Raw genomic sequence first — 144,179 nt, 5'->3', positions numbered from 1 at the left:
ATGTTGATTGCTGGCAAACACTTGGAAGAAATTTCAGCTTTGAAGTCAAAGATGGCAAAATCGTTTGACATGAAAGACATGGGTGAGGCAAGTCATATACTTGGTATGCGCATTGAGAGAGACAGATCAAAGAAGTTGATTTGGCTATCTCAAACAGAGTATATTGACAAGGTTTTGCAACGTTTCAATATGGAGAAGGGAAAGGCATTGAGTGTTTCATTGCCACCATATGTGAAACTTAGCAAACAAGATTGTCCTGTGTCTGAGGAAGGAAAGGCTGAAATGGATAAGATTCCATATGCGTCTGCAGTGGGTAGTTTGATGTATGCAATGATTGCTACACGTCCGGATATTTCATTTGTAGTGGGAGTGGCTAGCAGATATATGTCAAATCCCGGCAAGAAACATTGGGAGGCAGTGAAAGGTATCATGAGATACTTAAAACATACAAAGAGTATGCGCATATGCTATGGTAGTCAGGATTTGAGTGTCAGAGGATACACTGACTCACATTATGCAGGAGACTTGGATAAGAGGAGATCTACATCAGGCTATGTCTTTACATTGGCTGGAGGTGCCATATCCTGGCGATCTCGATTACAAGATTGTGTTACGCAGTCTACTACAGAAGCTGAGTATGTTGCAGCAAATGAGGCATGCAAAGAAGCTATTTGGCTTGGTAGATTGGTTGCAGACTTGGGAATCAAAGTAGATATGCCAGAGTTATATTGTGATAGTTAAAGTGCTATACAATTGGCAAAGAATCCAGTGTTCCATTCAAAGACTAAGCATATTGATGTCAAATATCACTTCATTAGGGAAGTACTTGAAGACAAGCAGATACAACTGCTAAAGATCCACACCAAGGACAATCCTGCTGATCTACTCACAAAGGGACTTCCAGGAGAGGGCTTTGTGCATTGTCGTGAGTTATTGGGCATTGGATAGATGGCAGCCATGTAAATCTTTGTACATTTATGTTCACAGATTTACAGTTACTTAAAGTGCCACATTGGACTTTAAGTGGGAGGTTGTTGGGATTAAAGCCCAAGTGGCCTCTTATGCGGATATGGCCGGCTGCCCGCCTAACTCACTTACCTCTAACTCTTTGTATATACTCACATATACTTTGTGAATACTAAGGTATTGGGAGATAACCCTTCTAACAGTTCTCTGCGTACTGTACTGTGTAAGCTCACTGTGTGTGTGTGTGAGAGAGAGTCGACCCACGCTCCGCTCCGCGACTTCACTACCTTCTTCTCTATTGTATGCCATGGATGTGTATATGTATGTGTATGCTTGAGAGAGAGAGAGAGAGAGAGAGAGAGAGAGAGAGAGAGAGATTGAGCATTGCAGTGGCATCGGCAGCGGTGACGTGGTTGAGCGTGGCGGCGGCGGTGTCTTCTTCTTCTTCAAGGCACAGGATCCTTCACGACGAAAAGCATTGAGTGGTGAGTGACACACCATTGCCCCTTTGGCTTGCTAGGACAGTCTAGTTGTGTGCTTCCAACCATTCGTGGCTCGCACATAGTGTTTGGCAAGTTCCCAGCCTTCGACACGTGCGGTAAAAGTGCACACCCTTCCATCCAAGGATCAAATCGTTCTTGAAGAACCTTATCCTCCAAGTCCTTTGAATCCAGTTACATACCTTACCCACTAGCGCTCTAATCATCGGGCACTCCTCTAATCGCCAGCGCTCTAATCATCGAGCACTCCTCTAATCGCCAGCCCTCTAATCATTGAGCACCCCTTGAATAGTTGGTAGAGGTCTTGCTAGCCATTTTGGACCCGGAACATCTATCTAGGCTGATACCATGAGCTAGGATCTTCATGCTGATCAACAAGGCTCCCCAAAGCACCGTTCACGAGAAGAAGTTCATAATGAAAGGCCATTGAGGGTTCTAGATGTTTCTTGACACTATCTCCCATCTATCTTCCAACCATTGTTTACCCCAGTGCTTGTTGAGGGAGGCAAATGAATCATCCATGTGCATAAGCGTGTGGTAGCTACCCTTGGTTTGCGGCTTATAGAAATGGATGCTTTTGGGCCAAGCTAGGCTTTCCACTCAAACAAGGATTCACAAAGAGGCATCAAGAGATTTCCCATCCCTTCTATAGCTCTATTGACATCAGTGTCTCAGTTACCACTGTCGCTTTCTAGCTCTTGTCCCAAAAATGGGTCAGTTGTTGCTGGAGTTCTTTGTTATTTACCTTTTTGGTAAATTGTCTCCAAAAAGGGTTCAATATTATGCCATCAACTTTAGAGAGCGAAGGAGACCAATGTGTTCTAGAATTTTAGAGATATCTGGTTAACTCTCCCCAATCTAGTGCCTCTATTTCTCTATTAAATTTCCAAACTAGTTCGCATATTATGCCACCAAGTCTCCAGCTGGGCCACCGAGGGGCCATAAGTTTGTCATGAGTCTCTTATCCTTTCCTTTCTCCACCTTTAGAGTAGAGCTTTGCCTTTTCCATCATATCCTTAGTCATAATAGCCCACGCCTGGTCTTGTTTTCGTAAACATGACCACAAATTTTGCACATAGGGCCTGAACTTGAGGAACTGGGTTGAGAAACCAGATACCCCCTTGCTCCATTGGCCTAGTGATTGCCTCCCATTTTTCTTTGGTGTTAATTTTCCATAGAAACCTTTACATCAATTTCAAAAGATGTTTCCATTTACATTTGGCTATGTTGAGGATCATACTAGTAGAGACAATGGAAGGGAGCATAATTGAATTGATCACTTTAGCCCGTTGGCTCAAAAAGGCCAACAACACATACTCCCACCTTCTCATTTTACATTTGACCTCTTCCAAGATCCACTTGAATCTTTGCTTGTGAGTTATGTCAACCCCTAATGGAGCTCATAGATGTCAAAAGATCATTCCGTTCAATACAATCCCTCCCATCCAAAAAGATGGGTCGAATGAGTCATTTTGAGAGAGAGAGAGAGAGAGAGAGAGAGAGAGAGAGAGAGAGAGATCTTGATTTTGAAATATTGCACTTCAAACTCAAGGTTGTAGCAGAACATGTTTGCACAATATCCAGAGCTTACCTCACTATATGAGGGCAAGCTTTCAAGAATAGGAGGGAGTCGTCTGCAAAAAGATTTGCCATAAGAGGTGGGTATCACCAAGTAAGGTCAACCCTTGGATATCTCCTATCACGGTGCTAGCTTTGAGCATAGTAATCAAAGGATGAGAGCCAATGTCAAAAGGAAACGGGTTAGTGGACATCCCTGCTTAATAGATCTTTTAACTTCAAAAGAGCCCACAATTCTATTATTGAACATGAGCTCAGAGTGGTTACCAATGCCAAAGGTGCAAACCAACCAACAAAGCCGAGGCCCAAAGCCCAAGAACCAAGTAACCCTATCATAGGCTTTGTCCACATCAAGCTGCAGAAGAATGCACTCTTACTTGGTGAGGACTCAATCTAAGCATTATTGCCAAGATATTGTCATAAATTGACCTTCCTTTAATAAATTTGTGATGATGAGGGGAGATGGCTTTGTCCAGGATGAGGGAGATCAGAGGGCAATATCTTTGGAAATGATTTTATAGGCCACAAACATCATAGAGATGGGGCACCAGTGCTTCAATTGTGAGCACTAGACTTGCTTCAAGATAGATTTAATGAGCCCTCCCTTCATGCTTGAGTCCAAAGCCCCTTCAACAAGGGCTTGGTTATCCATATGCACAATCAAGGACTTGACGTCATCCCAAAATCCTTTGAAGTCAAACCATCCCAATAGGGGGCTTCAACTTGCCTAAAGCTTGTAGTGCAAGCGAGCATTCGTCTTTAGAAAAAGCCTTCTCAAGCAAATTGGCTTTGATTGGGAGACCGTCAATTGACACTTGCTAGCAGGGTAGCTTTGACTTTATCCACTTCATGAGAGCAAACCTAAGGTTGGCCTATAATCATGCTTAAATGGTCAGGCATCAACTTAGCAATTTCACATTAGTCTTGTACAACATTCCTATCCCCATCCGTGAGCGAGTGGGCAAGACCCCGAATCCATGGCCCTCAAAAAGCGTGCAATAGGAGGTCTAAGAAGATACCATCTCCTCAATTCAAGTCATTTGCCTAGAGCTTGAAACCTAGTTGTGATTATGTGTATAAATTTCCTAATGGCTTCAAAATAAATAAATTCACTTCCTAAATAGTGGGAGGAAACTCTAACTACATCATTCAAGGAGAAACTCTAAAGAGAAGAAAATGATGAAGGAAGGAGAAACTCTAGAAACTCTAAAGAGAAGAAAATGATAAAGGAAAGGCAAAGAAAAAAAGTACAAATCTACCAATGCACTCGACGAGCTCTTCATAATCTTTTGACTTTCCATTTCCATTTCCATGGAGCTTTTCATTTCTTAAATTCACCCTTTACTTATGCATTTGAGATGTTTGGAAATTTTATTTTATTTTTTGAGATTAAGAAGCTGCACTGTCAATTTTTGAAAATTGATCATCATAAGGTTGATAAGTCCATAGACAAAATTGATCATCATAAGGTCGATAAGTCCATATTACATTTTGACCCAGAAGCCATAGATCTCCCTGACAAAAAATGACTCTTTTGATGCATTGGTCTAGTCTGGGGAGATTGTGTGTAAAGGTAGGATCTTTAGGCACTTGGTGGCCCCCTTAGGGGTGGATGTTACTCATTAGCAAAGGTTCCTATGGGTCCTTGAGAACATTCAAAGGAAAATGAGAAGGTGGGAGTATGTGATGCTCCCCTTCCAGTGTCGAATCAGAGTGATTAACTCTTTCACGCTTCCTTATATTGCTTTCACCAGTCCGTTCCTTAAAATAACTAAATGCAATTGGAAGGAGTTTCTAAAACCAGTTAAAAGATTCTTATGGAGGAACAACACTAAAACCTCGGTCCCGTGGAAATGGGCGAAGTGGGAAGGTATTGCTCGACCGATGATCCAAGGTGGCCTTGGAATTCTCAACCCTGTTGTTCATGTTGAGGCCCTGCGTGCCAAGTTTGTGGTGTCAATTGCAAATCAAGACCAGGCTTGGGTTATCATGACCAAGGTTATGATTGACAAGGACAAACTTTGCTATGAAGGTGGGCAGTGGAAAGGGATCGAGGTGCATGACAAACTTCTAGCCCCTAGGTGGGCTAGCTTAAGACTGAGTAATATCACGGGATAGCTGGTACAAAAGTGTAATAGAGCAACAGAGGCACTGGAATGGGGTGAAGCTACTAGATACTTCCAATACTCCATCTCACACTGCTTCCCCTGACTGTCTAAAGCTGCTCAGTTTTCTTTTAACCCTTATTGGAGTGAAATTGCAAGAAGGATGAACAATAAAGGACTGCAACAACTGAGACACTTTTGGGATAGTAATAGCAAGTGCTAAAAATTCTTTGACCAGGTGGTTGCCCAGTTTCAACTTAATGGCGTTGAGCGGATACTTGTCAACAGGGTTATAGAAGGCCTGGACCCTGTTCTCATGCGGATATGTGAATCTACTTTTGAGTGGAAAGCTTGGAAATGGCCCATGAGTAGTCGATTCTCTAAACTCCACACAAAGGGCATTTACCAAATGTTAATCTATGAGGCTGATTGGTTCGCCGCTTTAAACAAGCAATGGAAGAAGCAATGGTCGGAGGCTTGATGGCTAGAGGTCACGAAGAACATCGAGAATTTGCAGTGGCCTTAGTTTATGAAGATTATTTTTTGGAAAGTACTCTTGGGGGCCTTGCCGACAGGTGTCAAGATCCAAGTGCGTGGGATCGGACTTGACAGATGTTTTGGGTGTCGATTAGCAAGCGAAGACCTCTGTCACCTTTTTATGGAATGCTCATTAGAGGCCTGAAAGATGTGCGAATGGATACAAAGGACATGGAAGATTGGGTATATCAAGAAGGATGTGTGCCTTGGTGGTAGACAGTTTGGAAGTTCTACACTACTTATCTGTACTCAAATTTGTCAGATACTGCTTCTTCATCAGTAATATCTAGAAGGCTAGGAACTTGTGTCTTTGATAAAGACCTGTCGGTAGCTAGCTTCTCAAAGATTGTACGAGAAAGCAAGGAGATAATATATGTGGTAAGTAAAAGGTATACCTTCGATGATTGGCATAGGGCATCCCTTGCCATCAAGTCGTGCCCTGCATAGTAGGTATCTACTTGGTACTTGTAACTAAGCTTGGTTGTAACCCTCTGTCCCTCAAGGCTTGGCATGAGCTTGGGGCTGATCTATAATCTATTGATGACCTTATAATACAATCATTCAGAATTGTGAGTTTTGCAACAAAAAAAAAGGTGGATAAGTCCATAGACAAATTGAGCCCTTGGTTTTGATTGCAAGAAACTAGACAACGAACTTACCTTTTGGTGAGCCCACACATATGCACATATATTTAAAATTTATTTAACTACTATTGTTCCATACCTTGAACTCTTCTCTTGCTTGGCACATGAAATAAGAAAATTTATCCACAAAGTTTTTAGAAAGCAACAAGCACACTACCAAATCAAGAACGCCACTCACTCGACAGATTTTGAGGTTCATTATCTCCATCTAAAATTGCACACATATATTGTAGGCTGGGGTGAAAACCAAAATATGCGACAGGGCACGACTTTAGTTGCCTATAATTTTTGGGGAGACACATCAGTGATACTTTACTGGTTTATACACTTCATAGTCTACACTAGATGTTATATGTTTGGCGTAGTATGAAGAGTTTCAAATAGTCTTTTGGTCCTTTTTTAAGCCTAGCAAAATGGTCTTTTTTTGTTATAAGCATAACAATGTTGCTAGGTAATTGTGGGCATGATTGTAGTTTGGGTTTTATTAAGGGGAATCTCAATAGATATTGACTTTGGATCAAATAGCAAAAGAAAGGGAGAGCAAAAGGGAAGGCAGGTTGACAAAGAGGAGGCAGGAGCCCTAGGCGGTGAAAGGGACGCAAGGGGGCAGGTGGCAAGCAAGCCAAAGATGGGAAGGCAGCAATCATATTTCACCTACATTATGAGTGCATGAATGCGGGGTGCATGTGTGTGGGGGGGGAGAGAGAGAGAGAGAGAGAAAGAGAGAGAGAGAGAGAGAGAGAGAGAGAGAGAGAGAGAGAGAGAGAACACATGATGTGGGTGGATCAGCTCAACAGAATGTGTGTGTGTGTGTGTGTGTGAGATAGAGAGCCCCTTATTCTTATATCTAGTAAAGAATAAGGTGTGTGCAAGAAATGGGCCGTCAAACGTCTCTAGCGGGTCTGACCGGGGTGAGAGGCACTGCTTTACCCCAACAATTGTGAGTGCACATGTGCACGCATGCGTGCATGCATGCACGATGTGGTGCGTGCGGGGAAGGGGTGAAGCACAAGACAGTGTGGGTGGAGCAACTTTAAGAAGGAGATAGTGAGGAGCTCATTATTCTCATGCATATGAAGAATAAGGGTATGTACACATGTGTGCGGGTGGCTGAACACTGGACATCCGGACTGAGAAAAAGGTGTAGCGCCTTTACCCCAACAATCTCCCACATAAAGGCGATGCACCGATAAGTGAGGTCTACTAGCTATACTACTAGTTTGTACAAGAAAACTAGGTGAGAGACTCTCTCAACTATGCCCACTGGCCCACTTTGTTGATCTACATGCAGTCGTATCGAATCTGGTGGTAGGTGAGTGTGCGTACCCACATTAGAGCATGCATGTAAATCCCGCAAACTACTCTGTATGGTCTGCAAAGCTCCACAAACCATCATGGTAGTGTCCGTCATCATTCGACTGACTACTCCTGCTGCAAATGCTCCCACTGCATCTGCTAGATCGGGCCTCGACACTAACAAGTCGAACATGAGACACTCGAATGCTGACAAAATTTGTGCAAAACTGGCTATACTCACCTCCCCTCTGCTATTTGCAATCACTACATCATCAAGACTACCCATCATGTATGGATGTGCCAACACCGACACTGGGGAAGCTACGTCCCTCTCACCCATAGGCAAAACTATGCGTCCTGGTACCGACTCATCAGCCTCTAACATGAGCATGTCAAAAAACTCCATATCTGTCAGCTCTGTCTGTGTCTGTAGGGAGTAGACCTGCTCTACCTCTGCCTGCAAAAAGTTTGACATAGCCTGTTGTCTCTCACTAGAGCACTGCCGCTCTATCTCTGTCTCTACAGTCTATTGGCATGTCTTGCATAGCTAAATGCTCTATCTCATGAGCATGATGGAGATCACTAGCGAAAGAGACACGTCTCATCTCTTGCTCAAAGCATGCCAACAACAAAACTGAGACTACGCGATCTCGAACCTTACACACATGCATAGGATATACCAGGCCGTTGAAGGCTCCTTTGGCAATCACTAATGAGCCGCAATGCATCTGGAAAGACTGCTCTCTAAGCAGTATCGGACAACCAAAGTCTGCTAACTGTCTCATTGAGATCAAGCTATGTCTCAACTGAGGAACATAATGCACATGCCGTATCGTTTATTGCGCACCACTGGGCAAAGATAAACAAACGTCTCCTGCACCCTCTATGTCAAACCCCGAACCATCGGCCAAATGCAGACAACCAAGTCTTGCACTAGAAAATGTGATAAACCACTCATGACATGGTGTGATGTGGAAAGCAGCATTGCTATCTAGTAACCAGTGAAAAGAAAGTGTGCAATCCATAAACAAATCTCCAAGAGGTACACTTGAGGCAAGCATTACATCACCATCACTGGCATAGACTGTGATTGGAACTGCCTCTCTAACGTGTGTCAAAGTTGTGTCTGCACTACGCATACATCTCCATTACTATCTCGTACGTCTGAAACAACGACGTCTAATGTGCCCTATGTAACTGCAATGCCAAAAACGCAAGTATTGGCAAGAACGAGACTGCCGTCTCTCAAAAGTCACCGTAGTGGGCTCTACACTGTCACACATATCTGCAACCATAAGTGAATGGATAAGAACCCAAGTATGGTGAGAAATGTAGGAAAATTTGGTAGAATCTCCCCTGAAAACTGAGCAAAACCTCAAGTACAATCTCAAGCATAAAGCATGCCAAACTGGCAACAAAGTGGGAGGTAACTTGACCACTACACAATGCTCAAAAGCATGATCAATCGTATCAAAATTGATGCTCACATATGCATAAAACCAACTCCATGATTTGCAAACTCTGCAAGCATAAACTGGGAAAAACTGCTCAATCGAGCGTGAAGGGCATAACCATATACGCAAGTAGAGAGAAAACTAGCTCAAAATGCATCCCACAAGAGAAATTGCCTACAAAAATATGAGAAAACCTGTGAAACCTTTGATTGCTGGTAGACTGTAGCCACACAAGCATACATAATCCTCACTCTTGCGACAGTTGCTACAAGAACACCAAACTATGTCCAAACTGACAAAACCTGTCAAAATCTGTCAAAAGGAGAGTAAACACTCGATCATTGTCAAAGTGGGAGTCTAGCTCAATCACTAAACCATAAAAGAGCAAACTACGGATACGCATAAACCATGGTGAGAAATCTTGGGAAAAATCAGGTAGAGTTTCCCTTGGAAACTGAGCAAAAACTCAAGAAGTCTCACCAAATAGCATAAAGAACAGAGACACAGTGTCTCAGTAAACAGATCCAGAAATGGTCTACATGCAATGCCGAACCCCTGGCAAACTGGCTCACTCCTTACTGAGGTAGCTTTATGGACATGTATTCGTCCAACAACAATGCAAACCTGTAAACCTGCTACCTACGAGCTATGGCTAGCTCAAACTATATCCGTATAATGCATACATAGCATGAAACTACACAAGACCGTGCAAAAACTGATCTCTAGTGCTCCACACAAGCTGCATTGCAACCCGTGAGTAAACCCGCTGAAAAACTGGCAACCACTACCACATCAATCGATAAACTCGTCGACCAAAAACATCGTCAAGAGCTAAGTGCGCTCAAGGAAAAAACCTGCTCCAAAGTGGGACGTCGGAGTCGTATGTGCTATCAAAGCCAAAACTGGAGAAAGTGTCAAAGTCAAAAAGTCAAGGAAGGTCGTCGAAGCCGTCTACCACCCCGCCAGGCAGAAGTGCCAATGCTATGGCCACATGTGCTCAAAGTCAAGAAAATGCTCGATGTCGGCTTCCACCATCAGCGGAAGCGTGCTAGTTGAATAGCTGCCTGATCGGTGTCAAAACCTATGCACTGAGTAGTAAACGCAAAACCGTAGAGAAGACCGCCAAGACGCCAAGAAAAAATGCCAAAATCGGTGTCAAAACCGATGTCAGGTCGCCAACATTTGAAGTCGAGAAGTAGAAGAAAATCACTGAAAAGATCAGCGAAATCGGGCCGATGTCGAGTGATGTACAGGCTTACTCGCCTAAACGCGATCATATCGCTCTATCTCCACTCGCTCACTCTCGTGCCAATGATGAGCTTCCAAAGCTCTAGTATCACCAAAACTGGTGCCTTCTCTTTATGCTCACTCTCTTTCACTCGCTCTCCATCTGTCTCTCAAAGCTTTCAATCAGCTTTGCCCTGATGTGTGTGTGAGCGGTTGAGAAGTTGGGGTGGGGGGGGGGCGACCTTGTGGGAGCGTCCCCTTGCACACACAAAGGTTCGAAATTTCAAAATTGAATTGCTTGCGTCTATCGAAAGCTACCAAAGCTGCCGTTCTGACGAGCCAGAGGAAGCAAACGAGGGTGTGTGTGTAGCATTGCTCTGCTGACGGGCTGCTCAAGCCCTCGAACGGCTCAATTGTCTTGTTGGCTTGTACCCTCACTGCCTGCTACACGATGTACATCGTTGTCCGATTAATGCTCTTCCAAGCTCGCCACCTAGCTCGAGTGTGTGTGTGTGTGTGACACACAGAGGACCAATTCCCAACATTGCTCACTGCCTTGCTCCAATTGCCCGACTCTTTACTGCATGTGACGACAAGATGTATTGTTCACGGCCCTACTTCACCCGATACAGGCTGCCCCTCGATGCCTGATGTTTGGCTGCGACCGTTTCAAGGCTCGTAGGCCTTACTCGGTGCCAGCTCTAAGGTCCCAAGCTTTTCAAAACTTCCTTGCAGCTACGAATTGCTCTGTTATGCTACCTCCCTTTGACTACTTACTGCTCACGAGCTCAATTAGCTTCAAGCTCACTATCTCGGGCTTGCAAGGGCAGCGTGTGTGTGTGTGTGTGTGTGTGTGTGTGTGTGTGTGTGTGTGTGTGTGTGTTTGATTCCCCCCAAAGTCCTGCTCACGAGCCAAGCTCAATGGCTTCCAAGGCTTCAGTTTCCCTGCTGATTCCTTTGGATCTCTTGCTCACCATGAAAATCCAACTGTCTATCTGTAGATCCAAGCTTTTGTGCTCTGATTCCTAGGAATCTCCAAGATCCCCTTCACGCCCGAGAGGGGCTGCGCGTGCCGGGTAGCCAAGAATCGCCAACCTCACCTGATCTCTCCGGTCTGTGCCGAATCCACCGCCAAATATCCTCGATCCGGGGCCGTGAAGCTTTTAGCTCCGATCAAGCTCCATAGCCGCTGAGAGATCGACCGTCGTTGAATCAAAGCTCTGATACCACTTGTGAGTGCACGGATGCTTGCATGCATGCACGGTGCGGTGCGTGCAGGGAAGGGGAGAAGCACAAGATGGTGTGGGTGGAGCAATCTCAAGAAGAGGATAGTGAAGAGATTCTTATTCTCATGTATATGAAGAATAAGGGTATGTACACATGTGGACGGGCCATCGGACACTAGATATCCTGGCCAGGCAAAAGACGTAGTGCCTTTACCCCAACAACAATCTCCCACTTAAAGGCGAATGTGCCGATAAGCAGTACTACTATAAGACCTAGCATTATGTACAATAGATAAGGGAGGAAACTCGTCTCAACGTATGCCCATTGGGGCTCTCAAAGCCAATGTATGCCATCATGTAGGCTCTAGCGGTGTGCAGAAGCATATATCCCTACTAGAATTAGCATGCATACCCTGCACGAATTCTATAATGATCTGCACCACTCCATGATGCATCATGCTTGTCATTAAATCTAATATCTAACCAACCCAAATGATTTTCTCATATTAAACTGATCATTTAATATGGGATAATAAACGGGAACAAGGGTTAGAATATAGACATGTGCTTACTGATCTATCTCAACACGGGGCCAATGGTAAAGGGGCCCAAATGAGAGATGGTATGTTAAAGAGCAAGGTTAACTAATGGAGCTTAAAAGACCTTAGGGTTAGCTTCTTTAAAGACCTCCAATGGTTAGTGTTAAAAGTCCTTTGACCTTAGCTTGAGGTGGGAACTCCACCTAAGGTGCTTGTCATGCTTGATAACTAAGGTACTTGAGGTACTTGTCATACTTAATGAGGAAGGTGCTTGAGAAAGCTTCCTATGCATGGGAGGTAAGGTGCTTGAGTCAAAAAGAGACCTTACAAACTTAATGAGGAAATTGCTTAAGAAGCTTTCTATGCTGGGGAGTAAGGTGCTTGAGTCAAAAAGAGACCTTACAAACTTAATGAGGAAGTTGCTTCAGAAGCTTCCTATGCATGGGGGGTAAGATACTTGAGTAAAAAAGAGATCCTACAAACTTAATGAGGAAGTTCCTTGAGAAGCTTTCTATGCATGAAAGTTTCAAAGTTAGGGGAATCTTTGACCTAACCTTAAACTCACCCAAAGGGCACCCTTTTTCTAAAAGGGCACATGGGACAGATGTCAGACTCTCACTAAGCTTAACCACATGGTGTGCTTGAATGCTATTGGTTGGGCTAAAGAGGGGTCCAATGAGCTTCTAGTTCCATCCAACAAATATCTAGATATTTTCAAGCTCTCTCTCTCTCTCTCTCTCTCTCTCTAAGGGGTAAGGAGGACACTTGTCAAAAGACTACCCATGTACTTGACTACATGTTGCATGTGATTGGCTAGGGGGAGAGAGGTCCAATGAGCTTGTAGCATGTGGAAAATTTGCAACTCGCTCCAAGCAAGCAAGGGGGGTGCTAGGGGGATATACACCACACACACACACACACACACACTCATTTTGGGAATTCATTCTCACTTGGTGAAAGTTGAGGAACTCCACCTCCTTCTCCAAGCTTGTGAAAAGTGAGAGCCTACACCAACACTCTTGGCTATGGAATGCAAATCCAACCAAGAGCCATGCTTCAATGCTTAAGCTTGTCATCTTCTACATCTTTATTACTATGCATTATGTATGCTAGCAAGAAGAGTGATGATAAGTGGGGAACTATTTCTTTTTCCTATAGAATGTTTCTTCTTCCTTTTCCCTATCCTCATTCCCCGCTAGCTCTCTCCACCTTCGAAGGTGTTTGAGGCCTTCGGACTGAGGCTTGGGATAGTTAATGCTTTCTACAAAGTTTATGTTATGTTTGTGATGCATGAAGCTTTCCATCTTCATTGTATCACCTAGGTCACAAGGAACACAAAGATTGTATTGTACCAAGTCTCTCTTGATGGGAGAAACTATAATACAAATGCCTATTGGAGGGGGGACTGGCTCGGTATGAATCAGGTCCTCAACTATTGTCATGTTCTCTAAACTCTCTCTCTCTCTCTCGCAAAAGTATTGCTCATGCCAAGTTAACTAAGTACCATGTTTATGTTGCTACCATCAATTAAGTTCACCCGCTATTCTCACAAAAGTGCTTCACCTAATTTCCTAATTCCGCTACTCTCAAAGTTCATAGGCCATTTCCATTACAATGCTAGTGTTAGTCATTGTGCAACTGATAACCCCAACTACAAACTCTCTCATTGTAGTTGTTATGTCCGGTCTTGACACTAAGAGGTTGTACATGAGAGTCCCAAAGGCGGATGACAAACGCGTAATCTCTGCTAGCATATCCATGCCAATCACATCAATGCCATATGCAGTGACCTCAATCTATCTGCAATAGCTATCTCAACCCTCACTGCATCACTAGTCACATATGGATGCATCAATCCTGACTCCAAGGTAGTGGTCACTCCCTCATCGTCCATAGGGACTATATTCACATGCTCTACCATGATTCAGCATATCAGCCTCTAGCATGAGCATATCAAATAACTCCATATCGATCATCTCCATGGTAGGAGACCTCTCTGTCCTAAGAGGATCAATATGCTGTGTCTTGCTAGAGCATGGTTTCTCTAACTTTGCATCTACAGACATTTCATGCAGAGCACTTTAGAGATCATCTTTGAAAGTACATGTCTACCAAGTCACTAAGATTGCACCGTCTCATACATGTGACTCACTACTTCGCTCCCTGACTAGAAAAACCTGACTCACTACTTTTCTCCCTGACTGACAAATCCTCACAATCTAACACCACCATCGGTGACTTCTCTAGTCGTGCACTCAAAGAGCTATGCTACTCTACATGTCTGTCCTCCAATGGTGCATGCACAATGAGCAAAGTGTCACACTACTCCATCAGCAAAGTGTACTCGCCTAGCCTATGAACGTCTGCATGGCAATGGACTCCGATAGAATATGGTGTCTCTAACATCAAGAACATAGAGAAGAGTCGAACAATAACTAGATGGCCTCATGCTATCACAAGCGAACCTCTTCTCATCAAGTAAGACTCATCAGTCAACTGAAAATGACACCCATGATCCCTAAGCTATGAGATGGAGATCAAACTCCTACGAGCATCAATCACATATTGAACATCATGGAGCACAAGCATACTCCCACTGGCGAAGTGCAAATGAATGTCACCCACACCATGAACACCATCCTATCTTAGTGCAAATGAATGTCACACACACGTGAACACCATCCATGTACATGGCATAAAGTACTATAATCCAGCTTCCAATCGTGAGACAAAGTCCACACATATCTAGGTGAGCCTGCAAAAGTAGGAGTGTCTACCACATAGCGAATGGAATCCTCTGTTGTCTCAAACACCTAAAACAACATCTCCTCATGTGCCTTGGTCTGCCATAATGCCAACAAACTACATGTCTGCGCCTCTGAGATCTGCACAATGCACCAACTGTGTATCTATTAATCTTGGTATCATTTGATTCGCCTTTTTGTGAAGATTTTGGTGCAATGTCTAGATATTCAAAATGATTAGATTTGCAAAATCTCCCCCCAAAATTAATGAATGAATTAATTAACTAGTCTTGCTTGGTTGGCCTTGTTGTGATAATTTATTTTGTCAAGATATCATAAAATACTATTGGAATTTTTTTCGGCAGATAATCTATCAAGATGAACATAAAAGATTTTTTTGAAACATTGCAATTAGATTGTAATTGTTACGTTATACTCTCTTTTTTCTTGTTGTAAAGTACTATTGCAATGTATATATCAAGATAGAGCACTCACATTATTTGTAGTTGAAATTCATCATCATTGTCACTACCATCATATCCATTATATCTATCCTTGCAATTATACTGCTCTCTACAAATCTTTTTTCCACTACATCAATGTGGCTATAATCCCTTCTATTTAAAAATTTATCATGTTTCTCATGGTATCTTCATCTTTCATACTTCTCTCATGTCGATCATGTCTAGCATGATCTTCATCATCATGTGGTCATTTGTCTATTGCGATCTCCATCATCATCTTTTCTACCCTTGTGTCAACTATCGTTTCACGTTTACTATCATGCCTACCATAACCATTGCTTTTGTGTTGTTCCTCTTTTTCAACTTAGCCTCATGCTCAAGATGATTTTGTAGATCTTTGATTTTCTCTATGTCATTAGGGACATGAAGTGCATGTTTCTACTTGTTTGCGGTCTTGCTTTTCGGAAGAACAATAGCATGAAATGCTATTGAGCAAACTTTTGATGAATTACTCAAGAAGCTCAACATCATATCCTTAACCCCATACCTCTTAATCTCTCTTCACAACATTGTTTGTATAAGAAATTATATGTGTGGCAATTTGCGACACATGAACAACCCCTTCCTTTCGATCGCGAAAGTGCACAAGCTACACAAAGCAGTTGTTCCATGACAGGTAAAATCCCATGCCTATAAATATTGGATAGATAAGGTTCATGTGATTGATACTTTTGAAGAGCTAGGGTTTATACCATCTCGTTCCCTCTTGTAGTCTAGCATTCATGTGGTTGATACCCTTTTCAAGAGCTAGGATTTACACCATCTTGATTCCTCTTGAAGTCTAACTTTTAGGAGAAGAACAACAAGAATGTTGGTGATCAAACTTTTGACAAAATATTCAAGTAGCTCAGCTCCATAGCCTCAACCCATACCTCTTGATATCTCTTCACAACATTCTTTATATTAGCTATCATAACATGTGGAAATTTGCCACTATGCCAATCCCTTCCTTTCAACCAATGAAAGCATGCAAGCTGCACAAAACATATGTTCCATGAAATGTGAAAACCTAACTTATTAATCATTGAATATCTCAAGTTCCTATCGTTAGTGACCTTTTGAAGAGCTAGGGTTTCTATCATGAAGATCCCTCTTGCTTTGTTCTCTGCATTCATCATCGTCATCACTATTCGCATATCCATTATATATATCCTTGAGATCAAGATGCTCTGTGTGAGTCCTTCAATCACTATCCATGTGGTTATGAACCCTTCTATATTCATCCTCTCTATGTTGATTTGTCTTTCATGCCTTCTCTGTGGCATGTTAGAGCATGGCATCTATTGGTCCATGTTTTTATTCATGCATTGCAAATGGGACACCAATGGTGATAGCTAGACCAACAAGAGTGTAAACACCATATTGGTAAATTTTGGAATTTCCCAATTCCCATTTTCATAAAGAACTTAAAATTTGACCACACAATCAAATCTTAGCCAAATTTTTGAGAGCATGGTGCGAAAGATCTATTCAAGCACTACCTTGTGGAAGGCTTTGGTCTTTTTTTTAAATATTTGTCCATATGGTCAAATCTTTAAGATATTCATGATTCCCAAATTCTCTCTAAAGTCTGAAACTCTCTAATATGGTGTTTGTAGGCAAATGCGTTCCAGAAAGAACAAGGAGTAGGTGGAATCATCAACCTACAAAAGTGTTGGTAGTCTAGGAGAATGTAAGCTTCAATGATTCAATTTATCCTCAAACACATAACTATCAACCTCTCACCATCTCTCCCAAAACCCAAGTACACACAATAGATAAGGACACCACACACACACACACACACACACAATAGACTAGATAGTGAAATCATGTAAGAGAAGAAGATGTAGACATAACTTCTACACATATCTTAGCATAAGAGTGAGAGAGAAAAATCTTGCATAAGAACGGCCTAAATTTATAGGCCCCAAACTCAACAACACCTCTTATGGAGTTGAGTGATTAATTTTATTATGAAAGTTATTTTAGGTGCCAAGTATTCAAGGCCCCTCTTTACACTTTAGTCAATGAGTGGTGGCTATCACTTATTGCATGACCCTTCATAGGGTAAGTTCTCACTAGATATATATAATGAAACCATATTGGCTTATTGGAAAAAATTAGTCAAACACTGTGAAATTATAAATAGCTGAGAGATATTATTTGGTTCCTTCTCCTCAGTAGTTCTAGAGTTCCAATCTACACATCATCAATACCATTCCTCATAAAAATTAAAAAAATCACCATAATTAACTATTACATATCAGCTATTCAATTGTAATGATAACCACATACAACAGAAGGGTACCCAAACTTGTAACATCCTTCACACTCAGGATAGTGATTGCCCTATGTTGCTTAACAGAGAATCAACTGCCTGCAAGTAATCAAAAGTGTGGAGAAGATCTAGAAAGTTTTTTTTTTTTTTAAGCATCCATTTAGCATCTTCTTTAGGATGGATTTTAAAGGTCAAAAGGTAGTCATTGTAAACCATGCCAACGCATGTGGTGGCGGTCTCATGGTCAGGGATGAGTTGCTCTTCTTGATCTACAAGTGAAGATGGATGCTCATAAATATGATGTGTATGTACGGGTCCTCAAAAAAGGGTCGTAATGTAAACTACACTTCAATGTATTGGTGTGAAGGTAATTCTTAACAAAATAAAACATCATTTATTACATGAGAAATCTTAAATGGACCATAAAAATGAGGAGCGAGCTTTACAAAAACATTTGTATTTCTTATCTTTCAATTGGAAGCATAGCATAATCACCTTCCTTAAATTCATGTGCTTTGTAGTGCTTATTGTTATTGGGGTCATGGGAATGTACCAATCCAATTACATACTTCAACTTCAAGTACATTACACACAACATTCATGAATTCATACTATTCAAGCACTGAAATAGAATCAAGTAATATACAGGCTACTTCTTCATAATTGAACACTGATAACTCAAGAATATCATGAAAGCATAGTACACGAGGGTTTCAATCTCTTCTCCTTCATTCATACAACATGCCAAAACGTTACAACTACTCAAGATAACCCACGATCCTTGATTTGAAGAGATTCACCCTTTTTCATTGCAAAATGATTAAATTATGCTTGAATTTACAAACACTTGACTAAGGTAAGAAAAGTACTAAATATGGCTTTAACACCTGGCACAGCCCGGTGGTAGAAAGTTTTTCCCCAAAAACTTTTGAGTTGGACCCACAAAATCCCTTGTTAACAAAATTCAGTGCTCATAGATTTAAATGATATAAAGTGCATTGCTTGGTACTTAAACCAAGATACACAAATACATCACCAAACTATGACTACTTCCCATTCTCAAATTTAGTGTTCAAAAACCCTTTTCAGTCAACCATCTCCAGTGTTGAAGACTTTGGTAAGCCCCCTAAGGGTACCTCTAAAGTATTCACTGGTTCAAATATCTTTTCCTCCCCTTCTTCATCCTTGCCCTGTACTCTTTTTGTTTCCATTTCCTGATTTTGTTGCCCTTTCTCAGTATCATCTGTAGATTGCCATGTTATTGTGGCTCCAAGTACCTCTACAACCACTTCTGCAATGCCATTGAATTCAGTATCCTTGTCATGCAAACATGTACTATCATCTCCAATTTCTTGCACTTTGTCTTCTTTATCCATGCTTTCCTCTATTTCTATTGCCTTGGCCAATGTAATCAAGTCTTCATGTGTGTCAACCCCCTGATCAACTCTTTCAACAGATTCCATTTTCTGATTTCCTTCCTGAAAAAAATTTGCATACATTTTCTTCTTTAATTCAGCCACCTCCTTCTCTAATTTCTCATATTTTCTTTGCAATAGTACATGTTCAGCACTTTGGTCCTCCTTGGAAAATGCTTGATAAGGAATGCTTGCCAATGAAAATATCTTCTTCCTTAATTCCAACCATATCTGTTCTCCCAGTTTTTGGATTTCAGACTTTAAAACATCCACATCTTGGGTTGACACATACCAACCATCCAAATCCAGGTAATCCTCTGACATATCCCTCAATTTGCCTTCCAATTCCTTCCATGCTTGAACTCTGCTTAGAAGAATACTTTTTTTTTTACTGAATCTTGAAGTAATTATACTGCAGTAACTCCATTTGATCAGACATACTGGCATCTCACTTTTCCTTCTAGCCTTTAAGCTCTTCTGCAATATTATGTCTTCTATCCAAGTGAAATTTGTAGAAGATAACACTCTCCTTTGCCTTCTCCAAATCTGTTTTTAAACCTTGAATGGACTCCTCTAGATCCTCAATTAGTTTTGTATCCTCCCCTGACCTCTTTGACATCTTCTGCAATTCTGAAACCTGACCCTGTAAATTGAAAAATTCCCCTTTGGATAACGCTATAATTAATATGACCCTATCCCAAAAAGTTGTTGACCAACTCCAAGGCCTTATAAGAATTAGCAATGACAATTTGATTAATCAAATTTTTGCAACAGTTGCTCTCCTCTGTCATCATTGTCCTGAATATCAAGCTTTCTTCTTTTTAACTTCAAAGAGGGTTTAGTGGGGAACCTACTGACTATTTCTTGCTTTGGGGTTGCTTTAGAATTTTCCAAAAGTGTATCCATCTCAGTATCAAACTCCTTCCCTAAACGTTTCTAGATATCTTGGTCTTGCAGATTGACTGAAGATGTTGGGTCCTACAACTTCTTTTTCTTGATTTCCTTCCCCACTTTTCCCATTGGTGTTCCCTTGCTTGACTCAGTTCCTCTTGTCAATGATGGAAATTCCAACTTCCCTGGAGTACCCCCCCCAAAAAAGGTTATGCTCATGGCCTGAATCTGTAAGGCTATAAAAAAGGCTCCAATTTTCGTAGTCTTGTCCTATCATTATCTTTTTTTTTCTCGTGAATCTTAGTGTTTAACTTGTTGAACAATAAATTTGCCCATCCAATATGCTTCCCCGACTCAGCAGCATTTAGTATCTCATAATTCTCCTTTGAGATGTACTCAAGCTTCACTAGCACACAGACCCTCTCCAAGTACCACCTGATTGGCTGCATTTTGAAAGGGTCCTGTATCTTAGTGATAGGGTAATAAACTCTATTTTCGTGTGCAGGACCAAACTCTATTTCCATTAGGTCATCAGAAGCGTAAGTAGCCTGAATGTCTCCTCCACATGCAGATTAAACACGATTCCCAGCAACTCAAGGCTCATCCAATAGCTTCCCAATACGTTCCCCTTGGTATCCTACACATGGGTCAAAATGTTCATCAAGCTTGGATTATTCTTCCAATGCTTCCATGGAACCATGGAATAATCCAAAAGACCAATTTTTTGGAGCCACTCCTTGTGTATAGGAACATTGAAGTCAATGTGTTGCTTCATCTCCAAAAAGTTGTACTCCACTAGCCCCATCTCCATAGCCAAAGGAGATTCTTCCAATGGTGTGGACATCTCCTCATCAACAATCAACACTTCTGGTGAGGATGGTGTTGCTTGAGAAATCAGTTTAGAGCGCCTTGAAGACCTCCTAATCTTCATGACTTCGGGTTGTTCCTGTTTAGGAGAAGGTATGGCCGACTCTGCAACCTCACTGGTAAGTGGTTGTTTAGACATGGCAGCAAGAAGAAAACGCGCGCAGAACTCTTGGAACGTGTAACGGCAATGAGAGTTGAGAGAGGAAGCGTAAGTTTAAACTCTTATGCTTTTCCAAATTTGAATGGATGGGATGTGACATCTCCCCACTAATCGCACAAATTTCTCCCACAAATTCTCCATGATTTAAGGACTTTGTTCCATTGCCCTTAAAATGATCACCTCCACTTACATAAGGTTTCAAACGAAATCCATTTACTGCCTTTGGAAAAATCTTCCTTGCTCATCCGCTAACAAATAGGTTGATGGTCCCACTTCTTCAGCCACCTGAAAAGGTCCTAAGTATCTGGGCTGCAATTATCCTAGTCTTTTCCCAATTTTCTATTGTACATTAGTACCCAGTCTCACTGTAGATGGTGGAGGCAGTCTCACTGGCGGAGGCAGTCTCACTAGGTGGGAACCGGCTCCTGAAAGCCGAACAGCGGACCAGTCAGTAATTACGTTACCATAATAACTTCAAGGGGTTATAAATAGGATCCATTACATTGTAATCAGGTTGGTTGTACTTTTGGGCTGTTTTATCTTTTGAATTCTTACTCTTAGTTGTGTGGTTGTAGTCCTGAAGTTGTTCCCAAGCTACATTATCCTCACTTGTACTCTTATTTTGTAATCCTTAATATAGTAGTCAAGTTTACTTCAGCCAGATATAATTTGAACCTGAATCTGAACATTAATTCCAGTCATTCAATTTGTCTCTATCTCAGTAGATGTATTTCAGTTCATGTAACTGTTCCAGTTCAGTTTCTATCTTTTCCTCCAATTCTACTGATTGAACTAATGAATCACCAGTAGCTGTAAATTCTAACACTGGAATCAACTATCTAAAGAGATCAGCTCCAATTTCATTTTGGCGATCACGGTGGCTAGAGCTGTTGCTCGTTTACCAGAAAACTTCTCTCCCAGCTTGAGTTTTCAGCTGCAGTGAGGGCACCCAATGCCAGCCGTGGCCGAAAACCATCCTACCGCGTTGACCCTATCCCTGAGGAGTTAGAAAGAGATTCTGATTCCAAGAATGAACAAGTAACTGACACTAAGGCTCAGGAGGAGCACAGTCATGCTGATGAGGCAAAGGATTCTTAGCATTCTAGTCAGTCCAAAAGAAGAAGGGATGAGAGGGAAGAACGCAAGACTAAGAGTTCTTGGACCACACAGGGGGATGAAGGAGCCAAAGGCAGTAAAGGAAGTAGCCATAGTTCCATTAGAAAATCCAGAGAGGAAACAACAACTGGGACGGAGGTAGAAGTTAATTGGGATGCAGACACAGACCATTATAAGAAAGCTTCAAAAAGGGGTTAGGATCCCATGGTGAGAAGAGGAAGAAATGATGTTGATAGACATGATTACACATCTTCATTGAAAATTTATTTTCACGTGTTCAAAGGGGGAAAGAAGGATGACCCGGATGTTCATATCCAAGCCTTTGAGCAGTATGCCGAGTTAAAAAATATTGATGAAGATGACTGGGTGAATACTTTTCGCAAACATTAAAGGAGGCAGCAAGGAAATGGTACTACCATTACCTAGCTTGTCAACTCAGATCATATAATAAACTGCTTAAAGCTTTCCGACTGGAATATTCAAACAACAGAGGAAATGAGGATATACTCTATGAGCTAGATAAGATAAAGCAGAGAAGATTGTCAGTCAGAAGTTATGTTGAGAAAATCAAGGAATTGACTAGACAACTGCAGGAACCACCATCTGAAAAGCGGCTGCGAGCATGGTTTTTGAATGGGTTTTGCAGTAAGAAGCTTAGGGAATAGGAGGTGCCAACACCAACCAATAAATTTAATTATTTGGTGCAGCAAGCCCTGAAGCTAGAACAACAAGCTAAGAAGGAAAAGAGTCATAAGAAGAGGAGGTCCAGTAGTAGCAGTACTTTTACTAAAGATTCTAAGTCTAGTAGAGCCTCGAGTAGTTATGAAAGTATCTCAGATGGAAGAACCAAAGACAATATTAAGAAGGGATCTTGGTCTAGGAAGATTGAAAAGTTGGGCCGGCGAATTGCTGAAATTAGCCAGACCAAACAGCCGATAAGAAGAATGGAAACTTGGTGTTCAAAGTGTAAATCTAAAGACCATAATTCAAACAAATGCCCAAAGTGTACTTATTGCAAAGTGCATGGCCATCTATGGAACAACTGCGGTATTCGAATTCATCATTTCAAGAAGTGAAAAGATTTGTCAGTGGTGGCATTCACCAATGTTGAACCTGAAGCAGCGAAATTCATCAGTCGGCGAATGAAGGCTGAGGCGGAGGCCAGATCACTGGATTTTGGATTCTAGGAGCGAGTGGTAGAATCTAGAATCCGGTGATCTGGCCTCCACCTCAGCCTTTGTTCACCATCTGATGAATTTTGCTGCTTCAGGTTCAACATTGGTGAATGCCACCGCTGACAAATCTTTTCCCTTCTTGAAATGATGAATTCGAATACCACAGTTGTTCCATAGATGGCCATGGGCTTTGCAATAAGTACATTGTGGGCATTCGTTTGAGACATGTTCTTTAGATTTACACTTTGAACACCAGGTTTCCATCTTCTTATCTCTTGTCTGGTCTGGCTAATTTTAGCAATTTGTCGGGCCATCTTTTCAATCTTCCTAGACCAAGATCCCTTCTTAATCTTGTCTTTGGTCCTTCCATTTGAGCTACTTTCAGAACTACTAGAGGCTCTACTGGACCCAGAATCTTGAGTGGAAGTACTGCTACTATTGGACCTCCTCCTCTTATGACTCTTTTCCTTCTTAACTTGTTGTTCTAGCTTCAGGGCTCGCTGCACCAAATCATTGAATTTCTTGGTTGGTGCTGGCACCTCCTGTTCCCTTATTCTTACTACAAAAACCATTCAAAAACCATGCTCGGAGCCGCTTTTCAGATGGTGGTTCCTGCAGTTGTCTAGTCAGTTCCTTGATTTTCTCAATAGACTGACAATTTTCTCTACTTTATCTTATCCAGCTCATAGAGTATATCCTCATCCCCTCTGTTGTCTGAATATTCCAGTCGGAAAGCTTTAAGCAGTTTATTATGTGATATGAGTTGACAAGCGGGGTAATGTAGTACCATTTCCTTGCAGCCTCCTTTAATGTTTGCGAAAAGTATTCACCCGTCATCTTCATCAATATTTTTTAACTCAGCATACTGCTCAACTGCTTGGATATGAACATCCGGGTCATCCTTCTTTCCCCCTTTGAACACGAGAAAAGAAATTTTCAATGAAGATGTGTAATCATGTCTATCAACATCATTTGTTCCTCTTCTCACCATGGGATCCTGACCCCCTTTTTGAAGCCTTGTGTTCTTCCCTTTCAACCCTTCTTCTTCTGGACTGACTAGAATTCTGAGAATCCTTTGCCTCATCAGCATGACTGTGCTCCTCCTGAGCCTCAGTGTTAGTTACTTGTTCATTCTTGAAATCAGAATCTCTTTCTGACTCCTCATGGATAGGGTCAATGCGGTAGGATGGTTTCCGGCCACGGCTGGGTTTGGGTGCCCTCACTGCAGCTAAAAACTCAAACTGGGAGAGAAGTTTTCTGGTAAACGAGCAACAGCTCTAGCCACCGTGATCGCCAAACTGAAATTGTAGCTGATCTCTTTAGATAACTGATTCTAGTGTTAGAATTTACAGCTAATGGTGATTCATTAGTTCAATCAGTAGAATTGGAGGAAAAGATAGAAACTGAACTGGAACAGTTACATGAACTGAAATACATCTACTGAGATAGAGACAAATTGAATGACTGGAATTAATGTTTAAATTCAGATTCAGATTATATCTGGCTGAAGTACACTCGACTACTGTATTAGGAATTACAAAATATATAAGAGTACAAGTGAGGATAATGTAGCTTGGGAACAACTTCAGGACTACAACCACACAACTAAGAGTAAGAAGTCAAAAGATAAAACAACCCAAAAGTACAGCCAACCTGATTACAATGTAATGGGTCTTATTTATAGTCCCTTGAAGTTACTGTGGTAACCGCCATGGTCATTACTAACTGGTCCCAGTTCCCACCTAGTGAGACTGCCTCCGCCATCAACATCCTTCTCTCCTTTCTTGAATTTTGGTAAGACTCCAAAATTTCTGAAAAAAATCCACCGTCTGATCCTTCTGGAAATATAGCTTTATGCCATATTTCATGCTTGTTGAGTGCATGACACCCCCTATAATTGTGATTCCAAGAGTGTCCAGCCAAAGAGATACCAACACCTGACTGAGAAAATCCATCGTTTGATTCTGAAATTTCTTGGAAAAATCCACCGTCTGATTTTGAGAACCGCTGGAAAATTCCTACATCGAATTCTGAGATGGAACTACCCAGTATCCTTCCACTGAACTCTTGGAATTAGGGTGCAGACAAACACACACAGCTTGGAGAAGACGAAGGAAGCTCAAGGCACACAATGGAGAGTGTATTACGTAGTGTGCAATGGAAAGACGGATAGCGCTAGAGTGATGGGCGTATATACAATGCTCAGGGGGAAAAACCTCCTAAAGAGGGAAAAAATGGCCCGGCGGTCCTAGTGTGTTCACACACATCACTACCACATGTATATGGTAACAAATCCCCCCTGGAGTGATGCGGTGAACGAGAGCTGGCACATGAGTAAAGGGAAGTGCCATGCGCTCAGGACATGATCAATCCACAAAGGGGAGTAAGCCCAAAGATTTGCGGAAAGCTTCAAGCTTCTCACGGGACAATGCCTTTGTGAAAAGATCTGCAAGGTTGTCCTGTGTTGGCACATAAGCCAAGCTGATCTCTCCTATTGAGAGCCTCTCTCTGACATAGTGGTAATGCACCTCAATGTGCTTTGTGCGAGCATGAAAAACTGGGTTCCTCGCAACTGCCAATGCGCTCTGACTGTCAGTGTAGATAGTGTTGGCAGTGTCCTGTCCAACACCCAAATCAGCCATAAGGCGTCTGAGCCATACACACTCAACCGTAGCTGTGAAGACTGCCCTGTACTCAGCCTCACAACTCGAAGTGGCCACAGTAGGTTGCTTCTTGCTCAACCATGATATACATGAACTGCCAAGCATGAAACAAAAACCACTTGTGGACACTCTCGTGTCAAAACAACCAGCCCAATCTGAGTCCGAAAAAGCGTTTAAGTCTGGCGGAAATGATCCCCCCTTGGGATAAAACAAGCCAAGATGTAAAGTGCCACTAAGGTAGCGGAAAATCCTCTTCACAGCCTGCCAATGCTTAGACCCTGGGCTATGCATAAAGCTGCTGACCTGTGAGACTGCAAACTGAATATCCGGCCTCGTGTTGCATACATAAATGAGGTAGCCAACAGCAGTTTGGTAAAGAGTGACATCAACAGAATCGCCAGCATCATGTAGACTCAACTTCAAACCTGTTTCCATGGGAGTGGCAATGGGTTTGCAATCCTCAAGTCCAAACTTACATAGCAATGTCTCTATGTAACTTTTCTGACACAAGGCAATACCACCATCACACTGCTTAAACAATATACCCAAGTAATGATGCAACATCCCCAAATCTTTCATCTTGAAAGTAGCATTCAAATCAGCCTTAAATTCAGCAATATGTCTCTCATTTGGTTCAGTGATCAGCAAATCATCAACATAAAGAACCACAATGAGAAGTACATCACCCTCACGCTTTACATACAATGTGCTTTCTGTTGGACTGTTACGAAAGCCTTGTTTGACCAACTGAGTGTCAGCTTTCTCATACCAAGCATGAGGAGATTGCTTCAACCCATACAAAGCCTTGTTACATTTGCACACTTTGTCCTCTTGTCCTTTTATGACAAAACCGCGAGGCTGCGTTACATAAACTTCCTCAAATATGTCACCATTCAAGAAAGCAGTAACAATGTCTAATTGATGTACATCCCAACCAAAATGAGCTGCCAATGCACATAGAAAACGCACAGTAGTCATACGACAAGTGGGAGCAAAAGTCTCTTCATAATCTATGCCTTTTTGCTGTGCATAACCCTTTGCAACAAGTTGAGCCTTATGGCAATCAATCTCACCATCCGGCTTGCGTTTCAATTTGTAAACCCACTTCGAATTTCCAGAAGAATTTCTGCGAGCAGAAGCATTAGGAACAGAAATTTTGCCACTCGCAGCAGAACCATAAGAAGTGGCTGCATTGCTGTTACCACCCTTTCTTTGAGAAGCAATAAAAGCCTGTTCAACTGCACGCTGTCTAGTCCTGTTTTTTCTGGAAAGTGATTCTTGCAACAGCAATGTACATAATGCATCAAACTTGACAACTTTTGGATTTCCTTGGGTCATAAGTCTTCAAGTACTAGCAAAAGTCTGGTAAGAATCTGGTAAGGCATCAAGAACAGTCTGCACAAGGGAACTGTCTAAAATAACTTCACCTGTAGAAATAAGTTGCTCATTGATATACTTGACACTAGCAAGGAAAGTGTCCATATCATCTTCCTGATGCATAATCTTCGACTCCAGCTCTTTACGCAGCAAAGCAATTTTAGCCTCATTGCGGCTTGCATAAAGACCTGCTAGAATATCCCAAGCCTATTTTGCAGATTTTGCTGAACAGATGTGAGGAACAATGGTGCGCTTCACAGACAATGCAATCAATGCATGAGCCTGCGCATCCTTTACATCCCAACGAGCTTGTTCTGCCGTAGGCAAAACAATTCTAACAACAGCAATCCTTGCAGCAAGACTTGCAACATCCTCAACATCGCCTACATCCTCAGAACCAGGACGTACATCAATGCCCTGCACAATGTTCCAGACGCCCTTTGACACAAAAACATGTTGCATCATATAAGCCCACATAGGGTAGTTGTCCCCATCCAACCTATCCTCAGCAGCAAACATCTTGAACACATCTGTGTTGTTGTTGTCAGCCATGGTAAATGATATACCTGATGTGAAAACTGCCCGAAAATCGGAGAAACGGAGCGGGAACAACACGTGCTATATAGCACAAACCGTAGAAGACTATAAGGCACCTGTGATGCAAAAAACGGCACTGACAAAAATTCTGCACAAAATGACGAAATAGCATGTGCAGTACTGCCTGTAGTGGAAACGGACGCCGAAATGAGCCCAAATCGAAAATCTGAGCAGACCAAGCTCTTCGAGTTCTCGCAAAGTATTTGTCGACCTGCGAATGCTCGCCAAAGCTCACTGAAATCGGAGAAAGTGAGCAGGTGTGTACTTGAGCAGCTGGCGACTAAGCCCGGGAGGACGCAACCTGCTCTGATACCAATTGTTGGAATTAGGGTTGAAGAGAAACACACACAGCTTGGAGAAGACGAAGGAAGCTCAAGGCACACAATGGAGAGTGTATTACTTAGTGTGCAATGGAAAGATAGATAGCCCTAGAGTGATGGGCGTATATACAATGCTCGGGGGAAAAAACCTCCCAAAGAGGGAAAAAATGCCCCAGCGGTCCTAGTGTGTTCACACACATCACTACCACATGTATATGGTAACATGAACCCTCTTCCTTTTTCCCTTAGATCCTGATGGTGTCTCAGAAGTCCCAGTCTCAACATTGTCCTTCTGAAGGAGTCTGTAAATGGCCTCTTGCTCAGGCTGATCCCACCTCTCTGTGGTCATTTTCACTTCATAAGGCGTGAGGGGATGATAAGTTTTGGCGTCAGGATCATAGAGCGCGCGTCTGCCTTTTGTTAGAGGAGTCCTGGCCAATTTGTGACAATGCAAAGCTGTATGGATCCATCCTTCTGGAAGAGACTGATTTGTTTTGATCCTAGCTTGAAAGAGAATCTCAGCCATCTCTTTGTATTGTGGTCCTAGGCTTGGTTTAGCTGTAATGTCCTTTTCAGGAACTTTAGAGGACTCAACAGTGAGTTACAGCAGCTGGTTTGTGATCTTAGTGAGGCCTCTAATCTAAATTTTCCATTGTCCCATACACAGCTTGATCCTCTGCACCTCATCTCTTAATTCTTGGAAATTATTTAATTAAAGAGCATCATTGAATAGCGTTTGACAGGTTTTCCATTCCACATTTGATCGCTCATACCAATCCTGAAGATCATCAGTAATCTTAAAGTATGTGAGCTGATCCATTGGTTCTGTATGTTGAGGATATAGTGCTGGAAAAAACCTCGGCAGCTCTGCTTCTCTTGCTGGTATACAAGAGAACTGGGGAATCAGAAACAAACTCTAGAAAATTAAGGACAACCTGGTTCTCGTGCTGCATCATTTTTCTGGTAACTTTAACCATCCAAAATAATCTTCGGAGAGCAGTTTCCTGTTCTCCTACTGTTATTTGAGTTTGAGGTCCCTTGCTGGTGGTAGTCTGGTCTTCAAGAATAGCTCGCACCCACTGATCTAGAACTCCCCTAGCAATCTGCATTTGCACTAAGACCTCTTTTAACTGACTTCTGACATGTTTCATACATTTATATGTCGGCTTATTTCCCAGTAGGAGCTCTAATTCCATGGCTAGGGAATGACAATCTGCAGTAGAATGTCACTGCCAATGTGGATTAACTACTTTCTCCTCAGCATAGTATCCATTCAGGCACTCTCTCTAGCAGTTGTATTGTACTAGGATGCTCATGCAATTGGCACACCTCCTGATCATGGAAAGCAAATGATTTTTAATGATGAACCATTTCCCTAGCGCCGACATATAGTCGCTAAAATCACTCCATATCAGTGATAAGATCATCATCCTCTAGATACCTCCTGGTTATGGGAGCTTGCTGATGTCATAATGTCTTATTCAACGTGATGAGTTGTAATGAATGTTGCTCATCACCTGCTAGAATCTCAGTCACAGCTTTGCCTTTCCCTTTATCATCCTTACTGTGCTGTGACTGGTGTACTGGTGAATTTCCAACATTGCTGGGTTGTTGATCTCCCACCTACTGGTCACCTGACTGCTGACCTTCATGTTGGTCTGATTGGTATGCCTTGGACTGATTCCCTCCGGTAGCCCCCGCTCCACTAGTACCAGATCCTGAAGGTGGAGATGGAGGAGAGTCATCATCATCATGCCCTTCTTCTGATTCCTCCTCCTTCTCTTCTTCTTCAGCTTCTGCCTTATCATTATCTTTCTCAAGGCTATTTTGCTGTTCAATATAATCAAGGGTAGCTTGATTTGCCAGAGCACTGTTATATTCAAAAATTTTGTCTTGCAAGTCACTCTGCATTGTCTCCATGAGAGTCTTCAAATTATCCATATTAAAAACAACATTCTCTTTTGGATTTAAGATCTCGGCCAGATTATCATAGGTGTATCTCTTCGTTAATGTGGCTTTCAAAGGAGTGTGGGTATTCAGCAATGAGTTGAAATCAACTCACTTCATTCTCAGCACAGTTTTGAATCTGTCCGCAGCCCTTTCAGCTTCTACCTTTTCTTCCCTCAAGGTCCGTATCTCAGACTCCACCTTGGATAACCTATTTTCTAATTGTTGAATGGTCCTAGCTGACTGAGCTTCAATGATACTGTGGTGCAGGGTCTGGGTTTCCCTCTCTTGCTCCATCTTTTCAATGTGTTGCTCAACCTCCTTCAATTCAATTTTTGCCTTGGTTAATTCATCATCTGACACTGAAGCATCTAGCATTTTTCCTATGGCATTCACAATAGTATTCCAAGATGACTGAATTAGTACATAGTAGCCATCCTTCACTGTGGCCAGGTCATAGGCAATTGACTCATAAACCGTGACAGGAGCCATATATGGTAATGTAGAATAATCAGATTTCTGCAAAAGTAGACGTCTTTTGAGAGGATGAGTATGAAGCTGCTGTAACCTGTCTTTCTTAGTTAGACGCAGGGCCGCTTCACTATAAGGGATGGAAACTTTCCCAAGTGGACTTCAAGGCCCCTAGTCCTTTTCCCTTATCAGTCTGATCCGCTGGCTGCTCAGCACTAGCCCTATCTGATTGGTCATGTCCCATACTGGTGGTTGCTGAAATCTGCCCTCTTGACTGGCTGACTCCACCAGTGGTCTGGTTGAGAGGTTGTTGAGTCTAATTGGCTGGAGTCTTTTCAGTAGACACTATTTGGATCTAGCTTTCTAACTGCTTAAGAAGAGCAGCACTTTTAGTCAATGTCGTCCTTGGTGTTTTAGAACTGTCACCCTCCTCTTGTGTGGCCTTTCTCTTTTGTCCAGTGAGAGCTAACTGGTTTTCTAGGGATTCTTCATCTGACAATAATTCCACATTGCTAGGAACTAGAAATGGCTTCCGGCTCCAAGCTACTCTTACCTGGGCATGGGCGTCTGGAGCAGATGCCTAGTAAAGAAACTGCCAAACATACCAAGCTTTGAAGACATTCTGAGACTTCAACTTGGCAGTTTGCTGAAGCACATTGTGTGATAATATCTGATAGAGATTGATAGAAACTGTAGAGTCCAATCTTTTTGCTAGCAGCATAGCAAATATCTTTTCTGACACATAAGTAGGATTATTTGAAGTCTCACAGCTTCAGCTACAAAACGGTAGGCAGCAGGAATGTTCAGACCTGCTCTACTGGCACTCCTTGCGCATTGGCTTTTTGTTTCTTTTTGGCAGCATCATCTTCTTTCAAAGCTGCACTGATTTGCTCTGCAGTTGCCACAAATGGCTTTGGCCCATTTGGCATTTTGAACGCGAAAGCAATATTTTTTGGAGTAACTGACACTTTCCTAGCATAGACCATAGCACTTCCGTCTTGCATTGAAGGAATCCAAAACTTGCCTTATAATAGCTGTGTCAAACTCTATCCTTGTGGCTTGCACAACCACATGCAAATCCCACAGTCTAAGTAAGGCCTCTGCTTGCTCAGTAAACACATATCTCTGTATTTTTCTATGAGGGATAAGCGGAAGAGTCGCTATGCAGTCCTTACACGTACTTGCATATAATCCTGCATTTTTCATCTAATGCTGCTTTCATTTGATCCTCATCTCGTGAGCCTTCTCTGCAAGCTCTAACCAACACATTCTCCTCAACCATTGCCCACCAATATAGAGTGCAAGGCTCCACACCACCCTTCTTTCTCTCTTTCTTGCCATACTTGCTATCATCACTTTTGTTTGCAATTGGTAAATTCTTCATCCACACCAACCCACGTTTTTGCCTGATTACACTCAAACGCTACTCAAACTTGTTGGTGCAACCTACTCACTTTACACCCTCAATTTAGACTGCCCTCAGACCTATTGTTGATGCTCGCTATAGTCACACTTGCGTGTACCCTCTCAATTTCATCTACCATGTATGAAACCCTTCACCGTTGAATTTTTCCACTCCTTTCTCCACCCATTGTTTAAATAGAACAGTCTTAGCTTTAGGAGACTCTCCTACTACCAGTGTCTACCTCTCTACAACTAAATAATCACCGAAGTGATCGCATAGATAATATTTCAAGATCTTAGAAATTAAGTACTCTATCTACCAAACTTTGAGCGTAATTGTGGAAAGCTTCTTGTAGATCGTTTTTGCCAACTTCTTCAATGGCAGTGAATTGTAGCCGAACTTTGCCGTGTTGATGTTGAAGAGGTGGTTGTTGCAGCCTAAGATTCTTACATCAATGCTCTTAATACTCTTGCCTTGAGACTTTTTCCTTTTATGCAGTTGAGATTGTTGAATTTTCTTGCTTGGCTTTCGAATCTAAATCAATGTTGCTATTGTCCATAAAAGGGATTCATGGACGAGCTTTTGTTAAGTAGCTCACAAATGTAATAGACTTTGATAGCAACAGCTTGTTCAAGCTGACTGTGTGAACCATTTCTAAATGAAGATGAATTGTTAAATGATAATCAATTTGCTAAGCCTTTTGAGTAGGAGGCATCGAGATGTTCTGCATGTAAAAAAAAAAAAGACAATGGAGTCGCCCACGCCGATTAGTGCACATAGATGACAATCGTTTGCTTTGAGATGTTGAGGGCGAGGAGTCTATGGTGGATAAAATCCCTTAATAAAACAACTTCAACTTGATTAAGATCAAATTAGTGGTCCGTTATAAGTTGTTCGTAGGACCACCTTTGTAAACATGTCTGCAGGATTTTCACTTGTATGCACCTTTCCTAGTTTTAGTTGTCCCTCTTCCAAAAGAGCGCATATGAAGTGATATCTCACCTCAATGTGCTTTGTCCTTGAATGAAAGGCTCAGTTTTTCACAAGATGGATAGCGCTTTGGCTATCACTATACAAGACATAATTGTCTTGTTTGAATCCAAGCTCTTCTAACAATCTGTGAAGCCACATAATTTCTTTGCTTGCCTCTGTCATTGCTACATACTCTGCTTCCGTGGTAGAAAGTGAGACCACTTTCTGCAGCTTTGAAGCCCGGATTACTGTTGTACCTCCAACCATGAAGACATAGCCCGTAGTGCTCCTTTGAGTATCTTTGTCACCTGCCATATCTGCATCAACATACCCTTGAAGAAAAATATCAGTTCCTCCACAATACAAAGCATTTGTTGTTGTCCCTTTTATCCACTTCACAGCTTGCCAATGCTCTTTACCTGGGTTGTCCATGAACCTACTCACAACTCCCACTGCATGTGCAATGTCTGGCCTTGTCCAGACCATAGCATACATTAGAGAACCTACCGTTGTAGCATATGGAACTTTAGACATATAGGCTATCTCCTCTTGTGTCTTTGGACACATATCCTTTGTTAGTTTAAAGTGACCACCCAAAGGTGTAGAAACTGGTTTTGCATTTTGCATTGCAAACCTTTCTAGTACCTTCTTGATGTAATCCTCTTGAGATAGTTTTATTGTCTTCTTGTTGAAGATGATGAAACAGGAAACAGAAGGAAGACAGCAACTCAGAGTAGGAAGAAGATGGAGAAGGAGAAGACACAGAGCTTGTGTACGAGATCTCTGTAGTCTGTCTCTCTGTATTGGAATAATAATTGTGTACAAACTCAGAGCTACAAAGCTTATATGAAACCCTAAGAGATAAGGTGTCCTTTCACACCAGATGTCCAGGGGGAAAAACCCAGTGGGAGAAAAGTGCCCCTGGTGAAGCGCGTATACACACTAACACTACTACATGTCTACAAATCCCCCCTGTAGTGTTAGTGTGAATCCGTACAAGGTAGCAGATCATCATGTGTATGAGAGTAAGCCCAAAGCTTTTCGGAAAGCTTCAAACTTTTCTCGTGATAACGCCTTCGTAAATAGATCTGCAATGTTATCCTGTGTAGGACAGTAAGTTAGTGTGATCTCCCCTGCATGTAGCCTTTCCCTGACATAGTGGTAGTGAACCTCTATGTGCTTTGTTCTTGCATGAAATACTGGATTCCTTGCAACTGCCATAGCACTTTGACTGTCAGTGAAAATGGTAGTGGGTGCCTGTTGACACTCACAAAGATCTGCCAATAACCTGCGTATCCATACACAATCAACTGTTGCCGTGAAAGCTGCCCTGTACTCAGCTTCACAAGTTGATGTAGCCACTGTGGGTTGCTTCTTGCTTAGCCAAGATATACATGCATTTCCCAAGAAAAAACAATTGCCACTTGTGGAATGTCGTGTGTCAAAATCACCAGCCCAATCTGAATCGCTGTAACCAAGAAGCTGCATAGAACTGTGCTTTCCATACATATCCCCCCTTGGAAAGAACATGGCAAGATTAGGGGTACCTGAAAGGTAACGAAGTATGCGCTTCACAGCCTGCCAATGATGCATACCTGGGCTGTGCATAAATCTGCTTGCTTGTGAAACCCCAAATTGAATGTCTGGACGAGTGTTGCCTGCCAAATATATCAAGCAACCAACCGCTGCTGCATAAGTATGTACATCAAAAGGTTCTCCAGCATCGTGCATGCTCAACTTTGATCCAGTTTCTACGGGTGTAGAGATTGGCTTACAATTTTGCATACCAAACTTGTCCAAAATTTTATGCAAATATTTTGCCTGCAACATGTATATGCCATCCTCTGATTGCACAAACTGAATACCCAAGTAATAATGTAGCAAACCAAGATCAGACATCTCAAAGGTTTTTCTCAAAGCATCTTTAAACGCTTCAATTTCATCTGCATTATTGCCTGTAAGAAGCATATCATCCACATAAAGTGTTAGCATAATGAGAACTCCATCTCTCTTTTTGACATACAAAGTACTTTCTGTTGGACTATTCTGAAATCCCTGGCCAATCAAATAAGTATGTATCTTCTCATACCATGCTCTTGGAGCCTGTTTGAGACCATACAAAGCTTTACGCAATCTACATACCTTTTGCTCTTGACCTTTTACAACAAAACCACTTGGTTGAATTACATAAACTTCTTCCTGCAAATCACCATTCAAAAAAGCAGTTTTGATATCCAACTGATGCACTTTCCAACCATGATGAGCAGCAATTGCAACTAGTGATCTAACTGTGGACGCACGAGAAGTAGGAGCAAAGGTTTCATCATAATCTATGCCTTTCTGTTGCGCATAGCCTTTTGCCACAAGCCTTGCTTTGTACCTGTCAACAGTACCATCTTGTTTCCTTTTTACCTTAAAAACCCACTTTGTACCAATAGGCTTTTTACCTGTAGGCAAGTCCACTAGATCCCATGTATGATTCTTATGAATAGAATCAATTTCTTGCTGCATAGCATCTTTCCACTGAACACACTCTAAAGCTTGTTCAAATGAATCAGGCTCATCTGCATCACAAAGAGTGCTAAAGCAAGCCAAATCTACTTGCTCTCTGCCAAAAGTAGTACCAGCACGTGTTTTCCGTGGCAACGGTGCATCCAACTTGCTATCCTGCAAAGTTTTCTGAACCCATTTAGGCAAGGTTCTTTCTTCCCTGAGAACTTCTTGCTCTTCACGCACAATTTCCTCTACATCATGAGGTGTCACATGCTGATCAAAAGATTGATCAAGATTATCAACCTGTTGTGAATCTTGATTTTCCACAAAAGAAGGAAGCAAACCTTCAAATACATCATGTGTCTGCATATGAGGTACATCAAAAGCAACCATAGGTTGAGCAGTAGTTTCTGCAAAAATTACATCACGACTTTCAAAAATCTTGTTTGTAGCAGGATTGTAAAGTCTATAACCTTTACTTCCACTACTGTACCCCACAAATATACATTTGATTGCCTTATCATCAAGCTTCCCACGTAACTGCTGAGGGATGTGAGCATAAGCAAGACAACCAAAAACACGAAGATAACTGACTGAAGGTTTTTTGTCATACCAAGCTTCATATGCAGTAATGGTCTTCAAGGCACGAGTAGGACACCTGTTCAAAACATGTGCTGCACAAGCAATTGCCTCCATCCATAGCTTATGAGGCAAACTCTTAGCCTTGAGCATACATCTAGCTGTCTCCATTAAAGACCTGTTCTTCCTTTCTGCAACACCATTCTGTTGTGGTGTGTATGGCATAGTGGATTGGTGTTTAATGCCTTTCTTTCCCAAAAAATCCTTAAATGCACCTGACATGTATTCACCTCCTCGATCGGTACGAAGAGTCTGTACTTTGCAACCTGTTTCATTTTCAACCATGGCGACATAATGTTGAAAAACTGCAAACACATCTGACTTTGCTTTGAGTGGATACACCCAACAAAACCTGGAAAAGTCATCAATGAAGGTCACAAAATAAAGGCTGTTTCCTATAGATGGCGTCCTCATAGGACCACATACATCACTGTGTACAAGTTGCAACTTTCGTGTCGCTCTAACTGAACCATCCTGTGAAAATGCAAATCTGTGCATCTTTCCAAGAACGCAACCTTCACATACATGTCTTGGTGGCATCTCCAATAAAGACAAATCATGCACCATATTATGACGTTGTAAAGTCATCAAACTGCCATAACTAACATGCCCAAATCTAGCATGCCACAACTCAGCATCCTGCATGGCCTGAGTCTTTGTTTCTGCAATACATACCTGAATCTGCTTTTCATAACGATCTAGCACAAATAGTCCATTTTCCAGCGTACCTGTAGTGATAAGAGAATAACCATTCTCTCGATCTCGTACAACACATCTGTCATCCTCAAAAATGACCCGAAGACCATTTTTTGCAAGAGAGGATACAGACAACAAATTCTTCTTGATCCCTGGAACATATAAGACATCTGGCAAGCATAAATCTGAACCATCTGAAATGGTAATCAAAATCTTACCAACGCCTTTGATTGGATAAGAAGCATTATTTGCACATGTCACCTTCTTTCCTGCTGGAGCTGCATCCAATGAGCAAAACAAATCCTTCCTTGAAGTAATATGCCTGGATGCACCACTATCAAAGTACCAAATCATTTGTGTCTTGTCAACACTGTAAGCAGAAAAATCTGAACATACTACAAAAGCATAAGAATCCTGCACAAAGTTTGCAGACTCTTCTTTAGCTGTAGAAGAATCACCAGAAGCTGAAACAACCAAACTTAACTCTTTCTTCTTTTCTTTAGCAATTCGCTTTTTACACTCACTAATGTAGTGACCAGGTTTCTTGCAGTAGTGACATTTACCTTTCTTCTTGGACTTGTCGGAATCACCTTTAGACTTCTCTGAAGATTGTCCTGCACTAGACTTGGAGTAATGAGCACTCTCTTTACCCCTGTTTTTGTTTTGTACAACAAGAGCATGATCCATACCATCCACCTGTAAAGACTTGTTCTTACGTGATTGATCCTCCTGCAATAGCAAAGCCACTAACTCTTCAAAATGAAGAGGGTCAGGATTAGCTCGCAAAGACAGAGTCAAAGAAGTCTGAAAAGTCAAATAAGATGGTGGTAGTGAATTGAGTGTTTTGGAAACCAAGTCCTTCTCTGGAATCACTTCATCAATGCTAAGCAATTGCTCTTTAAGATCCCTGATTTTTGTAAGATGCTCGACAATATCGTCACCTTCGTCCATCTGTATTTTGTCAAGTTGTTTCTTCAAAAACTCTATTCTGGCAGCGTTTCTTCCTCCAAACATAGCTTGCAGAGTGTTCCAAGCATCCTCAGAAGTTCTGCAAGATCTGATATGTGGTGTGATTGTCCTCTTTATGGTTAAGGCAATCACAGCCATAGCCTGTGCATCTTTAGTATCCCATCTCTTTTGCTCTGGAGTGACTTGTGAGGGTCCTGCACCAAAAGCTGCACCACGACCAGGCGTGGCAGGTGCAATGCTACCTGGACGAACTTCATCTCCAGATACATAATCCCACAATCCTTTACCAACCAAAACATTTTTGGCCATAAAAGACCAAAGAGAATAGTTGGTACCATCCAATTTGTCTTCGGATGTAAACGCACCAAAAATCTCTTTCTCCGTAGATTGAGCCATACTGTAGATGCACACAAGAGAGCAAAAGAACCTCCAAGAGATTCACAAATCTCCTCTCCAATCCAAGCAAAACTCTACACAAAATCTCAGCACAAAGCTAAGACAAGCTGCTTCCCAAAAGAACTGTTTACCTGAAGAAAATCTGTCAGAAAGCACACCCTCTTGATCTAAACGCCTCGGAAAAGTAACTTCTGCTACGCTGCTCAGAACGAAATTCTGAGGGCTCGAACGGCTTCGAAAGGGGGGTAAAACCCCAGGTCGCCTGGTCAGAATACTCCCGGAACGTCGAGGATGCTCCCACGAACAAATTTTCCGAAAACTGCCTGAAAACTGCGATTGCGCGCGCGGACGCGAAAACGCAAGTAGAGGCTCTGGAAATCACCTTGCTCTGATACCAATTGTTGAAGATGATGAAACAGGAAACAGAAGGAAGACAGCAACTCAGAGTAGGAAGAAGATGGAGAAGGAGAAGACACAGAGCTTGTGTACGAGATCTCTGTAGTCTGTCTCTCTGTATTGGAATAATAATTGTGTACAAACTCAGAGCTACAAAGCTTATATGAAACCCTAAGAGATAAGGTGTCCTTTCACACCAGATGTCCAGGGGGAAAAACCCAGTGGGAGAAAAGTGCCCCTGGTGAAGCGCGTATACACACTAACACTACTACATGTCTACACTTCTTCGTCCTATCCCTTGATATTTTCATACCAAGTATCCTCTTTGTAACACCTAAATCTTTCATTGAAAACCTAAATATTTCATTGAAAAAGATTTAGACAGATCCTCTTTTAGGTCTTTGATGTCCTGCATGTTAGCACTTGCAATTAACATGTCATCAACATACAACATTAGGATGATGAATTTCCCATCTCCCAAATTCTTCGTGTAGACGCAGTGATCCAAGTTGCATCTTGTGAATCCATGATCCAACATCCATCGATCAAACTTCAAGTACCATTGTCTTGATGCTTGCTTTAAACCATACAAGCTCTTCTTTAATCTGCAAACCATTTTCTCGTTATGTTTTACTGCATACCCCTTTGGTTGAAGCATGTAGATTTCCTCCTCTAAGTCACCGTGAGGGAATGCCGTGTTTACATCCATTTGCTCGAGATTTAGATCATGAGAAGCCACAAGGCTTAAGACAAGCCTAATTGAGTTCATTTTTACGACAGAAAAAAATATTTCATTGAAGTCAATACCTTTCTTTTGAGAAAACCCTTTTACCACAAGCCTAGACTTGTACCTTTTCTTCCCACCTTCTTCTTCCTTCAGCTTGTACACCCATTTGTTTTGAAGTGCCCGCTTACCTTTAGGCAACTCAACCAAATCCCATGTTTGGTTGCGATGTAGTGAGTCCATCTCCACTTGCATGCTCTTTGTCCATTCTTCTTTGGATTCATGTTGCATAGCTTCTTCGTATGATTACGGCTCTCCAGAATCTGAGATCAAGAGATGGTTGAAGGAAGGAACAAACCTTTCTGGAGGTCTACTTGCTCTTGTAGATCTTTGGGGAATAGGTTGAGGCTCCTCATTTGGTTGACGTTGTTGCACATTGTCACAATTTGTAGTCCTTGAGTCTTCACCGTCCTCAAGCTCCATGTACTCATCACCTGTTTCTTTTGTTTGTTTTCTTTCCAAGTAATCTTTGTACATATTTTGTTCGTTAAAAATTACATCCCTACTCCTTAAGATTTTACCATCTTCAGGATTCCATAGGCGATACCCAAAGTCACCTTCTCCATAGCCAATGAAGAAACACTTTTTGGACTTTGCATCTAGCTTTGATCTTAGGCTTCTATCTATGTGCGTGAAAGCCTCACACCCAAACACTTTGAGAAATGCATAATTCACCGATTTACCTGTCCATGCCTCTTCTGGAACTCCCCCATCCAATGCCGTTGAGGGTGACCGGTTGATTAAGTACACATGCATACTTACAGCTTCCGCCCAAAGCTCAAGCGGTAGGCTTGCATGTAGCCGCATGCTTCGTGCTCGCTCCATGATTGTCCTGTTCATCCTTTCCAAAATCCCATTTTGTTGAGGTGTCCTGGGGGTTGTCTTTTGCCTCCAAATGCCATTGCTTACACAAAAGCTTTCAAAAGCTTGGCTGCAATATTCACCTCCATTGTCGGATCTGAGGCATTTAACCTTGGTATCAATTTCATTCTCCACAAAGGCTTTCCACCTTTGAAATATGAAAAATACATCGGACTTATTCTTCATGACATAAACCGATGTTTTTCTTGTCGCGTCGTCTATGAATGTTACATAGTACAATGAGTCTCCAAGTGATGGTGTACTTGCAGGACCCCAAATATCAAAATGAACCAACTCAAGTTTTTTATTTTTTCTTTCATTTCCTGATTTTTGAAATTTTACCTTCTTTTGTTTACCATAAACACAATCTTCACAGGACTCTAAGTCCACTTTTTTCAAACCTGGTAGAAGCTTCTCTGTTTGAAGGATTTGCATTCCTTTGGCACTCATATGTCCAAGCCGGTAGTGCCACACCGCATTGTCAACTTCTGTAGTTGCTGCACAAGCTGAAGGTTGCGTGCTAGCAGTACACAAGTAAAGTGTACCGACCTTTTCTCCCTTGGAAACCACCAAAGATCCCTTTGAGATCTTCCACCGTTTGTTTCCGAATGCAATGTTGTGACCTTCATCGTCCAATTGTCACGTAGAGATCAAATTTTTGCAAAGAGAAGGAACATGCCTAACATCTTTAAGCTTCCATTCATTTTCGTTAGCATGATAGAAACTATACCTTTGCCAACAATCTCACAAGCTTCATCATCTCCCAAGTATACATACCCAAAATTACCTTTGGTGTAATCTTGGAAATGTTGTTTGTGTGGTGTCGCATGGAATGAAGCCCCGGAATCTACTATCTAGGAATTAGACACATTCTCTAATAAGAGAATTAGAGCATCTTGCTCTACTTTACCTACCACATTGGGCTCCGATGTTGGCTTGTTGTCTTGAGACTCTGTCTCCTTCTTCTTCTTGGACCAACAATCCTTCTTGACATTGCCCTTTTTGCCGTAGTTCCAACATTCAAGAACTGACTTTGTGCGTGACTTGCTCTGCCTTGAGTGATCACGACCCTTTTGGTTTTTGAACCTCTCCTTAGGCCTTCCTCTTGTTTCCACTGATAGTGCAGCACTTGATGATTCTCTGTGCTTCTCCTTCGCATTTCCTCGCTTAGGAGAACACGCACAACATCATAAAACTTAAGAGTATTTGTGCCAGAGATAGAATTACTTATAGCCATCACAAGGCTGTCCCAACTATCCGAGATGATAGTATAAGGAGAGCTCGCACTTTGTCATCATCAAAATTGATTTTCATCGATCAAAGTTGATTTATGTTTGTGTTAAAGTCATTTAGGTGTTCTGCAACTAAACCATTCTTTGCCATCTTTAGATTGAACAAGCACTTCATGAGAAATCCCTTATTGGATGCCAATGGTTTCTCATAGAATTCATCAAGTGACTTCATCAAGTTCTCCGTGGTCTTCATCTCCGAAACGTTGAAGGCCGCCATTGAAACCAAGCTTAACGGGATTGTTCCCAGTGCCTTTTGATCAAGGACAATCCATGCTTCATCTGCCATCGTTGCGGGCTTCTTTGCAAGACCGCCTAGTGGCAAATAGAGGTCCTTCTGGTAGAGATAGTCTTCAATCTACATCTTCCAATGTTGGTAGTTTTTGCTGTTGAACTTCTCAATCTTGAGCTTCCCTTCCTCTGCCATAACTCCCACTCAATTCAAGGAATCCTTTCCTTGAGATAATTTAGCTACGTGCAAACCTTGCTGTGATACCAGTTGTTAGGAAATAAGACGTAGCTAAATAGATATTTGAGTAGATTACCTAATGGAGAGAGATAGAATTCACACACAAGAGATTATAGAGTAGAGAGAGAGAGAGTACACACGATGTACGTGGTTCACCCAATGTGTGCTACGTCCACGGGAAAGGAGCCACTCAATGGCTTTAGTACTTCAAAACAAAAAGTAGTTTACAAAAGGATTATACCCTTATAAGAGCTCCCGCCTTGCTTCACCCTCACCACCTCACACTCACCTTGTTGCATCAACTTCACACTATGAAATGTGTGTAGAAATGGCCTCCTTTTATAGGCCAAAAGTGCTGCCCTCTCTCATGAGAGGCAACCATGTCTAGCCGCCCTTGTGTAGATAAGTCCAGATCGGACCCTCTAATCCGCGCATGTGTGGCTGTCCTTGAGAAGACAAGTCCGCTTTTGAATTCACCCACCGGCCATTGGCCATTGACTTCCGACCACCGGCCACCTGCCATTGACTACCGGCCACCGGTCAACCTGCCAACCGACCGGTCGTTTTTCGACCACTTTCCGGCTATTGTCCGACCATAATATTCCGGAGAGCTACCGCCTTGCTTCACCCTCACCACGTCACACTCACCTTGTTGCATCAACTTCACACTATGAAATGTGTGTAGAAATGACTTCCTTTTATAGGCCAAAAGGGCTGTCCTCTCTCATGAGAGGCAACCATGTGTAACCGCCCTTGTGTAGATAAGTCCAAATTGGACTCTCCAATCCGCCCATGTGTGGCCGCCCTTGAGAAGACAAGTTCGCTTTTGAATTCGGCCATCGGCCACCGGCCATTGACTTCCGACCATCGGCCAACCGACCGATCGTTTTTCGACCACTTTCCGACCATAATATTCCGGCGAGGCCGTGAAAATTTTGGTTTCCAACGAGTGATTTTATTTTCCGGCGAGTCATTTTTCTTCACGTACGATGGCTTCTCCTCGTAATGGGGACCTTACAAATGTGATTTTTTACCACAAAAAATTATAAGGGGTAAATCAGGCTCCATACTTAACAGACCTTCCTTCAAGGGGAGGAGCATATGTAGCATCATCCTTGTCTAATAAAGTTAGAAAATGTTTTAATTGTGGAAAACTAGGCCACATTGCTAAAGACTGCTACTTAAACAAGTCTTGTAGTGTATGTGGAAGGAAGGGACATCCCCCTTCTAGATGTTATGCAAGGAACTCTAGCAACAACAATAGCAGCAACAACAACAACAACTTCAATGACAAGAAAGCAAGAGGCAATATGAAAGGAAAGAAGAAAGTGTGAGGAGCAGCACACATTGCTGAAGAAGACGACAAACAAGAGCCTTATGAAGAAGGAGATAACAACCTTGTGTTTTGCAACGACATTCTTTGAAAACTTTTTTATCTTTTAAGGGGAGGTTTGTCATCCTGTGTGGATATAGTCTGTCATCTTGTGTGGATACTGTATCATTGTCATCCCGTGTGGATAGGTCATCTTAATGTCATCCTGAGTGGATATTGTACCTTGTCTTCATTGTAGTGCATGCCCAAGGGGAGGATTGTTGCGTGGGCATGTCTTATTGCCCGATCCATTCTTAGCTATGGTGTATGCAACACCTCTTAGCCCTATTAGCCTGTGTGGCACAATATTTTAGCCCTATTAGCCTATGTGGCACAATGTCTAGCCTAATAGCCTGTGTGGCACTATGCTTGGAATAATATCTCATATATTTCTACCACCTTACCTATGATGTCACCCCGTATGCCACTATATGGCTCTTCAATATAAAGAGCAACCATGTACATTTCCACTATGCAATCTATTTAGCAAGTTCTCTTTTGTAAGTTGGCATTTGCATATCTCACTTTTCTTTTAAGCATAATAGGTGTTAATTATGTATTAATTATGAACGCTTTGCTTCTTAAGCCTCAATGATCCTAACAGGTAGGAGCTGGGGTTGCGGCAGTGGGATGACGCGGCACCTTGAATGGCGCGAGAAGCATGTTATGTTGTCCAATTTTGACTTATTGGAGGTGACGTTGAACGACTCTGAAAAGCTTGAGTCTGGTAAATAAAGCATGGAGTGTATGTGAGAGATCTCTACCATCCACTACTTTTTTACATCTAATGATGGCTATTAATCTACATGGAGTTGCCTCTGGGTTAGTTTTAGAGAAAAGCCTTAGACCAACCAAGTAAAAATGATCAGCTTGTCACAAAAGTGTCTCTAAACTGGCTCATTTGTCCTGGTGCTAAAACAAATAAGGTGAGATCTCATGATGGCTTTCCAAAAAAAAAATCAAGATATGAGGGAAATAAAAATACTATATATATAGAAAGAGAGAGAGAGTCACAATCGTTTGTTCTTGTGAAAAAAACTCTTTACTCTTTAAAAGTTTTAAAAATAAAAAGGTACACAAAATAAAAGCAATGTAGTCCCATCTTAAAGAAAAAGAACAAGTATAAATTGTGTGTTCATGTTTAAAATAATATAAGATGAACAAGGACAAAAAAATAAACAAGGCAAAGTCTTAAAAAGCCCCTTAAGGTTATGAAATGAAAAGAACCCATTTGACAAATTCTATCAACATTTAAGATGAATATCCATAGTTGGCACTGAAAACATTGGAAGGATGCTACCTCCACTCAACACTAAGGCTTCTTTTAGCTTTCTCAACACTAAGGCTTCTTTTAGAAAGCTAAAAAAACAGGCCAACAAAACATCTTACCGCACATCATGAACACGTAGAGCTTGGTTTTTAGTTCAATTTCACGCCTGCACCCAAAGCACGTAGACCAGGTTGGCAGCTGTAAGAGAGAACAATATCGTGTGTGCAGCTCATGCGGTCTGTGCTTGAGCATGGCAAGAGGGCGTGCATGCACAGAAGTGCATCCTTGGGAAGGAGGGGCCATGTGCAATGGCGTTGGCGACCTTTGTTATGTGCCACTCCTTGCCATTCCAACAACTCATCTTTTCCATATGTTTCCCCTAGAGCAGAGAATCTCGTTTACAGATTCTCTACTCAAAATCATAGCGCTGAAGGCCCTTTGCCGGTCGACTACAGGTACATAAATACATTGTTCAACGTTTTTTTTTTTTTCCATTTATCAACAACATGTGTTATGCATAAGGAGCTTTAGATGATTATAGTTATTTGTGAGTAGATAAGCAACAAAGGTATAAAGTGCTTAGGTGTTCCCAATGCAGCAAATCGAACAACCCTTCCTTACAGGTTGTGGGGAGAGGTGCCTCAGAAGTTGCTCTCTTTTACTATATTTTGCCTGCACTGAATCGTAATTGACATAACTTGCTCTAGAGGTTGAAACCATGGACATGCTCACATTACTCCAATTTTTGCACACTCTATTGCTCTTGCCAATTTGCTAGTGCCAATCAAGAGGTAAGGCACTAGATTGGTGGTGACATTGCCATCACATCCCATCTACTGTGCTGTTTGCGTTAGCTGAACATCCTTACGTGTCTTTTCTGATTATATCGTTGACCGAGATTTGGCCAGCGATGAAATATCGGATCTGTAGTGTGTGCTATGCAGTTTTAAATCAGTTGTTATGGGGTTAGTGAGCTAGCTCCCTAATTACATAGGTTTGTGAAAAGAATTACATAGGCTACAGTAATTCCACTATTTTTTATCATAAATCACAAAAAGCTTTTGTAAGAAAGACATAAAATGGATAAGAGAAAAATGTTCGGGTGATTTTGCATGTTGCTTGAGATAGGAAACCATGCATCTTAGTGAAGAGGCTTCTCTTGAGATGGAAGCATTTATACTTGCACCAGAGGGGTGAATGAACTTTGCCATGGATGACGAATTTGTACTCAACAACATAAAAATGTGTGTATGAAAGGATTGATTGCACTCTGCGAGTGTTGTGATGTTCCTAAATGTGGGACAAACTAGAGTTAAGAAAACCTAGGCTTTGTGATAAGAAACCTATATCTGTATAAGAAAGTTCTTGATTATGTGATTAAATGAAGTAAATGTAGAATCAATGAAGCTAAGCTTTAAGGAATTATGAATTTTCTATTTTTTAGCCATTAGGATTGAATTGACCTTTTATTTTTTGGACCATGATTGAAATACAAGAGTCTTAGTATGTATATATAACACAAGTGCATGAGAGCATTAACTGATGAGAGACAGGTCTTTGTATATATGTAAACACATGAGCGTGTGAGACTTAAGAGCATTCCTTGACACGTAGTTCCAGAGACTGTTGGGCATGAATCATGGTAATGGAGGTTCAATAACCATTGAACTACAAGCCTCTTGAAGAGTCTGCCAATGACATCTCTTTCATATTCGTTTGATATCCAAGTTGACGTGAAAATTTTCTTGAATTTTATCCACGTTGCAGGTGTTTCTTTGCGTAACAACAGAGTAGACCACGATGTTTGTGCCAAGTAAGATGTCGCCCTTCGCACCTTGGAGTGTTCCGTGAACCAACCTCCTAAAAAAAGCTGCTGTACAAACTCAAGGGCTCGATGGGTGTCGTGTTAGCCTAAAAACGTCTCAAACCTGACGGCATGACCCCCTTTCTTGAACTCCTTGGTCTTCTTGCTCATCTGTTTACTGTCAAAAGAGCACGAGCTCTCCTCTGAACGGCTGGATGGCATCCCATGCCTTCTAGACTTTTCAGAAATCTGCTTTTCTTACTTTTCTTACTTCTTCTCCGTTTCTTCCGCCTTTTCTCATCCTCTTTGGAACTAGAGAAAGAAATGTCGGAACTCTTTAAAGAAGAAGAAAAATCTTGGTCATCCTTGAAACGGATTGGATCTGCTTGCCACCTCGAAAGGCGACTTCTGGCCCAAATAACGGGGGAAATCCACCGATTTCCTCTTCTTCCCGAGAGTGCTTCAAGCCTTTCATTATCTGGTTCATCTTCTTTTCAAGATCTTTGTCTAGCTCTTTCTGCGAATACAGTTTTCACTTTTCTGCACTCGTCTGTCCTTTCAGCTTTCTTCCCGACATGGGAGGAGAATAAATGGCCTCACTCCATCGGGTAATTCTTTAGGTATTTCGGGTCTCTGGAGTACTTCGTCAATCTTTTCACATATGTCTCAATGTGCAGTTGATGTTTGTACTCCGCTCTGGCAAATTTTTGCCCAATTCTTCATTGTTCCCACACCGGATTTCCACCTTTTTTCGCCTTCCCACTGAGAGGTGTTATCCCTGTTAGATTCTCCACGAGAACCCATGTGTGGTCTTGGGTTGTTAGGTGCAGCGGAAGTAAATGTTGAGCTTTGCTCAAGATGAGTGCTCCGAACTGTGCTCAAGGTTCCTTTTACTTAGGGAAGGGAGGGCTTTCCGTTCTTTAATGAGAGAGTGCACATGATCACAAACAAGTGAATAGACACTGTGCATGAAAGTGCATGAGACTGAGAGATAGAGAGAGAAGAATACGACACCAGAATGTTGTCAAAACCCTCCTCCAAAGGCCCCTCTCTATGGCGAGAGCGGTCTACTTATGATTGCACAAATCTCTAGAATGCTTGGACTTGCGGACAATGTCGATGACGATGAGGACGACGATGAGACGGGCTGAAATTTGAAAACGCTAATGGCTGAAATGTGCCAATGTTTATCTGTTGAATTTTGACTCTATGTCGATGACGATGACACGACGACGACACGCTGAAATTTGTGTTTTCCGGGCTGAATCTGCAAACTTCACGGGATCTGACCGTGCGGCGAGGATCTGCTGCGGGAAGGTGAGATTGGTGACGTTCGGGGGCTCTACTGCGGTATCTGACTGCTGGAAACTGAAAACGTTGGTGTTTCTTGATGTTCTGTCGCGGTGAATCTGCCAAACACTGAAGTGTGATGCTGATGTAAAAACGCTAGGGCTGAAAAGCTGCTGCTGGGGGAAATCTACTAACGCTAGGGCTGATCTGCTATCGTCAAGTGGATCTGCTGTGTCTGCTAATGCCGAAGCTGCTCTGTTATGCAAAAACGCCAAGGCTGATCTGTCTTGCAAAACAACGCTAGCTTGATGATGTTGCAAAAACGCTAGGCCATGCTGTTCTGCTCCTGCTGAGAAGTTACCTGTTGAGCAAGGTTGCTCTTGCTGCCTCTTCTGCCAGAAAGTGCTAGCGCTAGGTCTGCTTATATACAAACTTAGCAAAATTGCCCTACCTACTTTCCAACAAAAGTCACTTAAAAATAATAAGTGAAAAATGTCAAAATAGGGAAAAATAGGTCTATGCACTGTAAAAATGCTACTGATGGGATGTGATTGGAATCTGATGGTCATGCTGTGTGCAACCAGAGGATATGCATCTAATCTAAGTGTCTGGACATGCACGGTCTGCGAACAGACTCACAAAAGTGCTAGATCACTTCCTATTCTAGACTGACTTGACTGAACTGAACCCTGGTCATGCTGTAGCTTGTCCACAGACACATAGGGTTGGATGTGTCACGTGACATCCCCTCCTTTTCAAAGTGAGGTACTGGTACCGAATTGTATGGCATCGAGGGAGATCGCCAATAGTATCCGGAATCCTGGAAGGGACTGTTCGCCGGCCCACTCTGATGTGTGGGTCGTGCGGTACTTGAACTTCATAAAGGTCTGCAATGCTTGCTTCTTTGGGCCGCGCCGAAAGCGACAAAGTCTTCTGAGTCTCCTTCAATGCTTCAACTTCGTCTATGGACGTAGGTCCGTCTTCTTCAAGAATCTCTGAGGCTGAAAATTCCTGAAACCACTTCCAACACAAAAACATGAATATACCCATTCCATGTAAAGTGATTGGAAAAAATCTGGTCTTCTCTAAAACTGTGCATGCAATGTAGATGAACAAATAGACGGAGTGCCAATCCGTTCACCAAACACACGCAAACAATGAGATGGAATCTTGTCTTTCTGATCTGAATCAATCAACTGTGGCAAAACACAATGGAAATGCCTATGCTTGATGCTCAATCTTTCGTGTGCTCTTACGGATACTGTGTCATGCCAAGGAAGAGATGTAACAGACTTGGACACTCCAAATCAAGAATCAATCGCGACAGCACCAAATAACCACTTCAAAACAATTCACAGATCACAATAGATTTGCACTGGCCCGGCGGAGTTCCGTGTCACCAGGAGGTGTATTTTTCCTGTTGCCTTCCGTAAATAAGTATTAGATATATTTATTTTATTTTTACTTGTTTGTCCCAAAACCCTTGAAAAGGTGCAAGTGGACATTGCATGGCCAGTGTGAAACGACTGCAGCCAAATGGGTTTCTCACATCGGGGATTTAGGTCGGTCAGATAGGGACTGCCCGGGCCAGTTAGCACTGAATTCTGATGAGTATGGAAGCTCGTGTGCGCCAAACTGGAATTTGGGCCACTCGTCAAGTCACTGCAACTTTATAAGTTGAAAGGGGCCAGTAAATTAACCCACATTGTAGATGTTGGTCAAATGGTAGTCTTCAATGATGGTCAAGAGACCGATAGGGACGCCATGGAAGCATCTCCTAAAATTTAGGGAACTGCTATTTTTGACCGGAAAATGTGTTCGCGTCATTAGCTCTGGAATGACAAGGGGAACATTTTATTGCTCTGCTGCCAAGTCAACTGACCCACCAGTTGAGATATTTTTAGCAGGGAAAGCCCAAACTCGGAAACTGGGCGACGTGTCAGCCTGTGAGCGATTCTCCCACTCTGGGAGGCAAAAACGAGCTGCATATCAACAAAGGGGACGCCATTTTCAGCCTCAGGTGGATTGTAGCAGGTACAGAAGCTATGGAATGCTTACCTTGCCCTCTATGCACAGTATGGTGACGGGAGTGATGCCCCGCACGCTACATACTGCTCTCTTTCTCCCCTACGTACAGTATGTTATGCCCCACTAGTGGGCTTCTCATTTGACCTATGTACAGCTCTGGGGGTTTATGTGCGTTTGCCAAGGCAAGAGCCTTCTGAACAGGAACCGGATTAGCTAATTGCTAATCCCCCACAGGTACGCACAGTTCCATCACAAAAGATTGCGAGTTTGGAGAGTTTTCTCGCGTGAAAACTCATCCAATTCACAGGGGAACTGTCCCATTGCGTGCGGGAGCCCTTGGGACACGCGTAGGTGTGTTCGCTCCGCTAAAAACGATCCGAAACAGGGAATGACAGCCTGCTGTGTTTTTCTGCAGGTTTAGGGTTTTGCACCTAAACTGCAAGGGAACATCGGGGGAGCCTCGTGAGAGCCTTGGGATGTGTGTACAGGCTTTTGGGCTCCCGGCTGTGAAAAACAGAGAATTACAGCCCGCTGAATTTCTGTGACAGCTCAACAGAAAGCTTCCAGATATCGAGGGAATCCGTCCTAGACAGGTGTTTTTGACCTACAGGGGTTTTTGCGCCGTTATGTTGTCGAAATCCGGTCGAAAACCTGCGTTTTTCAGCCCTCGCCAGGTTTGGACAGCTTTGTGAAAGCTTGTGCTAAGTGGTCGGATCGTCTACCTTAATTTGAATAAAGAAATACCGAAAGGGGCGCCAGTCTTTGGGGCCTACACGGTGTCGGTCTCGTGTGAGCAGTGACATTCTAGTCGCTGGACGCAATTGTGTTCTCTTCCCTTCTCAGTGCTCTGTTTAAAGTTAACAGGTAATTGAAATAGTACCGCCCTCTACGTTGTACGGGCCGGTTATATGGTTCCATCGACGGGATAGTCACTTTTTCTTCAAAAAGTGCAGCGTGGATTGTTGTGGGTGAAAGCAACACAGAGCTTGTCGATATGGCAGAGAAGAGAGACCAAGTACCTGAAGAGGGATCTTCCTCACATGGCACAGAGAAAATTCCTTCAACTCTTCAAGAAGAGGACATGTTGTTTAGAACTCAACTGCGTTGTTGCATGGACATGTTTCAGCAGTTGGCTAACAACCCAAGGATGCAGGAATTCTTACAGGCTCTGACACAGGGTTTTCAGCCTCCTACACAGGGCATGACTGAGCTGTTGCAGGAAAAGGAGATTTCCAATGCGCAGAGGACTCATGATGCTCGAGGGAAAGCCCATGTGGTTGAGCAACTAGTGGTGTCCAATGATCCAAAGCAACTTGCTTTAGCTGGACAGGAACTGTTTGTGAATGGTCAAGGGAGCAATGAACAGGCTATGCGTCAGACCCTTCCATTACCTAATACTTATCCTGGTTATTTTGGAGGTGGTTCAGTGTTTCAAGCTATGGCTGGACCTTCCACAGGTTATATGCCAGGGAATGTGTTCGGGACAATGCAAACAGGCATGGGTAACCCTATGTACGCGAACATGGGTGTCCAACCTGGTTTTCAGGGTGCCTATGGCGAGTTTCGAGTGCTCGGAACACAATTTGGTATGGCTGGTTTTTCGCAGCCATACGTACAAAATGCAGATATGACAGGGAAAACAGTTGATGCGAGTGCTGGAATGAACACTCATGGAGCACCACTGCTACAGGCACCCGTTTATGATAATGTGGCTCCTTTGAGTCAGCCTAAGGATTACAAGGAAGGTGGGCAGGGAGTGAAGTTTGAAACTTTCAGAGGAACTGAGGACCAATTAAAGGCTTTGACCTTCATACAGCAGTTCGATGCAGCTTATGCTGGAGGCAACTTCACGGAATCTTCAAAGATACGCAAGGCTGCCACTTTCTTGAAAGGGAATGCGCTTCAATGGTGGACCGCATTGTTGAACCAGGGTCAAGCCCCAACAATGTGGGTCCAATTCAAATAGCTTTTTGCGCCTGCATGGTTGACAAACACTTTTGAAGTGGATGTGATGACAGAATGGCACGAGTTGAATGCTAAACAGTGTGCGAATTTGGAAGAGTACAATAAATAGTTTTGGGCCGCACTGTTGCCAGTCACCTCTTACAGGTTTGTGCCATTGTCAGAACAGAGTGAGAAGTACTGTTGCGGATTGCCCAAGAAAATCAGGGACTACTGCACAAAGACTACTGTCATGAATATGTTTCAGTTGATAGAGAATGCAAGAGTGGCCAGCAATCTGTCGAAGGGAGATTCCGATGGATTTAATAGCCACAAGAAAGGGTCCCAGGGCAAACAGTTTTCAGCTAAGGGCAATGTTGCAGCAAAGCTTCTGAGCCTCCCACAAAGAAGCCCTCCACTGAAGAAGCTGATATGTCCAAGAAGCAGTCTAAATCTTCTTCGGAACGAGGACAAGGACAAAAAAGGCATTTTTCTGGCAAAACTTTTGAAGAAAGGAAAGCTCTTAGGGAGGCCAAGAAATGCTACATTTGTGAACAGGAAGGACACTTTGCAAATGAGTGCCCACAGAAGAAGTCACAGGATAAGGATGACAAGTCAGACCATAAAGGGAAGAAGCCAAAGCCGAGTGCAGGACTTGTTCCAGATTTGGTTGGAGATCAGCCAAACATAGATGCCACGGAGCTGTGCAAAGCTTGGGGCAAAGTTAGAGACCAGACAGTGCTGGTTTTCTTTGATCCAGGAGCCCGTGCAAATTTCATATCACGAGAATTGGCATCAAAGTTGGGCATTCGTGTAGAGGAGACGGGTATGACAGGCGAAGCAGGTTTGGCATGCCCAGGACATTCAGAGCCTGTTACTCCCATTCTGGGAAAGCTTCGTCTGCACATTTAGAGCTATGTGGATGCGGAAGAATTTCATATTATGCCGCTTGAGGGCTGTGATGTGTTATTGGGTATCCCATGGTGTTACAGGTTGCATGCTATGCTGGATACTTACAACAAAAATATTACCCTTGTACATAGAGGAAAGACTCATGTCCTTGATGTAAAGCTTAAAGGCGAGTATGCTCCAGTTGTTTCTGCTTCTGCTATTTCATCTGTAATAAAGAATCATCTTTCTGCGTACTTGATCTTTGCAAAAGAAGTACCTCAAGTTGTATCTAATTTGTCTACCTTAGATAAAGACAGGTCAACTTTTTTGAGTGGTTTCAGTGATTGTTTTTCGGACTCTTTGCCAGGGGAGTTACCTCCTGAGAGACCTGAGGATCATACTATAGATCTTGTGCCAGGTTCTAGTCCACCGAATAGACCACCATACAGGGTTAGTGCAGCCCAGCAGAAAGAGATTATGGGTCAGGTCAACGAGCTTTTAGAGAAGGGGCTGATTCAGCCCAGTTCATCCCCTTTTTGTTCGCCTGTACTCTTAGTGCAGAAGAAGGATGGTTCATGGCGCATGTGCATTGACTATCGCGCCTTGAATAAGAATACTATCAAGAACAGGTTCCCCATATCGAGGATAGATGACATTCTTGATCGGCTTGAGGGAGCGTCATTGTTTACAAGAATAGACCTAAAGAGCGGGTATCATCAGATACGCATTAGACTAGAAGATGTCCATAAGATTGCGTTCAGGACAACATTTGGTCTCTATGAGTTTCTTGTCATGCCATTTGGTCTCACAAATGCTCCTGCCACATTTAATAGAATGATGGACATAATTTTTAGACCACATAGAAACTTCGTGGGTACCTTCTTTGATGACATGATTGTCTACTCAAAGTCTGAAGAGGAGCATAGGGATCACTTTACTGCAGTTTTCAATGAGCTATGCAAGAATAGTCTACTCATCAATGCGAAGAAAAGTGAGTTCTTTTTGCAAGAAATTCACTTCCTTGGGCACATGTTTCAAAGGATGGGGTACGCATGGATCCCGCTAAAGTGGAAGCAATTAGGTCATGGCCAGACTTGAAGTCTGTACATGACATTCGAAGCTTTCTAGGCTTATGTTCCTATTACAGGAGGTTCATCCGAAATTTTGCTGAGATTGCTTCTCCACTCCATGCACTGCAAGGAAAAGGAGTTACTTTCAAGTGGATAGCCAAGGAAATTTTAGCGTTCAAACACTTGAAAGAGAAGCTGACTTCAGATCCGGTAATTATTTTGCCAGATCTTTCTAAACCTTTTGTGGTTCAATGTGATGCGTGTGGCCATAGTCTTGGTGCAGTTTTAATGCAGAATGGCCGAGTAGTCGCATATGAGAGCAGAATTCTTTTGAAGACTGAAAGGAACTTGCATGTCTATGAGAAAGAATTGCTGGCAGTAATTCATGCTCTCACTAGTTGGAAACACTATTTGCTAGGGGCTGATTTTGTTGTCCAAACGGATCATCAAACCTTGCGATATTTTCTTACACAGACGAAGTTGTCTGAGAAGCACATGCGATGGGCAAACATCTTGTCAATGTTCCATTTTCAGATTGTGCATGTGCAAGGGAAAAAGAACGTGGTGGCTGATGCGTTGTCACGAAAGCCCCAAATTTTAGCAGTGTCAATTCCGTACCATTGTGAACTAGACGAAATGAAGACACAATATGCTAAAGATTCAGATTTTGCAAGGATCTATGACCAGCTTGTTGATGGGCACCATCATGAGCACTATATGCTTAAGAATGACTTTCTCATGATGCATGGAAAGTTATGCGTTACTAAACAGTTACGGCCAAAGATTTTGATGGAAAGTCATGCTCCACCTTATGCTGGGCATTGTGGAATTGATGCGACAGTGAAAGGGGTTGAGGCATTCTTCTATTGGCCAGCTTTGCGTCAAGATGTTGACACATTTGTAAGATCATGCTTAGTATGCCAAAAAGTCAAATTTGACAGACAAAAGCAACCGGGATTGTTGCAGCCATTGCCGATCCCTGATAGGCCATGGGAAAGTATAGCAATGGACTTTATCTTTGATCTTCCAAGGACGCAAACAGGAAATGATGGGATTTGGACTATCATTTGTAGGTTCAGTAAGCAGGCCCATTTTATTCCTGTTAGGAAGAAGATAAAGCCACAACACATGGTCAAGATATTCATGAGCAATATCTTTAAATATCATGGGATGCCTCAGTCAATTGTCAGTGACAGGGATCCGCGTATGACGAGTCTTTTCTGGAAGGCATTGTTTGAGAACATGGGCACTACGCTCAAGTTCTCTTCTTCGTTTCATCCGCAAACTAATGGACAGTCAGAAGAGGCAAATTCTACTGTCTTGGACTTACTCAAATGTTATGTCTCAGAGCACAAGGCAACTTGGGAACACCATCTCCCATTGGTTGAATATGCTTACAATAACAGTGTGCATACATCAACAGGTAAGGCACCATTTGAGATAGTGGAAGGAGGAAAGAAAGTCCCACCCATTTTGCAGACTTAAGGACAAGATATTTGAGGCAGACAAGTATGTGCAAGATATGGATGAAACATACAGGAAGATAAAGATTGCTCTTGAGAAGACTCAGGCTAAGCAAAAGAAAGCTGCTGATCGTCACCGTCGTGAACTTGTATTTTCACTTGGTGATTGGGTACTTTTGCGCTTTGAAAAGGCCAGGTTAAGGAAAAGGAAAGGCAAGGAACGCTTGTTTCCTAAGCTCAGTATGCGATATTATGGTCCTTTTCAGATTTCAGAAAAGATCAGCGATGTAGCTTACAGGTTAAAGCTACCAGAAGGCTGGAAAATACATAATGCTTTTCATGTCAGCCTTCTAAGGCCCTTTGTTGGTGATGTGCCAGAGAATATGCTTGATGAGAAACAAACCGAAGTGGAAGAATTGGATGAAATCCTTGTTCCTGAACAGATATTGGCACATAAAGAAAGAAAGGTTAGAGGAAAAGTTGCAAGACGCTATTTGGTGAAGTTCGAGAACTATCCATCATTAGATGCCAAATGGATGGAAGAGTCTGAATTGCTTGATTCACCTCAGCTATTGCAATTGTATCTTGAAGCCTTTCAAATGGAACCCACAGTGACTTGATGCAGCCTTTTTGGAGCAAGGCAAGAGCATGGTTCATGATGCTCAAGAGAGTAGTTAAGCAATTGTATCTACTCTTTCCATACAGAATTTAGCTAGAGAAGTTTGTGCTCAAGAGTACACTAGAAGACTTCTATGCTTTGTCACAAAGTGATGACGTGGCGGACAGCAGAAACCCTAATTTCTGCCAGAAACCCTAAAATTCCTGCAAACCCTAATTTTTGCCAAAAACCCTAAATTCCGGAAATCGCGGAGGCGGATTATTAAATTTTTTTTTTTTTTTTTTTTGTGGAAAATGATGAGCGACGCGAATTTTGCTTTTGCTTTTTTTTTTATAAAAAAAAAAAGAGAAAAGACTCTCTAAGAGAGAGAGAGAACTGATGCTTTTGATTTTAAAAGCTTTTGGGGCTCTGCTTTTGGGCATCCCTTGTAACCTTTAAATTAGTGGTGAGGGCCTCACTTCTCAGAGCATCTGGACGCAGAGTCTGAGAGTGAAACCCTAACCGCTCTCTTGTACTTTGATGATTGATTAATACAAAAAGAAATACCGAAAGGGGCGCCAATCTTTGGGGCCAATATCTCTAGGCACGGAACTCCGCCGTGCCAGTGCAAATCTATTGTGATCTGTGAATTGTTTTGAAGTGGTTATTTGGTGCTGTCGCGGTTGATTCTTGACTTGGAGTGTCCAAGTTTGTTACAGTGGTATCAGAGCACGGCCGATTTCTCTTCTACGGGAAATACGATCCCCGAATTTTTTTTTCCGCGGCACCTATGGCTTCAGGCAATGATCAGTCGACTCCCTCTGCATCTGGAGATGCGGGGTGGGATCACAACGAAGATTCAGACAGAGAGTATGGCCCGCCTCAGCCTACTCAGGCGGAGCAAACCGAGATGGAGCGTCGTCAATTGATTGGCGATGCAACAAAGATGATGCTCAATTTTGCCAAGGACCCGAAGATGGTAAAATATATGAACCAGACCTCTTTGAAAGAGGTACAAATGGAGTGGCAGAGAACCACAACACCACTCCCGAAACCCGCTCTCAAGAAACCTTCTACCTCCAAGAAATATACGGAGAAGGAACTGGAGAACGTGGTTGATGCACGGATAGCTCAGCTTTTCGACGTGCAAAAGAGAGGCAAAAAGCACGGCAAAAAGCAGAACAAAGGTACTGACTTCCCGGGATATTTGGGTCGTCAGTCGACATTCGACAAAGCAAAGAAACGGAAGAAGCGTGTTCGATTTGAAGGAGTACCCAGTTCTTCTTCTTCTTCTTCTGACAGTTCTTCTAGCTCCTCGGATTAGAGCGAAGAAGACAGAAAAAAAGCAAAAAGCGAAGCAAGACACAAAGCTTCGGAACGGGCAAGAAAAAGGCAAAGAAGGCTACATCTCGCCCAGAGACTGACAGTTCTACTGAGGACTCGTCTACAGACAGCTCAGATTCCGATGACGGAAAGTTTTATGCGAACAAGAAGAATTTTTACAAAGCCAACCAGTATGACTTTCTCGAAGATAACAGCAAGAAAGTCCGAGAGTTTAAGGAAGGTGGCCACTCGATCAAGTTTGATACTTTTCAGGATACTCAGATGCTTCGAAGGCTTTGTCTCTTATACAGCAGTTTGACATCGCTTTCGCGGGAGGACGCTATTCAGAGCACTCCAAGATTCGGAGAGCTGCCTCTTACTCTGAGGGGAATGCTCCTACTTGGTGGTCCACGCTTCTATTAAGCAAGACTGTGCCAGTTACATGGCTGAAATTCAAGAGGCTTTTTATTTCTTCTTGGTTGACTCAAGAGTTTGAGCGAGATATACGAGCTGCTTGGAACCATCTCCGGATGACCAAGAGCGATACAGTGAATTCTTATTGTGAAAGATTCTGGAGCTCTTTTCTACCCGTCTCTTCATTCAAGAAGATCTCGTTCAGAGAACAAATTGAGCGGTTTACCTTGGGTCTACCTACAGAGATCCGAGATCACTGCTTGGAACAGAAGTCAGCTTCTATTCAGGAGTTGATGAGTCATGCGAAGCGGGGCTTTGCCATTCACTCTGGCAGTCTGACCTACCCCACAGATGAGGCCATGACACAACGAGCCAAACAGACTTCTGGGAATGAAAGTAGAATGAAAAAGAGCAACCCAGAGAAAAAAAAAGGATGCACGACCCAAGCTTACTCCTGAGGAGAGAGCTCGCTTCATCAGAGAGGGGAAGTGCTTTGGATGCGGGAAACATGGACATATTTCCGCAAAGTGCCCTGATAAGGCATAGAAAGAACAGAATGATAAAGACGACGACAGGTCTGAGAGTTCGAGAGCAGCTGAGGAATGTGGCAGAAACGGCAGATAGAAAAGCAGAACTGGTACCACATGGCGTGGGACTTGCACCGAATCAAATGAATGAAAGTACAAACTTTGCCGTTTTTTTTTGGGGCAAAGTGAAGGATCAAGAAGCTCTTTTGAAGGAGCCAAGGCCAACTTCTTTTCACTTGGAATTGGCGGCTCGATTTGGAACTGCGCCCGACAGACTGACGCCACTGGTGGAGGTAGTTCGACTGGCACCCGGATGGGATGTTGCCATTACACCGAGCATTGGTAAACTTCGTTTGCAATGACAGGGGTGTTCAGGGCACGTGAGTGACGTTCTACTCGGGATCCCTTGGTACCACAAGAACTACGCCGTGGTTGACTACCGGGCCGAGAAAGCGACTTTGATAAATGAAGGGCTTAGAGATTGTACTTGATGAACTTCAGTTTTCTTACTCATTCTTTTGGGAGAACTGAACCATGGATAAAAGTTGAATATGTTTTGACCTGAAGAAAAGAACGCCAAGATTTTTTTTCTCCACGCTCATGCCGATTGCTTTTGAGAGGGCCTGAAGATCATACCATTGATCTGATATCTGGAAGCACACCACGGAATCGGCCACCTTATTGTGTGAGCCGAGTACAAAATGAAAAGATTATGAACTCAGTGAAAGACCTCTTGGAAAAGGGTCTTGTCCAGCTTAGTACTTCACCGTATTGCTCTCCAGTGTTGTTGATTTTGAAGAAAGACAGATCTTGGAGAATGTGCATCGATTATAGCACTCTCAACGAAATCACCATCAAGAACAGATTTCCGATTCCTAGGATCGATGATATACTCGACAGGTTACAGGGATCCTCGTGCTTTAGCAGGATTGACTTGAAGAGTGGATATCATCAGATCAGGATAGCGCCAGGAGATGTCTACAAGACAGCTTTTCGGACGACTTTTGGGTTATTTGAGTTTTTGGTGATGCCTTTTGGCTTAACCAATGCTCCTGCGACATTTAACCGGATGATGGACAGGATTTTTCGAGAGTACAGGCTATTTGTTGGCACTTTCTTTGACGACATCATTGTTTTCTCGAAGAATGAGGCAGAACACAGAGATCATCTGCTTCAAGTCTTTTAGGCATTACGAGATCACACGCTAGTGATTAATGCAAAGAAAAGTGAATTTTTTCCTACCATGGATACACTTTTTGGGACACATTGTGTCAGCAACACAACAGGAGTGCAGATGGACCCGGCCAAGATAGAGACTATCCGTGATTGGCCCGATTTGAGGAATGTCCATGAAGTTAGAAGCTTCTTGGGACTATGTTCATACTACAGGCGGTTCATACGAAAGTTTGCAGAGGTTGCTTCCCCTTTGCATATCTTGACACAGAAAGGAGTACCTTTTTCGTGGGGACCCACAGAGGTGACTGCCTTTCAGACATTGAAAGAGAAATTGACTACGGGACCTATTTTGACTTTGCCGGACTTGCAGAAGTCATTCGAAGTATATTGTGATGCTTGTGGTCGTAGTCTGGGTGCGGTCTTGATGCAAGAAGGCCATGTCATAGCTTACGAGAGCCGTTTGTTCTCTAGGCCGGAGATGACAGCACAGATTTATGAGAAAGAGCTTTTGGCGGTTATCCATGCTCTTACTCAGTGGCGGCATTACCTACTCGGAGCGGATTTTATTGTCTTTACAGACCATCAGAGTTTGCGCTACTTCTTGTCACAGAAGCAGCTTTCGGAAAAGCAGATGCGGTGGGCGAACATCTTGTCATAGTTTCACTTCCAGATTGTCCATGTGCAGGGATAGAAGAATGTGGTGGCAGATGCTTTGTCTCGGAAACCGTTGGTTCTGGCTATTTCCGCGATACATCATAGGAGCTTCGAGGATATGGTCGATCAGTGTGCCACAGATACAGATTTTGCAGATATTTTCACACGGATACGGGATGGGGAGACAGTAGCTGGATACTCCCTTCGGGAAGGCTACTTGATGAAAAAGACTATGTTGTGCGTTACACAGCCGTTGAGGGAAAAGGTTATGACTGATTGCCACTGTCCACCTTTTACGGGTCACCGCAGCATTGCTACCACCATGAAAGGGGTAGAGAGAGATTTCTTTTGGCGGAGACTGAAGAAGGATGTGGAAGAGTTTGTGCGCAGTTGCTTGGTATGCTAGAAGGTCAAGTTTGACAGGCATAAGGCACAGGGATTGTTACAGCCTTTACCCATACCCACCCACCCGCCCCTGGGAAAATATTGAAATGGATTTCATTTTTTTTAATCTCCCGAGAATACAGAATGATCACGATGATTTTCCGATTACATGGCACGCCTGAGACGATTGTCTCCGACAGAGACCCCAGATTTATGAGTTTGTTTTGGAAGGCAATTTGGGAGAACATTGGGACGCGGTTGCAGTTCTCGTCATCGTTCCACTTGCAGACTGACGGGCAATTTGAGATTGCCAATTCAGTGATTTTAGATTTATTGAAGTCTTGTATCTCGCAATAGAAGACTCAATGGGAAAAGAACTTACCTTTGGTGGAATTTGCCTACAATAACACGATACACTCTTCGACGGGGAAGACGCCATGAGAGATTGTTGAAACTGCTGCGAAGGTTCCATCCTTCCTGAGCACGAAAGATTAGAAATTTGAAGCGGATGAATATTCGCGAGATTTGGATACGGCTTTTGCCAAGGTTCACGAGACTTTACAGAAGTCTCAAGAACGACAGAAAAAGGCAGCGGATCGCCATCGTCGCGACTGGAAACTGAAGGAGGATGATTGGGTGCTCTTACTTTTGAGAAGGCACGCCTAAGAAAAAAAAAAGGGAAAGGAGAGGCTTTTTCCAAAGCTTAGTATGTGATACTACGGACCTTTCCAGATTACTGACAAGATAAATGATGTCTCCTTCCGATTGGACCTGCCAGATACTTGGAGGATTCATAATGCATTGCATGTGAGTCTCTTGAACCCTGTTAAGGGTGATGTGCCTGATGATGGGGAGCCTGATGAGCAACCCGAAGTGGAAGAAAACGAGGAGATCCTTGTTCCTGAACAGATTTTGGCACATAATGATACGAAGAAAGGTAAAGTCCGAAGGCGGTTCTTGGTTAAGTTCAAGAACTTTCCTGCATTTGATGCGAAGTGGATGGAGGAGGAGGACCTAGCAGATACTCCTCGGATTGTGAAACTTTACCTCGATGTTTTGGTTTAGCATAGTCTACTCCAAACGGAACCCAGAAACTCAGCTTGGCCGAAGATCTGGTGCAGTGGGATGCACAAGAGGGGAGTCGCTCCACTCCTTTGTCAACAGATGCCTCGATTTTGATACTAAAGTCACTGATGTCTCTTTGAGCTTCAGGGATACTGAGAGCTGACAGTATTCTGCTGGATGACTTTATGAAATGGAATTCCTGATTATGATACTGATTTGTTCTTGACTTCTTGTGAGTGCAGGAACTGATAGCCGAAATGACTGCAGCATTTTGGTCTGATTGATCTCGAATAGACATGGTTGCAATAGGGGTTAGTCAATCGGACATCGATGAGGTCCCGATTGGACCTAGATGTGATTGCTAGCTACATTGCCGATAAATCATGGTCTAAGATCCGAATGAATGTTGAATGTCATGTGATGTCCTGTGATGTCTGGTGATGTCCTGTGATGTCGTGTGATGTGACTGTCGATTTTGTACATGTGCTAGATGTGTGTTCCTAGTACGTAGGTACTAACAGTCAGTGTCTGCTAAGACGGTTTATGGCTTTTGTCGGTTTTGCAGGCGTAATCGCGGTCGATTACAATGCTTTCAAGAGGGGGGTATGTCACAAAGTGATGACGTGGCGGACAGCAGAAACCCTAATTTCTGCCAGAAACCCTAAAATTCCTGCAAACCCTAATTTTTGCCAAAAACCCTAAATTCCGGAAATCGCGGAGGCGGATTATTATTATTATTATTATTATTATTATTATTATTTTTTTGGAAAATGATGAGCGACGCGAATTTTGCTTTTGCTTTTTTTTAATAAAAAAAAAAAGAGAAAAGACTCTCTAAGAGAGAGAGAGAACTGATGCTTTTGATTTTAAAAGCTTTTGGGGCTCTGCTTTTGGGCATCCCTTGTAACCTTTAAATTAGTGGTGAGGGCCTCACTTCTCAGAGCATCTGGACGCAGAGTCTGAGAGTGAAACCCTAACCGCTCTCTTGTACTTTGATGATTGATTAATACAAAAAGAAATACCGAAAGGGGCGCCAGTCTTTGGGGCCAATATCTCTAGGCACGGAACTCCGCCGGGCCAGTGCAAATCTATTGTGATCTGTGAATTGTTTTGAAGTGGTTATTTGGTGCTGTCGCGGTTGATTCTTGACTTGGAGTGTCCAAGTTTGTTACATGCTTGATATATGTGTCGTAGCCAGGTTGGTGGGATTGTTTAATCGTCCAACGTTACATTTCCGGAAGCATGTATATCTTGGATTCCCATCATAGAATATATGTGATATTAGGAGATATCTGCATGTATTATTGGCATGCAAGCGAGGTCGCTTGCAGTATTTCAAGGGTGGGGTGTGTCACCAGGAGGTGTATTTTTCTTGTTGCCTTCTGTAAATAAGTATTAGATATATTTATTTTATTTTTACTTGTTTGTCCCAAAACCCTTGAAAAGGTGCAAGTGGACATTGCATGGCCAGTGTGAAACGGCTGCAGCCAAATGGGTTTCTCACATCGGGGATTTAGGTCGGTCAGACAGGGACTGCCCGGGCCAGTTAGCACTAAATTCTGATGAGTATGGAAGCTCGTGTGCGCCAAACTGGAATTTGGGCCACTCGTCAAGTCACTGCAACTTTATAAGTTGAAAGGGGCCAGTAAATTAACCCACATTGTAGATGTTGGTCAAATGGTAGTCTTCAATGATGGTCAGGAGACCGATAGGGACGCCATGGAAGCATCTCCTAAAATTTAGGGAACTGCTATTTTTGATCAGAAAATGTGTTCGCGTCATTAGGTCTGGAATGACAAGGGGAACATTTTATTGCTCTGCTGCCAAGTCAACTGACGCATCAGTTGAGATATTTTTAGCAGGGAAAGCCCAAACTCGGAAACTGGGCGACGTGTCAGCCTGTGAGCGATTCTCCCACTCTGGGAGGCAAAAACGAGCTGCATATCAACAAAGGGGACGCCATTTTCAGCCTGAGGTGGATTGTAGCAGGCACAGAAGCTATGGAATGCTTACCTTGCCCTCTATGCACAGTATGGTGACGGGAGTGATGCCCCGCACGCTACATACTGCTCTCTTTCTCCCCTACGTACAGTATGTTATGCCCCACTAGTGGGCTTCTCATTTGACCTATGTACAGTTCTGGGGGTTTATGCGCGTCTGCCAAGGAAAGAGCCTTCTGAACAGGAACCGGATTAGCTAATTGCTAATCCCCCATAGGTACACACAGTTCCATCACAAAAGATTGCGAGTTTGGAGAGTTTTCTCGCGTGAAAACTCGTCCAATTCACAGGGGAATTGTCCCATTGCGTGCGGGAGCCCTTGGGACACGCGTAGGCGTGTTCGCTCCGCTAAAAACGATCCGAAACAGGGAATTACAGCCTGCTATGTTTTTCTGCAGGTTTAGGGTTTCGCACCTAAACTGCAAGGGAACATCGGGGGAGCCTCGTGAGAGCCTTGGGATGTGTGTACAAGCTTTTGGGCTCCCGGCAGTGAAAAACAGAGAATTACAACCCGCTGTGACAGCTCACCAGAAAGCTTCCAGATATCGAGGGAATCCGTCCTAGACAGGTGTTTTTGACCTACAGGGGTTTTTGCCCCGTTATGTTGTTGAAATCCGGTCGAAAACCTGCGTTTTCAGCCCTCGCCAGGTTTGGACAGCTTTGTGAAAGCTTGTGCTAAGTGGTCGGATCGTCTACCTTAATTTGAATAAAGAAATACCGAAAGGGGCGCCAGTCTTTGGGGCCTACAGGGTGTCGGTCTCGTGTGCGCAGTGACATTCTAGTCGCTGGATGTAACTGTGTTCTCTTCCCTTCTCAGTGCTCTGTGTAAAGTTAACAGGTAATTGAAATAGTACCTCCCTCTACGTTGTACGGGCCGGTTATATTCCGTGCCTAGAGATATTGGCCCCAAAGACTGGCGCCCCTTTCGGTATTTCTTTTTGTATTAATCAGTTCAAAGTACAAAGAGCGGTTAGGGTTTCACTCTCAGACTCTGTGTCGAGATGCTCTGAGAAGTGAGGCCCTCACCGCATATTTAAATGTTACAAGGGATGCCCAAAAGTAGAGCCCCAAAAGCTTGAAAGCAAAAGCAGATTCTCTCTCTCTCTCTCAATGAGAGTAAAAATAAAGCAATTCAACTCTCTCTCTCTCTCTCTCTCTCTCTCTCTCTCTCATCCAATTCTTTTCGTAGCAAAAAGCCAGAAGCTGGGATTTTGCGTCGCTAAAAAATAATTAAAAAAAAAAAAATTTAAAAAAAATCTTTTTTCCACCTCTGCGATTTCCGAAAATTAGGGTTTCTGGCAGAAATTAGGATTTGCAGGAATATCAGGGTTTCTGATGTCGGTAGCCACGTCATCACTTTGTGACATACCTCCCTCTTGAAAGCATTGTAATCGACGCGATTACGCCTGCAAAACCGACAAAAGCCATAAACCGTCTTAACAGACACTGACTGTTAGTACCTACGTACTAGGAACACACATCTAGCACATGTACAAAATCGACAGTCACATCACACGACATCACAGGACATCACCAGACATCACAGGACATCACATGACATTCAACATTCATTCGGATCTTAGACCATGATTTATCGGCAATGTAGCTAGCAATCAACTCTAGGTCCAATCGGGACCTCATCGATGTCTGATTGACTAACCCCTATTGCAACCATGTCTATTCGAGATCAATCAGACCAAAATGTTGCAGTCATTTCGTCTATCAGTTCCTGCACTCAAAAGAAGTGAAGAACAAATCAATATCATTATCAGGAATTCCATTTCATAAAGTCATCCAGCAGAATACTGTCAGCTCTTAGTATCCTTGAAGCTCAAAGAGACATCAGTGACTTTAGTATCAAAATCAAGGCATCTGTTGACAAAGGAGCGGAGTAACTCCCCTCTTGTGCATCCTACTGCACCAGATCTTCGGCCAAGCTGCATTTCTGGGTTCTGTTTGGAGTAGACTATGCTAAACCAAAACATCGAGGTAAAGTTTCATGATCCGAGGAGTATCTGCTGGGTCCTCCTCCTCCATCACTTTGCATCAAATGCAAGAAAGTTCTTGAACTTAACCAAGAACCGCCTTCAGACTTTACCTTTAGTCTTTGTATCCTTATGTGCCAAAATCTGTTCAGGAACAAGGATCTCCTCGTTTTCTTCCACTTCGGGTTGCTCATCAGGCTTCCCATCATCAGGCACATCACCTTTAAAAGGTTTCAAGAGACTCACATGGAATGCATTGTGAATCCTCCAAGTATCTGGCAATTTCAATCGAAAGGAGACATCATTTATCTTTTCAGTGATCTGGAAAGGTCCGTAGTATCGCAGACTAAGCTTTGGAAAAAGCCTCTTATTTCCCTTTGTCACAAAGTGATGACGTGGCTACGCATAGCAGAAACCCTAATTTCTGCCAGAAGCCCTAAAATTCCTGCAAACCCTAATTTCTGCCAGAAACCCTAATTTCTGGAAATCGCAGAAGTGATTTTTTTTTTCTTTTGGGAAATTTTGAGCGACGCAAATCTCAGCTTTTTTCTATGATTTGGGAGAAAGAGAGAGAAAAAGAGAACTTGCTTTTTACTGACGCTCATTGAGAGAGAGAGAGAATCTGCTTTTGCTTTCAAGCTTTTGGGGCTCTGCTTTTGGGCATCCCTTGTAATCTTTAAATTAGTGGTGAGGGCTTCACTTCTCAGAGCATCTGGACGCAGAGTCCGAGAGTGAATCCCGAGCCACTCTCTTGTACTTTGAACTGACTAATACAAAAAGAGATACCGAACGGGGCGCCAGCCTTTGGGGCCAATATCTCTAGGCACGGAACTCCGCCGGGCCAGTGCAAATCTATTGTGATTTGTGAATTGTTTTGAAGTGGTTATTTGGTGCTGTCGCGATTGATTCTTGACTTGGAGTGTCCAAGTCTGTTACAGTGGTATCAGAGCACGGCCGATTTCTCTTCTACGAGAAATCCGATCCCCAATTTTTTTCCGCGGCACCTATGGCTTTACGAAAGGATCAGTCGACTCCCTCTGCATCTGGAGATGCGGGCAGGGATCACAACGAAGATTCCGGCAAAGAGTATGGCCCGCCTCGGCCTACTCAGGCGGAGCGGCGAGAGATGGAGCGTCGCCAGTTGATCGGCGATGCAACGAAGATGATGCTCAATTTTGCAAAGGACCCAAAATTTGCAAAATATTGAGCGAGACTTCTTTTCAAGAAGTGCATGAGCAGTGGCAGAAAACCACTACACACACTCTCAAGAAACCTTCTGCTCACAAGAAATATTCAGAGAAGGAATTAGAAGAGGTGGTCGATGCACGGATTGCTCAGCTTTTTGACGTGCAAAAGAAAGCCAAAAAGCACGGCAAAAAGCATAAGAAAAGCACTGACTTCCCGGGATATTTGGGTCGTCAGTCGACTTTTGACAAGGCAAAGAAACGGAAGAAGGGTGTTCGATTTGAAGGAGTACCCAGTTCTTCTTCTCCTTCATCTGACAGTTCTTCTAGCTCTTCAGATTCGAGCGAAGAAGACAGAAAAGGTAAAAAGAGAAGCAAGAAACAAATCTTCGGAAAGCGCACGAAAAAGGCAAAGAAGGCTACATCTCGCTCAGAGAGTGACAGTTCTATTGAGGACTCGTCTATAGACAGCTCAGATTCCGATGACGGAAACTTTTATGTGAACAAGAAGAATTTTTACAAAGCTAACTAGTATGACTTTCTCAAAGATAAAAGCAAGAAAGTTCGAGAGTTTAAGGAAGGTGGCCACTCGATCAAGTTTGATACTTTTTCAGGATACTCAGATGCTTCGAAGGCTGTGTCTTTTATACAGCAGTTTGACATCGCTTTCGCGGGAGGACGCTATTTAGAGAACTCCAAGATTCGGAGAGCTGCCTCTTACTTTAAGGGGAATGCTCGTACTTGGTGGTCCACGCTTCTTTTAAACAAGACTACGCCAGTTAAATGGCTGAAATTTAAGAAGCTTTTTATTTCTTCTTGGTTGACGCAAGAATATGAACGAGATATATGAGCTGCTTGGAACCATCTTCGGATGACCAAGAAAGATACAATTAATGCTTACTGTGAAAGATTCTGGAGCTCTTTTCTACCCGCCTCTTCATTCAAGAAGATCTCGTTCAGAGAATAGATTGAGCGGTTTACCTTGGGTCTACCTACAGAGATCCGAGATCACTGCTTGGAATAGAAGTCAGCTTTTATTCAGGAGTTGATGAGTCATGCGAAGCGGGGCTTTGCCATTCACTCTGGCAGTCTGACCTACCCCACAGATGAGGCCATGACACAACGAGCTGAACAGACTTCTGGGAATGAAAGTAGAAAGAAAAAGAGCAACCCAAAGAAAAAAAATGCACGACCCAAGCTTACTCCTGAGGAGAGAGCTCGCTTCATCAGAGAGGGGAAGTGCTTTGGATGCGGGGAACATGGACATATCTCCGCGAAGTGTCCTAAAAAGGCACAGAAAGAACAGAATGATAAAGACGACGACGACAGGCCTGAGAGTTCGAGAGCAGCTGAGGAACGTGGTAGAAAAGGCAGATAGAAAAGCAGAACTGGTACCACATAGCGTGGGACCTGCACCGAATCTAATGAATGAAAGTACAAACTTTGCCGCTTTTGGGGCAAAGTGAAGGATCAGGAAGCTCTTTTGAAGGAGCCAAGGCAAACTTCTTTTCACTTGGAATTGGCGGCTCGATTTGGAATTACGCCCGACAGACTGACGCCACAGGTGGAGGTAGTTCGACTGGCACCCGGATGGGATGTTGCCATTACACCGAGCATTGGCAAACTTCGTTTGCAATGACAGGGGTGTTCATGGCACGCAAGTGACGTTCTACTCAGGACCCCTTGGTACCACAAGAACTACGCCGTGGTTGACTACCGGGCCGAGAAAGCGACTTTGATAAATGAAGGGCTTAGAGATTGTACTTGATGAACTTCAGTGTCTTACTCATTCTTTTGGGAGAAAGCTGAACGATGGATAAAGGTTGAATATGTTTTGACCTGATCAAAAGAACGCCAAGATTTTTCTCCATACTCATGCCGATTGCTTTTCAGAGGGCTTGAAGATCAAACCATTGATCTGATACCTGGAAGCACGCCACCAAACCGGCCACCTTACCGTGTGAGCCGAGTATAGAATGAAAAGATTATGAACCCAGTGAAAGACCCCTTGGAAAAGGGTCTTGTCCAACATAGTACTTCACTGTATTACTCTCCACTGTTGTTGGATTTGAAGAAAGACGGATCTTGGAGAATGTGTATCGATTATAGCGCTCTCAACGAAATCACCATCAAGAACAGATTTCCGCTTCCTAGGATCGATGATATACTCGACAGGTTACAGGGATCCTCGTGCTTTAGCAGGATTGACTTGAAGAGTGGATATCATCAGATCCGAATCACGCTGGGAGACGTCTACAAGACAGCCTTTCGGACGACTTTTGGGTTATTTGAGTTTTTGGTGATGCCTTTTGGCTTAACCAATGCTCTTCGACATTTAACCGGATGATGGACAGGATTTTTCGAGAGTACAGGCTAATTGTTGGCACTTTCTTTGATGCTATCATTGTTTTCTCCAAGAATGAAGCAAAACACAGAAATCATATGCTTCAGAGATACATTTTTTTTGGGATTTTTTTTTCTCCCTACCAAGAGACTTTTCCGACCCTCCCCCTTCGCCATCTACGCTACGAGTTGGACCAATTTCTATGGAGGTGATGGTCAAGTCGATGTTGGACATGATGGCACAACAAGAAACGAATCGAGTTGCGTTGGCAGAACTAGCAAGCAAAGCAAAACAACAGGAAGCTAAGGACGGTGAGCGCGACGAAAGAAACGAAAGAATTGCCGCACAACAAGAAGCAAATCGCATTGCTTTAGAACGCGAGGGCGACGAACGAAAAGAAAGAAAAGAACAAAGAAAGGAGAAAGCGGCAGCACGAAGCGCGGCCTTGGAGGCCGAGCGTGCCGCTCAAAGAGTGGCCTTGGAGATCGAGCGAGAGGCTCAAAGAGAACTACGCAGTCAAGAGTTGATTCGACAAGTCTTGCCTCGAAATCCGAACCAGCCAAAGATCGTGGGAGTTCCTCAAGTGGCGCAAGCCACGATACGGATTCCAACCATCTAGTCATAGAGAAGTTGACTTTCAGTAAGTATGATGGTAAGATGGATGCTACGGTTATTCATTCTTGGTTGCATCAATTTAATGCTTATTTTGCGACAACTAAGAAGACAGGGAATAGCAAAGTTTTGACGGCAGCTATGTACCTTGCTGATGATGCCATTAATTGGTACCACGCCTGGCAAGAGGCACAGTTAGCTGCACACCTAGAAGAAGTCGACGAATTCACGTCCCTTTTCTTCAATTGGGCTGATTTCCAAGACAAGCTTAAGGCGCGGTTTATGCCATCTCAGTACCTTGCACAATTGAAGGACGATTGGCGCGCTCTCAAGCAAAATGGTATGCCGGTTATGTCTTTTTCAAATTGTGTTTTGCAGCTAGGTACCCAATTACGCAAGTCGAATGATGAACACAAAGAGGCATTCCTTTATGGATGGGACGAGTATATCAAGTACGATGTCGAGGTGCTTGATCCAATCGATCTCAACAAGGCGGTAGCGATTGCTCTCGCACAGGAGATGAAGCACAACAAGGGAAAGCCTAAGGAGAACAAGACTTCCACAAGTACCTCACAAACTTCTCAGAACCCTGAGAACGGTAAGAACGGTAAGAATGGTAACTCTTCTAACCAATCTTCCAACAGTCTCTCAGAAAAGAATTCTTCCAATGAATCTAAGGGTAAGGCTAACAAAATTGCTAAACCTAAGCTTACTTCAGATGAAAAGGTAGCACAAGGAATTGCAGGAGGATACATCACGTCGGAAGAGCAAAGCACTTATTCTAAGGAAGGTCGTTGTTTTCATTGTCACATTAAGGGTCACATAAAAAGAACATGTCCTAAGCTTGAATCGAATGAATCTAAAGAATCCACAGAACCCACTTCCTCTGTCAATGCAATTAATGATAACACGAGTGTGCCCCAAGTTTCTTTTTTTTTTTTTCCAAGAAAAAGATCCTTCTATTAGTTAATGAAAACTGCCCATAGGGCTACATCCACCTCTGCAAGAGAGGGCTACAACAAGCATGATGGGGAGACTCTCCCAATGAAAAAACAGCATATATACAATGGGGCTAGATCAAGAAATGGGAGGAGGGAAGAGCCACACAGGTGGACAGTAGTGCCATCTGAGCACCGCCTGGACCATGGTGTAGAAAGGCCCAGGGCGCCAGAGTCGAACGAAAGCCTCGCGGCGCTCCCGCATGCGGTCGGAGCTGCCCTGTAGTCCCTCAAGCTGTCCTCTGAGAGTATGGATCAGCTCTAGCCAAAAGTCACGAACAGTCTCTGCTGGTGGCACAGGGCGAGCCTCAAAGATGCGGAAACAACGGGCCCGCCAGATGAACCAAAGAGCTAGGCCGTTGATGAGCTCCCAGCACTCCTCTCTCTCACTGCACCACTCCTGTGGAGTAAGGTCTGTAGCAGGCTGGAGTGCAGGTCGCCCCCCCTGTATCACTATCATCCTGCTGGTGGAAGATAGCTCAAACTGTAGTGCCGGGCCCGTGAGGGTGGACCAAGCCGCTGCCCCCCAAGTGTATTGTTGAGCCGCGGAGAGGGTAGGCATCAGCCGAAGAACTCGTAGCCACACCTGCTGGGCCGAAGGACAGTCCCAAAGACAGTGTCGCTGACTCTCCACCAACTGGTCACAGGCTGTACATGCGGCCGAGAGACCACTATGCACAAGCCAGCTCCCTACTGCTGTGGCTCTGTGCAACCAACCACTGGAACAAAGTGACGCGCCTCGGCTGTCTGGAGTCCCACAGCCTCTGCCAAAAAGCTGCCAAGAACTCAACTGTGAGACCCTCCTCTTGCCAATGACGTGCTGCAGCGGGGCGGGCCTCTCTCTGCGCTGCAAGTATATGACGTCCAAGCCGAACAGTGTACTGAAAGAAAGGGACTCTTGGGCAGTCTGTAGAAGAGAAGGGGTCCCTCCATAGCCACTCACCAGGGTCCCATTGTACTCGTGCCAGTGGACAACACTCCCGAGCCCATAGCCTCCAGTGTCCTGTCTCGAGAGCTGCTGGGTCAGGGTCTATGACGCAATTCCTCCCACAGATGCCCACAACTCGGATCCTCTGGAAACAGCACTCTGCTACCTGCGGGGCCTCTACTGTAACTCGCTGTAATCGTCCCCCACCCTGAAGCTCAAAGAACAGGGCTGGGACAGTCTCTGAACAAGCCCTGACTGAGATGAGAACCTCCAGTCGTGTGAAGGCTCCCATCCATCGGGGTGCTACTGGCTCGAGAGGCGTGAGCCACTCAGCTCGAACTGACTCTGAGATGTCCTGATACATGCTCTGAACCCCTCTCATGCCCTGTAGCTGGACACCTTGCACCTCCTCTGACAAACCTGTAAACTCTAGCCAGTCACCTAGAGAGCGCGCTAGACCTGCTGCCATGGGACCCCATGACACATGAGGCCTACTCCCAACCAGGTGGCCTCTCTGAGTGCTAACCATGGGGTTCCAGACGAGGGGCTGTCGTAGGCGCTCCTCCGTGCATGTCGGTTGTCTCTGCTCTAGGCCACGCCGTAAGAGCTCCCAAGAGCGAAGCAAACTCACAGCGAATCGGTCCTCCAGTCTCCTGCTCAAACCAACTCGGCGCAACTCTGTAAAGATCCATCTGGTCGAAGGTTGCCAAGGGCCTCCTGACTGAGGCACCCTGGCACGAAGCCTCTGCAGCAAGAACTCTTTCCAGGGCTCCTCGCCTGGAAGGAGTCCTTTGACGACGAACTTCCCAAGAAGGGCTCTGCTCTGCTGTGCTGGATCAATGATCCCAAGCCCTCCCTGAGAACAAGGAAGTGTGATGACCGACCAAGCCACCTTGGCTCGGGCAACCTGAGTGTCGCGACCTGACCAAAGGAAGTTCCTGATCAGCCTCTCTACCTGGCTGATACAAGAACTCGAGAAGATCCAGCAAGAAGTGATGTACCACATAGTTGCTAACAACACCTGGTTGGCAACTACTACTCTACCAGCCAGCGAAAGTCGTGTTGAGCTCCAGTGGAACAGCTTTCTCCTGATGGACAGGAGAAGAGGAGCAATCTGCTGCTCGGGGGACAAATCCAAACCAACCTGACAACCCAAGTATCGAACTGCATTCCCTGGGGGAATCCACCTGAAACCCTCTCCTGGCATCCACTCTAGCACAGGAGCACTGCCAACCGAGAAGGCCACTGTCTTTCTCCAGTTGATCCATGTGCCTGATGCACAGCAGAAGGTCTCAAGAGCCTGCCCACACCTTTGTAAATTGGCCTCCTGGCCCTCTAAGTACAAGTCTGAGTCGTCGGCAAACTTAGCGTCCAGAAGCTCATCTCCCCGTATCGGGAGTGCTAAGCCCCTCAAACCAACCTGCTGTGACACCAAAAATCTGCTCATCGCCTCCGCATAGAACAGAAAGAGAAAGGGGGCAAGAGGACAACCCTGTCTGACCGATCGTGTGAGCATGAAGCGCTCTCCTCTACCTCCTGCCAAAAGCACCTGACTGTGAGCCTGTCTGTACAAAGCCGACACCCCTCTGATCCAAGCATCTGTAAAGCCCATCCTGCGAAGCGTGCCCTCTAGAAAGTCCCAGTCAACTCTGTCGTATGCCTTCTCAAAATCGAGAAGAAGAATCACAAGGTCCTCCCCACGGAGACGTGCCAGGGCATAAGCCTCCCAGAAAGTGAAGATGTTGTCAAGGTTACTGCGTTCCTTGACAAAACCTGTCTGAGTCCCATGTATAAGGCTCTCCAAAAGTGGCTGAATCCTCAAACTCAGAGCCTTGGCAAGAATTTTGTAGGCTGAGTTGAGGATGGTGATGGGGCGCCACTGTCGAATCTCATCCAAGGAGCCACCCTCCTTTGGAATGAGGTAAATCAGGCCCTCACTCATGCTATCCGGCATCACTCTTGTGTGCAGAATGTACTGAAAGGCACTACAAAGATCTGGGCCAAGCAAGTCCGAGTACTCCAAGAAGAAACTGGGAGTCAGCCCATCCTCACCTGGACAACTACCACGAGGAAGGGCCCTAAGAGCCGTGTGCAGCTCCTCAAGCTGAAGAGGTATCTCCAGCCTCTGGCGCATCTCCTCAGTCACAAGACAAGGCATCTGCGCCCAAACCTGCTCCCTGCATGCATCCTGTCTCTCTGATTGGGGCTCAGCCGTTAGTAGCTCACGGTAAAAGTCAGTAGCAACTGCACGCATATCCTCAGGCTCACAAGCAACTGACCCATCGGGTCTCCTCAGCTGAGTGACCTTGGCATGCGAGTGCGGAGGTCCTACTGTCTCAAAAAAGGCACCTGTCACTCTGTCACCTATCTGAGTCCACTGAGATGCCTGTAGGTGAAAGGCAAACTCATGGCGCCTCTCCTCTGTGCGAACAAGCTCCTGTCGAGCCTGCTGTAACTGCTCCTCCAACCATGGACTGTCTGGATGCTGCTCCTGCATCCTCTGTAGTGAAGCAATGCCTCGTCTGAGACGCTGCTCCTCCTCTCTCGCTGCGGCCCGTCGAGCCAAAGACTCCTGGAGAAAAAAGTGGCTAAGCTGAGCTAGGCCTAAGGCCACTCTGTCTGCCGGTAGAGCCTGGCTGTCCATGCCCTCTGTCCAAAGAGCCTCTACCCTCTCTCTGAGTGCTGTGTCCAACAAGACCCGCTCTGGGATGCGAAGCATCGTGCTCCCACTCCTCTGCCTGTCTGCCACTGTGAGGATCACTGGTGCATGGTCCGAGAAGGATGTCCCTGCCAGGATGCCCACTGATCCCCCCAAGTCACTGAAGTGGTCACTAGTGTAGAAGCGATCTATCCACGATAGATTCACTCCTCCCACTCTGCGGTCTGATCTAGAGAAGGCAAGACTCTCTGGAGGCCTCACAAAGCTAGAATGCTGCCATGTATCCGAGACCCTCAAGGTCATACACAACCTCTCCCAAGTTGCTAACTCGACTCCATGCACAGTAGCATGGCTGCCTCCGATCTTGTCAGAAGGGTCCTCCAACATGTTGAAGTCCCCTCCTACACACCAATGGTCAACCTGTGGCAAAGACTCAACAATCTGTGACCAAAACTCTGCACGAGCACTCGCCACATTGGGCGCATAGATGTTCAGGAAGCCCACAAGGCCACCCTGAACCTGCGAAGTAATCCATTGAGCCCTGCCTGGCACAATAATCCCTCTGCCCACAATGGCCTGCTGCAATGAGTCCGCAATAGTCATACATACCCCACCCTGGATGCCTCCAGGTCCAAAAGCAGCTGACCAAAAGGAATCATAACGTCCATGCAAAATCTGACCACAGCGCCGGATGCGGCTCTCAGACAAATGGTGCTCCTGGAGCATAAGGAGATCAATCTCTCCTCCCACAAGGCAACGCTGAAGCTCCTGCCGCAATCGGCCCCGCTGTCGCTGAAACTGGGGCCCACCTAATCCCTGCACGTTCCATGAGACGATCCTCATGGGGAGCGAGAGAGAATAGATGCTGCAGCAGCAGCAAGACGGGCTATCTTCGAGGCAGGCTTGGATGGGGAGTAATCCGCATCCGAGCGTCCTCTAGATAGGCGAGCCTGTAGTGAGTGCCTGGCCCAAGCCCAAGCAGAGCGAGCCGAGCGTAAAGCAACCTCCTCTGTCCAGGAGTCCTCATGTATGTATACATAGCAAGGCAAACACTGTGTATCAGCAAAAAAGTACACCACAATGTGCCTACATCCTGCTGAGTCTGGGGGTGTCACCGCAAACTTGGCCAGTGGCCACAAAGTCTGCAGCAAATCTGTAACTCCAAGTTCTCCCATGTGGTGAGAGAACTCGAGAACCTGTGTATGCAACCATCCCACCACTGAGTCGAGGGACCACTCTGTCTCGGTCCTACCGCAGAGAGGAAAGGAGAAACCAACTGTTGAGTCCAAGGCCTCTGTCCCCCTAGCGGCGAGGAACAGAGTGTGGACCCTGAAGTAGGCTGCCTCGTGGTCTGCTGTGGAATCGCCGAGAAAGCGAGTGAATCCGTAATCGAAGAAGTCCCAGCGGCGTCGGAGGTCAATGCTCGTCAGACCACGAGGGATAGCTGCAAGGGAAGATGTCTGAATCTGCAAAGGGGGCCGCAAGAAGGGCTGACCCTCTCTCGCTAGGCGACTCGTGGCAAAAGCGCTGCCAAGAGATCTCCTAGCCGCCGGTGAGGGACCAGTCTCCTGAGTCGACTGTGGTACTGAAGCAGGAGGAGGGGGAGAAGGAGCTGGGGGGGGCGGAGGAGAAGAGAAGCGGGGCGGGACGACAGAGACAGGGGGGCGAGGTGGGGAGTGGGCGGGAGCAAAGGGCGGGGGAGGGGATGAGGAGGAAGAGGGGAAATCTGAAGGTGGAGGGGCTGGCGAGGGTGAAACGGAAGAGAAGGCTGGCATAGGAGGCTCCTCCTGCTCAAGAGGACCAAAGCGGTTCCCCGTGGGAACCCACTGCTGCTGAGTAGGCACCTGAGGGCCACTCTGAGTGCCAGGCTGTCGCTGTGGCCCCTGGCGTCGTCGGCCACGGGCCTGTTGCCACCCCTCCTCCGCTGGAGCCCCAGGCTCGGAGGGTTGCTCAGAATCTGTGCGCTGTGTCGCAGGCTGAGGCTGCGGCCCAGCCTTGGCAGGCTGGGGCTGAGGCTGAGGTGCAGGTCGTGGTCTCCTCCGTGGACAGGCCTTCGCTAGGTGGCCCATCTGTCTGCAAATGAAGCACTGGTTCGGGAGACCCGAGTACTCCACACTCTGCCTAAACCAACCCCCACTCACCCGAGGCAAAAGGATGACCTTCGGGAGCGTGTGGGTATCTCTGACCAAAACTCGAACTGAAGGGATGCCGGCCGCCTTGGCAGCTACTGATGCTGCCGTACGAGGTGTCTCCAAAACAGTCCCAATGGCGGAGCCAATCCTGGAGAGCAGTGGAAGGTACTCCCTCCGTAAACCCGGAAAGCAGACTGAGATGGGGATGTCTGCCTCCTCTACGAGCACATCCGATGTCGGGTCAAAACCGTGTCGCCATTGTCGAAAGTGGGCGCGTGATGCTCGGATAGCCAGTGGACTCATAGCTATGACCTTGGAGGCCATCTCGGAAGTCTCGAACTCGATCTGGTAGTACCCCCGTCCGAGGATCTGGACATCCAAAATCTTGCCCACCTCTGCGAGAAGGTGGGCCTGGAGAAGGTCACGCAGCTCTCCTCTGCTGGGTCGGGTGCCGAGAATCTTGCAAATGACCGAGGTCGCCTGCAGACGCTCTACCTCATCGGCTAGGCTCGCTTGCTCTATCGGTGAGAGAGCAAGTCGAATGGTGGGCTCAGCGGTGTCGGGCGAGGGGGCTTCGGAGGAGTCCCTCTGAGGTGGAGCATGAGCCTCCATTAGTGTCTGCTGCTCTGAAGGAGAAGGGCGGACGAGAAGGCCAACGCTTGAGAGCTCGGCAAGGAGAAACCAACTGAGAATCCACTGCCAGGCAATTCAAACGAGGCCTTCGGAGGAGGGGGGGGTGCCCCAAGTTTCTTATGACCCTCTTATTGATGATTCTCTCATTTAATGTTATGGTCATAGGATGGGGCAGCGTTTTGTCATATTGTTTGACCCAAGTAGTATGGATGATGTGATCAGTCCCTCTCTTGTTGAGAGAGCCCACCTAGAAGTTAGTCAGAGATCTCTTATCGAGGTCTCTGGCTTTGTTCCCGGTATGGATCTCTCATCACGAAGGAGTGCCTTGATGTGTTGTTTGCAATTCAAAAAGCTGCCTTCACTAGAAGATTTGTTGTCTCTCCTCTCTCAGGATGTGATATGATTTTGGGCGTTCGATGGTTTCCTGATGCTAACCCTCTCATTGATTGGGAGGCTAACACTTTCACTCTCAATGCCAAAAGTGATTCTCCCATTGTCATTCATGGAGAGGACATTGTTCATTCTCCATCTCTCATTGCTAATATGCAGGACAAAATTGAACGGATTCATGAGAAGGAGACTCTCTCAGTCTCTTTTTCTCCACAGCATGACACACAGGATTTGCATGATTGTGAGCAGCATGATGATTTGATTGACAATGATCAACATGATGATTTGGATGATAAAGACAAGTATGATGATTTGCATGATCAAGATGTGATTTTTCATGAGCATGATGATTTGCATGATCAAGATGTGATTTCTCACAAGCATGATGAGTTGCATGAAGAAGCTGTGATTGTTTACAAGGATGATGTGTTAGTTGATGCTTTTGCTAGCGAAGCTAACCTCGTTGCAGATTCGATCAATCACGAAGGATCGATCTTGGCTCTCGACCCTAGGTCCAAAGAACCCTCACAGGAAGTATTATGTGTTTGCATGATTGATATGCAGCATTGTACTAGTGTTTCATTCGTGATCATTTCCTGTATTTTCGTCAGCGTGTTTATGTGATCCCTTTTCCTAGGCATGACATATTGTACGTTGAGCACGTTTCACTCATGGATGAGCACGAATGTATGTGGATTTTTCATCAAAAGCTGAAAAGTATGCATTCAAGGAAGTCGCATTCCATGTCTCTTCCTTGGCATGACACATTTGTAGAAAGAGCACATGAAAGTATGAGCACCAAGCATGGGCATTTCCGTTGTGAATTGCCAAAGTTGATTGCTCTAGATCAAAAGATAACGATTCGATCTCATTGTTTGCGTGTATGTGGTGAACGGGTTAGTACTGCGTCTCTTTGTTCATCTACATTGCATGCACAGTCTTTGAGGAAGACAAGATTTTTTCCACTCACTTTACATGGAATGGGTATGTTCATGTTTTTGTGTTGGAAGTGGTTTCATGAATTTTCAGCCATGGAGATTCTTGAAGAAGGAAAAAGCATGACTCTAAATGAAGTTGAAGAAATGAAGGAGCCTCAATAGACTTTGTGTCGCTTTCGGCGCGGCCCAAAGAAGCAAGCGTTGCAGACCTGTATGAAGTTCAAGTACCGCACGACCCACACATCAGAGTGCGCCGACGAAGAGTCCCTTCCAAGATTCCGGATGCTATTGGCGATCTCCCTTGACGCCATGTAGCTCGGTACCAGTACCTCACTTTGAAAAGGAGGGGATGTCACGTGACACATCCAACCCTTTGTGTCCTTGGACAAGCTACAGCATGATCAGGGTTCAGTCAGTCTAGTCAATCTAGAGTAGAAGTGATCTGGCACTTTTGTGAGTCTATTCGTAGACCGTGCATGCCCAATCACTTAGTATAGATGCATATCCTGTGGTTGCACACAACATGATCATCTGTATTCGCATCAGAATCCATCAGAATCAGTCAGGGGAATTTTCTAGTGCATTTAGCCTATTTTACCTATTTTTGGCATTTCTCACTTATTAATTTAAGTGACTATCCAACAAAAGAAGGTAGGGCAATTTTGCTAAGTTTGTATATAAGCAAACTAGAGCTAGCACGAAATGGCAGAAGTGGCAGCAGGAGCTCCACGCTCAACAGGCAACTTCTCAGCAGAACCCCCCCAAGGAGACCTAGCGTTTTTGGAGCAGAGCCATCACCTAGTGTTTTCATCACAGATCAGCCAACGATTTGCTTTTGCAGATTCCGGTGGCAGCAGAACCTCAAAGCAACCTAGCGTTTTGCATTTTTGCAGAGCAACTGGCGACATCAGCAGAAAGTCAGTCCTAGCGTTTTTGGTTGCAGATCAGCCCCGGCGTTTTGCAGCTTTACCGCGACGGAACAGCAAGGAACATTAGCGTTTTCAGTTTTCAGCAGTTAGCACCCGCAGATCAAGTCCCGAACCTCGCAGATCTCACCTTCCCGTAGTAGATCCTCGCCGCACGGTCAGTTTCTGCAAGGTTTACAGTTTCAGCCCGGAAAACGCAGATTTCAGCATCTGCGTTTTCAGCGTGTCGTCGTCGCATCGTCGTCATCGACATCGTCACCGACATAGAGTCAGAATTCAGCAGATAGAAGATTAGCAGATTTCAGCCCATAGCGTTTTTGGACAGCAGTAGAAAGATTGCAGATTTCGGCCCTAGTGTCGGCCTCGTCATCCTCGTCGTCATCGCCGACATAGCCTAGACCTGCATCAATTTTATGCATAATCATTGTACCAGTTTGTGCAATCATAAGTAGATCACTCTCGCCGACGAGAGTGGGGCCTTCGGAGGAGGGTTTTACAACGTCTCTGGTGTCGTATCTCTCTTCTCTCTATCTCTCAGTCTGATACACTTGCACGCATAGTGTCCATTCACTTTGTTGTGATCATAGCTGTTAGGTGCAACGGAATGAATGTTGTATTTTCTCAAGATTAGTGATCCTTATTGCTCAAGGTTCCTTTTAGTTCTTTAGGGAATGAGAGAGCTTTCCGTCTTATGGAGAGTGCTATGATCACGAACAAAGTGAGTGGATATTGTGCGTGCAAGTGAATGAGACTGAGAGAAGGAGAGAGAAGAGATACGACACCCGAGAGGTTGTAAAACCCTCCTCCGAAGGCCCCACTATGTCTTGATTGCGCAAAGGTGTACAATGCGTATGCAATGGACTGATGCAATGGGACTATGCTGACGACGACGACGGTGACGATGACGGCTTGGGCTGAAATCTGGGATCTTCTTGATGCTGAATTTCTTGGACTGTTTTAGGGCTGAAAATGACTGTTTTGGGCTGTGTTTTTATGGCTGAAAATGGGGGAGCATCTGCAACCATTCTGGGGGAGTTCTGTGTCTGTGTCTAAGGCTGAATACTGCATTCTTGCTGAGGGTTATTGGCTGAATAAAAACGCTGGTTCTTAGGGTTTCTGCTGCGTTTTCGAATGGGTTGCTGCCGGCTGAAAACGCTGATGTTCTGCAGCGTTTTGAAGGGCTGAATACACCTAGGACTTGCACTGCATGCTAGCGTTAGTGAGGGCTTGGTACTGTTGCCACTGGAGAGAGAAAAACGCTGAACCTGCTGAGCTTTTCCTTGCGTTTACAAAGGCTGATTTGCTGCAGATCTGGCGTTAGTCACTTGATGGAGAAAACGCTGGCTCTTCTAGTTTCTTGGCGATAGCTTCAGGGTGGGAAAAACGCTAGATGAGGGGAGATGCTGGTGATGGAGATCTTGCCCGGCGAGGAGGAACTCCAAACGCTGGGGGTGCTGAGGGGGGGGTACTGCTGAGAAGTTGCCTGTTGAGCGGGAAGCTCTTGCTACCTCTTTTGCCATAAAGTGTGAACTTTTGTTTGCTTATATATTAACTTACCCAATTTGCCCTACTGCCTACCCAACAAAAGTCACTTAATAAATAAGTGAAAAATGTCAAAAATAGGGAAAATGGGATAAAGTCAGTTGAAAAATTCCCAAACTGACTCTGATGGAATCTGATGGAAATGCTTATGCTTTTGCGGTGTGCAACCGGAGGATATGCATCTATGCTAAGTGACTGGGCATGCACGGTCTACGAATAGACTCACAAAAGTGCCAGATCACTGCTAATCTAGACTTAACTGAACTGACTGAACCCTGTTGTGGTGTAGCTTGTCCACGGACACATAGGGTTGGGATGTGTCACGTGACATCCCCTCCTTTTCAAAGTGAGGTACTGGTACCGAACTGCATGGCGTTGAGGGAGATCGCCAACAGCATCCGGAATCTTGGAAGGGACTCTTCACCGGCCCACTCTGATGTGTGGGTCGTGCGGTACTTGAACTTCATAAAGGTCTGCAATGCTTGCTTCTTTGGGCCGCGCCGAAAGCGACTCAAAGTCGTCCGAATTTCCTTTCTTGCTTCAACTTCGTCTAGAGTCCTGCTTCTTTCGTTTTCAAGAATCTCCATGGCTGAAAATTCCTGAAACAATCTCCAACACAAAACCATGAACATACCCATTCCATGTAAAGTGAAGGAAAAAATCTTGTCTTCTCTAAAGACTGTGCATGCAATGTTGATGAACAAATAGACGGAGTGACAACCCGTTCATCAAACACATGCAAACAATGAGGTCGAATCTTTTCTGTGTGATCGAAATCAATCAACTGTGGCAAATCACAATGGAAATGCCCATGCTTGGTGCTCATACAATCATGTGCTCTTTCGTAAACTGTGTCATGCCAAGGAAGAAACATGGAATGCAACTTCCTTACATACAAACTTTTCAACTTTTCATGAAAAATTCGCATACAATCGTGCTCATTCATGAGAGAAACGTGCTCAACATACAATATGTCATGCCTAATAAAAGGGATCACATAACGATGCTGACTAGAATATAGGAAACCTTCACAAATAACACTTGAACAATGCGTGCGTATCAATCATGTGAACACATAATACTTCCTGTGAGGGTTCTTTGGACCAAGGCTCGAGAGTCAAGATCGCTTCTTCGGGATCTATCGAATCTTCTTGTGGGGGATCTGTGGACCTCGACTCGAAAGCCAAGATCGATTCTTGGTGATTGATCGAATCTACAACGAGGTTAGCTTCGCTAGAAAAAGCATTCACTAACACATCATCCTTGTGAACAATCACATCTTCTTCATGCAACTCATCATGCTTGTGAGAAATCACATCTTGATTATGCAAATCATCATGCTTAGAAATATCATTCAAATCATCATGCTTATCTTTGTCATCCAAATCATCATGCAAATCCTGTGTGTCATGCTTGGGAGAAGAAGAGACTGAGAGAGTCTCCTTTTCCCGATCTTGTTGCATCTGTGCCTGTATTCGAGAAAAGAGTCGCAACATCTCTTGCCTTATGGCTTTGTTCTCGCGATCAAACTTGGCTTGCATTTCTTTGTTCTCGCGATCAAATTTTGCTTCTCTTGCTTTGGCTTCCAAGCGTGCTTGCTTGCTCTCACGCGCTATGGCTTCCATTCTTTCTTGGTACTGGCGCTCTATGGCTGCCATGTCTTCTTCGTAGGTCTTTCTTTCTGCTTCTCTATCTTGGTCTAACTCCTCCATAGGAGTTCGTGCAATCTTTGTCGTAGATGGGGAAGGGTCGGAAAAACCTCCTGGTGGGGAAAATTCTTCTTCGCCTCTCTCATGCTCATCACCTCCAAGCGAAGTATCCATTCCGCTTCGAGTGATGACCATTCTGCAATCGTGGGTTCTTGTGGGATCTTGGGTTCTTAAGTCCACGAGGAACTTGGGTTCTTGCAGGTCTTGGGTTCTTAAGTTCACGAGGAACTTGGGTTCTTGCGGGTCTTGGTTCTTGGGTTCTTGGGGTTCTTGAGGTTCTTGAGGTCCTTGATTCGTGAGAATCTTGGGTTCTTGAGGTTCTTGAGGGTCTCTTTTGCTTGCAAATCGCGTTGGAGAAGGATCTTCTCTTCATCTGAGTTCTACCCTTTTCTGCGGGCGCACCCCTTGGCGGCCTTGCGCTCACACCAATGTTGCTTTTTCCCACCTCACGTCGATTGGCCGGCCGCTAAGTGCACGGTCCGCTCTCAATGAGTGAAAAGAGACACAAGGGGAGGCTGGACAAGCCCTTCTTTCTTGGGATTCCTGTCACTCTTCAACAAAACACGATTAGGAATCGCCACGCCCAAGTAAACTTGGGTTCGTGCGATCGCAACAAGCAAAAAAATTCTTGTGGTTCTTTCCTTGAGTAATGCAGAACACTTCCAAAGCTCTGATACCAATGTTAGGTGCGGTGGAATGAATGTTGTATTTTCTCAAGATTAGTGATCCTTATTGCTCAAGGTTACTTTTAGTTCTTTAGGGAAAGAGAGAGCTTTCCGTCTTATGGAGAGTGCTATGATCACGAACAAAGTGAGTGGATATTGTGCGTGCAAGTGAATGAGACTGAGAGAAGGAGAGAGAAGAGATACGACACCCGAGAGGTTGTAAAACCCTCCTCCGAAGGCCCCACTCTCGTCGGCGAGAGTGGTCTATGTCTTGATTGCACAAAGGTGTACAATGCGTATGCAATGGATTGATGCAATGGGACTATGCCGATGACGACGGCTTGGATTGAAATCTGGGATCTTCTTGATGCTGAATTTCTTGGACTGTTTTAGGGCTGAAAATGACTGTTTTGGGCTGTGTTTTTATGGCTGAAAATGGGGGAGCATCTGCAACCATTCTGGGGGTGTTCTGCGTCTGTGTCTAAGGCTGAATACTGTGTTTTTGCTGAGGGTTATTGGCTGAATAAAAACGCTGGTTCTTAGGGTTTCTGCTGCGTTTTCGAATGGGTTGCTGCTGGCTGAAAACGCTGATGTTCTGCAGCGTTTTGAAGGGCTGAATACACCTAAGATTTGCACTGCATGCTAGCGTTAGTGAGGGCTTGGTACTGCTGCCACTGGAGAGAGAAAAACGCTGAACCTGCTGAGCTTTTCCTTGCGTTTACAAAGGCTGATTTGCTGCAGATCTGGCGTTAGTCACTTGATGGAGAAAACGTTGGCTCTTCTAGTTTCTTGGCGATAGCTTCAGGGTGGGAAAAATGCTAGATGAGGGGAGATGCTGGTGATGGAGATCTTGCCCGGCGAGGAGGAACTCCAAACGTTGGGGGTGCTGAGGGGGGGGTACTGCTGAGAAGTTGCCTATTGAGCGGGAAGCTCCTGCTGCCTCTTCTGCCATAAAGTGTGAACTTTTGTTTGCTTATATATTAACTTACCCAATTTGCCCTACTGACTACCCAACAAAAGTCACTTAATAAATAAGTGAAAAATGTCAAAAATAGGGAAAATGGGATAAAGTCAGTTGAAAAATTCCCAAACTGACTCTGATGGAATCTGATGGAAATGCTTATGCTTTTGCGGTGTGCAACCGGAGGATATGCATCTATGCTAAGTGACTGGGCATGCACGGTCTACGAATAGACTCACAAAAGTGCCAGATCACTGCTAATCTAGACTTAATTGAACTGACTGAACCCTGTTGTGGTGTAGCTTGTCCACGGACACATAGGGTTGGGATGTGTCACGTGACAATAGAATTCTCTCATTAAGGCGGAAGGCTCTACCTTCCATAAGAACAAAAGGAACGTTGAGCACAGTTCGGAGCACTCATCTTGAGCGAAGCGCAAACATTCATTCCGTTGCACCTAACAAGAACACTGCCAAAGCTCTGATACCAATGTAAGGTGTAGCGGAAGTGAATGTTGAACTTTGCTCAAGATGAGTGCTCCGAACGGTGCTCAAGGTTCCTTTTACTTAGGGAAGGGAGGGCCTTCCGTTCTTTAATGAGAGAGTGCAAATGATCACAAACAAGTGAATAGACACTATGCGTGAAAGTGCATGAGACTGAGAGATAGAAAGAGAAGAATACGACACCAGAATGTTGTCAAAACCCTACTCCAAAGGTCCCACTCTCTATGGCGAGAGCGGTCTACTTATGATTGCACAAATCTCTATAATGCTTGGACTTGCCGACGATGTCGACGACGATGAGAACGACGACGAGATGGGCTGAAATTTGAAAACGCTAATGGCTGAAATCTGCAAATCTATATCTGCTGAATTTTGACTCTATGTCGAGGACGACGACGCGACGACGATGCGCTGAAAACGCAGATGTTGAAATTTGTGTTTTCCGGGCTGAATCTGCAAACTTCGCGGGATCTGACCGTGTGGCGAGGATCTGCTGGGGGAAGTTGAGATCTGCGAGGTTCGGGGGCTCTACTGCGGTATCTGACTGCTGGAAACTGAAAACGTTGGTGTTTCTTGACGTTCCGTCGCGGTGAATCTGCAAAACGCTGAAGTGTGATGCTGATGTAAAAACGCTAGGGTTGAAAATCTGCTGTTGGGGGAAATCTACTAATGCTAGGGCTGATCTGCTGTCGTCAAGTGGATCTGCTGTGTCTGCTAATGCCGAAGTTGCTCTGCAATGCAAAAATGCCAAGGTTGATGTGTCTTGCAAAAAAGCGCTAGCTTAATGCTGTTGCAAAAACGCTAGGCCATGCTGTTCTGGTCCTGCTGAGAAGTTGCCTGTTGAGCAAGGTGCTCCTGCTGCCTCTTCTGCTAGAAAGTGCTAGCGCTAGGTTTGCTTATATACAAACTTAGCAAAATTGCCCTACCTACTTTCCAACAAAAGTCACTTAAAAATAATAAGTGAAAAATGTCAAAAATAGGGAAAATAGGTCTATGCACTGTAAAAATTCTCCTGATGGGATCTGACTGGAATCAACCGGAGGATATGCATCTAATCTAAGTGTCTGGACATGCACGGTCTGCGAACAAACTCACAAAAGTGCTACATCACTTCCTATTCTAGACTGACTTGACTGAACCGAACCCTGGTCATGCTGTAGCTTGTCCACGGAGACATAGGGTTGGATGTGTCACGTGACATGGGTTCTTTATGGCTTATGCTCCCTAAGACAGAGCGATGAAGACGGGAGCGTGCCCGATGCACGATGGACTATGTGCGGGAGAGGCTAGTAAGTCCGAGACAGAGACAAAAATTCTTGGTCAAACAAAATTCAAAATCTTGATTGCTCTATCAGATTCTCCTCGAGAACCTGTGTGTGGTGCAGAAGGGATCTGATCCTTTGTAGAAGAAGAATCTTTTTGAGCTCTGATACCACCATTACGAGAGAGAGAGAAAATGAAATGAAATGAAATGTTATATTAACGTCTTCAAAAGGCCAAAATGACCTATGAGACCAATCAGTTACAAAATAGTGAATCTAATACCATGTCTGGGTACAAAAGAACTAGAAGTGGAACAAAATACTACTACTACTACTACAATCTAAAACTACGTGGGTGTAGCAGCTGATACAATAGGTACCCGGTAAACTGGATGTAACAGTGTGTGAAACAAAGATGGAAGAAATGGTGAGGATCCATCCTCATCTGCACTCTGGATGTCGAGAGAGTATGGCTCGAATCTTCTGTTGTAGTCTCCGTCGATGCTGTGTAGCTCCTCTCCTCAGTCGCGGTCGTCTGTATCTCTGTAGCTCCAATGCTCGGTCGATGAGAGTGCCAGTAGTGGTCGAATGAGTGTGGGACGAGCTCTGCAGTGGTGGCTGCTCCTCTGGCTGTCCCATATCTAGTGAAAAGAAATCTGTAATGTGTCTCTGGGACTGCCTCTCTCTAGCTCTCCCCAGTAAAGTGTCTCTATACCTGTGTAACTCAAGTAGATATAGTCCAAGACATCTCTGATCCTCATAACTCATGACCCTAGATAGAGGACCAAAACCCTCTCTGAATAAGCAGTGGAAACGCCCCCGTATCTCATAGAACACTGTGCAATGACATATGTAGTGCAACTCTGTCTCTGGCTCTCTCTGGCATAATCGGCATATCCTGCTGTCTGCTGGTATCCCTCTGAATCTACCGGTCTCAATCTCGAGCTGATGTGAGGATGTGCGTATCTGACCAATGGCACAACGCAAACCATGAGACATATGTGTGTCCATGTAGCTGGGTCGAATCACAAACCCATCTCCTGTGAGGTGGAGAAGATGCTCTCTATAGAAAGCCATCTTCGTGCTCAACTCCTGAGGCGGCTCTATCCATGTCCTCCTGGTGTCGAGCTGGATCAGGTCCTGACGAATGAGTCTAGTGATCTCCACCCGTGTAAGAGACAGCGAGGGTGCCTGAAGAGAATACTGGAAAGGGGGCAACCTGTCCATGGTGAAGCCATGCGTCTGAAACCATGAAGTCATCTGTGCATACCAGCATGAAGTGTCCCCCTGTAGAGCTAACTGTCTGGAAGACTCAAGGGCCAATCTAGCATATCTGTCTCTAGTAGTATCCCATAGGCTGTGCACAAAGGACACTGATCTGGTAAGCGCCTCAATCTCCATGGGGGGGGCAGCTAGCTCTGCTCGAATGATCGCGTGAGGTACGGAGGCCTTGGCTCTAATCAATCGGGAGATCATAGATACCAAGGGCCTCTCCATACGTCTCCAACCATCCTGGCCTACAGAAGGTCCCCATACCTGTACCCCATACATCATAGCTGAGGCTACTAAAGTATCAAAGAGCCATAACTTTGTCCGAGGTTCCTGGAACTGAACCTGCGAACACATCCTCTCCAAGCCTCCCAAGGCCACATAAGCTCTGGTCAGTCTAGTCTTTGCTGCTCTCCCCAAAGAAAACCTCGGCCCAGTGAAGACTATCCCAAGGTAAGTGTATGCATCTGTATACTCCACAATCTCTTGACCATACGTGAAGGTCGGTGCCGATCTCCTGATCCACTGCGGTGTGGTGTTAAACACCATGACCTTGGTTTTACCAAGGTTTACAGACAATCCACTATCCTCTGCAAAACTGTGTAATGCATCCAACTGTCGCTGCATACCCTCTGGTGAGTCAGAGATCAAGACAATATCATCAGCATATAACAACAATGGGATCCACGTCCCTGCCAGCTGGGCACCTCTATCACCCTCTCTGTCAATGTAATCAGACACCTCATCAACATACATACCAAATAGAGTAGGAGACAATGGGCAACCCTGTTTCACCCCGATAGTGGAGTGAACTAAGTCAGATATCCCCTCTGGGGTGCGTACATGTCCCATCACTGATCTGTATAAAGCCATAATCCCCCAAATCAACACTGTGGGCACCCCCATCTCCTGCAGTCTGCGCATCAGTCGAGCTCTCGGTACCATGTCAAATGCTTTGCGGAAATCCACAAAGAGAGAGAGAGAGAGAGAGAGAGAGAGAGAGAGAGAGAGAGAGAGAGAGAGAGAGAGGGCACGGCGGAGTTCCACGCCCAAAAGCACTGGCCCCAAAGACTAGCGCCGCTTTCGGTATCTCTTTATTATTTATCACTACAAAGTAAAACTCCCGAGGGTCCTCTGCTCTCATACTCTGTGTCGAGATGCTGTGCAAAGTAAGGCCCCAGCCCTGTGACAATTAGATCGAGTGCTGTTTACGATATCAATGCGTTTGAAAATGATTCAGCTTTCTGGCAACAACTGTTCAACAAAAAGCGTCTGCCTCCAAAAGCTCACGTAAAACTGCCTGTCATCAGCCCAGCACAAATCGTGGAAATCCGTACAGCCTGCCACGTGGCACCAGTAGATCAAAATGTGGAATTCCGTATGGCCTACATTTACGAAAATCTCTCCCGGAGTCCAAGCTTCTGTCTTTTAGGGTTTTGGGCCCGCTTCATAAGTTCTTCAAGTTGGTCGGTTAAGTTTCTCTTGTCCACTCAGCCATTTCTCTTCGAGTTGGTCATGCCACATCATCACTTTGTGACACTTATCACCAGTCGTAACTTGAAGAGTACAACTCCAATTTGCATAGCATTCTGCTTGTTTGCAACAAAAGTCTCACAAGCTCTATAACGTACGGGGGTTGACTGTTCGTTGGCAAATTCAGAGTGTTGAAAGTGAGGTAGGAAGCAGGCATTGAATTGAGTGTCATAACTCTTTGAGATCCTGGATCTTGGTTAAGTAACTGGCGATTTTGTCCTTGAAGGTTTGCCAAATTTACTCTGGATTCATTATTTGTAACATGGTTTCCAATGTACTCCTTGCTGTTTGAGAAGTCTTGCATGACTGAATATGTGGAATGGTTTTCATTTTTAATGATATGGAGGATGACAAACTGAGAGAAGGCATGTCCCTCCTTGAAATCCCATCTCTTTCATTCTGGGGTAGGAAACTGGTGGTGCTTTCTGTGGACATCTCTTCCTACCATGCGGATTCGCTGCTGGTGCCACATTACCAGGCTTTTTGGCTCATCTCTTATAAAATAATCCCATAACTTCTTTACAATCAGCATATTTCTGATCAAAAAGCTCCATATTGAGTAATTAGTTCTGTTTAATTTGTCTTCCATGTGAGAACTTCAAAGACAGCAGCACTAGTTTATCAAAGTGCACAGAATTGAAACATAAAAGTTTGTTTATTGAGAAATGGATTGCAATGTATAACGTTGGGTGCAAAAAAGGACACAGTTATTCTTAAGAACAGTTTCGTGCATACTTTGTAGAAAAGTAAGTACTAGAAGATGCGCTAAGTCTTCGAGCCTATTAACCTTTTTATGGCACTCCTCTTGAGGTATGTTTTTGCTTGTTATCGTGAAGTAAGTGTTCTTTAATTCACTAGCGGATTTTGTTGTCAAAATAAAAACATGGGATGCGAGTATTACAGCCGAAATCTCGCTTTGAGTAATCATTCACATGTAGTGGTGTGTACACCGTGGTTGCATCCATTGGCATCCCTACCTACAATTTTGTTAGGTTCAGAGCACGTGCTTTACGTACCCTATGTTCTGGATGGCCGAATGTACTGTATGTTGGCTACATGCGTGATAATGCAAATCATGAATGGTGCCATCAACTGTTTCCAAGATTTCCAAATTGTTTGAAATTTTAATAGTTTGGCTCAACTTTTAAATTTTTTTAAAACATTTTTGTTCTTTTCGGTCTTTCTTAAATTCAAGAAGAACAATAACTTGGGTGTTTTGGCTATCTGTTTTAGTGATAATGTACAGTACGTGTACATGATACAAATTGTGTTGAACTTGACTCGCACATTGAGTATAAAAATGACTGTAATATTTGTGGATTCTGAGGGTTTATTGCAATCATAGATATGCTTGGTGAGTGTACTTTAGTCAATTAGATTATCAACTTGGTTGGTATCCCCGCCAAATATTTGGTATGAGAATATGTTGTCATCCAAGTTACGACCAAATCATTTCCTACTGTGTTTCTCAAAGGTTTGCATGTTTGCTAGATGACGGAGAATTTTACAACGATTGAGGTATTTGAAGAGATTATTTTTGTAATCTTCCAAAATTACTTTGCAGCTCTTTGCTAGATGAGAGAGAATTTCACAAATTGGCTGATGAGCTCCTTCATCATCTTCAAGAAAGGTTTGATGTGAGTATTGATGGTATCAGCAAACAACAGTCTTTTATGAAGTTTACATGTTGACTAATGCACTGTTCTTTTTCTTAAACCTAAATTAGGAGCTTGGGGAGGAATGCGATATAGATGGTTTTGACATAGATTATGCGGTATGAGCAACATTTGCACGATACTAATTGTTCTCTAGCATTTGAGGCTCTACGAGTCTTTCACATATCATGTTTTTTGATTTTTTAGGAGGGGGTGCTTACTATAAAGCTAGGGGCATCCTGTACTTATGTTATCAACAAGCAAACTCCAAACAGACAAATCTGGCTTTCATCTCCCGTAAGGTGAGTCTGTGTGTAATGTATACTCGCTCTGCGAGTCATTGCGTTTGCAATGACATGCATGCCTATTCATGCAAAGAGTATTGTGTGACTAAATGACTATCACTGTTTAATTTACCATTCCCTAGGCATTTGAGTTTTGTGATGTCATTGCACATTCTGGTCATTTGGCTCCTTGTGTTTTGGTCTAGAGAATGTGTTGTTTATGTCTTTTATATCATTGAGAGTACTCATTTTGTAAATTTACCATGTTCATCAAGGTGTATTACAAGAAAATAAAAATGTAAGGATGTGGCGAAATATGTTAACATAAGATCTTGTAGATACGAGAAAATTACATCATTGTCATATAATCCAAATGTCCAGTATAGAAAATACAAAAGACAAAAGTAACAAACACCAAATGTGAACAGATGATTGATCTATTAGAGCCAGCTGGTAGCCTATTTGCCAAAGCCTGACATCCTCAGTGAGCTTCCCCTATAAGTACAATCACATGCATCATGGTGTCAATCTCCTCCTCTATGAAGAACGTTGTAAGAGCTGCTCCGTGCTTCTTAATAATGGCGTGGATGTGATGATCATAGATATGTCGGTGACATGGTCTGCAGTAGGTATGAGGGCTGAGATCTACTAATCTTCGTAGCGCTATCTTGGAGAGTCCCATGAACTGGAAGCTGACGTGTCTTTGGGTCCCATTGAGAGCTGTTGCTTTAGAAGCATGTTTGTGCCTGCGAAGCCCCAACGAGGATAGCCCAAGCCATCTCATCAGCGTAATTGATCATTTTGGACATAGGCCCAAATCCCTCTTTGAAAAGACAATGAAATCGTCCCCTTATCAGCATATGTATTGCTACTTTGTCTCTGGCTCTAAGTCACATAGCATATCTGCTACTCTTGAGTTACCGAAGTGGATCTATTTGTCTCTATCTGTAGCAGATGGGAGGAGGTCCAAAGCTTTCCCATGACACATTGAAGCCCATGTGACAGGTGTGAATCGGCCCTAAAATAAATCCATCCTGAAGAAATTGCTCTTTGTAAAACACAATTTTCTCCGCCAACTCTCGAGCAGGAGTCATCCATGTCCTCTAGGTGTTAATTTGCATTAGATCCTGTGTGATAATCTTGTTGATCTCTGAACGTGTGAATGCAAGTGATGGTGCGTCCAAGGAGTAGTGAAAGGATGGCACTCTGTCCATAGTAAAGCCATGCATCTGAAACCTGTTAGAGGTCAGTTTTTTGTCCGGTGGTAGCTCCAGTATCTCATAGGAGCAGATTAGGGAGTGAGCTATTTTGTGGCTGTGCCCGGCCGTACTTGAGGTAGATATACCGTTTCACGGGGTGCACTTCATTGTGTTGCTTACGCGGTAGGCTGGCATGAGGCGGGACCCCTGGCTCCTAGGGTTTCCCTGGGTCAGAGTCTCGAGTCTTCTGCAGTTCTACTACTAAATATGTGTGTCAGGTCACTTTAGCGAGTCATGCTACTAAATATGTGTCTCAGGTCACTTTAGCGAGTTCTGCTACTAAATATCTGTCTCAGGTCACTTTTGGTGAGTTTACATATTTATTAACATTATTTAGCCATTTATCAGGACCGTGGGGTTTTGCTAGAGATAGGGCAAACCTATAAATGCAACAACCCCCCCCCCCCCCCCACCCTCCCTTTCCTCTTGTACTTTTGGCATATGGTCAGTGTAGAGATCGAGCGTTTGGGCACACACTCTCTCTAACGTTTTGTCTTGCTAGCGTTTCTGGTGTGCAATCACTTCCTCTCTCTAGCGTTTTTCCTCCACATGGATCTCTCTCTATCTGGCGTTTTCCCCTTGCGATCTCCATCCCTCTTGCTAGTGCTCCCTATTCCCAGTGTGTTGTCACGTGACACATCCAACCCTATGTGTCCGTGGACAAGCTACAACATGACCAGGGTTCAGTTCAGTCAAGTCGGTCTAGAATAGGAAGTGATCTGGCACTTTTGTGAGTCTGTTCGCAGACCGTGCATGTCCAGACACTTAGATTAGATGCATATCCTCTGGTTGCACACAACATGACCATCAGATTAGAGTCAGAATCCATCAGAAGCATTTTCCAATGCACAGAACCTATTTTCCCTATTTTGGACATTTTTCACTTATTATTTTTAAGTGACTTTTGTTGGAAACTAGGTAGGGCAATTTTCACAAGCAAGTATATCAAGAAACCTAGCCTAGCACTTTCTGGCAGAAGAGGCAGCAGGAACTTCGCGTTCAACAGGCACCTTCTCAACAAGACCCCCCACCGGCGGTAAACCTAGCGTTTTCAGCCATCAGAAGGCCCAGCATTTTTGCATCAAGATCAGCCTCCAGCGATTTTGCATTGCAGATCAGCCCCAGCCCATGACAGCAGATCAACCCTAGCGTTAGCAGATTCCACATCATGACAACAGATCAGCCCTAGCGTTAGCAGATTCCACAGCATGAGAACAGATCAGCCCTAGCATTAGTAGATTTCCACGGCAAGCATAGAATTCAGCCTAGCGTTTTTGGATTAGCCAGACCAACCAGCGTTTTTGCAGATCTTCGCGACAAAACCAAGAAGCATCAGCGTTTTCAGCTTTTAGCAGTCAAACATCGTAGAAGAAGTCCCTAACCTCGCAGATCTCACCTTCCCGCAGCAGATCCTTGTCGTTCGGTCAGATCCAGCCTAGTTTGCAGATTTAGCCCGGAAAACACAGATTTCAGCATCTGCGTTTTCAGCGCGTCGTCGTTGCATCGTCGTTGTCATCGACATAGAGTCAGAATTCAGCAGATAAAGATTTGCAGATTTCAGCCTTTTCGCATTTTCAGATTTCTGCCCGTCCTCATTGTCGTCGTCCTCATTGTCGTCGACATCGTCGGCTAGTTTAAAGCTTTGTAGAGATTTTTGCAATCATAAGTAGACCGCTCTCGCCATAGAGAGTGGGGCCTTCGGAGGAGGGTTTTTGACAACATTCTGGTGTCGCATTCTTCTCTCTCTATCTCTCAGTCTCAACACCTTCGTTCACAGTGATCACTTTGTTTGTGTCCATTGCACTCTCTCACTAAAGGAACGGAAGGCTCTCCCTTCCGTAGGTAAAAGGAATTCTTGAGCGCAATTCGGAGCACTCATCTTGAGCAAACTTCAACATTCACTTCTGCTGCACCTTACATTGGTATCAGAGCTTTGGCAATGTTTTGTATCACTCAAGGAAAGAACCACAAGAAATTTCTTTTGCTTGTTGCGGTCGCACGTAACCCAAGTCCTCTTGGGCGTGTTGATTCCTAATCGTGTTTTTGAAGAGTGATAGGAAACCCAAGAAAGAAGGGCTTGTCCAGTCTCTCCTTGTTCCTCTTTTCACTCATTGAGAGCGGACCGCGCACTTAGCGGCCGGCCAATCGACATGAGGTGGGGAAAAGCAACCTTGGTGTGAGCGCAAGGCCACCAAGGGGTGCGCCTAGGGAAAAGAGCAGAGCTCGGGTGAAGAGAAGATCCTTCTCTAACACAGATTGCAAGCTAAAGAAGAACCTCAAGAACCTCAAGAACCCAAGAACCCAAGACCCACAAGAACCCATGTTCCTCGTGAACTTAAGAACCCAAGACTTCAGTGGATGGTCATCACCCGAAGCGGAATGGATACTTTGCATGAGGGTGATGAGCATGGAGTTGGCGAAGAAGAATGTTCCCCACCAAGAGGTTTTTCTGACTGTCCCCCTTCCCCATCTACGCCAAGGATTGCACTAACTCCTATGGAGGAGTTGGAGTAGATGTTTATGGACAACAATTTAGAACGCGAAGCAAGAACAGTAGAAAGAAAAGCAGAAATTGATCGTAAGGACGAAGAAAGAATGGCAGCCATAGCGCGTGAGCGCGAGCAAGCACACTTGGAAGCCAAAGTAAGACAAGCCGAATTTGATCGTGAGCGCGAAGAAAGAGAAGCAGAATTTGATCGCGAGAAGAAAGCAAGACAAGCAATGAACCACTGGCACATGAAAGAGATGTTGCGACTCTTTTCTCAAGTGCAGGCACAGATGCAAGAGATTCGGGAAAAGGAGACTCTCTCCATCTCTTCTTCTCCCAAGCATGACACACATGATTTGCATGATTATGATAAGTATGATGATTTGAATGATAATGACAAGCATGATGGATTGCATGATAATGATAAGCATGATGATTTGCATGATCAAGATGTGATTACTCACGAGCATGATGATTTGCATGATCAAGATGTGATTATTCACGAGCATAATGATTTGCAGGATAACGATGTGATTGTTCACAAGGATGATGGTTTAGTAGATCCTTTTTCTAGTGAAGCTAACCTCATTGCAGATTTGATCAATCACGAAGAACCGATCTTGGCTCTCGAGCCTAGGTCCAAAGAACCCCCACAGGAAGTATTATGTGTTCGAATGATTAGTCAGCACGCATTGTTCGAGTGTTTCATTCGTGATGCTTTCTTGTATTTTACTCACCGTCCTTATGTGATCCCTTTTTATAGGCATGACATATTGTACGCTGAACACGATTTGCTCATGAATGAGCACGGATGTATGCGGATTATTCATGAAAAGATGAAATGTTTGCATTCAAGGAATTCACATTCCGTGTCTCTTCCTTGGCATGACACAGTCTCCGAAAGAGCACAAAAAGAATTGAGCATCAAGCATCGGCATTTCCATTGTGATTTGCTACAATTGATTGATATAGATAAGAAAGACAAGTTTCGAATTCATTGTTTACGTGTATTTAATGAACAGTTTGGCACTCCGTCGCTTTGTTCATCTACATGCATGCACAATTTTTAAAGAAGCCTAGAATTTTTCCAGTCACTTTACATCGAATGGGTATGTTCATGTTTTTGTGTTGGAAGTGGTTTCAGGAATTTTCAGCCTCAGAGATTCTTGAAGAAGGTGGACGCATGATTCTAGACGAAGTTGAAGCATTGAAGGAGCCGCAAAAGACTGTGTCGCTTTCGGCGCGGCCCAAAGAAGAAGGCATTGCAGACCTTTATGAAGTTCAAGTATCGCACGACCCACACATTAGAGTGGGCCGGCGAAGAGTCCTTTTTAGGATTCCGGATGTTATTGGCGATCTCCCTCGACGCCATACAGTTCGGTACTAGTACCTCACTTTGAAAAGGAGGGGATGTCACGTGACACATCCAACCCTATGTGTCCGTGGACAAGCTATAGCATGACTAGGGTTTAGTTCAGTCAAGTCGGTCTAGAATAATAAGTGATCTAGCACTTTTGTGAGTCTGTTCGCAGATCGTGCATGTCTAGACACTTAGATTAGATGCATATCCTCTGGTTCCACACAGCATGACCATCAGATTAGAGTCAGAATCCATCAGAAGCATTTCCAATGCACAGAATCTATTTTCCCTATTTTTGACATTTTTCACTTATTATTTTTAAGTGACTTTTGTTGGAAACTGGGTAGGGAAATTTTCACAAGCAAGTATATCAAGAAACCTAGCGCTAGCACTTTTTGGCAGAAGAGGCAGCAGGAACTTTTGAGCACAGTTCGGAGCACTCATCTTGAGCAGAGTTAAACATTCACTTCTGCTGCACCTTACATGTGTGCACACCCTTTTCGGTGTGCCATTGCTTGCGGTGTGTTCCCATTCCCGTTTGGCGGGCGGTATGCGCTAGGAGCTTGACGACGAGGAGATCTATTGTTGTAGATCCAAGATCTATTGGCTGCCCTTGTACGGAGAGGTGGTTTGCTCGCAGCTGCAGACAAGTTCATCACCCGATTCATCCTTTTCCGTTGCACCTTTGACATGGTTTCAGAGCCACGGTATCCATGCCGCTTCGGGTGATGACCATCCACTGAAGTCTTGGGTTCTTAAGTTCACGAGGAACTTGGGTTCTTGTGGGTCTTGGGTTCTTGAGGGTCTTGAGGTTCTTGGGAGTCTTGAGGTTCTTGGGGGTTTGAAGTTCTTGGGTTCTTGAGGTTCTTAAGTTCTTGAGGTTCTTCTTTCGCTTGCAATCTGTGTTAGAGAAGGATCTTCTCTTCACCCAAGTTCTGCTCTTTTCCGCGGACGCATCCCTTAGCGGCCTTGCGCTCACACCAAGGTTGCTTTTTTCCACCTCACGTACAGTATATCACTGTACTCCAGCTACCTGTACCTGTGTGAATCACCGGTACCTGTACCTGTAACCTGTAACCTGTAACCTGTAGCCCCGAATCTCGAAGCTTGAAGCTCGAAGCAGAAGGTACTCGAAGAAGATCCTCAGTGGGGGCGCCAAAAGAATGTGAGCGGGATGGAAACACACAGAAGGCCTCTATAACGACCCGACACACACTCTTGGGAAGATACACACACACACACTATGGGGCACCACTCGGCTTACCCAACACACCTGGCCGAGACAGGGAACACACCCATGGAGTGAGAGGAGAGAGACTATCCACTTGCCCACTCCACACAGAGACGCACACATACACACACACACCCAAAAAACTCAGCTCAAAAGAGGGGAACTTCTGATAATTAGATACAAATGAGCTTGGGCCAACACCAATGGGGCAAATAGCTCACACAATATGGTAAAACATGCCAGATACAATCACAAACTGGAGCAGAAACTTCGCTCATAGGAGAAACTTACACAGCCAAAACAACAGAAAAAGAGTGAGGAATTTGGCAAAATGGACAGCGCCATCGCGTCCGGAACGGCCCAAAACCCCAGTCTACAATGTCAAAGTGCTCAAATCCGACCTCGGATGAGCAGTTTACGGCCAAAACAGGCTCCAAAAACCCCAAAAATACACCTGCGGCTGTTCCTCCTCTCTTCTCCACGTTTTTTTTGTCTTCTCTCTGTTTTTTCAGTTCTCACACTTAGCTTTATTAGTTGGGCACCCTTGGCCTTTTAGATGACCTCAAACGGATCCCGAACAGGCCAAAAATTGACCTCGCAGTGCATAGTTGTCACCTTTTTGCATCATCTGCACACCTGGCACTCAGTTTTTTCCAAAAATGCATCCCGCAACCACGTGAAGTGGCCCCAAAAAGTGGTCTTCATGATGACCTTTCTGCATAAGTATCACAAGAAAACACCCACGTCGTGTCCGTACTTCTCCGCGTGCAAGTATTGACCCCATTCGACGTCCTGACGCCACTAGATGCCATCTGACGCACCTGCTTACCTCATGTCGTCGGCCCGCGGATAGCTTCCTCGAGAAGTTTTACGCGCTACCAACTCCTCCTTATTGTAGAAAAAACACACTGGTACTGATAATAGTGAAAATCGCATGCAGTATGTACACCCTGTCCTACCTGTACACACGTGGGCCCCACGTAACCACGTGGCTATGGAAATTGGGCAATCCTTTATTCGATGCACCATGCATGTGTATGTACATATGCGCAATCTCTTGCTCCAAAAAACTCCTGACATAATTTGCCCATCCCCTAGCCTACTAGATCATTCATGATCAACAACAGCAAAGAGAGATATGAGACTCGCCGCATCACAGGTCTCCTCATCCCTCACCAACACTGTTTGATCCACAGACAGCTCATGTTGCTCCACCATCATTAACCTGGCATGATACAATTTAAGACGCAATCCATTTACCCTTGACTTATGTAGAACCCCATCCAGGTTAGCCAACTGATATGTACCATTCAAAAAACGCTCCACTACCTTGAAAGGGCCTTCCCACTTAATTTGAAACTTCTTTTGGAAGGTGTTGTCCAGCTTACTGTTGTAGCGCAAAACCAAGTCATGCTTCTTGATACCCTTACTTTTGACCCTTTCATTTATCTTTGCCAAAGCCTTATCCTGGATCTGCCCATAATGCTCCAATGCGCTCATCCTATCCAACTGAACCTCCTGTAACTGTAAGAGCCTCTCTTTGAATGCATTACTAGACGGCCCAAGTAGCTTCTCTAGCATCTTTACTGCAGGCAACTCTACTTCCACATGCAATAGTGCTTCCTTTCCATATACCAAATGAAATGGAGTAAACCCTGTACCTGTCTTCACCGAAGTACGGTAAGCCCATAATGCACTAGGCAATTCCAAATCCCAATTCTTTCCTTAGTGCTCTGTCACTTTCGAAAGAATCTGTACCAACTCACCATTGAATCTTTCATTTAAGCCATTACACTGTGGGTAATAAGGAGTGGTATGCTGGTGCCTAATCTTCATCTTTGCGCATAAGAAGTCTAGCAGTTTAGCTCTAAATCCTGGCCCCTTATCTGAAAGTAGCTCTAATGGCACTCCAAACTTGCAACATATTTCATCATAAACAAATTTTGCCACATCCTTTGCAGTGATCTGTTTTACTGCTATAGCCTCTGCCCATCTAGAGAGATAATCCACTGCCGTCAAGATATAGCTTTTGCCTCTGCTTGTGATAGGTAACGGGCCTATTGCATCAATCCCCCACTTTTCAAACACATCAAACGCCATAATGGTTTTTCGTAGCTCTGGCTTCAACACTCTCTTCCCAAATGCTTGACACCTATTGCAAGACCTACACCAATGGTGAACATCCTTGTGCAAACTAGGCCATACATACCCCTCTTGCAAAATCTTATGCAAGGTTATCTTTAGAGCAAAATGGCCACCACATGCACCTTCATGATTCTCTTCCAACACTCTATAAAGCTCCTCTCGCCAAGGTACACGTCTCAACACGAGATCAGCCCCTTTCATGTATAAGACATCACCAATCAATTTGTACCTGTATGCTCTACGCACAAAGCCATACTTCTTAGACTTCTGAATCTCCTTTGGAATGATTCCTGTTAGCAAAAACTCCTCTTCTTGAGCCAAACTTTCCCGGCCATGATAAAGAGGTAAAGTGGTCCTCAACACAAATAGCTCCCCAATCATGCCTTGAGCTGCTTCATGTGCCTCTCCATTTAGAGTACGTTCAATGTGTCTGATGATCCATGCTTCGAAGTTTTTTAACAGGCCTTTAATTTTGAAGCACATTTCCTTCAATGAGGTGTTCTTGCTCTTCCACACACCCAGCACTTGCTTCACCACTAACAAGGCATCACCTTTTATGCTCAACCTTCGAACCTCATGCTTCAAACAAATGTGTAATCTGGCTTCCAGAGTAGCATATTCAGCCTCATTGTTACTATGAGCATCCAATTTGAACCCTCTCTTGCATACTAGCTTCCCCTCTGGATCATAAAGTGCTATACCCTCTGAAGCTGCATCATGGCTCTTTCTGTATGAACCATCAAAGAACAACACATGTGCATTGCTGATCTGTGGCACTTCTTCAACTACCTTTCTCACCACCTCTTCCTTAACAATAAGGGGATTCTCCTTGTAGGTCAACAAATCAGCTAGGGTAGCCCTTGTACTATCTTCCACTAGAAAAGAGAACTCAAACTCTTGCAGCTCAATTACCCATTTCTTCACCACATTTGACATGTTAGTACCATTAATTAACTGTGGCAAAAAGGCATAACTCGTTAAAAAAACAAAAGGCCGTGGTAGCAAGTAATGACGAAATCGTCGACAAGCAAATATTACACTGGCCATCACTAGCTCTACTTCCGAGAACTGTCTCTCCGCTACCAACTTCACTCGGCTTGCACAATACACTGGCCTCATATAATGGCTGCCCTTCCCCTTTTGCAATAGCATGGCTCCAATGGCATCATCCCCTACTGAGGGATTTACATAAAAAACTTTCTCCCAATCAGGAGCCTGCATGGCTGACAACCCCCCTAGCACCTCTTTCACCTCTTGAAACACTTCTTCACACTTGTCATCCCATTGCAATGGATCATGCTTTGCCACTTGTTGTAATGGATAAAGAATCTGAGAAGACAATGGAATAAACCTTGCCATATACTTCACTTTGTGTATAAAGGTTGCCAATTGCTTCATACTCGTAGGTGATGGAAGAAGAATAATAGACTTAACCTTTTCTGGATCAGCCTCAATGCCATTTTCTGACACCATATGGCCCAATAACTTTACCCTTGGCTGTGCTAGATGACATTTCTTTGGATTTAGTTGTCCTCCACATTCATCATATCGAGCCAATACCATCTGCAGCTTCTCATGGTGTTCAGCCCTACTGCTATAAACACAGAAGTCATTCATAAAAGCTTTAACACAACTACCAATGAATGGTTCCAACACCCAATTTGCTCTCTCTTGATAGAAGGAAGGTCCATTTGATAACCCAAATGGCAATACTGTGTAGCAATAGCAGCCCCATGGCGTAATAAAAGTGGTCTTTGTGCGGTCTTTAAGAGCAATCTTCAATTGAAAATAGCCTGAAAAACCATCACACACACTGTACCTCTCATAACCTGCCACTGAATCCAAGATCTGATCGATGAATGGAAGAGGATATGGGTTCTTCTTAGTGGCTGCGTTTAAGGGTTTAAAATCTACACAAATTCTCCACTTCCCATCCTTCTTTGGACTGACTACAACTGGACTCACCCATTCTGTGGTCTCCACAGGGACTATGAACCCTGCCTTCAACAACTTGTCCACCTCTTCTCGCAAGGCTTCCATTTGCTCTTGACTTATCCTTCTTAGCCTTTGCCGCACTGGCTTAGCACTTTCTTTCAGCTCTATATGCATCTCTTCGCCCTTGAACCCTCTGATCTCTTCATATGAAGTAATGAACAAATCAGGAAAACTAGCCAGCATGTGCAAATAGCTGAGAGGTCTCCACTGATCATTTGTGTCATCAATTCCTGCTTCTTTGACAACTCAACCTTGGTTTGCGTCAGCGCTTCAATCACTTTCTAAGGCCCTTCACTTTCATCTTCAACCTTATATCCTTCTCCATAGCTGAGAGGTCTCCACTGATCATTTGTGTCATCAATTCCTGCTTCTTTGACAACTCAACCTTGGTTTGCATCAGCCCTTCAATCACTTCATAAGGCCCTTCACTTTCATCTTCAACCTCATTCGCAAATACAACTAAACCAAACTCTTGGATTTCTTTGTCCATCAACAGAAATGCAACATCAGCATCCTCATCACTGCTGGTAGTGCTATCATTGTCCTCATCTGTCACCGTGGAAGAGTCTTCATCACTAAACTCATCCTCATCTTCATAAAGCTCCTCTAATCGTTTCTTTGTGTCCATATTATAAAGTTTCTTGGTACCTGTCTTTCCATAGAGGCTAATCGTACCATGTCGCCAATCTTGAACAGCTCCCACTGCACGTAACCATGGTCTACCCAGTATAATAGGATATGCTCCCAACCCTGCTGGCATCACATGAAAATCAACCACTGCATTTGCATCATATGCCTCCACTTCCAAGCTGTTTACAACACCCAAGCATTTTACTTTTTAATGGTTTGTCAATTTGATCCGAAAACCTGACACCCCAGCCACTGTGAGACCCATCTTCTCAACGCATGAGTGTGTTATGACGCATATTTGGGCTCCGCCATCCACATAACCTTGTCCCAAATTTTTCCTTTTATGCCACACATCTACTATTGGACAAATGTCTGGTAGCTCATCCATTGCCAACACCTTTACTGAACCTCTCTCTGGCTCTTTCTCCATTGGGTTAACCATCCTCTTCCACTGTCGCTTTAGCTTAGGCACCATCTCTATAAGCTGCCCAAAAGTAACATCTGCCTTCCTGCTCGTCAGATCCTCCTTCAAGTCATAGCTTAATTGCCCATCCCCTAGTGGAAAATCCGAAACATGAAACTTTCGACGAGGTCTCCTTTTCCTCTTGGCCTTGACATCCTCTCCTTCATGGCTCTTTCTTTTCTTCTTACTAGGACCTGGGGCACTTCTTCCTTCCTTATCCTTTGTGGTCCTCTTCCCAATAGGCATCACTAATGTATCCTCTAGCTTTGATGCCTTCTCCAAGGTGACTACACTTAGCACTTTTGTCTTTCCCTTTTCCTCCTGGGTCAGTCCACTGGTTCTTTCGTCTCCCTTAATTTCGATGCTATAATCATTTGACCTAGTTAGCACCTGTCTTGGCAATGGATACATGTCTCCCCCCATCCTTAGTGGCTTATCACATTGCGGGCTGATGTGACCCAACTCTCCACAATTATAACATGTGGGCGTTTGTCTCCAAAACCTACCATTGCTTTGTCCAACACCATTCCTAGGTTTTTCTTCACCTCCTGGCTGATTTGCAAACCTCCCTCGACCTCGATTATTTCCTACTTGACCTAGCATGTTTAGGCTGAGATTCTTCATCAAATCTACCACTTGCCTCATGTTTTGCCTTAGCCCATCATCTTGCACCGATATAGTGACCACTGCTGGCATAACCTGAGTAGTAACAGGAACCATTGGTTCATGATGAACCCCTGGCATGCGACCTTGTAAAGAGTCAATAGAATGAAATTCAGAGCTCATGGGCAAAGACTCCACCCCTAACTGACTCATTTTCCTTAACTTCCACTCTTTGTTCCTGGCCACCTCTAATGCATCTTCATATGTCCTAGGCTTCTTTAGCTCCACTCTCCAACGTATATTCTCCCAAAGACCAGCCAAAAACCTGTCCTTCATCATGTCAGGTGGGGGTACCTGTGGTGCTAAGGCCTTGCACATTCGCTCCCATGCCAATGAAAACTTACGTATGTACGCATCTATTGGCTCACCTTCCTTTTGCACCAAAGCCTGTACTTCTTGCCACACTTTGTCAGGATCTTCTGTCTTCACAAACTCCACTTCCAATCCATGCCTTAGATTGTCCCAACTCAATCTTACAGGTGGATCAGCCACATGCAACTCCTCTTCAAATGCTTTGGACCAAACTCATGCATCACTCTTCAAACAAATTTGGAGAAGGGGTAACATCTGCACCGGGTCATGAATTTGGTTGCTAATGCAGGCAACCTCCATATTTTCTAAAAAGTCTTCCACATCTTCATCACTTCTTCTATGAAACTCCGGATAAGAGAAAGCCATGGCTACCCAAGTTACTATGCTTTGAGAACCCCTTCGAACACACGTGCAAGAACCCAAAACTTTTCACTACCAATCCCCAAAAACTTCAATGGAGCTCAACTTTAGATAAGGACAAACACATGCACATCAAATGAGTTTTCATAGTTAATCATTGGAATTACAACAGGCAAAAGACATTCCAAGATCTCTCGTAATCTTCTTGGCCCGAACATAAAGACTATGCGCTGCTGGAAAAAGATCTTCCTGGACACATGAACATTTATCTGGATTCTTTGAGTTAAATGAAATGGAGTGAATTGAGGGCCATTTTGATCATCCATTAAAGCCAACCATGTAGCTCCCAAGAAAGCACATCTGTCTTATCCTCTGATTTTTCCAAAATTTCAGTAGCATAACAGCATAAATGGCTCAAAAGACCAAAAAACCAGCCATCACAATTTGGAAAAATTTTGGCAGAGTTTCCCCAGAAGTAGAGCAGTAGGAACCCAAAATATAGACTGTATAAGTATGCATAAACTGTCAACAATAGAACCCGAGCATCAAATAGGACTCACTAGTACATAGCCTTTGGCGAGGTCATGAAAAGGGTGCTCCAGCTACCTGTATCACCGAAAGGATCTCCACATTTGAGAATCTCCCAGCTCAATAAAAACCTCATGCTATCGACCCTCACACGAAGGCTAATGCAAATCGCGTATAGTCAAGTCTCAGAAATGACTATCTTCCAGACCAAGTCTAAGAAATGGCTGGGACTGCCAAATACAACCAAGTATGGCTCCACAAATGCGTACAATGGCAGTTTCCACAAGTAACATACAATCCAGCAGACAATGCGCTCAAATAGGCGCCAAGTGATGCATACCCACAACAACTGCAAGTGACATCACTGCTAGTATATCACTGTACTCCAGCTACCTGTACCTGTGTGAATCACCGGTACTTGTACCTGTCCCTGTAACCTGTAGCCCCGAATCTCGAAGCTTGAAGCTCGAAGCAGAAGGTACTCGAAGAAGATCCTCAGTGGGGGCGCCAAAAGAATGTGAGCGGGATGGAAACACACAGAAGGCCTCTATAACGACCCGACACACACTCTTGGGAAGATACACACACACACTATGGGACACCACTCGGCTTACACAACACACTTGGCCGAGACAGGGAACACACCGATGGAGTGAGAGGAGAGAGACTATCTACTTGCCCACTCCACACAGACACACACACACACACATCCAAAAAACTCAACTCAAAAGAGGGGAACTTCTGATAATTAGATACAAATGAGCTTGGGCCAACACCAATGGGGCAAATAGCTCACACAATATGGTAAAACATGCCAGATACAATCACAAACTGGAGCAGAAACTTCGCTCATAGGAGAAACTTACACAGCCAAAACAACAGAAAAAGAGTGAGAAATTTGGCAAAATGGACAGCCCCATCGCGTCCGGAACGGCCCAAAACCCCAGTCTACAATGTCAAAGTGCTCAAATCCGACCTCGGATGAGCAGTTTACGGCCAAAACAGATTCCAAAAACCCCAAAAACACACCTGCGGCTGTTCCTCCTCTCTTCTCCACATTTTTTGTGGTCTTTTCTTTGTTTTTTCAGTTCCCACACTTAGCTTTATTAGTTGGGCACCCTTGGCCTTTTAGATGACCTCAAACGGACCCCGAACAGGCCAAAAACTGACCTCGCAGTGCATAGTTGTCACCTTTTTGCATCATCCGCACACCTAGCACTCAGTTTTCCCCAATAATGCATCCCGCAACCACGTGAAGTGGCCCCAAAAAGTGGTCCTCATGATGACCTTTCTGCATAAGTATCACAAGAAAACACCCACGTCGTGTTCGTACTTCTCCGCGTGTAAGTATTGACCCCATTCGACGTCCTGACGTCACTAGATGCCATCTGATGTACCTGCTTACCTCATGTCGTCGGCCCGCGGATAGCTTCCTCGAGAAGTTTTACGCGCTACCAACTCCTCCTTATTGTAGAAAAAACACACTGGTACTGATAATAGTGAAAATCGTTGCAGTATGTACACCCTGTCTTACCTGGACACACGTGGGCCCTACGTAACCACCTGGCTATGGAAATTGGGCAATCCTTTATTTGATGCACCATGCATGTGTATGTACATATGCGCAATCCCTTGCTCCAAAAAACTCCTGACAACGTCGATTGGCCGGCCGCTAAGTGTACGGTCCGCTCTCAATGAGTGAAAAGAGGCACAAGGGGAGGCTGGACAAGCCCTTCTTTCTTGGGTTTCTTGTCACTCTTCAAAAACACGATTAGGAATCGACACGCTCAAGAGGTCTTGGGTCACGTGCGACCGCAACAAGCAAAAAAATAAATAAATCTGTGGTTCTTTCCTTGAGTGATACAGAACATTGCCAAAGCTCTGATATCAATGTAAGGTGCAGCGGAAGTGAATGTTGAACTTTTCTCAAGATGAGTGCCTCGAATTGTGCTCAAGGGTTCCTTTTACTTACGGAAGGGAGAGCCTTCTGTTCCTTTAGTGAGAGAGTGCAAATGATCACAAACAAAGTGGATGACACTGTGAATGAAGGTGCTGAGAATGAGAGATAGAAGAATACGACACCAGAATCTTGTCAAAACCCTCCTCCGAAGGCCCCACTCTATGGCGAGAGCGGTCTACTATTGATTACACAAATCTCTACAATGCTTGGACTTGCCGACGATGTCGACGACGACGAGATGGGCTGAAATCTGAAAATGTAAGGGTTGAAATCTGCAAATCTTTATTTGCTGAATTCTGACTCTATGTCGGTGACGACGATGATGACGACAATGCAACGACGACGCGTTGAAAAGTGAAAACGCTGGTTCTAGGGCTTAATCTGTCGCGATGGAAGTGCAAAACGCTAAATGTCGTGCTGCTCCAAAAACGCTAGGGCTGAATTATGTTGTTGCTATGGATTCTGCTAACGCTAGGGCTGATCTGCTATATGCAGGGGAAACTGCCAACGCTAGGGCTGATTTGAGGTGGTACTGTCGCCAAGAATCTGCACGTGCAAAAACACTCGCTGATCTGATGCAAAAACGCTAGGTTCTGCTGTCTCTTGCAAAAACGCTAGGTCTCTGTGGGGAGTCTTGTTGAGAAGTTGCCTGTTGAGCAAGGTGCTCCTGCTGCCTCGTCTGCCAGCAAGTGCTAGTGCTAGGTTTCTATATATACAAACTTAGCAAAATTGCCCTACCTAGTTTCCAACAAAAGTCACTTAAAAATAATAAGTGAAAATTGGCTAAAATGGGAAAAATAGGTCTATGCACTGTGAAAATGCTCCTGATGGGTTTTGATGGAAATCTGATGATCGTGCTGTGTGCAACCAGAGGATATGCATCTAATTCAAGTGTCTGGAGATGCACAGTCTGCGATCAGACTCACAAAAGTGCCAGATCACTTCCTATTCTAGACTGACTTGACTGAACTGAACCCTGGTCATGCTGTAGCTTGTCCACGGACACATAGGGTTGGATGTGTCACGTGACATGCGGATCAAGAATTTCGCTAGGCCACAAAAGATGATGCGAGTCACAAACACCAAGACGCAAGAGTTTGGATTTCCCAAAGTTAACCCTAAGACCTGCTGCCAGACCAAAAATATCCAATGCATGCATAATCTCTTGCACATGATCTTGATTTTTGCGAGGCATGAACAACGAATCATCAGCATAGGCCTGCCCTATAAAGTCATTGCCATTGGGTAATTTCAGCCCGTGAAGACGACCAAGCGAAGTCAAGTGATCCAGATACAGTAACAAGGGGGTGAGTGGCAATGGCATATAACAAAGCGCTAAATGGGCTACCTTGTCTGACAGAGCATCCAAGAGGCCAAGGTTCACCATCAAGAAGGCCTGAAGACGTACTGTGCATAGTTACATGGAACGGGAATGGGGGTCTCCGGAACATTCCCGAAACGGGGGGACCCCGGAATAGCGGAACAGGAACGGGGGCCGGAACGGTGAACCTAAAATATGCCATGGGGGGGGCGTGTTTTTGCTCTTGAGAGCTTGAGGGTTTGGATTATCTAGGAGAGGATGGGAAGGATACCCACCTTACCCCCCAATGAAGCTTGTAAGTTGTGCTGTATTGATGGCACTTGAGCCTTGAGGCTTGAGCCATATTGATGGTTGCCTGTTCCACTTGAGCCATATTGATAGCTTTTAAATAGAAAAGAACCCCCTGCCCCTCCCTTGTGTTAGTCTTGAGAGGTTTGAAATCTCTCCCAAACTGCCACCTTTCTCACTCTCTCTGTCTCTCTCTCTCTCTCTCTCTCTCTCTCTCTCTCTCTCTCTATTTTTTTTCAATTTTGTTGCGTGTTCTGCCAGGCCGTTCCGGATGCCCGTTCCTCCCGTTCTGTTGTTACGTTCCGGATCCAGAAGGCTTTTCCGTTCCTGACACCGTTTCGACGCACAGAACTGGCCGGAACGCCGTTTCGGTATGATTACCCCCTGTTCCACCCGTTCCGTGTTACTATGGTACTGTGAGCATATAAGAAGTATACCACATTTAGCCAACTTTGTGATCCAGATACAGTAACAAGGGGTGAGTGGCAATGGCATACAACAAAGCGCTAAGTGGACAACCGTGTCTGACAGAGCATCCAAGAGGTCAAGGTTCAGTCAACTCACCATCGAGAAGGCCTGAAGACGTACTGTGAGAGTATACCACATTAGCCAACTTTGGACCAAATCCAAGGGCCCGCATTGTAGCGGCAATGATAGCCAACTTTGGACCAAATCCAAGGGCCCGCATTGTAGCGGCAATGAAATCCCACTGTACCATATCAAACGCCTTTTCAATGTCTACCTGTATTACGAGAACATCCTGTTGTGTATACTTGACATATTCCATTCCAAACAGTACATTAGCCAGATTATCCAAAATTTGGCGACAAGGAATGAAGCCATACTACGCAGAATGGATACCTGTCACCAGATGTTCCTTGATACGGTTCACAATCATTTTAGCCGAGAGTTTATATATAACCGGCATAAGAGTAATTGGCCGCCAATGCGAGAACAACTCACAAAGCTTTTTTTTTTTTCCCTAGAAAAAGATTCTTCTATTAGTTCATGAAGCTGCCCATAAGGCTACATTGACCTCTACAAGAGAGGGCTATAATAAACATGACGGGGAGACTCTCCCAATGAAAAAACAGCATATGTACAATGAGGCTAAATCAAGAGATGGGAGGAGGGAAAAGCCACACAGGTGGACGTTAATGCCATCTGAGCACACCTTGGACCATGGTGAAGAAAGGCCCAGGGCGCCAGAGTCGAAGAAAAGCCCCTCATGCGGTCGGAGCTGCCCTGGAGTCTCTCGAACTTTCCTCTGAGAGTATGGATCAGCTCTAGAAAAAAATCCCGAACAATCTCTGCTGGTGGTACAGGGCGAACCTCGAAGATGCGGAAGCAGCGGGCCCGCCAGATGAACCAAAGTGTCAGTCCCCAGATGAGCTCCCAACACTCCTCTCTCTCACTGCACCACTCCTGTGGCGTAAGCTCTGTAGTAGGCTAGAGTATAGGACGACCCCCCCTGCATCACTATCATCGTGCTGGTCGAGGATAGCTCAAACTGAAGAGCCGGGCCCATGAGAGTGGACCAAGGAGCTGCCCCCCATGTGTACTGCAGAGCAGTGGAAAGAGCTGGCATCAGCCAAAGAACACGAAGCCAAACCCGCTGTGCCAAAGGACAGTCTCAAAGACAGTGCCGCTGACTCTCCACAAGATGGTCACAAGCTGCACATGCTACCGAGAGACCACTATGCACCAGCCAACTCCCAACCGCTTTAGCTCGATGTGCAACTAGCCACTAGAACAACGTGACTCGCCTCGGCTGTGTGGAGTCTCACAACCTCTCCCAAAAAGCTGCCAAGAACTCAGCTATGAGACCCTCCTCCTGCCAATGAGGTGCTGCAGCAGGACGAGCTCTCTCTGCACTGCCAGTACGTCCCAGTCGAACAGTATACTGAAAGAATGGGACACCTGGATGATCTGCTGAGGAGAATGGGTCCCTCCAAAACCACTCTCCAGGGTCCCACTGCACCCGTGCCAGTGGACAACTCTCCCAAGCCCACAATCTCCAGTGGCCAGTCACAAGAGCTGCTGGGTCAGGATTAATGGCACAAGTTCTACCACAGTTGCCCACCACTCAGATTCTCTGAAAACAACACTCTGCCATCTGTGGGGCCTCTACTGCAACTCGATGTAAGCGTCTCCCACCCTGTAGCTTGAAGAACAGGGAGGGTACAGTCTCTGAGCAAGCCCAAACTGAGATGAGAACCTCCAGTCGCGTGAAGGCCTCCATCCATCTGGGCGTTGCTGACTCGAGAGGTGTGAGCCACTCAGCAGGTAGTACCTCTGAGATGTCCTGACACATGCTCTGCACCCCTATCATGCCCTGTAGCTGGATATCCTGAAGCTCCTCTGACAATCCTGAAAATTGAAGCCAATCACCCAAAGTGCGTGTTGAACCCTCTGCCATGGGACCCCAGGAAACATGAGGCCTACTACCAACCAAGTGGCCTCTTTGAGTGCTAACCATGGGGTTACAAACAAGGGGCTGTCTCAGGCGCTCCTTCGTGCAAGAAGGCTGCCGCTGCTCCAGGCCTTGTTACCATATACATGTGGTAGTGATGTGTGTGAACACACTAGGACCGCCGGGGCATTTTTTCCCTCTTTAGGAGGTTTTTTCCCCCGAGCATTGTATATACGTCCATCACTCTAGGTCTATCTATCTTTTCATTGCACACTAAGTAACACACTCTCTATTGTGTGCCTTGAGCTTCCTTCGTCTTCTCTAAGCTGTGTGCGTTTCTTTGCAGCCCTAATTCCAACAATTGGTATCAGAGCAGGTTACGTCCTCCCGGGCTTAGTCCCCAGCTGCTCTAGCACACGCCTACTCACTTTCTCTGATTACAGTGAGGTTTGGCGAGCATTGGCAGGTTGACAAATATTTCGGGTGTACTAGTAGAGCTTAGTCTGCTCAGATTTCTGATTCGGGCTCCTTTCGGCCTCTGTTTTCACTACAGGTAGGTCTACACAGGCAATTTCGTCATTTTGTGTAGAATTTCTGTCAGTGCCGATTTCTGCATAACAGGTGCCTTACAGTCTTCTACGGTTTGTGCTATATAGCACGTGTTGTTCCCGCTCCCTTTCTCCTGTTTTCGGGCAGTTTTTACATCAGGTGCAACATTTACCATGGCTGACAACAACACAGATGTCTTCAAGATGTTTGCTGTTGAGGACAGGTTGGATGGGGACAATTACCCTATGTCGGCTTATATGATGCAACACGTTCTTGTGTCAAAGGGCGTTTGGAATATTGTGCAGGGCATTGATGTACGTCTTGGTTCTGAGGATGTAGGTGATGTTGAGGATGTTGCAGGTCTTGTTGCAAGGATTGCTGCTATTAGAGTTGTTTTGCCTACGGCAGAACAATCTCATTGGGATGTAAAGGATGTGCAGGCTCATGCATTGATTGTGTTGTCTGTGAAACGCACTATTGTTCCTCACATCCGTTCAGCAAAATCTGCAAAATAGGCTTCGGATATTTTGGCTCGTCTTTATGTAAGTCGCAATGAGGCTAAAATTTCTTTGCTGCAGAAAGAGCCGGAGTCGAAGATTATGCATGAGGAAGATGATATGGACACTTTCCTTGCTAGTGTCAAGGATATCAATGAGCAACTTATTTCTGCAAGTGGTCATTTTAGACAGTTCCCTTGTGCAGATTGTTCTTGATGCCTTACCAGACTTTTGCTAGTACTTGGAGACTTATGACCCAAGGAAATCATGAAGTTGTCAAGTTTGATGCATTATGCACATCGCTGTTGCAAGAGTCACTTTCTAGAAACACAGGACTAGGCAGCGTGCAGTTGAACAGGCTTTTATTGCTTCTCAGAGAAAGGGTGGTAACAACAATATAGCCACTTCTTATGGTTCTGCTGCGAGTGGAAAAAATTCTGTTCCTAATACTTCTGCTGGCAGCAATTCTTCTGGAAATTCTCGTGATAAGGGCAAAAAGAAAATGCGTTGCTATTATTGTAAAGCTAATGATCACTTGATCAAGTCGTGTCCTAAGTTGAAGACCAAAGAGGCTAAGAAGAAAGAGGGTGGTTCCACTACAAATGCTGGTTCCACTATAAATGCAGCCATTGTTGAGTCTTCTGTGAAAGGAGACTGTAATGATGATGTTGATGTAGAATGGGCTTTTAGTGCAGAGTGCACTTACAATCCTGCTGTCCATGATGCATGCATGTCAGTTGCTGCAGATTCACATGTGTGGTATTTCGACAGTGGAGCTACAAAGCACATTACCTCACATCGTGAATTGTTCACCCCTCTCGAGTCTGTCCCTCATGGGAATTCAGTCACTTGTGCCAACAATGCCTCTTATCGGGTTCAGATTGTACTTACTGTTGCAAATGGCAGTTCCTTCACACTTGTTGATGCACTTTATGTACCTGGGATCAAGAAGAATCTCTTGTCTGTATCCGCACTTGCTAGACTTGGACTTGTAGTCAAATTTGTGGATGACAAATGTACAGTTCAGGATCTCAGTTTTGGTGATGAAATTGTTGCATCTGGTCTTTTGTGCCGTGGGTTGTATAAGCTCACTTTGTATGACAAGTGTGGACAAAATTTTGTAAATGCAGTTGTAGATTCAAGGGCTATTTCAGATGAAAAACTTTGGCATGCACGTTTTGGTCATCTGAATTTTGCCAATTTGCTGCGTTTGTAGAAATCTGATATGGTTGCTTCTTTGCTGCCTCTTGAAGCACCTGTCAAACATGTTTGTGAAGGCTGTATTTTGGGTAAGATGCAACGTTCTAAGTTTCCAAAGGATGATTGAGTTCGGGCCACATGCAGGTTGCAGCTTGTGCATAGTGATGTTTGTGGGCCCATGCAAACTCCGTCCTTAGGAAATTACCTTTACTTCGTGACTTTCATTGATGATTACTCCAGGCATGCATGGGTATTTCCGCTTAAAGCGAAGTCCGAAGTTTTTATCTGCTTTAAACAATTTCTGGCTATGGCTGAAAATGTCTCAAAATGTACTATGGGCACCCTCCGTTCCGATCGAGGGGGGGAGTATATGTCTCATGAATTCAATGCATTTCTGGCTAGTCGTGGGATAAAACGCCAATGTACAGTGCCTTATACACCTCAGCAAAATGGTGTTGCTGAGAGGAAAAACAGGTCACTTACGGAAATGGCACGATGTATGGTCAAAAGTCAAGCTTTGCCGCATTCTTTTTGGCTTGAGGCCATCATGTGTGCCACTTATGTACTAAACAGGTGTCCTACGAAAGCTTTGCAGTCTATTACTTCATATGAATCATGGCATGATAGAAAGCCTTCTATTCAGCACATGCGTGTTTTTGGCTGTTTGGCATATGCTTTGGTGCCACAAACACAATGTAGAAAATTGGATGATAAGGCTGTCAAATGTATTTTTGTTGGTTATAGTGCTGAAAGCAAAGGTTACAGGTTGTATCATCCGCAAACAAAACGTATTCTGGTTTCACGGGATGTAGTGTTTGTGGAAGATTCTGTTCAGCCCTTGCTGTCATGTACTAGAGACAGTAATGTAAGCTCACAGGACATTTATGACACTTTGTTGCCTCTTTTCAGTGGTGGAAATACGAATGTAAGTTCGAATGAGGCAAATGTACAGCCTATGGGGGTTTCTGAAAATGTTATAGATCAACCTATTACTGATGCAGATGTACATGATGAGGAAAGGGCTAAAAATGAGCAGGCTAGAGGTATGCCAAAATGGTTGGTGCACACTTTTCGTGACAGTCAATTGGATGCACCTTTGTCTAGTCGCACTCGTTCAGGATCTTGCCATGCATCTTATGCATCAGATTGTTATGCTTTGGCTGTGTCGAGCCTCTGTCTTTTGATGAAGCACAAAATTCAGAAAATTGGATGGCTGCCATGCAATCAGAATATGATGCACTTATAGAAAATGACACATGGACTTTATGTGATTTGCCTCCTGGCAAAAAGGCCATGGTACGAAGTGGGTTTACAAGTTAAAACGCATACCGGATGGTGAGATCGATCGCCATAAGGCTCGACTTGTTGCAAAGGGTTATGCACAACAAAAAGGCATAGATTATGAAGAGACTTTTGCTCCCACTTGTCGTATGACTACTGTGCGTTTTCTATGTGCATTGGTAGCTCATTTTGGTTGGGATGTACATCAATCAGACATTGTTACTGCTTTCTTGAATGGTGACATATTTGAGGAAGTTTATGTAACGCAGCCTCGCGGTTTTGTCATGAAAGGACAAGAGGACAAAGTGTGCAGATGTAAGAAGGCTTTGTATGGGTTGAAGCAATCTCCTCGTACTTGGTATGAGAAAGCTGACACTCATTTGGTCAAACGAGGCTTTCGTAACAATCCAACAGAAAGCACATTGTATGTAAAGCGTGAGGGTGATGTACTTCTCATTGTGGTTCTTTATGTCAATGATTTGATGATCACTGGACCAAATGAGAGACATATTGCTGAATTTAAGGCTGATCTGAATGCTACTTTCAAGATGAAAGATTTGGGGCTGTTGCATCATTACTCGGGTATATAGTTTAAGCACTGTGATGGTGGTATTGCCTTGTGTCAGAAAAGTTACATAGAGACATTGCTATGTAAGTTTGGACTTGAGGACTGGACCAAATGAGAGACATATTGCTGAATTTAAGGCTGATTTGAATGCTACTTTCAAGATGAAAGATTTGGTGCTGTTGCATCATTACTCGGGTATACAGTTTAAGCAGTGTGATGGTGGTATTGCCTTGTGTCAGAAAGGTTACATAGAGACATTGCTATGTAAGTTTGGACTTGAGGATTGCAAACCTATTGCCACTCCCATGGAAACAGGTTTGAAGTTGAGTCTACATGATGCTAGCGATCTCGTTGATGTCACTCTTTATCAAACTGCTGTTGGCTGCCTCATTTCTGTATATAACATGAGGCCGGATATTCAGTTTGCAGTCTCACAGGTCAGCAGATTTATGCATAGCCCAGGGTCTAAGCATTGGCAGGCTGTCAAGAGGATTTTCCGCTACCTTAGTGACACTTTATATCTTGGCTTGTTTTATCCCAAGGGGGGATCATTGCCGCCAGACTTACATGCTTTTTTGGACTCAGATTGGGCTGGTTGTTTTGACACGCGAGTGTCCACAAGTGGTTTTTGTTTCATGCTTGGTAGTTCATGTATATCATGGTTGAGCAAGAAGCAACCTACTGTGGCCACTTCGAGTTGTGAGGCTGAGTACAGGGAAATCTTCACAGCTACGGTTGAGTGTGTATGGCTCAGATGCCTTATGGTTGATTTGGGTGTTGGAGAGGAAACTGCCAACACTATCTACATTGACAATCAGAGCGCATTGGCAGTTGCGAGGAACCCAGTTTGTCATGCTCGCACAAAGCACATTGAGGTGCATTACCACTATGTCAGGGAGAGGCTCTCAGCAGGAGAGATCAGCTTGGCTTGTGTGCCAACACAGGACAACCTTGCAGATCTTTTCACAAAGGCATTGTCTCGTGAGAAGCTTGAAGCTTTCCGCAAAGCTTTGGGCTTACTCCCCTTTGTGGATTGATCATGTCCTCAGGGCATGGCACTTCCCTTTACTCATGTGCCGACTCTCGTTCACCGCATCACTCGAGGGGGGGTTTGTTACCATATACATGTGGTAGTGATGTGCGTGAACACACTAGGACCGTCGGGGCATTTTTTCCCTGTTTTTTCCCCCGAGCATTGTATATACGCCCATCACTCTAGGGCTATCTATCTTTCCGTTGCACACTAAGTAACACACTCTCTATTGTGTGCCTTGAGCTTCCTTCGTCTTCTCCAAGTTGTGTGCGTTTCTCTGCAACCCTAATTCCAACAGTCCCCTCCGTAGCTGCTCCCAGGATCGCAGCACTCACAGCAAAGCAATCCTCCAGTCTCCTGCTCAAGCCAACTCTGCGCATATCGATGAAAATCCATATGGTCGAAGGTCGCCAGTGGCCTCCAGCCTGAGACACTCTAGCACACTGTCGCTGAAGGAAGAACTCCTTGGGCTCCTCTCCTGGAAGGAGTCCTCTGACGATGAACTTCCCTAAAAGGGATTTGCTCTGCTGTTCTGGGTCTATGATCCCCAACCCTCCCTGAGAACAAGGAAGGATGATGATCTGCCATGCCACTTTGGCGCGGGCTATCTGAGTGTCACGCCCTGACCAAAGGAAGTTCTTGATCAGCCTCTCCACCTGGCTGATGCAAGAACTTGAAAAGATCCAACAAGAAGTGATGTGCCACTGGCTACTACAACTCTGCTTGCCAGAGAAAGTCGTGCGGAGCTCCAATGTAACAATTTCCTCCTGATGGACAATAGGAGGGGAGCAATGTGCTGCTCGGGAGACAAGTCCAAGCCAACCTGACAACCCAAGTAACGAACTGCAATCCCTGGGGGTTTCCACCTGAAACCCTCACGTGGCATCCAATCAGGCATAGGAGCACTACCAACCGAGAAAGCCATAGTCTTTCTCCAGTTGATCAGTGCGCCTGATGCACAACAGAAGGTCTCAAGAGCCTACTCACACCAGTGAAGGTAGGCCTCGTGTCCATCTAAGTAGAGGGCTGAGTCGTCTGCAAACTCTACGTCCAGTAGCTCATCTCCCCGAATAGGGAGCGCTAAGCCTCGTAAACCAACTTGCTATGAAACCAAAAACCTGCTCATTGCCTTAACATAGAACAGAAAGACGAAGGGGGCAAGGGAGCAGCCCTGTTTGACCGAACGTGTGAGCATGAAACGATCACCTCTACCTCCTGACAAAAGTACCCGACTGTGTGCCTGTCTCTATAGAGGTGACACACCTTTGATCCAAGCATTTGAGAAGCCCATCCTGCGTAGAGTGCCCTCCAAAAAGTCCCAGTCAACTCGATCGTAGGCCTTCTCAAAATCGAGAAGAAGTATCACCAGATCCTCACCACGGAGCCGCGCGAGGGCAGAAGCCTCCCAAAAAGTAAAGATGTTGTCAAGGATACTACGCTCCTTGACAAAACCTGTCTGTGTCCCATGTATAATGCTCTCTAGAAGTGGCTGAATCCTCAAAATTAGAGCCTTGGCAAGAATTTTGTAGGATGAGTTGAGGGTGGTGATGGGTCGCCACTGTTGAATCTCATCCAAGGAGCCACCCTCCTTGGGAATGAGGTAGATCAGGCCCTCACTCATGCTGTCCGCATCTCTCCTGTGTGCAAGATATACTGAAAAGCGCTGCAAAGATCTGAGCCAAGCAAGTCCTAGTACTCTAGGAAAAAGCTGGGAGTCAAACCATCCTCACCTGGACAGCTACCACTTGGGAGTGCTCTGAGAGCCTCGTGTAGCTCCTCTGGCTGAAGAGGTAGGTCAAGCCTCTCGCGTATCTCCTCATTGACAAGACAACGCATTTGTGCCCACACCTGCTCTCTGCATGCCTCTCGGTGCTCTGACTGGGGCTCTGTAGACAGTAGATCTCGGTAAAAGTCAGTAGCACCTGCACGCATATCCTCTGGCTCTAAAGCGACTGACCCATCGGGCCTCCTCAACTAACTGACCTTTGCATGCGTATGCCGGGGTCCCACTACCTCAAAGAAAGTGCCTGTCACTCTGTCACCCACCTGGGTCCACTGAGATGTCTGTGTATGGAAAGCAAACTCATGGCGCCTCTCCTCTGTGCTGACGAGCTCCTGGTGAGCCTGCTGCAATTGCTCCTCCAACCAAGGACTGTCTGGATGCTGCTCCTACATCCTCTCCAGGGAAGCAACGCCCCGTTGGAGACGCTGCTCCACCTCTCTCGTTGCAGCCAGGCGAGCCAAAGACTCCTGAAGGAAGAGACAACTAAGCTGAGAAAGTCCAGAGGCCACTTTGTCAGCAGGAGAATCCTGTAAGTCTAAGCTCTCTGTCAAAAGAGCCTCCACTCGCTCTCTGAGTGCAGAGTCCAGCAAGACCCTCTCCCCCTCCTCTGCCTATCAGTCACTGTGAGGATCACTGGTGCATGGTCCGAAAAGGAAGTCCTAGCCAAAATGCCAACAGTCCCACCCAAGTCACAGAAGTGATCACTAGTGTAGAAGCGATCTATCCGAATAAGATTCACTTCTCCCACTTGACGGTCCGAACGAGAGAAGGCCAGGCTGTCAGGTGGCCTCACAAAGCTAGAATGCTGCCCCACATCTGAAACTCGCAGAGTCATACATAACCTCTCCCAAGCTGCCAACTCATCTCCATGCACAGTAGTATGGCTACCACCAACCGTGTCAGCTGGGTCCTCCAACATGTTGAAGTCTCCCCCAATGCACCATTGCTCTGCCTGCGGCAGAGACTCTGCAATGTGAGCCCAAAACTCTACACGTGCGCTCGCTACATTGGGCGCGTAAATGTTCAGGAAGCCCATCAGGAAACCCCGAACCTGTATAGGTTTCTGAGCCCTGCCTGGCACAATAATCCCGCTGCCCACAATGGCCTGCTGTAAAGAGTCCGCAATGGTCATACATACCTCACCTTGGATGCCTCCATATCCAAAAGCAGCTAACCAAAAAGTCTCATAGCGGCCATGCAAAATCTGACCACATCGCCGAATGTGGCTCTCACAAAGATGATGCTCCTGTAGCATAAGAATGTCAATCTCACCACCCACAAGGCATCTCTGCAGCTCCTGACGTATCCGACCCCTCTGACGCTGAAACTGGGGCCCTCCTATCCCTGCGCATTCCATGAGATGATCCTGATGGAGTTAGTGAGAGAAAACAAATGCTGCCACAGCAACCAACCTTGCTATTTTTGAGGCCGGTTTGGATGGGGAGTAATCCGCATCCGAACGACCTCTAGACAAGCGCGCAAGAAGTGATTGTCCTGCCCAGGCTAAAGCCGAGCGTGCAACCCGAAGGGCTACATCCTCTGTCCAAGAATCCTCATGCACAAAAACATAACATGGAGGGCACTAAGTGTCAGCAAACAAATGCACCACAATGTGCCTGCAACCCGCTACATCTGGAGGTGTCACGCTGAACTTGGCAAGAGGCCAAAGTGTCTTGTAACAGACTTGGACACTCCAAGTCAAGAATCAATCACCACAGCACCAAATAACCACTTCAAAACAATTCACATATCACAATAGATTTGCACTGGCCCGGCGGAGTTCCGTGCCTAGAGATATTGGCCCCAAAGACTGGCGCCCCTTTCGGTACTTCTTTATGTATTAAATCAATGTCAAAGTACAAGAGAGCGGTTAGGGTTTCACTCTCAGACTTTGCGTCCAGATGCTCTGCAGAGTGAGCCCCTAACTGCTTATTTAAAGATTACAAGGGATGCCCAAAAGCAGAGCCCCAAAAGCTGCAGATCAAAAGTAAGTGTTCGCTCTCACAAGCTCTCTCTACGGCTTTAGTAAAAATAAAACAGATATCTCTCTCTCTCTCACACCATATCATGCATGGAGAAAAGCATCAAAAATTGCGTCGCTTGCTGTTGCTTTTTTCCAGTCCCGAAAAATCCGGAAATGTCCGTACTGTTGCCACGTGGCATTTGCCGCCTGTTTCAGGGTTTCCAGCCACTTTAGTGTTTCAGCCAGCAGTTAGGGTTAGGGTTTCCAGAAATTAGGGTTTGCAGGAATTAGGGTTTATGGCAAAAATTAGGGTTTCTGCTCTCGGTAGCCACGTCATCACTTTGTGACATACCCCCCTCTTGAAAGCATTGTAATCGGCCTGCAAAACTGACAGAAACTATAAACCGTCTTAGCAGACACTGAGTGTTAGTACCTACATACTAGGAACACACATCTAGCACATGTACCAATCGACAGTCACATCACACGACATCACAGGACATCACATGACATTCAACATTCATTCGGATCTTAGACCATGATTTATCGGCAATGTAGCTAGCAATCGCATCTAGGTCCAATCGGGACCTCATTGATGTCCGATTGACTAACTCCTATTGCAACCATGTCTATTTAAGATCAATCAGACCAAAATGCTGCAGTCATTTCGTCTATCAGTTCCCGCACTTAAAAGAAGTCAAGAAAAAATCAGTATCATAATCAGGAATTCCATTTCGTAAAGTCATACAGCAAAATACTGTGAGCTTTCAGTATCCCTGAAGCTCAAAGAGACATAAGTGACTCTAGTATCTAAATCAAGGCATCTGTTGACAAAGGAGCGGAGTGACTCCCCTCTTGTGCATCCCACTGCACCAGATCTCCGGCCAAGCTGAATTCTGGGTTCCGTTTCGAATAGACTATGCTAAACCGAAAGCATCGAGGTAAAGTTTCACAATCTGAGGAGTATCTGCTAGGTTCTCCTCCTCCATCCACTTCGCATCCAATGCAGGATAGTTCTTGAACTTAACCAAGAACCGCCTTCGGACTTTACCTTTATTCTTCGTATTCTTATGTGCCAAAATCTGTTCAGGAACAAGGATCTCCTCGTTTTCTTCCACTTTGGGTTGCTCATGAGGCTACCCATCATCAGGCACATCACCCTTAAAAGGTTTCAAGAGACTCACATGAAATGCATTGTGAATCCTCCAAGTATGTGGCAGTTTCAATCGGAAGGAGACATCATTTATCTTTTCAGTGATCTGGAAAGGTCCGTAGTATCGCATACTAAGCTTTGGAAAAGCCTCTCCTTTCTCTTTTTCTTTCTTAGACGTGCCTTCTCAAAACGTAAGAGCACCCAATCATCCTACTTCAATTTCAAGTCGCAACGATGGCGATCCGCTGCCTTTTTCTGTCGTTCTTGAGACTTCTGCAAAGTCTCGCAAAAGCCATATCCAAATCTCGCGTATATTCATCCGCTTCAAAAATCTTATCTTTCGTGGTTAGGAAGGGTGGAACCTTCGCAGCACCTTCAACAATCTCAAATGGCGCCTTCCGCGTCGAAGAGTGTATCGTGTTATTGTAGGAAAATTCCACCAAAGGTAGGTACTTTTCCCATTGAGTCTTTTGATCCGAGATATAAGACTTCAATAAATCTAGAACCACTGAATTGGCAATCTCACATTGCCCATCAGTCTGCGGGTGGAACGATGACGAGAACTGCAACCGCGTGCCAATGTTCTCCCAAATTGCCTTCCAAAACAAACTTGTAAATCTGGGGTGTCTGTCGGAGACAATAGTCTCAGGCATGCCATGTAATGTGAAGATCTGGGCCACAAACAGTCTCGCTAAGTGATCCGGCTTGACTGTTTTCTTCACTGGAATGAAATGAGCCTGTTTGCTAAATCTGTCAATAACAGTGCAGATACCATCGTGACCACTCTGTGTTCTCGGGAGATAAAAAATGAAATCCATTGCAATACTTTCCCAGGGGCGGGTGGGTATGGGTAAAGGCTGTAACAATCCATGTGTCTTATGTCTGTTAAACTTGACCTTCTGGCATACTAAGCAACTGCGCACAAACTCTTCCACATCCTTTTTGAGTCTCGGCCAAAAGAAGTATCTCTCTACCCCTTTCATGGTGGTAGCAATGCTGCGGTGACTCGTAAAAGGTGGACAGTGGCATTCAATCATAACCTTTTATACAATAGTTTGACATCGCTTTCGCGGGAGGATGCTACTCAGAGCACTCCAAGATTCGGAGAGCTGCCTCTTACTTTAAGGGGAATGCTTGCACTTGGTGGTCCACGCTTCTTTTAAACAAGACTGCGCCTGTTAGTGATAGCACTGTAACAGACTTGGACACTCCAATTCAAGAATCAATCACCACAGCACCAAATAACCACTTCAAAACAATTCACAGATTTGTACTGGCCCGACGGAGTTCCGTGCCTAGAGATATTGGCCCCAAAGACTGGCGCCCCTTTTGGTATTCTTTATGTATTAAATCAATGTCAAAGTACAAGAGAGCGGTTAGGGTTTCACTCTCAGACTCTGCGTCCAGATGCTCTGCAGAGTGAGCCCCTCACCGCTTATTTAAAGATTACAAGGGATGCCCAAAAGCAGAGCCCCAAAAGCTGCAGATCTAAAGCAAGTGTTCTCTCTCACAAGCTCTCTCTATGGCTTTAGTAAAAATAAAGCAGATATGTTTCTCTCTCTCTCTCTCTCACACCATATCATGTGTGGAGAAAAGCATCAGAAATTGCGTCGCTTGCTGTTGCTTTTTTCAGTCCTGAAAAATTCGGAAATGTCCGTACTGCTGCCACGTGGCATTTGCCGCCTATTTTAGGGTTTCCAGCTACTTTAGGGTTTCAGCCAGCAGTTAGGGTTAGGGTTTTTGTAAATTAAGATTTTTGGCAAAAATTAGGGTTTGCAAGAATTAGGGTTTCTGAGAGAAATTAGGGTTTCTGCTCTCGGTAGCCACGTCATCACTTTGTGACATGTCTGCACCAGATCTGTCGCTGGTAAGTCCCCTGTGTGGTGTGAGAACTCAGTAGCTTGGGTTTGGAGCCAGTCAAGGACTGTGTGCTGGGTCCACTCTGTGAGATCCCTGCCACACAACGGAAAGGAGAAACCCACCGCTGTGTCCAAGGCCTCAATGCCTCTAGCTGCAAGCAAGAGGACGTGGACTTGAAAGCTGACCTCCTCCAAGTCGGAAGAGGAGTCACCCAGAAATCGAGTGAAGCTGTAGTCGAAGAAGTCCCAATGTCTACGAATGTCGAAGTTGGTCAGACCTCTAGGGACCGCTGCAAAGGGAGAAGTGAGCACCAAAAAAGGCGGCCTCAGGTGGGGCTGTCCCTCTCGAGCCACACGGCTTGTAGCGAAAGCACTACCAAGAGAATGCCTCGCGGCAGAAGCGTGTCCAGTACCCTGTGTCTGAGGAGGAATGGCGGAAGGGTCGGGAGACGAGGCTGAGGGCCCCACCGAGGAGAGGGGTGGGGGGGCGGGAGGCGAAGGTGGAGGTGGAAGGGGGGGGGAGGGGAGGCGGCAGCGGCTAAGGGAGGAGGAGGCGGTGGTGGAGGAACTGAAGTGGACTGGGCCTCCTTAGGTAGGTCCTGTTGAAGGGGGTCAAAACGGTTCCAAGTCGGAACCGAGTGCTGTTGAGTTGCAGAAGGTCGGCCTCCAGGAGGAGCAGTGGGTCGAGCTCTCCCCTGACGCGGTGGCCAGGCACCTGTTGCCAACCATCAGCTGGCTAATCACTGGCCTCTGTCGATGTACCAGCCTGTGCATCCTGTGTATATGGCTGCTTGGCATGCTCAGCCTTGGGAGGCTGCGCATGCGTTGTGGGTCGAGGTCTCCTACGCGGACAGGCCTTTGCCATATGGCCCATCTGCCTGCAAATGAAACACTGGTTCGGGAGACCTGAATACTACACTCTATCTGATCCATCTCCCACTCACCCTAGGCAGCAGTACCACCTTGGGGAGGAAGTGTGTGCCACGAACGAGAACCCGCATAGTAGGTAGACCTGCGGCCTTGGCCACAATTGAAGCTGCCGTGCATGGAGACTCCAGCTGTGTCCCGAACATGGAACCAATCTTGGGTAGGAGGGGATGGTACTCTCGCCTCAGGCCTTGGAAACAGACCGAAATCGGCAAGTCTGCCTCCTCCTCGAGCACATCTGTAGTAGGGTCAAAACCGTGATGCCAACGTCGGAAGTAAGCTCGAGCTGCTTTGGTGCCGAGTGGGCTCATCGAAATCACCTTGGTCGTCATATCTGCAGACTCGAACTCGACTTGGTAGTACCCTCTTCCGAGGATCTGGACATCGGTGATCTTGCCCACATCGGAGAGAAGATGGGCCTGTAGTAAATCCCGAACCTTGCCCCGATTGGGCGGAGTGCCAATGATCTTACAGAACCGAAGTGGCTTGCAAGCGCTCCACTTCGGCTATCAAGCTTGCTTTCTCTTCTGGCGAAAGAGCAAGTCGAAGGGTCGGCTCCGCGGTGTCGGGCAAGAGGGCTTCAGTGGAGTCCCTCTGAGGTGGAGCAGAAGCCGCCATTCTGTGTCTGCTGCTGAGTCGAAGAGAGCGAAAATGACGCGAAGCTCCTAGAAGGCTGCAGGGACAGACTCCTGCGAGCTTAATAGAGAGGATGGGGGGGGGGGGGGGGGGGGGGGGGGGGGGGGAATGAATGCGGGAACGCAAGGGGCGGACGGGTAGGTTGAGGCGGGAGAGCTAGGGGCGGGGCAGACAGGCTGAGGGCTGAGACGTGCGGGCTGAATGCGGGCTGGGGTAGGCTGAAGGCTGAGGCGGGCAGAGAAGGGCTGGGCGGTGGCTGACTGCACGCTGGCTGGCTGCGTAGAGTGCAGGGCAAGGCAGCACGAGCGGGTTCGGGGGGGAAGGAGGGAGCGATGGCGAGGGAGAGGGGCTGCAAGAAATGTGCGTAGAGGGAGGGGGTGGAGGCAGCGGCAACGGCAGCGAGCTCTTCTCTTTCACAAGCCACAAAGCGCATTTTTCGGCAACAACTTCAACAAACCCTCTTTCCAGGATATCGGCAAATTCTGTTTTGCCCACACAATGTTCATCATGTAGAGTAAAGGTTCTTTGAGAGTCTCCCAGAAGGAGAGAAAAAATTCCACAGTGAGACCATCCCAACTAGGCGAACGCCATCGTCCAAGAGCAAGCAATGCTGTGTGCAATTCATTTTCTGTAAAATCTGCCTCCGTTGCTAAAGCATCTTGAGGCAAGGTAATTGAATGCATTGTAGATAACAAAAGTTGGTGTGCATGAAGAACCTTAGCAGATGCCGCGGGGGGAGCGGCAAAAACATTCTTAAAATGGGAAACCATGGCATCCGCAAGCTCACGTTTTGAGGCTGTCCAAACACCTAGTTAGAGCATAACTCGCTTAATAGTTTGAGAAGCCCTTGAATGATGCAAGTATTTAAAAAACTGTTTTGAGGCACATCCCTTATCCACAAACGCTCGATGGCGAGCATGAGTCTGCCATTTGTCCAATTTTCGTTTATCATTATGATGCAGACACACCCGGGCCTGACAAGAAGCTGTCGGTTCACTTTCAGACAACAAACGTGTGTTAGCTAAAAGTTGGAGATGTTGATACACATGCTTAGCATCCTCAAGATTACCACGTCATTGAAACATGTAATGCTTGCCAAAATCCTGAATTACACTCTGCACACGCACAACAAAACGAACCTAGGCAATATCAGGATCATGATGCATTTCGGCGACCAAAGGGGAATAACATCGTAAATCATCTCATGGAATGCTTCGTGTGAAAGATATGCATTGTTGATATGTGTAAAGTGTGAGCTTTGTCCTAAAGTGTGAGTCAAGGAGAGAAGAGTGGAATTATCCACATGCTGTGGAGCAAGGCTGTAGAGCTACTTAAAGCTCATTTTCATGAATGAATAAACACAAGTCTATTTTGCAACACATCTCCCTTGTTTATGGTGAGCTTGTGATGGCTTAGCAAATACTCAAGATCGTGTTTATGAGTCCAAGTTAATTAATCTTGGGACCTAATTCGCTTGAGGGATAATCTAGCCAACACACACACACTTGTGTGCACGATGTTTCTCTTTTATCCACCCTAGCTAGCATGATGGCATTCCCATCAAGTGGTATCAGAGCTAAGGTGTGCTAGCTAGGACTGTTGTTGTACTTTTGTGTGTTAGTTCAATTGGCATCTCCTAGTCATCTTTAGGATCCTTGGTATTTCCCTTCTTCTCTTCCCATTGCATACATTGTGACTAATTAGCATCAATTAGTTAGTGTGAGCATGTTCTTGGGTTTGATTCCCTTTGGGCCACTACTCTCCTGGCTAATTATGAGGTTAATTAGATTAGGCTTAATTATTAGGTGTGATTCTCTCAATAGTTTTCGCCTTTTTCACCATTTTGTGTGTTCCATTTTCTTGCTTCCTCACTTATGAGCATCCATAGCCAGTGTCATGAGCTTGGCGATGCATCCTTCCATGCTCCAATTGGACATGTCATGTGAGAATAATTGCTTAATTAATTATGAACTTTTTTGAGAGTTTATGCTAATATTTCTCTGTGTTCTGCAGCAAGGAAGTGTGTTTAGGTGTGTGTGTTTGTGTCTGTGTGAAGAATCTCATGCATTAAATGTTCAATCCCTTTTTTCTTAACCCGTGGGAAAGGACCCTATTTATAGGGTGTTAACTTTTTGTGTTGTAAGGAGGGTCCATCCCCACTGCCTGGCTGCCCACTGGCAGACTTCCCCTACGCGATAAACTGCATTAAAGACGAAATTCGGGTCCGAACGGCAGATCGCGGCTGGCCGCACAGCAATTAATGCCTCTAATCGACTGGCGCCCTGCTCGACCGCATGCCCGGAATCTGCCCGCGTTGCCAGGCTTTAGCAAAGGCATTGTCTCACGGCCTGGCTTAGCTAACCTAAGCATCCAAAGCATCCAAAGTTTTTTTTGAAAGGGTGGCTCACACCGGACTTACAAAGGGGGGCTACACCATCTCGGCAAAACTTCGCTCCACTAGGCAACTAGTCTTGCAAGCACCGATCTCAGCCCTTAGCCTACATAAAAGAGCTTCGCAAATCAACATCAAGCAATCAAAGGGGCTCGTGCATAAAAAAAAAAAGAAAAAAACTGTCACAAGACTGGCACCACATGCCAATAGAAAAGAACAGACTGAACAGACTTTTAGCACTTCAATAACAATTGAATTGAGAGAGAGAGAGAGAGGACACGCGACACGGAGTGGCGGAATCCCACCCCAGAGACTATTGGCCCCAAACCTTCGCGCCCCTTTCGGTATTTCTTTATATTGCAACAACCCAATACAAGCCGGTACTCCAGACTCTACACCTTCGCCAAGAAGCATGCCAGAGAATGAGCCCTAGCCTCATATTTAAAGGCTCTTGGCCTAAAAAGCAATTATAGTGAAAAGCCTTTAAACTTAAAAGCATCTAGTCCAAAAGCAAAGCCAAAAAGCTGCTAGCGTAAATCACGGAAATCCGTACAGCCTGCCACGTCATCAACCAATGCAAAACGCGGAAATCTGCCCTTAGGTTTAGGGTTAGGGTTTTTGCAGTTTTAGGGTTTTTGGCAACAGAATTAGGGTTTGCAGGTTTTAGGGTTAGGTTTTCCAGAATTAGGGTTTGCAGGTTTTAGGGTTAGGGTTTCCAAAATTAGGGTTTCAGCAGTTAGGGTTTGTGGCAAAAATTAGGGTTAGGGTTTTTGCTCTCGGGCAGCCACGTCATCACTTTGTGACACTTCTTCTATTACTTGTTCTTCTTAGGGTTTAGGCCCCTCGGCCGGTAGCTCCGTTCTTCAGTAGGTCGACACTTTTGTTACAAAAACCTACTCCAACAGCTTCAAAGAGGGTTTCTTCGAGCATCAAAGCAAAGTGTCATTTCCTCTATCTGTGAAGAGGAGCTTCACAAAGGGAACTCTCTCTCTCTCTCTCTCTCTCTCGCTCTCGCAATTAAAAAAATCTTGCAGCCAAGCACAATAACTTGCAAATAAATTTTCCATCATATCCTAAGGGGCCTTTTGTGCTCGTGTAAAGAGGTAGACACTGCCTAGGAGTGTCTCCTAAGCTAAGACCCCTCTATTAGCACAAATGGGAAGAAGGGAATAGAAAAATTCAACGGGGAGGGGTTTCACACCTGGCAAACAAAGTTAAGAGGTTACCTAATGAAAAAATGTTTATGGTCTGTTATCAACACTGCCTTAGAGCAACAAGCCGAACCCGATGGAGTACATACTAGAGAATCTACACTCATAGCAAGTGCACAAAATTTGGCCAAAGACGAACAAGCATAAGGAATCATCACCACCTCCTTGCATGACAACTATGTGCATTTCATAGATGAATGTAAGCATGCACATTAAGCTTGGCATGTCCTAGAAAGTAATTTTAGAGCCAAGGCCAAAAGAAGTAGAGTTAGTCTCAAAAGACAACTTTACAAGATCATTATGACTGAAGGGGAGGACATCGCTAGCCTAGTAAATAGGCTTAAGAGCATTGTCACGCAGCTCACTTACATCCAAGTCAAAGTACCAAAAGACGACCAAGTGGCCGTACTATTAAGTGCACTTCCACCTTCATATGATCACTTAGTCACAATTCTTGAAGAAAGAACTGGCTCCACCTTTCCAAGATGTCATCAACTCAATCCAAGCAAAAGAAAGAAAGCAGAGAGATTCATTAACATCATCAGGACGGGCTGTTGTCACGACATCCTCAAGGGGAAGATATTCACCATCAACATCATCAATTGGAAGAAAGTGTTATGAATGTGGAAGAATGGGACACGTAGCGAAAGATTGCTACACAAACAAACCTTGCAACAAATGCGGTAAGAAGGGACACCCCCTTTCTTGATGCTACTCAAATGGAGGCAGTAGCAGTGGAGAAAGCAGCGGTAGTAGAAGCAACAATAGAAGCTACGAAGGGAAGAGACCTATCAAAGGATCAGCTCACATGGTAGAAGATGAAGAAGAAGACGAAGGCGAGAACGACCTTGTCTTCTATGACGACATACTTTGAAGATGCAGCCTCTCTACTTGTAGGGGAGGACTTTTATTTTCCTGTGTGGATATTATTATCCTATATGGATTTTGTCAGCCTGTGTGGATTTTACTGTCACGTGACACATTGAACCCTATGTGTCTGTGGACAAGCTACAGCATGACCAAGGTTTAGTCAATCAAGTCAGTCTAGGATAGGAAGTGATCCGGCACTTTTGTGAGTCTGTTCGCAGACCGTGCATGTCCAGACACTTAGATTAGATGCATATCCTCCGGTTGCACACAACATGATCATGAGCATTCCCATCAGAATCCATCAGGGGAGTTTTCCAGTGCATTAAACCTATTTTCCCTATTTTTGACATTTTTCACTTATTTATTAAGTGACTTTTGTTGGGAACTAGGTAGGGCAATTTTGCTAAGATAATATATAAGCAAACCAAAGCTAGCACTTTCTGAGAGAAGAGGCAGCAGGAGCACCTTGCTCAATAGGCAACTTCTCAGCAAGACCAACCCCCGCGACAACTCTAGAGTTTTCAACATTGTAGAAGGCCTAGCGTTTTTGCATAAGATCAGCCAGCGTTTTTGCACTTGTAGATTCACGGCGACAGTAGACAGCAGATCAGCCCTAGCATTAGCAGATTTCCACCGCAAGGACAAAGATCAGGCCTAGCGTTTTTGCATTTGCAAGGCACTTCAGCGTTTTTGCAGATCTTCGTGACGGAATCCCCACAAGCATCAACATTTTCAGTTTTCAGCATTCAGTACCCGTAGTAGAACCCCGAACCTCGCAGATCTCACCTTCCCACAGCAGATCCTCGCCGCACGGTCAGATCCCGCAAAGTTTGCAGATTCAGCCCGGAAAACGCAGATTTCAGCATCTGCGTTTTCAGCGCGTCGTCGTTGCATTGTCGTCGTTGCATTGTCGTCATCGCCGTCGTCACAGACATAGAGTCAGAATTCAGCAGACAAAGATTTGCAGATTTCAGCGGTTAGCACTTTCAGATTTCAGCCGTCTCGTCGTCGTCCTCATCGTCGGCAAGTCCAAGCATTGTAGAGATTTGTGCAATCATAAGTAGACCGCTCTCACCATAGAGAGTGGGGCCCTTGGAGGAGGGTTTACAACGTCTTTGGTGTCGTATTCTCTTCTCTCTCTTTCTCTTAGTCCCATGCACTTCCATTCACAGTGTCCATTCACGTTGTTTGTGTCCATTGCACTTTCTCATAAAGGAACAGAAGGCTCTCCCTTCCGTAAGTAAAAGGAATCCTTGAGCACAGTTCAGAGCACTCATCTTGAGCAAAGTTCAACATTCATTCCGCTGCACCTTACATTGGTATTAGAGCTTTGGCAGTGTTCTGTATCACTCAAGGAAAGAACCACAAGAACCACTTTTTTTTTTTTTTGGGTTGAGGTCGCACGAACCCAAGTTCACTTGGGCGTGTTGATTCCTAATCGTGTTTTTGAAGAGTGACAGGAAACCTAAGAAAGAAGGGCTTGTCTAGCCTCCCCTTGTGCCTCTTTTCACTCATTGAGAGCGGACCGTGCACTTAGCGGCTGGCCAATCGACGTGAGGTAGGAAAAAGCAACCTTGGTGTAAGCGCAAGGCCGCTAAGGGGTGCGCCCGCGGAAAAGAGCAGAACTCGGATGAAGAGAAGATCCTTCTCTAACACAGATTGCAAGCGAAAGAAGAACCTCAAGAACCTGAAGACCTCAAGAACCTTAAGACGCTCAAGATCATCAAGAACCTCAAGACTCAAGACGCTCAAGAACCACAAGAACTCAAGAATCCCAAGCATAGCTATAGGGGACGGGGGGGGGGCGGGCCCTAGGGCCGGGGGACGGCCGTAACCGGGCCGGGGACGGACGGGGACGCCTTGGGACGGTCGGATTGTAGGGGGACGGACCGGGTCGGACCGGAACGACAGTTTTCAGCGGATAAAAATAGCCATTTATGATCGTTTTTGACCGTTTTAAACGACTGTTTGCAGCCAAACTGTCATATTTTTGGGGGGCTTGGCCCTTAGGAGGCTATAAAAGCCCCCTTGGGCCTCTTAATACTTATTTCCTCAAGGCTCAAGCTCTCCTCTCTACTCATAGCCTCATTCCTCAAGGCTCAAGCATGACTACGCGCTGTGGCCCGTACGCTCTACACTCTACCCTTGAGTCTCCACTCTCTCCCTCTTCTACCCACTTTGAAGCTCTCCTCTCCCTCTTCTACCCACTTTGAAGCTCTCCTCTACTCTCTCCACACAAGCTCTCCTCTAACTCCTCTAACTTCTAAGCTCTACTCTCTCCGCCATCATGTCATCTCAAGCCAACTCCACTTCTCAAGCTGGTTCTTCTTGAAGGAGGCCCACCGTGCAAACGTGATCGTGGTGGGATGAAATCGACTTTAGCACGCGTGGCAAAGGTGGCGGTGCAAGACCATGGACATGCAAGCTATGCCCATACAAGAGAACGGGTGGTTCAAACAAAGTGCGAGCCCATCTTCTTCATGAACCCGGTCACGAGGTGAAGTTTTGCCCTCATGTAGCTCCCGAGAAGAGGTTGGATCTTCTTGAGAAGCTCACGGTGTATGAGGTCGCGGAAGCGGCCAAGAGGGGCCGTTTTGTTGCCGTTGATCCCTCCGCCACGGCGACACCGCGAGAGCAAAGGGAAGCCAACCTTGACGACATCTCTCGAAGCTTCAAGAGCCATGCATCTACACCGTCCTCTTCCGTTCCGCATCGCCAAAGCACTCTCAACGAAAATTGGAATCCTAAATTGAAGGAAGAGGTGGATAGGTCAGTTGCCCGATTCTTCTTCCACAACCACATTGCCTTCCATGCTTCGCGGTGAGTTTCCCTTGGCATATGCACATTGCAATCTTCCATTTTGTATTCATAATGGGTTATAACTTCTCAACTCTCCATACTAACACAACATGCTCTATTTTGTGTGGATAGGTCTCCATACTTTCGAACCATGGTTACGAAAATAGGGGAATATGGCTCCTCTTATGTGCCACCTTCATCGGAGAGGCTTCGCACCACCCTCCTTGACAAAGAGAAGCTTGCCGTGGAGCAAGCGGCCCAAGCAACAAAGGATTTGTGGGAGACCAATGGCGTCTCTCTCCTTGTAGATGGATGGAGCGACACCTGCAAGCGGTCCATCCATGGGGTGGTGGCCTACTCTCGGTGGGAGATGTACTTTGTGGAGTCACATGATGCATCCGATAGTGGTAAGGCCGCCGAGATGCTTGCTGCGGAGTGAACAAGCACCATAAAGATCACCGGCCCGGAGAATGTCCTTTGTATGGTTGCAGATGGAGAGGCGTCAAATAGGGCAGCCGGGGCTATCATTGAGGGCATGTATCCCAGCATCCATGTCACATTTTGCATGGCGCATTGCCTCAATAACCTCCTGAAGGACATAGGGAACTTGTCATGGATTTCACCCACCATTGATGACGCCTCTCGAATTGTCTCCTTTGTGCTCAACCTCCTGAAGGACATAGGGAACTTGTCATGGATTTCACCCACCATTGATGACGCCTCTCGAATTGTCTCCTTTGTGCTCAACCATCAAAAAGTGCGCCATGAATTCTCAAAGAGGAGCCACTTGTCCTTGCTCAAATATTCCGAGACAAGATTTGCATTCAATTGGCTTATGCTAGGCCGCTTGTCTACATGTGGCGGAGCCTGAAGGGGCCTCTTTCTCAGTGATGAGTTCCAGGCCATGCCGGAGTCTACATCAGCAACAGGATTGAAATGCCGAGAATGGGCCGACGACGCCGCTTGGTGGGAGGAGGTGAAGACTCTTGACGCCATGGTCAAGCCTATTCTACACCTATTTCGAGTGGTGGATGGCTTGCAGCCATGCATTGGCAAAGTCCACGAAGCCATGGATCGGATGATAGAGGCACTTGAGAAGCTTGTGCCTAACCCTGTTCAGTATGCGGAGATTCATGGCTTGTGTGAGTCGAGGTGGAATGGATACCACTCCACTTCATGTGGCAGCTTATGTACTTGACCCTGAGTTTCAGGGAAGGCGTCAAGAGACCGACAAGGAGGTGAGCAAAAGATGGCGGCTTGCATTGGAGCGCCTTGAGCCTAGCAGTGACATTAGGCGCAAGATTAGAGACGAGCTACTCAACTACAGGCAAAATAGGGCTCCTGTGGATATGTAGATGCATAGCTTGATCGCAACAAGATTGGCTCGGTTTTGTGGTGGGAGGACTATGGAGGAGATGGCCCACATTTGCAGCGCTTGGCTGTTCGTGTCCTTAGCCAAGCATGTACCACTAGTTGCTTGGAGCAACTATGGAGTGTGTACAGTCACATTGCCTCTAAGAAGAGGAATCGCCTTGGGGTTCAGAGGGCCAATGATTTGGTGTTTGTGAGCGCTAACTTGCGCATGCTTGCCAAGAGCGTCACACACAAGGCAGATCCCTTCAGTGAGTGGGAGATGGCACAAGAGAATCCATGTATGGCCGATACTCTTTTGGAGGAGCTAGAGGAGGACTTCGAGCCTCAATGCGAGCCTCCCGAGCCCTCATACGTCGATGACGACCTCGACTACGACGACGATATGGAGATTCAGCAGGCGAGCACTTCTTGAGTTTGATGATCATTGATCACTCGACTCTCTAATTGAGTGCCTAGCTACAAAACACGATTAGAAAAAGACATGACTGGCATACCATTTTGCTTGAGAGCGCGCCAATCGTCCTTCAATCGTGCAAGGTACTGAGGTGGCATAAACCGCGCCTTGAGATTGTCTTGGAAATCAGCCCAATTGAAGGAAAAGGGCGTGAATTCGTCGGCTTCCTCTAGGTGCGCGGCTAACTGTGCCTCTTGCCATGCATGGTACCAATTAATGGCATCACCGGCAAGGTACATAGCTGCCGTCAAAACTTTGCTATTTCCGGTCTTCTTAGTTGTCGCAAAATAAGCATTAAATTAATGCAACCAAGAATGAATAACCGTAGCATCCATCTTACCATCATACTTACTGAAAGTCAACTTCTCTGTGAGTGGATGGTTGGAATCCGCATCGTGGCTTGCACCACTTGAGGAACTCCCACGATCTTTGGGTGGTTCGGTCTTCGCAGCTAGCACTTGTCGAAGCAATTCTTGAGTGCATAGCTCTCTTTGAGCTGCACGCTCGGCCTCCCTTTCTGCTTTTCGTTCATTTTTTTCATCGTGCTCGCGTTCGAAAGCAAGGCGATTGGTTTCTTGTTGTGCCAACGCAACTCGATTCGCTTCTTGTTGTTGTATTGCATTTCTTTCATTTCATTCTTGTTGTGCCAGCATCATGTCCATCATTGACTTGACCATCATCTCCATAGGAGTTAGTACAACTTGTGGCGTAGATGGCGAAGGGGGAGGGTCGAAAAAATCTCCTGGTGGGAAAAATCTTCGCCGCCTCTCTCATGCTCATCACCTGTATGCGAAGTATCCATTCCGCTTCGGGTTATGACCATGCACTATGATCTTTGGTTCTTAAGTTTAGGAGGAACTTGAGTTCTTGAGGGTCTTGGGTTCTTGAGGATCTTGAGGTTCTTGAGGTTTTCTTTCGCTTGCAAATTGCGTTTGAGAAGGATCTTCTCTTCACCCGAGTTCTACTCTTTTCCGCGGGCGCACCCCTTGGCGGCCTTGCGCTCACACCAAGGTTGCTTTTTCCCACCTCACGTCGATTGGCCGGCCGCTAAGTGCACGGTCCGCTCTCAATGAGTGAAAAGAGACACAAGGGGAGGTTGGACAAGCCCTTCTTTCCTGGGATTCCTGTCACTCTTCAAAAACACGATTAGGAATCGACACGCCGAAGCGAACTTGGGTTCGTGCGACCTCAACAAGCAAAAATAATCTTGTGCTTCTTTCCTTGAGTGATAGAGAACACTGCCAAAGCTCTGATACCAATGTTAGGTGCAACGGAATGAATGTTTGCGCTTTGCTCAAGATGAGTGCTCCGAACTGTGCTCAAGGTTCCTTTTTGTTCTTATGGAAGGTAGAGCCTTCCATTCTTAATGAGAGAATGCTATGATCACAAACAAAGTGAATGGACACTGTGCGTGCAAGTGTATGAGACTGAGATAGAGAGAGAAGAGAGATACGACACCAGAGACATTGTAAAACCCTCCTCTGAAGGCCCCACTCTCGTCGGCGAGAGTGGTCTACTTATTGATTGCACAAAGTGCGATGCAATGGACTGATGCAACCTGGGACTATGTTGGTGACGACGACGGGGACGACGTTGACAACTTAAGGGTTGAAATCTGCGACCTTCTATCTGCTGTCCATAAAAACACTATGGCTGAAAATCTGGGACTGTTTCGGTGGCTGAAAATGACTGTTTTAGCTGCGTTTTTGAGGGCTGAAAATGGGGATCTTCTGCAAGTGGCCAGGGCTGAATCTGTTGTTGTCTTCAAGGCTGAAAACGCTGCTGCAAATTCTCCGCTAAAGGCTGAAAATGAAAAACGCTGGCCTGCTTTTGTAGCGTTAGTAAAAACGCTGGGGATCTGGTTATGCTGGCGATGATCAGGGCTGAAAACGCCAGGCCTAGGGGGAATGGTGACGATGTAGACCAAAAACGCTAGTGTTGATGGTGGAAAACGCCAAGTCTGATGGGTTCTTGATGGTTCTTGCTGAGAAGGTCATAGTTACATGGGACGGCGGGTCGGGGTCGGGAACGAGGTCGGGACGGCAAAAGTCAGGAAACGGGGACGGGGGTCGGAACGGTAAAAAAAAGAGAGTTTTTTTGGCATTTTTTGACCTACACACATGCCACACACATAGAGCATCACTTTGACCATAAATTTACACTAAATAGACCAAAGAACACGAGTCATATAGGCTGAAATGTGCTAATAAAATATCGATGATCGATGGATACAAAATGAGAAGTGCATGCCACAAGGGCTCAAGAGTCAAAAAGCCTAAAGGACTTAGGACAAGCCTGAGGCCTCAAGGATAACAAAAAGTACAAAGGGCTATGTAGTATGTAGAGTCGTAGACTCAAAAGTCTAGACTCGAGAGTCGAGTGATCAATGATCATCAAACTCAAGAAGTGCTCGCCTGCTGAATCTCCACATCGTCGTCGTAGTCGAGGTCGTCAGCGACGTATGAGGGCTCCGGCTCGGGAGGCTCGCATTGAGGCTCGAAATCCTCCTCTAGCTCCTCCAAAAGAGTATCGGCCATAGATGGATTCTCTTGTGCCATCTCCCACTCAGTGAAAGGATCTGCCTTGTGTGTGACGCTCTTGGCAAGCATGCGCAAGTTAGCGCTCACAAACACCAAATCATTGGCCCTCTGAACCCCAAGGCGATTCCTCTTCTTAGAGGCAATGTGGCTGTACACACTCCATAGTTGCTCCAAGCAACTAGTGGTACATGCTTGGCTAAGGACACGAACAGCCAAGCGCTGCAAATGTGGGCCATCTCCTCCATAGTCCTCCCACCACAAAACCGAGCCAATCTTGTTGCGATCAAGCTGTGCATCTACACATCCATAGGAGCCCTTCTTTTGCCTGTAGTTGAGTAGCTCGTCTCTAATCTTGCGCCTAATGTCATTGCTAGGCTCAAGGCGCTCCAATGCAAGCCGCCATCCTTTGCTCACCTCCTTGTCGGTCTCTTGACGCCTTCCTTGGAACTCAGGGTCAAGCACATAAGCTGCCACATGAAGTGGAGAGTAGTATCCATTCCACCTCGACTCACACAAGCCATGAATCTCCGCATACTGAACAGGATCAGGCACAAGCTTCTCAAGTGCCTCTATCATCCGATCCATGGCTTCGTAGACTTTGCCAATGCATGGCTGCAAGCCATCCACCACTCGAAGTAGGTGTAGAATAGGCTTGACCATGGCGTCAAGAGTCTTCACCTCCTCCCACCAAGCGGCGTCGTCGGCCCATTCTCGGCATTTCAATCCTACTGCTGATGTAGACTCCGGCATGGCCTGGAACTCATCACTGAGAAAGAGGCCCCTTAAGGCTCCGCCACATGTAGACAAGCGGCCTAGCATAAGCCAATTGAATGCAAATCTTGTCTCTGAATATTTCAGCAAAGACAAGTGGCTCCTCTTTGAGAATTCATGGCGCACTTTTTGATGGTTGAGCACAAAGGAGACAATTCGAGAGGCATCACCAATGGTGGGTGAAATCCATGACAAGTTCCCTATGTCCTTGAGGAGGTTATTGAGGCAATGCGCCATGCAAAATGTGACATGGATGTTGGGATACATGCCCTCAATGATAGCTCCGGCTGCCCTATTTGACGCCTCTCCATCTGCAACCATACAAAGGACATTCTTCGGTCCGGTGATCTCTATGGTGCTTGTCCACTCCGCAGCAAGCATCTCTACGGCCTTGCCACTATCGGATGCATCATGTGACTCCACAAAGTACATCTCCCCCCGAGAGTAGGCCACCACCCCGTGGATGGACCGCTTGCGGGTGTCGCTCCATCCATCTACAAGAAGAGAGACGCCATTGGTCTACCACAAATCCTTTGTTGCTAGGGCCGCTTGCTCCACGGCAAGCTTCTCTTTGGCAAGGAGGGTGGTGCGAAGCCTCTCCGATGAAGGTGGCACATAAGAGGAGCCATATTCCCCTATTTTCGTAACCATGGTTCAAAAGTATGGAGACCTATCCACACAAAATAGAGCATGTTGCGTTAGTATGGAGAGTCGAGAAATTATAACCCATTATGAATACAAAATGGAAGATTGCAATGTGCATATGCCAAGGGAAACTCACTGTGAAGCATGGAAGGCAATGTGGTCGTGGAAGAAGAATCGGGCAACCGACCTATCCGCCTCTTCCTTCAATTTAGGATTCCAATTTTCGTTGAGAGTGGTTTGGCGATGCGGAAGGGAAGAGGACGGTGTAGATCCATGGCTCTTGAAGGTTTGAGAGATGTCGTCAAGGTTGGCTTTCCTTTGCTCTCGCGGTGTCGCCGTGGCGGAGGGATCAACGGCAACAAAACGGCCCCTCTTGGCCGCTTCCACAACCTCATACACCGTGAGCTTCTCAAGAAGATCCAACCTCTTCTCGGGAGCTACATGAGGGCAAAACTTCACTTCGTGACCGGCCGGGTTCATGAAGAAGATGGGCTCGCACTTTGTTTGAACCACCCGATCTCTTGTATGGACATAGCTTGCACGTCCATGGTCTTGCACCGCCACCTTTGCCACGCGAGCTAAAGTCGACTTCATCCCACCACGACCACGTTTGCACGGCGAGCCTCCTTCGAGAAGAAGCGGCTTGAGAAGTGGAGTTGGCTTGAGATGACATGATGGTGGAGAGACTCGAGAGAGTAGAGCTTAGAAGTTAGAAGGGTTAGAGGAGAGCTTGTGTGGAGAGAGAGTAAAGGAGAGCTTCAAAGTGGGTAGAAGAGGGAGAGGAGAGCTTCAAAGTTCAAACTTGAGCCTTGAGCTTGAGGGAAATGGAATGAGCTTGAGCCTTGAGCTTGAGGGAAATGGAATGAGCATTGAGCATTGAGACTATGAGTATTAAGAGGCCCAAGGGAGCCTTTTATAGCCTCCCAAGGGCCAAGGCTTAAAAAATATGGCAGTTGGGGCTGCACAGAGCCATTGCAAACGGTCAAAAACGGCCATTTTTTTGAATCTGTTCCGGTCCGACCCCGGCCGACCCTTGCCGTCCCCGTCCGGTCCGTCCGACCCCGGCCGTCCCCCCTGCGACCCGCCCGTCCGGCCCGTTTTCCGTCCGTCCCTCGGCGTTCCCAGCCGTTCCCGGCCCGGTTACGGCCGTCCCCCGGCCCTAGGGCCCGTCCCCCCCGTCCCCTGTAACTATGGAGAAGGTGCCTGTTGATTGGTGGAGCTCCTACTGCCTCTTCTGCCAAATAGTGCTAACTTGGGTGGGGTTTGCTTATATATTTTCTTAGCAAAATTGCCCTACCTACTTTTGTTGGGAAGTCACTTAAAAATAATAAGTGAAAAATGTCAAAAATAGGGAAAATAGGCTAAATACACTGGAAAAATCCCCTAACTGATTCTAATGGATTTTGATGGGAATACTGGTGATCATGTTGTGTGCAACCAAAGGATATGCATCTATACTAAGTGATTGGGCATGCACAGTCTACAAATAGACTCACAAAAGTGTCAGATCACTTCTAATCTAGACTGATTGGACTAACTGAACCTTGATCATGCTGTAGCTTGTCCACGGACACATAGGGCTGGATGTGTCACGTGACAACTTCTTAGCAAGACCAACCCCCGCAATAGACCTAGCGTTTTCAGCCCATCTGAGAAGCTAGCGTTTTTGCAAGACAGATCAGCCTTGGCGTTTTGTACAGCAGATCAGCCCCGGCGACAACAGAAGATAGCAGTTTCCACAGCCACACAACATATCAGCCTAGCGTTAGCAGATTTCCCGCAAGACTCATTTTCAGTCCCTAGCGTTTTTGGTTTGCAGATCAACCTCAGCTTTTTTGCAGATCTTCGCGATAGAATCAGCCCTAGACTCAGCGTTTTCAGTTTTCAGCAGTCAATTACTGCAGAAAAAGTCCCGAACCTCGCAGATCTCACCTTCCCGCAGCACATCCTCGCCGCACGGTCAGATCCATCGAAGTTTGCAAATTCAGCCAGGATAACGCAGATTTCAGCATCTGCAATTTCAGCGCGTCGTTGTGGCATCGTCGCCATCGACATCCTAATCGACATAGAGTCAGAATTCAGCCGATAAAGATTTGCAGATTTCAGCCATTAGCGTTTTCAGATTTCAGCCCGTCTCGTTGTCGTCCTCATCGTCGTCGACGTTGTCGACGGCAAGTCCAAAGCATTGTAGAGTTTTGTGCAATGTAGACCGCTCTCGCCATAGAGAGTGGGGCCTTCGGAGGAGGGTTTGACAACATTCTGGTGTCATATTCTTCTCTCTCTATCTCTCAGTCTCAGCACCTTCATTCACAGTGTCATTCACTTTGTTTGTGTCCATTGTACTCTCTCATTAAAAGGAACGGAAGGCTCTTCCTTCCGTAAGTAAAAGGAACCCTTGAGCACAGTTCGGAGCACTCATCTTGAGCAAAGTTCAACATTCACTTCCGCTACACCTAACAATTCCATACTGAGCATGTGCGAATGTCCTATGGTGTTATCTGACACAACAGGTGCATTGCAAAATCACCACAAAGAAACGCATTTGAAAGCCATGGATAAGAAGACATCTCATGACACAAAACAGCTCGCTGTCTGGAGGCCGTATGCGCATAGACCCCACCAAATTCATAAATTTGTCCATTGATCGTACATCGAACCACCATCCAACGACTGACCAGATCATTATAGGTCAGAATTGGCTACAATTCGTGCCTAACCATAATCAAAACACTTGAAAAGCTTGACAAACCAACGTATGCTATCCAATACCCCTCAAAATATGAGCATTGCCCAGCATATTCATGTGGATTATACTCTTGCAAAACCACAATGTCTGCCTTACATGTATGTACATAGTGCCAAGTTAATCTCCACTTATCAGGGTTACATAACCCGCGCACATTATATGAAATGCATTTAACAGAACTATGCATTCAAGAGATATGTACGTAGACAAAGGAAGGAAGGGACTAAGTCGAGTGCTCATAAGCACATCAACATCAGCAGCCCGCGACTCAACCACAACATCCTGCATGCCTGTCTCAGAGGAAGCAAAGCCTACAAGTGTTGGAGAGGTCCCATGAACCACTGCATCTCTGTAAGAGTGCACCACCTTATTCCATACATCTGCAAGAGTGTGATTATCATTACAAGGAAGAGGTTGTTGCCTTGCAGATTTCACTTCAGGAGGCACATAATTGTGAGAAGAGAGTTGCGGGCGTATTTTAAGAGTCTTCTTGGGGGTGATCCAAGGAGATCCTTCCCCCGAACCACATTTTCCTCCTTATTCTTGGTGTCATGGGCAGATACAGACTTTCCTTTACTCGAAAGATTTGAGGAGGCAGCAAGTTTGACCTTTATCCAAAGGTGAAGCATCAGGCAACGTAGAAGCCGCAGTAGTGGTGGATCTAGGATTAGGGGCCACAAGCTGAGGGACTCAGATTGCATATGTTCAAATTTCCACAGCAGAAACATGAATTTGGAAATTTCTCCCATTTGAGCTTAAAAGGGCGTTTTCCAATGAGCGGGTCACCCGAGTTGACAGGGATACCTTCAGGGGTGGGAACATCTGTATCCCAAAGCACACAAAAGCGATTTGTATTGGCATCAAGCTTGGGAGGACAAATCACTTTTCCCAAATGAGAGGCGAGCATAGGAAGAAAGTGTCGCCAGGTGCGTGGAAAGTCAAGGATTTCCACCCATACAGGGCACTTATGACGGATGAGGCTTTGATAGTCCTTGGTAAGAGCCCATGGCAATACAGGTGTCATTTGAGTACCAAAAAACATAGGAGATAACTCAAGCAACATAGTACGGGCAACATAGTACGGGCATCTGTGTCTGCCAACAAAACTTCATAGAATCCCCTGGCACCAAAGTAAACGCCTCGAACTGCCTGGCGCTTAAGAAGGAAGTCTACCCACTGACCCACATCCTGCGCAGTAGGCATCTTGCCCAAAAAGAACAAAATAACTGCATTTAAAGTGTATTGCGCCACCAGGTCCATGAGAGCTTGAACAGGAATGAGCATTTCGGTAGTGGGTTCGTGCCCCTCCCAAGCATTCCGCGCACCTTCAAAATCCTCTAATAAACAGGCTCGAATTTCACCCATTTCCGAAGACTGAAGTGCCATCTGTTTCTTGCGTTTGTAGGAGCTGATAAAAGGCGCATTTGAATTTGACATGCATTGAGAACCTATCGATTATATACTCGCACTAACTCACACACAAACACACACACTCTCATATTTTTATTTTTTTATCAATTTAAGAGACCTGGTATTGAAAAAACCAAAAAGACGCTACTCTTGCTGTACAAACTTTATGGAGTTTCTTAGAGAACCTTCCTGTTGCACACGCTTTTATGAAAATCCCTTGCTGCAGACAGTATCAATGAAAATCCCTGCTGCACACTCACTTTTCTTGACCTGCTGCACACACTTTTTTATGATACGGGACCTGCTGTACACAGCTTTTTAAAAATCGACCTGCTGCACACCTCTTTCTCTCACACAGACGTGCGCGCACACACACTGACGTGCGTGCACTCACACACCAAAGCAGAACACTGTCTGTACAGAGGGCTGATGAAGGGATGCGCAGGGGCAAACTGTCACGTTGAGGGCCAGCTGGCGCAAAGAGAGTGCACAGAGCGCTCAGCTCACGCAGGTGGCAAGGGCGCGCAGACGTTCTCAGATCACGCAGAGGCAGGTCGCACGCTCACTCTCTCACTCTCTCTCTCCACACACACACACACACACACACACACACACACACACACACACATATATATATATATATATATATATATATATATATTCTCGTGTGTGTGTGTGTGTTATACATGCATGTACATGCAACAGCTTTCCTTTGCCTTTACGAGACGCTAGTATAGTTTTTTAGTTTTTGGGTTCTTTGTTGATTGACATTGCACGAGTGCTGAGAGTTTCTTTTATAACTATGCTTTCATTCTTTGCAGTGCTCACTTGTTTAGTTGTTTTTGTGGTAGTGGACCTGCAAGATTTGACTGGGATACCAAGGAGCAGCGCTGGATCTACAGGCGTACGAAGGCTGAGCTTTTTGGTCTTCTGGAGAAGGAAGTGCACGATCTTGTGGGTGAATCCGTAGTGCTATCCAAATAGATTGCTCGTTTTTGGCCTTTGTATGCATCAGGTGGCTAATTTTTGGAACAAGTTTTGGGTGCTCTCTCTCTCTCTCTCTCTCTCTCTCTCTCTCTTATATGGCAGCATGAATATTCTATATGAAAGATCATGTAATGCCTCTAAAACATTTTGATAGCTTGAATGTTACAAATCTTTTTAGAATCATTTGCTGGGCTTTATGTTCCTTCCCTGTTGAAAATGAAAAGCCCTGGCTGCTATTTCACTGGACCTTAATTTCCAAGGTGAAAAGATTGGGCATTTTAGTTATGAATCCCGGTAACTTAGCTTTTGGCATAACTACCGGTTGTCTCATTAGTTTGACCTTCAAAACTGGGTCAAGGAAATGGTTTTTTTTTAATAAATTTAGCAGCACAAGGTTCCGAAGGCAAGTTTCAAGTCTCTCTTTTTTTCAATGTTATAAAGTTCATCATCTTCATGGAGTCAATTGTCTCAACCTGTCAAGTATATGCTGTTCATGAAGACTTTGAGTATGATATAGTTTGTGATGATTGTTGAAGTCAATAGCTCCCTTGGTGGAATGAACCTTGTAAGTGAGGCATCCCAAGTTTATACTCTTTGTCTTTATTTAAGTGTTAAAAATTCATTGTTGCTGTTTAAGTCAATTGTACCTTGCGGAAGACCTTGACTAGTATAGAGTTCATTGATTGTTGAAGTCAATGTCAAATTCATCATGTTTATGAGTTCATTATGTGTAGTATATCCTCTTCACCAGGGAAAGCTAAAGTTCCCATTGAATTATTGGTTAGTATTTTCCAATTTCAGTCACGAGGCCAAAACTTTGTTTAGGTCACTCAACTTTTGAAATCCATGCTGTATTATCAAATTCCATGCTACATGTGACTCTACTTTTCCCACAATCTCAATTAGCAATTGAAAATTTGAAACCATGTTCATGTTTATCCCATCATGGACTCAATTTAAATTGATGGGCTTTCATGCCTACTATGGGTTGACATCGCTTTTGCAACTAAGGGTAACTTTATGAACTCGTGCAACTTCGGACATTTTTTATTCAATTCTGGTTTCTTATGATCAGGGCCTAGTGTGCGGAAGGGGCGCTCTGCACACAATGAAACCTTTAGGTAGGTTAGGGGTGAAAATCAACCAACTTTTCGTGGAAATAAGGAGAAACCTCTTACACACCAAAACCTACATCATTTTGATAGTCGAAGGCTTTCTCACCATGACTAGAACATCTATCATATTTTGGGTTTCTTGGAATTGTTCCTACAATGTAAAAAGCACTCTTCTACTTTTTCCTTTGTCTTCTTACCAAAGCAACTTTATCTCCCCCCCCCCCCCCCCCCCCTTCCCTTCTTTTCCCTCTCACTATATGGCATGGCTATATGGCTCATAGGGGATCTAGGGCCCAAATTTGGGGACCGAGATGGTTTTAATCTCAGCCGTCGGATCATGTAGTGAACTAAGGGTGAATTGGGGGGTAAACTAGGGATGGGTGAATTGGGGGTGAACTATGGCGGAAAACTAGGGTGTGATAATGTACCATGCCAACATGGGTAGTACACATGCTAGCGTATGGTAGGGCATTCGTGTGGCAACCGAGAGGTCTCGGGTTCGACCCACACCCTGCGAGGCGCGTGAACTCGGGGCGCCATTTTTGCCCCAACTTCACCCTCAGTTTACTCCGAGTTCACCAAAGATCGGACGGTTGAGATCAAAGCCGTTCGCACCCCCAAATTTGGGCCTTAGATCTCTCCCTCATTGACCCTGTGTAAGATAGTTAAGAGCCCCCTCCCCCCCCAAAAAAAAAGAAAAACCCAACACACACATACATACATACATATACATATATATATATATATGTATATATATATATATATATATATATATATATATATATATATATATATATGTATATATATATATATATATATATATATATATATATGTATATGTATATATATATATAGACACACACACACACACACACACACACACACACACACATATATATATATATATATACATATACACATTTACTTACATATCCTTTTTACTACATCTGTTCCCCCCCCCCCCCCCCCCCCCCCCCCCCCCCCCCCCCCCCCAAAAAAAAAAAAGTGCCTATTGCTTTCCTCAATAGGGGGAGTTTCTTCACCGACTAACTGGACTTAGTGTAAAAAAATTGCATTCACATGATCAAAAATCTCGAAAACAAATAAACCCGGGGATCACTGATGGTCGACTCAACCAAAATATGGGAAATGTTACTCGAAGGTGAGATTTACCAAGAGTGATTATCTGGCTAGGCACAATCGGTATTCCTCTTCTTTTTTTGTGGTCGGTGTGGGTATGCCACCCTATTTGGAGGAGAGAGGTTCCTTTTAATAAAGGTATTGCAATCTTGAATGTAATACCATTTTTAGCATAACATGATGCGCATCCACCTAATCTGCATGGTGCAGACTTTGCAGACAATTTAGGATTGCTATGGATTGAATGCCGGAGAATGGCGTGTAGGACCAGACCGCAACAAATTGCAATGTAAGCTGTACGCACAGGCCACCCGACACCCACTACTTAAGGAGGAGGTGAGTACTTGTGAAAGTACCCACTTAGTGCCTAGAGGTATTGTGAGAGAGAGCACCTTCTGTTGAGTTAGAGTAGCATAGCACTTTGCATTATGGAAAAGAGCAATGCAATTGTTGAGTTCGGATCTGTTGAGGTTGGTGTCTATTAGTATGTTTTGATTCTTAAAGTGTTAA

At 45.0% G+C, this 144,179-nt stretch overlaps 1 protein-coding gene across 1 annotated transcript; it reads left to right on the top strand.

Moving 5' to 3' along the window:
* The first annotated feature begins 44,700 nt into the window (after positions 1–44,700).
* FH (frataxin-like protein) lies at positions 44,701–141,821 on the top strand. Its single transcript, XM_086493124.1, has 5 exons — positions 44,701–45,065; positions 89,976–90,048; positions 90,138–90,185; positions 90,274–90,368; positions 141,279–141,821. The coding sequence occupies exons 1-5, from the start codon at positions 44,842–44,844 to the stop codon at positions 141,409–141,411; spliced, it is 573 nt and encodes a 190-aa protein (XP_086349250.1). The 5' UTR covers positions 44,701–44,841; the 3' UTR covers positions 141,412–141,821.
* The last annotated feature ends 2,358 nt before the right edge of the window (positions 141,822–144,179 follow it).

The sequence above is a fragment of the Adiantum capillus-veneris genome, chromosome 21 (genome assembly GCF_014529385.1).
Source record: "Adiantum capillus-veneris isolate H3 chromosome 21, ASM1452938v2, whole genome shotgun sequence".
Taxonomy (NCBI): Eukaryota; Viridiplantae; Streptophyta; class Polypodiopsida; order Polypodiales; family Pteridaceae; genus Adiantum; species Adiantum capillus-veneris.
This window is presented reverse-complemented; position numbering and strand designations above follow the sequence as displayed.

Excerpts from the sequence above, each read along its gene's own strand:
- FH (XM_086493124.1), top strand. The coding sequence starts at position 44,842 with ATGCGGTCTGTGCTTGAGCATGGCAAGAGGGCGTGCATGCACAGAAGT. Across the intron at positions 45,066-89,975 it reads CCTTTGCCGGTCGACTACAG|CTCTTTGCTAGATGAGAGAG; the intron begins GTACATAAATAC and ends ATTACTTTGCAG. Across the intron at positions 90,186-90,273 it reads GTTTTGACATAGATTATGCG|GAGGGGGTGCTTACTATAAA; the intron begins GTATGAGCAACA and ends TTGATTTTTTAG.